Below are 143,180 nucleotides of genomic sequence, written 5' to 3' on the forward strand. Positions count from 1 at the left end.
TGTTATTAATACAATCACTCCAGCTCTCTTTTGATTATTTTTCCTTAGTATATCTTTCCATTCTTTTACTTTCAACCTATTTGTTTGTTTGAATCTAAAGTGTTCTCTTTAGTCATCATATGGTTGGATCATGTTTGTTTGTTTGTTTTTTAGTCCTTTCTGCCAATCTCTGCCTTTTAATTGGAATGTTTAATCCATTTATATTTAATCCAGTTATGGACACAGTAGGATTTATGCCTGCCATTTTGCTGTTTGTTTTATACAAGTCCTATATCTTTTTTTAATTCCTCTAGCCTCTGATTTTTCTTTATTCATGTGATCTCAGAGCCATTTACTGAAAAAATTCAACCTTTCCTTCACTGACCTGTTATAGCACCGTCACCATATATTACATTGTCCATATATGCCTATTGCTTTTCTGAGCTGTCTATTCTAATGCATTAGTGTATTTTTTAATATCTCTATGACAATACTGCCCTGAATTAATTGTTATAGATTTATATCTGGTAGGGCAATTCTCCCCATCATATTCAGTTTCATCAAGAGTATTTTGGCTTTTTTTTTGGACCAGTGCTTTTTCATACAAATATTTAAATAAGCTTGCCAAATTTTACCAAAATATCCATTGAGATTTGTATTTTTATTGCTGGATGTTCAGATCAATTTGTGATCATTTATATTTCTATGATATGGAGTTTTTAAATCAATTTATTTGTAGTAAGTTAAAAAGTTATAGCTCTTCATTTATTTAGGTATTTTAAAATGCCTTTTATTGGTTTTATAATTTTTTCCAATAATTCTTGCACAAATTTTGTTAGATTTCTTTCCAAGTTCTATTTTTCATTGTTATTGTAAATGTTACCGTTTTAAATTTCAGCTCTCTAATTGTGTGGTTTATATATAGAAATATATATTTTTTTCTTTTTGAGACAGAGCCTCACTCTGTTTCCCAGGCTGGAGTGCAGTGGCACAATCTTGGCTCACTGCAGCCTCTGCTGCCTCCCGGGTTCAAATGATTCTTGTGCCTCAGCCCTGAGCAGCTGGGACTACAGGCATTCACCACCGTGCCCAGCTAATTTTTTTGTATTTTTAGTAGAGATGGGGTTTCCCCATGTTGCCTAGGCTGATCTTGAACTCCTGAGCTCAGGCAATCTGCCCACCTTGGCCTCCCAAAGTGCTAGGATTACAGGCATGAGCCACTGTGCCTGGCCTAGAAATATAATTTTATATGTTGATTTTATATTCAGGAAACTGAAGATGCACTCATAGTAACTAACATTTTTCTGTAGATTCTTTTGGGTTTTCAAAACACATAATGATATAATCTGCAAATTGTACAGTTTTATTTCTTCTTTCCAATATCTTTTACCATCTATTTTATTTTCTTGCCCTACTTCACTGACTAAACCCTTCAGTACAATGTTGAATTTAAGCAGTGATAGTGGACATCCCTGTCTCATTCCCAATCCCAAGGGAATGTTTCCAATATTTCATCATAAATATGTTAGACACAAAAGACTATATATTGTATGAGTCCAGGCATAGGACATTCTAGAAAAGGCACAACTCATCTATAGTGACAGCAGATCAGCAGTTGCTTGGGGCTGAGGCTTGGGGAGGAACTAGCAGCAAAGAGGCACAAAGGAATTCTCTGAGGGTATTGAAAATGTAGAACGTTGGCCGGGCGCGGTGGCTCACGCTTGTAATCCCAGCACTTTGGGAGGCCGAGGCGGGCGGATCACGAGGTCAGGAGATTGAGATCACGGTGAAACCCCGTCTCTACTAAAAATACAAAAAATTAGCCGGGCGTGGTGGCGGGCGCCTGTAGTCCCAGCTACTCGGAGAGGCTGAGGCAGGAGAATGGCGTGAACCCGGGAGGCGGAGCTTGCAGTGAGCCGAGATTGCACCACTGCACTCCCGCCTGGGCGACAGAGCGAGACTCTGTCTCAAAAAAAAAAAAAAAAAAAAAAAAAAAGAAAATGTAGAACATTGTGATAATGGTTACACAGGCTTATACACCTGTCAAAACTCATTGAACTGAAAGCATAATATTGTATATAAATTATACCTCAATAGAGTTGGTTAAAGCACCCTAAGAAAGCTTTCTTCTCTCTACTGTACTGTATATACAAAAAGGTTTTGGGACCCTCATCATATACATGTGATTCTATTTCAGGTTTCTTCATTCTGTTTCATGGATCTGTCATTTATTTCACTAATACCACACTGTCTTGATAATTGCAGCTTTTTTTTTTTTTTTTTTGAGATGGATTCTCACTCTGTCACCCAGGCTGGAGTGTGGTGGTGCAGTCTTGGCCCACTGCAACCTCTGCCTCCCAGGTTTATGCCTACATAAAGCGATTCTCCTGCCTCAGCCTCCCAAGTAGCTGGAACTACAGGTAACTGCCACCACGTCCGGCTAACTTTAGGTATTTTTAATAGAGACAGGGTTTTACCATGTTGGCCAGGCTAGTCTCAAACTCCTAACCTCAAGTGATCCACCTGCCTTGGCCTCCCAAAGCGCTGGGATTGCAGGCATGAGCCACTGCGCCCAGCCTGACTGCAGCTTTTATTAAGTCCTGAAGTTAAGACCTCCAGACTTTTTCTTTCTGAAGATTGTTTTGGCTATTCTAGGTCCTTTGCCTTTTTGACTAAATTTTAAATTCAGTTTGTCAATTTCTACATATGGAATATATTTTTGTTACACAAATCAAATTTGCTGTTGCCTTTCCCTGAGGAGAATGGGTCTCTTCTAGGACTTAGCTTCACCTTGTTTCCTTCAAGGAGGCAGCATGGTAGAACAGGAAGAGGAGGTGCTTTAGAGATGGATCCATCATGTGTTTCCAGCACACTGCTTCCAGATTTTGTGTCTTTAAGCATGTCTTTTGGCGTCTCTGAGACTCAACTTCACTAACTACAAAATGTGAGTATGGGGAGCTATTCTAAACTTTTCTCTAAAGGGGCGGGACACTATACTCAAAGCTGCCTTGGTTAATATTGCTCTCCCTTTGTCTCTAGCATTGGGCAGGGCACAGTGCTCCATCAACCTTCATTTCTGCCATTAAGCAGTGTCAATTTGCACTCCCTTTCACGTTCTCTTTCCCCTCTGATCCTTTTGTAGAAGGATTCCTCCACTTCCCAAGTACAGTTTTTGTTTCCTTCTTTACACTCTGGTGCCACCTAGGACATATTATTATTCAAGCAATCACCACATGTGTTAGTCCATTCTGGCATTGCTATAAAGAAATGCCTAGGACTGGGCAATTTATAAAGAAAAGAGGTTTAGTTGTCTCACGGTTCTGCAGGCTGTACAGGAAGCATAGTGGCATCTGCTTCTGGGGAGACCTCAGGAAGCTTCTGATCACGGTGGAAGGTGAAGTTGGAGGAGTTGTCTTATACGGCAGGAGCAAGAGAATGAGGTGGGGAGGTGCTACGTAAACAACCAGATCTCATGAGAACTTACTATCTATCATGAGAACAGTACCAACAGGGATGGTGTTAAACCATGCGGGAGAATTCTGCCCCTGTGATCCAATCACCTCCCACCAGGCCCCACCTCCAATGTTGGGGATTACATTTCATTATGAGATTTGGGCTGGGACACACATCCAAACTATATCACCGTGTATATTATAGTTGTTTCTTTACTTCTATGGCACTTTTAGGTAGAGACTTTATTATTCTATTTTGTAATTTCATGTTTATTTCATAGAATGGCTTCTCTCAGCTTGATAGAATACACATATTTTCTGCACAACTGCACTAGAAGCATCTTGTGAGCAAGGTCTTGTTCTCTACTTTTTTTGTTTCCCTCATTACATTTATGCTTTTAAATACTTGTTATGTGAATGACATTTAGTTAGGATCATGGGAGTCATAAAAAATGAATCAACAATAGCTGTGATGTTGAGGTACTGAGTATTATTCAGAAACTATTTCAGAGGTTTATTTCTTTTTTTCTTTTTTTTTTTTTTTTTTTGAGACGGAGTCTCGCTGTCGCCCAGTCTGGAGTGCAGTGGCGCGATCTCGGCTCACTGCAAGCTCCGCCTCCCGGGTTCACGCCATTCTCCTGCCTCAGCCTCCCGAGTAGCTGGGACTACAGGCGCCCACCACCGCTCCCAGCTAATTTTTTGTATTTTTAGTAGAGACGAGGTTTCACGGTGGTCTCGATCTCCTGACCTCGTGATCCACCCGCCTCGGCCTCCCAAAGTGCTGGGATTACAGGCATGAGCCACCGCGCCTGGCCTAAGGGGTTTATTTCAAGGGGAAATAATAAGACCTGCTAAAATAGACTGCAGGTTGGAATCACAGTGTTTTAGAACTGGAGGGAATTGTCATGTTTATCTCTTTCTTCTCCCTCATGTGGGAGGATATTGAAGCCCAGAGAGATGTGACTTTCCCAAGGTCATGGGTTATCAAATGCCCAGGGAGGTCTAGATTCTAGCTCTTCCAACTTCCTAGCAGTCAGAATCCCCTTCTTGTCCTACTCAAAAAAAAAAAAAAAAAATGGCCAGCCTAGTGTTGAGGTTCATCCTTTTCAGCAAGCTTGGGACCATGAAGTCTCAATGTAGCCAGTGCACTCTATAGCAGCCATGAAATGATAGATGCTGGCCTCAAAGACCTTAACCAACCCAGCATTGGTAAAGCGCTGCCCTCCTGAACCATAATTGTCTTGTATTTCCAAAAGCTTTAATACCTCTTCTTCCAAAATTATAAAATGACCAGTTACCACCACAACAAAACAACACAAATGTATAAAAAGAACTAACCATGTTTCTTCATTCCCTTTTATTTTTCTCACTCACCTTTTCTAGAATCTCCCCCTCTCCATCCCCAGGGCACTAGTTTTAACAGCTACCTGTTTCTATCTTCTATGCTTTTACAAACATACATCTCACACATACGTATACACATAGTGAGAGGATATTATTGTTTCTTTTCCCTCAAGATAGAATCATACTAAATTTATAAGTTTGCATTTTGAAAACACTCATAACAACAAAGATAACTTAAAATACCATTTTGGAAAGAGAAGTGATACAGACCTTATTTTTCTTATTCTATACTTATTATATAAAATACTGTAACTTAGTCATGGGATAGTCAACAGATAAATTCCTAAATATTTAAAATTAATGAAAAGATTCCCATATGGCTTTAACAGACTTTCCATTATTTGACCACACTTGGATCCATGCAATATATTCTTATCATAGGATAAAGTAGGTACTAAATATATCTTTGCATGCTAACATCATCAGCTCATTACAGATAAGATATAAAATGACACATTTAATTTCTAGGAAGTTCATTTTCCATCATAATTGCTACAAATTTAAAGCAGGCTCTAAAAATAGATTGCCTGAATCAAAAGAATTCTACCTCTAAAAGAAATTACATTATTTAAAATGATAAGGCTGTATAGTTAATAGTCCCATAGATGTCTAGAACTGATTAAGCATGAAAAATAATTCCAGCGCTTTAAAAACAATCCCCCACTGTTACCACCACACCTAGACTTCACTCTTTCTCTACATGCATTTTGCTTGGCAAATCCTACCATCCCATAATGCTCAACTCAGCTGTCACATTCTCTGTGAAGCTTTCCTTCACTGGCCCGCCCTCCACTAAATTAATCACTTCCACCTTTGTGCTTTCATGACACTTTGCTGAGACTGATTTTATCCTAGTTAATCCCACTGTGAATGTCAAGTTTCTCTTGCCTGCTGAACTGTCAGCAAAACATAAGAATGTTCCATGTGGTCCCTCTTCCTTTGAGCACGCGCACATACACACACACACACACACACACACACACACGGAGCAAGATATTGAACTTACCCATCAATTCCACTATTTCCTACCCCCAATTCCTTCCATACTGCCTTTACCTTAATTTATCTATGTATTGCTTCCCCCAAGTACATTTGTTCTTTGCTAACTTGAGTGGGATGCTTTGTATATTTACTCTTTTTTTAAATACAGAAAATATTTAAGTTTTAAATTTGCTTGTAGGTGCAGTTTTGGCAGAAAAATTTAAAAAATTATTATATGCCATTCTGGTTGTCATTCCTGTCAAATAATTTTGTAATGTCAGTTTTATTTTCTTCTTTGACCAAAGAGTTTTTAAGAGGATGCCTTTACTTGTTTGTTTTTTGAGGTCAAATGGTTGGGCTTTGGGGATTACATATTTATTATTCATTTCTGGTTTTACTATATTTGGGTCAGAGAATGTGGTCTATACTACCTCTACATCTGGAACTCAATATTTTGTCTGCGGCTATTTTGGGGAGCCAATTAGAAATATGTGACAAACAAAAAAATTCTGCAACTTTTGACCCAGCAATGCCACACCTAAAATATATGCAGTGAGCATAACTCATTGAAACAGTTCACAAAAAATTAATGTATATATTTATTACTGCATTGTTTATTATAATAAAAATTTCTAAATTTCTCACAATAAGACTGATTAAATAAAATATGATGCATTCATATTAAGGAACACTCTTATAGTCATTAACAATGATAATGTAAGTGAATATTTCCTAAGAAGGAAAATACTTCACAATTTGTTAAAAATACAAGCTGTAGAATAATAAAAGAATAACCATTTAAAAAAACATTTGTACATTTCTTTTTTTTTTTCTTTTCTTTTTTTTTTGAGACAGTCTCGCTCTGTCGCCCAGGCTGGAGTGCAGTGGCGCGATCTCGGCTCACTGCAAGCTCCGCCTCCCGGGTTCACGCCATTCTCCTGCCTCAGCCTCTCCGAGTAGCTGGGACTACAGGCGCCCGCCACTACGCCCGGCTAATTTTTTGTATTTTTATGGTTGACTCTGAGCGACCCCGCCGGCCTCCAAAGTGGGGTTACAAGCTGACCACCGGCCGGCCTTGACACAGATTCTGACTCTGTCACCCAGGCTGGAGTGCAGTGGTGCCATCTCGGTTCTCTGCAACTTCCGCCTCCCGGGTTCAAGCAATTCTCCCACCTCAGCCTCCTGAGTAGTTAGGATTACAGGCGCCCGCCACCATGCCCAGCTAATTTTTGTATTTTTAGTAGAGATGGGGTTTCGCCATATTGACTAGGCTGGTCTCGAACTCTTGACCTCAGGTGATCCACCCGCTGTGGCATTCCAAAGTGCTGGGATTACAGGTGTGAGCTGCCATGCCCAGCCACATTGTACATTTCTTAAATGTCTATGTTTACATGAGGAAAACACACAACTAAGATTTCATGGGACTTGGGGAAGGCACAGTATTTTTTCTTTATATATTACTATGAATTATTTGTGTAATAAAAAGAAGTGTTTGTTGAAGAAACAGAAGTTTCCAGAAGGCCTAAACTGCTAAGTAAGGAGGTTTGGTAATACTCTGTGATCAACAAAATGCTATAACAGATTTTTTTGAAAGCAAGGGACTGACATGATGAAAGCATTGCTTTAGGAAGATTAATATTATAGACATGCATTTTTTTTCTTTTTCTTTTTCTTTTACTTTAAGTTCTAGGATAAAAGTGCACAACATGCAGGTTTGTTACATAGGTATACGTGTGCCATGGTGGGTTTGCCACACCTATCAACCCATCATCTAGGTTTTAAGCCCTGCATACATTAGCTATTTGTCCTAATGCTCTCCCTCCCCTCGCCCCCAGCCCGCAACAGGCCCTGGTGTGTGATGTTCCCCTCCTTGTGTCCATGTATTCTCATCATTCAACTCCCACCTACAAGTGAGAACATGCAGTTTTTGGTTTTCTGTTCCTGTGTTTGCTGAGGATGATGGTTTCCAGCTTCATCCATGTCCCTGCAAAGGAGGTGATCTCATTCCTTTTTATGGGTGCATAGTATTCCATGGTGTATATGACACGTACATTTTTTAACAAATAGACAAATGTCAGCCTGTAATTGAAAGAGAGTAATTACGAAGCTATTCTGATAGCCTGAATAAAAGGAAATAAGATGAAGGGGGGCGGTAACGGAAAGATTCAAGGTACATTTATTATAAAGAAAGCCTTGATTGCATTGTAAGACACACAAACTGTGGGTTAACCACTGATAACTTCCACTGTTTCACAAAGCCCACTTTAAGAACTGAGTGATATAGGAGAGGCAGACATGTGTTTCAGGGGACGGGAAGGTTATTTCCACCATGTACAAATGGATGCTGCTTTGGACACTGATGGACAGAGTCATTGCACTGGAAAATAATTTTTTATTTTCATGATAGCCTACCGTTGAATTTACCATTCTGATATTAATGAAACATCTCTATAAAGGGTTGAAGTGTCTTCCCGCAACAATTGCTAAGGAACAGAATTATCAATTTATTAATGAAATATGACATGTGTTGAACAAGACAAGCTGGGTCAAGCATTTGAGGATGCTTTTGAGGTTCTGAGGCAACATTCAACTGGAGATCTTCAGTACTTGCCAGATTACAAAAATTACCTGGCTTTAATCAACCATCATCCTCATGTCAAAGGAAATTCCAGCTGCTATGGAGTGTTGCCTACAGAGGAGCCTGTCTATAATTGGAGAACGGTAATTAACAGTGCTGCGGACTTCTATTTTGAAGGAAATATTCATCAATCTCTGCAGAACATAACTGAAAACCAGCTGGTATAACCCACTGTTCTCCAGCAAGAGGGGGGAAAAGGCAGGAAGAAGCTCTGACTGTTTGAATACCTTCACGAATCCCTGTGTAATCCAGAGATGTTATCTTGTTTTCAGTGGGTAGATATAACCAAAGGCATCTTTCAGTTTGTATCAAAAAACAAAGACAAACTTGCCGAGCTCTGGGGGAAAACAAAAGGCAACAGGAAGACCATGACTTACCAGAAAATGGCCAGGGCACTGAGAAATTACAGAAGTGGGGAAATTACCAAAATCTGGAGGAAGCTGACTTACCATTTCAGTGAGGCCATTCTCCAAAGACTCTCTCCATCCTATTTCCTGGGGAAAGACATCTTCTACTGACAATATGTTCAACCTGATCAAGAATATCTTAGTTTAAATAACTGGAATGCAAATTATACTTATACATATGCCAATTACCATGCGCTAAATCACCATGATTGCTAAATATACTCTCATATTTCATGGTTTACTGAAATCAAAAATCCCTACAAGTCTTAAGGATTTCTCCCTCTCTCTCTTTTTTCCCTCCTCTGAAGAAATTTAGGATTTTTCTCTTAAAGCAAATACTAAAGAGGAAAAAAAATAACTTTATTGTTGCTTTTAGCAAAGAGCGTGTAATCTCTACTAACTTGTTGGGAAATTCTGCCAATGAACAACTTTTTTATAATACTTTGTGAAGATTCAATGAACAACTTTATTGTTTCAAATGATCAAGCCCATTTGAAAGTATAGACTAAATGTCCTTGCTCTGCTGTTACTATTCTCTTTTAAAATTTTTATTTTTTTGTTTTATTATTTTTTAAAGAGGTGTCAGCCAAGATAATTTTTTATTTTTATGGATTTAGGAGTACAAGTGCAGTTTTGTTGCTCTGATATATTGCATAGTGGTGAAGTACATTGTGTAGCATCCTCATCACCAGAATAGTGAACATGGTACCCAATAGGTGAGATTTCATCCCTCATCCCCCTGCCATCCGCCCACCTTTTGGAGCCTCTAGTGTCTATTACTCCATTCTGTATGTCCATTGCTAAGCTCCCAACTATACCCACTTTATTTTATTTTAAAAATTGTTTTCTTTTTCTGCATACTTCAATGGATGCAAAGTCTTTTTTCTTTTTTTCTTTTCTTTTCACAGACGATGACTTCTTTTTGTTTGTTTGTTTGTTTGTTTTTGGCTGCTAACTCCCAAGCACAACACTGACAGTGACTTATATTTTTAATTTTTTTAAGAGGCAAAGCCTACCTCTGAAGCTCTTTTTTTTCTTTTCCCACTTCAATAAGCTGATCTAAATTCTTGTTATTCTCTATGCAACCACCTTCTCCTAGATTAACAGTGCCAGTACAGATGATTTGATCTATATATTGATTTCAGCATTTTCTTGTCATGTACTCAGGTGAGAAAATTCACTTTTATACCTGATGGCTTTACAAAAAAATTTTGTAAATGACTGCATATGATAAAGCCTTTGTGTCAAAATGGGTTCATGGCTTTAAAAACATCACTAGAAATGTCTATTCAGTTTCCTTACACATTTTTTTCTTTCCTTCTCTTTCGATCTTACCCATTTTTACAACTTAAAGCTTTTTTTTTTTTTTTTTTTTTTTTTTAGAGGGGGTCTTTCTCTCCCCCCCGTGCTCAAGTGCGTGCACAGACACAAACATGGCTGAAGCCCAGCTTTTTTTTTTTTTTTTTTTTGTAGAGATTGTTTTGCCATGTTGCCCAGACTGGTCTGTAACTCCTGGGCTCAGGCGATCTGCCCACCTTGGCCTTCAAAAGTGCTGGGATTACAGGTGTGAGCCACTGAGCTGGCCCCAAAACTTTTTTAATGTTTAAATTTTACCACTATACTAAGGAGGAGTTACCCATTCTTTTAATTGCCTTTTTTCTTCCTTCTTATTAGGGAGGAGTAAGGAAGAAGACTTGGTCAGCAGAAAGCAGGCCTTAATTGCTTTTTTGTTTGTTTGTTTCACTGCTATTGAGTTGTTTGAGTTCCTTATATGTATTGCATATTAACCCCTTGTCAGACGTCTGGCTTGCAAATATTTTCTCCCTTTCCATAGGTTGTCTCTTTACTCTGGTGATTGTTTCCTTTGCTGTGCAGAAGCTTTTTAGTTTGTTTTAGCTACACATCATGAACTAAGAAGCTTTTTAGTTTGATGTAATACCATTTGTCTATATTTAATTTTGTTGTCCATGCTTTTGGGATCAAATCCAAAATATCATTACCCACACCAATGTCTTGTATGTTTCTCCTACGTTTTCTTTCTCTTTCTTTCTTTCCTTCCTTCCTTCCTTCCTTCTTTCAGCTGTCATCTGACCCCCCTATGTTTTCTTCAAGTAGTTTTAGGGTTCTCAGTCTTATGTTTAAGTCTTTCTTTTCTTTTCTTCTCTCTCTCCCTCCCCCACCCCCTTTCTTTTTCTTGTTGACAATTTTCCTGAGCAAACTAATACAGGAATCTTTACGTTTTTAATCCATTTTGAATTGACTTTGGTACATAGTGTTGAAATAAGGATCCAATTTTATTTTTCTGTTTGCCAAAATTCAGTTTTCCATACACCATTTATTGAATAAAGCTGTCTTTTTCTTTTTGGCAAAAAAAAAAAAAAAAAAAAAAAGAGTGATATAAGGAATAAGGCATGGGAGCTATCCAAAGCAAAGTCAGTGTCCATGTTCATCAAGGTGTCCTCCATCTATGAGAACTCTCCATCCATTCCCTGAAGTCTAAATGGGAGGAGGGTATTGTTGCTTGTGTTAATTAATTATTTCTTGTGTCTAAGCTTGGGCCTACCCTTGTATAATCTCAGTGATGTGGGGTCTGGAAGGCTGAAAACTACATTTCCCTGATACTTTAACAAGCTGAGTTTCTTTTAGATACTGGGAGGTAGTCATAGGAGAATGGAAAGCAGGGAGTGAGGAGGATTCTCTTGCTGTTTTTCAGCTTCTGCAGGCCTTCCTCTGAAGATCCTCAGGCACTCTGAACCCCAGCCCCAGAGTCCCCTTTCAGTAACCAAAGCATTAGGTGTGAGGTTGTCCCATATCAAAGGTCCAAGTAGCAAACAAGAGGCACCCTCTTCAAGTAGGTCCTCTCTTCATGGGACATGTCCTGTATTTACTGATTGTGTCCTGTATCCTGTGTTGACTTTGTCAGGATGCCCTAAATGCCCTCTATTCATATCTTTCAGTAAACAACAAAATATTGCCAGTTAGAGCTACTTTTCTGCCATAGTAGTTAAATCTTAAGTGACCTAAATGCAACATAACTAAAACCCATACCTCCGCAAATAAAGTCCATATGGTCTCTACTGCAGATTTGGCTGAGGGTAGACCAAAAGTGGGGATTCAGAGGAAAAAGTACTGATTTTTCACATCCAAGAAAGGAAAAGATGAGGCAGGGCGCAGTGGCTCATGTCTGTAATCCCAGCACTTTGGGAGGCCGAGGGAGGTGGATCATCTGAGGCCAGGAGTTTGAGACCAGCCTGGCCAGCATGGTGAAACCCCATCTCTACTAAAAATACAAAAATTTGCCAGGCATCATGGCGAGTGCCTGTAATCTTGTCTACTCAGGAGGCTGAAGCAGGAGAATCCCTCGGGAGGCGGAGTTTGCAGTGAGCCTCGAGATTGAACCACTGCACTCCAGTCTAGGCAACAGAGAGAGACTTCGTCTCAAAAAAAAAAAAAAAAAAGGAAAGAAAGGAAAAAATGATTATTTGGTCCAAGTCCCAAGTCATGAACAAGTAACCACCATTAATTAAAGATCACTTATGGTCTGAAAAATCAACCAGTGACAGACTCACTCTAATAACCACACATCTAAAAGTCAGTAAATCACTGATAGCCCCAAGCTTGTGAAATTCAGCCAGTCAGTGACAGCCAGCAGATATTCGGTATACCAGCTCATAATGCTATATCGAGCATATTTTCTCAATAATGAATGTTCAGTGGGCAAAAGAATAAGTTGGCTATGAAAACTGTATAAACTGTTACAATGTAAATGAAATATAGACAGTAAATGCAAGGAATTTTATAAACAAATTCTGCAAAACTAAGAAAACTTAAGGAGAGCCAAATCATCAGGGAAGTATAATTAAAGAAACAGGTAGGTAATTAATGTGCTTCTTATTTCAGCATTTCAGATAAAGAATGATTTTTATCACATTTTATGTGGTATTCTTATTTTATTTCAATGTACATATGCATAGGCAATTAGAAATAATTCAAATTTAACTTTTTTGGTTTTTTTTTTTCCATTTTAGTTCAGTTATTTCCCTTGTTTTTTGTTGTTGTTGGTAATGCTGATGTCAGTGGTGGTGTGTGTGCTTGTGTGTGCCTCTGTGTGTGTGTGTGTGCGCGCTAAATCTGGCAACCCTACCTTCAAGGTTTTGAGCATCTGCTGTGTGTTACCTGCCATGAGATACAAGCACCAGCTGTGAGGTGTCCTCTTTCAGAGATCTCAATGCCAACTTTGTGGGACCTCTCTTGAGAGATCAGAGCATTAGGCCCTCAGGGAGCCCATGGAGCACCAGCCAGTGGGGGCTCCTTTTTTTAGCCCTGAGGTTCTATAACCAAAGATCTTTTCCCCTTTGCTTCCACAGCCCTATGGTGGTAACTATTTCTGGCAGTCTGTCTTTGTTCGGGATGCTGTAACAAAATACTGTAGACTGGATAGCTTATAAACAACAGAAATTTGTTTCTCACAATTCTGGAGGCTGGGAAGTCCAAGATCAAGGCGCCAAGCAGATTCAGTCTCTGCTGAGGGCCCACCTCCTGGTTCATAGATAGTACCTTCTAGCTGTGCCCTCACATAGTAGAAGAGGCAAGGCAGCTTTCTGGAGTTCCTTTTATAAGGACGCTAATACTGTTAATGACCTAATCACCTGTCCAAGGCCCCATCTCCCAAAACCATCACTTTGGGGGTTAGGATTTCAACATATGCAGTTTGGAAGGACACAAACAGTCAGACCATAGCACTGTCTTGATTTCTGTCTTGATTTCTGGATTAGCTCAGCATTCATCCTTTGCTCTTTCAACCTTCCCATATATGTGTAACAATTCCTTGTATTAAATCTCTTTTGAAATACCTAGCATGGTTTCTGTTCCCCTAAAGTATTTGGATACTCTCAACTGTGTGCTATTCCAAAAAAAGAGTGTGAGGAGAGAGTGTCCTCTTCCTGATTATACTCTCCTCTGCCTGCCCCTCAAGTCCTAGGTGCCTAGTTGTTTGGCCAAGGCAGAAGGTAGTATGGTGCTGTGTAACTTGTAGCCCCAAACAGCTAAACCCACTAGGCTTGTAGACGTCATCAGGTCACCGATGGACAGACTGGCACAGTTGGCCAAGAGTATGAGCTTCTTCAGTAACAATGGCTACTATGTGTGTTGATGAAAGAATTCCTGGTTGGGTATGCCTGGTCTTTTGGGTGGTTCCATTACTGTGGTGAGTTAGAGCATAGATTCAATGGGCTGTGGTAGGTAGACATGATCCCCTTATATGCTTGATCAGTCTTTTCAGGCAGCAGCTGTTTTCCTCTAGATTTTGTTACTTATAATCTTTTCAATGGGGGGATCCCATAATTATGTCCCAAAGGCACATAATTAACATGTGCCTTTATTAATTCAGTCTTTAGGTGGCCCATGGCCTGACTAGCTAGGCTATTACTGATGTTTCTGTGTGTGATGGCCATGGGAATATGCCACTCAGATCTCCTGCTGCAGGTAGCATAGTTGACAGACAATGCCAGTCTGCGGCTCACCATGCTTTTGCATCAAAACCGTACTTCCCCTGGGCTGCTCCTAGCCCATGGCTGAGCATGGCAGGAGATTAGTGCAGGTCAATTGTGTGTGTCTCTGGACTTTCTAATGGGCAGCTTTGGCTCGAGGACTCTCCATTGGCCTGTCTGAGACATTCTGAGCTGCAGTCCAACCCGAGACTCTCCCTGCCAAGTCCTCCTTCTTTCATCTTCTCTTTTCACAGGTGTCAGACCTGCATCGCGGTCTGAAGGCACTCCTTGCCTACTCCTGCTCCCTCTCTTTTATCCTTCATAAGACTTTCCTGCCCTCTGCCCAGCCCCCAAATATATCTCTCATGAATCTAATCCTATCTTCACATTTGTTTTTGGAGAATCCTAGTTGACATATTGTGCGAAGGTTCATTTCCACCAATCTGGGAGCAGTATGCTCTACAGCCAAGAATAGCACCTGAAGTTTGGCCAATTATTCAGCATGCAAGTGTTGTGAGCCTCAGCAATTTATGGCATTGGTATTCCACAGAATTTGCCCATCTCAGAGGCAAGCTATTTCACCAGTGAACCATGCTTCTTGTCAGATGCAAGTCTTGTCAAAGAGGCCCCAGTAGGCCAACAGCTTAGGTTTAACAGTAGGTGGGTCTCTCCATGTCTAATGGGTGGGCAGCAACCTGTTGTTCCTGAAGTTGGCTAAGGTATTGGGGACCAGACTTGAACCTTGGTTATAGGTGCCATTTCCATATTGCTACAGAACTTTCTGGGTATCTCAGTTCAGACAGGACCCAATGCAAAGTGACAATGTCAGGTGGCAAAGTCATCATTTTTCCTTTCAGTGACATTCTCTTTTTCCAGAAGGGGCTAGTTTCAGGCCCAGCAGCAGAAGAAAGTCCTTGCAGGCTTGTCCTTGGTAAGAAGGTGGAGTCTCATTTCCAAAGCCTGCAATCACTGTGAGATTGATCACTGATATCTGTAATTCCATCTGAATAAGATAGGAGGCTCCAGGACAAGGTTTGCTTTACTGATGCCTGGATCACTTTCAAGGCTTCTTGTCATAGGTGTCCCCTTCTCAAATATAGTTAATTATTGGGTATATAAAGCCTGTTGTGGAATTTCCAGGTATAAAGGGTATTGTTTCCAAAACAGGCCAATCAGAGGTTAGGCATTCATCCCTACAGCAGCTAGTGGCCACAAGATTAGAACTTTGACTTTAATAGAGGATAGAATGTCTTTTTGGGCTGTCGCACAAGAAGCCCCCAAAAAGGTCAGATGGGTGGCCGAATTGTTTCTTCTTCCTTGGAAGCCCACTCATCTTTGGTCAGCTTTTCTAAGCTCGAATGCAATGGAGTTCATTCAGTACATTCAGTGGTGAGGTCATCGAGAGAGGGGAATGTCTGGCCCCAACCAGCAGTTCTCATTTTGTCAGCATTTGTTCAGCTCTCTGACAATGTACAATGTACTCCTGGGGAGTTTGTTACAGTACTGCTTGCCTTGGTGGATAAGGGCAAGTGATATCAGTCAGAGTCCTCTCAAGAAACAGACAAAACATTCAAAGGAACATAACTAAACAGAATTCAGCGGGGACAATACTAACAGAGTTATGAACTGGTTAAGGGAACCAATGCGGGACAGTGAGGTGCCCAGGGATTAGTAACGGGGTGGGGGAGGGGGGAAGCTGTTACCAGCCCTGAAAATGCAAGAGGCACAGTTCTAGCAGCTGGAGGGAGGGAACAGTATCATCAGAGCTGAGTGAGCCAGAGGTAGGAAAGAGGGCACTGACAGGAGCTGTCTCTACCGAGGAACACAGCCCCAACCAAAATCCCAGGAGGTGGAGATGTATAAATACCTGAATGTCACTTTTCTCTCCCATTGTTCTCTCTTTGTTATCTGGCTTTCTCTTTTAGAAGTCAGATAACAAAGAAGCCCAGGTGAAGGAGTACCTAAAGATCAGCCTCCTAGGGCATGGAGAAGGGTAGAAAAGGTATAAAGAGTATTTTTTCTTTTTCTTTTTTTTTTTTTTTTAAGCATTAGCTGGATGTGGTGGCACAAGCCTGTAGTTCTAGCTACTCAGGAGGCCAGGGTGCGAGGATCGCTTGAGTCCAGGAGATGGAGACCAGCCTAGACAACTGAGCCAGACCTTGTCCTTAAAAAAAACAAAAACAAAACAAAACAAAACAAAAAACAAACCCCAGCATTAATCTATCCAGGCCTGCATGCCAAGTATCACTAATGGCACAATTCTAGTTCAGCCACTCATGATATCAGACACTGCAAGAATAGTGGCCACTTACATGTTTAAGCCTCAACAGGGTACAGTAAGGTTCCATACACTAGTGGCTTTCCCAGCCCTATGGGGCTATCGAACTGGTGGACAGTGTTGTTCAGCACTCTGGCCTCTATTACGTCTCGGATAAGAATACTGCATTTTTTCTCCACCTGGTAGGAAGCATTGTTTCAATGATGCAATCTTAGCAGGCTTCAGGATTACAGGCCATTCTTGGTTACATCCTTAGCCCCCATATTAGAAGCCACCAACAGGGGACACTTTAAATGTATCTTATCAGAAGATCCACTCACCATGCACCCAGAAGGTTCCTATCAATTATACAGGCTGCAAAAAAGCAAGAGACATGTCACAGACAAAAACAAAGAAACCAGACACTGGTTTGGCAAATTCAGAAATATTTAAAGTATCCCTTAAGGAAGAAGCTGGGAACCAAGTCCTAGAACTTAGTGTGTATAGCTGCTGGAACTGTGCCTATAAATCTCTTATATGCGGTCCAGGCTTCCCGTTAGCCATGAGTTTGTCTGTGGTTTTGCTGCACAAGAGCAGCTAAATCCATTCCAGATTTTTGTGTCACCCCATCAGCCTGGCTGCTTTTCTGAGTAGCAGTGGCAGCCCCTAATCTCCACTCATCCCGGCAATTTTATCCTTCTGCCTGTTTTCAGCCATAAAGCGTAATTCTCCTGAATATTCCTGGGCTCCACAGGGGCAGGTCTCCTTTTTACCAATCACTGGCAGTCTTGCGGCCCAGGGTTTTTCTTTGGGTGTCACACTTGTTTGGGGGAATTAGTACCCAGCAGTCCCACCATGATCCTCCCACCCTTTTATCTTCTGGGCTCCCAAATGCGAGGGCTGCCTCAGCACAACCAGGATTGCTGACACTGGGGCTTGGGTGACAGGGCCCCCTAGGAGAGAATGCTTTTGGCCCTGGGAAGGCCCAGTTGGACAAGGGCAGTTCCAAAAACACTTAGCACCGAGGTAAAGTGGAGTTTAACCTTCATGCGTTCGACTGCCTTTCAGGGGCCACAGACACACACTACCAACGCCATGTGGTATAAATACAAGTTGGGTGGGGGAGGGGGATACAAGCAGAGAAGGAAGAGCATGTAAGCAACCCCCTCTCCCCATCCCACCATCCATCCCAGCCCCCAGCTTCCCTGTCCCGTTGAGAGATGTGCCTAGGCTGGGTTCATCTCGCAGAGTTCAATACAGAAGGATCTTAAACTGTGTTTTACAAATGCTGAGGTGGAAGCTGGAGATTCGGGGCACCTCTAGGCTGCCATTTAGTAGGAACTTCTAGAGCATCCTGTTCTGCCTCCACGCTAACTCAGATCTGCTGAGGCAGCAAGTTGCTAAACCATGAAAACAGGTGAAAAAATGAGTCTCCAGGGCCATTTGAATTTGCCTCTCCCCAACCAAACCGTTAGGGAGTGTCTGTCACTTTCTAAAGGGCAGGTATGGCACTGTGTTCAGCTTGATCTCTCACAGTCCTGAGCCCGGATGCTTGTACTTGATAGGAATTAATGTCTGAAGGATTTACCTAAACAGCCAGTGGGAACCTCAAAGCCGATGAAACTACGATGTGATCACCAAGAGGTAGGGTGTTGTTGCTAGGAGCTACTCATCATAAATAAGATGCCACTGGGGTTCTAAAGGAAACATGTAAGACCGTGTCTTTCTCAAGCATTGTCCCTCTCTACTCCTCAGAAAAGGAGAAACCTTTTAAAAAAAAAAAAAATTCTACATCTGAACCCTTCTGTTAGAACCTTCTGATTTCTTTTCAAAAAACATTTATTTATTTATTTAGAGACAGGGTCTTATTATGTCGCCCAGGCTGGAGTTCAGTGGCATGATCACGGTTCACTGCAGCCTCGACCTCCTAGGCTCAAGCTATCCTCCCACCTCAGCCTCCTGAGTAGCTGGGACTACAGACATGCACCACCATGCCTGGCTTTTTTTTTGTTTTCCTGTAGAGACAGGGTCTCTGCAGTGTGGTCTGGAACTCCTGGACTCAAGCAATCTGCCTACCTTGTCCTCCCAAAATGTTGAGATTACAGGCGTGAGCTACCACGCCTGGCCTTAGAACCTTCTGCTTTCTGATCTACCATAGAAATTAAAATGATAAGCAAATACTATTTTAGTGAAACTCTTTAGAAACCAGCTTCCAAAACAATGAGCAAACTTGGAGGGACTGTTTCTTCCACCCAGGCCCAAACCCTGGCCCTCAAGCTTAGCCCTGGGGATGTGAATAGCCAAATTCTGGACTCTCTCTTCCTACCTATCCCTTTTCCAGCCAGTATTGGGGGCAGGGTGGCAGGGGTAGGGGAAGGGCAATAGGAAGCCCTGGTCCAGGAACAGCTCTCCTGGGTCCTGCCTACCTGCATTGCTCCCCCAACCTCTACCACATGCCTCATTCCATGCTGGGGAGAAAAGTGGAGCCTGAGCCAAAGCCACCTCTCCAGAGGGGCCTGGGCTAGTGCAGCAGGGGATGGCAACCCGATGGCACTTTGCAAGGTAGGAAATGGCAGGGCTTAGTAGCCTGGAAAAGAGGGGCTGAGGGCGCATGGCAGAAGCTGTAAGCCCAGCCACATGGGAGAAGCAAGTCTTCCACCTGGCCAGACGCGGTGGCTCATGCCTGTAATCCCAGCACTTTGGGAGGCTGAGGCAGGTGGGTCACTTGAGGTCAGGAGTTCAAGACCAGCCTGACCAACATGGTGAAACCCTGTCTCTACTAAAAATACAAAAATTAGCTGGGTGTTGTGGTGTAGCTATAGTCTCAGCTACTCAGGAGGCTGAGGTAGGAAATTCGCTTGAGCCCAGGAGGCAGAAGTTGTAGTGAGCCGAAAGCATGTCACTGCACTCCAGCCTGGGCAACAGCAGAGAAACCCTGTTTCAAAAAACAAACACACAAAACCATAAAAAGCATGTATTTAGCGGTGTGCAGTTTTTTCTTTTTGCATCAGGCTCTAATATGGCTTACATGGCACTGTGGGATCCTGTTTTTGTTTAAGAGTTTAGTATTTTGTTCACTGTGAGTTTTTTTGCATTAATTTTTATTTTTAAAAATATTGCAGTAAAATGTTATTTATTGGATTATTCAGTTTTTTGGCACCTCTTCTTAAATTTGTGCCCCAAGCAAGTAGCTTTCTTGCCTCACCTTAGTTCTGGCCCTGACAGTTTGGTAGCTTCATACTTTGTCTTCTGCATTAGGTCCATAGCTGCACCAAGTCCAAGTGCAATAGGACAGCAGAAGCAAATGCAGTGTGCACCTGAAACTCCTACCAGCTTTTGGATTTAAAACAGGTGGCCCATCTGAAGGAGAAAATGGAGACAAACATAAATCAGGGTCAAATATCTTTATAAGCATTTGTCTATGTAAAAAGGTATGGTTCCCTTGTAAACAGAAATGATTATTCTGTCTTCATTCATCCATTCAACCTGAATTTAAACTTTCTAGTTTTTGAATACCTTCCTAAGCCCTGAAATTAGAAAGATGAGTCAGAATAAGAGTTTACAGTTTGACGAGAGAGACACAGAACAAGTACTTGAAATCCAATTCAATAAACGTTCTTCTAAGCATATGCATAAACAATTTGGAAGCACAGAGATGTAGGCAGAGTTTTTTGTTGCTGTTGTTCTGTTTTGTCGGCTGGGTGGCAGGGGTTATAACTATTAAGCAAAACCATAAATAGAAGACATTAATGGTATGAAGAATGGAGGAAATGGATTTTTGGGGGGCGGGGCATATCACTTCCACTCTTCCAAATAATTGAGAGAAACTTTCTCCAGAATATGGAAATGTTTGGAGAACTTAGGGACTGATGCATGTATAAGCTTGGAAAATTAACATTTATTGAGTATCTGGCCAGGCACTTTACATAAAGCGTTATCGCCATCCTTAGTTCACCAGAGGAGGGGTGGTTTTAGAGATGAGAGACAGTCTCAGAGAACTTAGGCATACCTATGCCAGCATTTCACTAGTAGTGGAATAAATGACAGGTTTGTGAAGTCCAGGTCTGTCTGGATTCCCCAAAGCCCCTTACACCATACTACCTTTGGAAAAGCAATGGAAAAGAAGAAATCAGGCAAGTGATGTATGGACCCATTATACTTCCCCCACTCTCATTTTAATATCACCTTGGCAAAGCTGAAGAGCAAACATCTTCGTGCCTCCATCAGTTATGCCCTCTGGGAGTTTCAGTTCATCCATTCACACGCGGGATACTTAACTCTGCGGGATCTAAACCCTGGCCAAAATAAATTTTAAAGCTGGAAAAAATCCACACTGTACCCTTTGCATTGCCCTAAAAGGCTGAAAATAGCCATGATAACCAAATTAAGGGACAGCGGCTGAGACTCAGACTCACTCCCTGTACACATTTTACTTAGGAAGGCGGGGAGGGGCGTGAAGTTAAGCCCTCAACAACTATTTCCTTAATTTGGGAGAAGGGCCTTCAGCTGGCGTCCCTGGCCGATTCTCAACTCTGCTCCTGCTGATTGGACAAGTCTCTGAGCGGCCCTGCTGCGTGCGGGGGACAAGCAGGGTGGGGAAGGCTGAGCGGGGAAAACGAGGGGTTCTCGGGTTGGAAAAGAAAGAGAAGGAATGGATTTGGGGACCAAGGGCGTGGAGGAGTGTCAGATTTTGAGCGAGGCTTCCCGCATACTGAGTGTAAAATTTCGCAGGAGGAGTTGGGGAGACCGAGGCAGATTTGGCAACAAAAGGGTCCCGGGCTGGGCAAGTTTACGAACCGGGATGCGAGAACAGAGCTGGAGAGATTTGACGCGGAGCGCGAAGGAAGCGGGCTGAACTCCCACTGCGCCGCTGGCTCCCGGTTCGCGGGCGGGGTCTCCAGGGAGCCGCACCTCAGCCCGCCCTGAGGGCGGGGTTGGCCCGGCGGTTACATAACAAACCTGTGAGAGCGGCTGGGGGCGGTTCGGGCGCTGGTGGGGGCGGGGCAGGGGCGGGCCCAGGGCGGGGCCAGACCTGCACCGGGCCTGGCAAGATGGCGGCCATGGAGACCGAGACGGCGCCGCTGACCCTAGAGTCGCTGCCCACCGATCCCCTGCTCCTCATCTTATCCTTTTTGGACTATCGGGACCTAATCAAGTAATGGGACGACACGCATGGCAGGGGTGGGGGCATGGGGAGAGGAGGCGGTGAGGCAGGGGTGAAGGGGGTCGGGGCCGCTGACAGGACCCGAGCTTCCGCGACACCACAAGGCGACGCCAGGGCCGCCCTCATCCTGCAGAGCCACCGGGGACCAGGGAGAGACGGGGACGGAAAGGGCCTCGCCCTGAGTCTTCCTCCCGCCCTGGGCCCAGGTTTGAGAAGCGACGAGATCTCTCCCGGGCCTGGGCGAGGCCCACTTGCAAGAGAAGGAGGTAGTGGCCCTTGTGCCGCACCGCCGCGCTCCGCGGACCCCCGCTGGCCCCGCAGGTGCCCGCCCGGTCGGGGTCAGTCCCTGCTGCTGTGTAAAAGCCCCTGTCCCGGCCAGGCGCTCTTCTCTGCTGGGTCCGGGGCCTGCGGCGTCTGGCGCCGGCGTGGGCAGGTGGGGCGAGCGAGAGAAGATAGGCAACCCCTTACTCCCCTGGCGCGACTTCCCCAGCGCCAGAATCGCTGTCAGGGCTCACTTTCGGACTTCAATGCGTGAGAATTGTTTTGCTGTCAGCATTGCTCCTTACGGTTCGATGTTGGATTTTATGTTTTGGTACTGACTTCCGGTGATGCCATGTCGGTGACTATCTTTTCTCCTGGACACCTTGGGTTTCCCACATTACTAGCATCTGTTCCAGAAATAAACACCGGTTGCTGATAAGGGTGGTTCAGTGCTCAGTTTCTTCAGAACTTGGGACTGTCTGGGGTGGTGGAAGAAATGGCGCTGCCAGTCCGCCCCCCAGCTGTCAGGATTGTTTACACCCTTGACAGGGGGTGGCATGGCTGTGAGTTTCCTGTGCTACCGTATATATTTGCAGAGGATGCAAAGTCGCCCTCTTAGGATAGGTGGGTGAGATTTGTTTTGTGTTTTGGATTAACCATTAGATTCTAGCCATTTGATGATTGTGCCCTGTGTTATTAGAGGTCTTTTTATAAATACAGATTTCTTGGAGTTGGCCTAGCTAAGTGGTGATAGAGAGATACCTCAAGTTTTTGGTCACTACCTGTACTGGTCGCTACCTGTACCTGCTAGCAATTTTATTTTTCTAGAAAATACTTACAGTTTAACTAACAGTCTCCAACTTTTGATTGCTGCCAGAATGATCTTTCCAAGACACATCTGGTTGTCATTCTCCTTAAAACCTGCGACACCCCTGTGTTTATAGATTATAACCTAAACTTCTGGGGCACTGAAAGCCCTTATCATCTGGCTTGTATATCTAAGGTCCTCCAGGACTTATTTCTCCTTCACTATCACATTTGCACCATCCATTCTAGCCAAATCAGACCTCTGCCAGCATACAACACACTTGCACTTTCTTTTTTTTTTTCCTGTGGCTCAAGCTCTCGACCTTGCCTGGAATGCCTTGCCTACCTCTTCTCAACTTGGCAAGGTGGAGAAGATGCCCTCTCTACCTTCTTCCTGCAGAATTGATTTGCCATGTCAGGTAGATGGCGTGCTTCTTGATTGTAAGGACTGCCTTGCTCATCTTCCTACTCCAAAGATTTTTTTTTCCCCGAGGGCCTGCTATGTGCCAGTCTGTTAAGTGTTGAGGGTACAGTAGTGAACAACGCAGATAAGGCAACTCTTAGGGAGCTTACAGTCCAGTGGGCAAGCGCATAAATTGCAAGAGGTACTAAGTGCAGTGAAGGAAATAGATTGCTCTGTTAAGGAATAGGAAGTGAGAGGTGATCCAGTCGGAAGGAGCTGCCATATATGAAGCAGGGCATATGCAGTTCTGGCAGAGGGAAAAGTATGTTCAGAGGTTGACGGGACTGCTGAACGGTACTGTTCAACAGCATGGCCTGGTGGAAGATACAGAAGGCTGGCGTTGCTGGAGGTAGGGAGTGAGTCATAGACAGTGATGAGATGAGGGTGGTGAGATCATGCAGGACCTTGGGAACCAAGGTGAGGAGGTAAGATTTTACTTTAAATGCTTTAGGTAGTAATCACAATTTTAAACAGAAGTGACATGGTCCCTCTGTAAATGTCTGTGGAAATAAATTGAGTTGAATACCATTTGAATTTTATCTACAGAAAAGTATCCAGTGTATTGCAGCTTTTTTCCTGCACCATACAGCCCAATTTTGTCAAGGGTCTAGTCTAGTGATAAGCTCTGAAGTTTTTGGTATGTATTTGCTGAACTGGATTGGGTTGGATTGGATTAGTACACTGGAATCATGTAGCATCAGTTGCATAGTTTGAATTGAGATGATCTGATACCCTCTCCATTTCAGAGTGATGTATTCTGAAATGGAGTGAATAAATGCCACACTGTGCATCAGAATGACCTGTGCATCAGAATGGCCTGTGGCACTTTTTAAACATACAGATACCTGAGGTACAGATCTCAGTCCAAACCAACTGGATCAGAATCTCTAGAACAGTAGTTTTCACTCTCCATGTACATTGAATTCATCTTTCATGCATATTCCAGATTCTTTTATGTTGTTTAGCTCCTAGGGCAGTGTAGGGACAGGAATCAAGAAGAGGGTATGGAAACTGAATGCACAAAACTGGGGGGATTCCTATGTTTACAAAAGTTAATTTGGGCATCTCCTGAGCTTGGCAGAAAAGGATGAGGATGATGTTTCTGTAAAATCTGAAAATCAAACAAAGGCGATTTGGTTTACTATAGGTTGGTTTTTAACACACCTTAGTCATGGCCTTGACAAACCTGATGTGATTTAAGATTCTGTTGATTAGCTATTGCCCAAGTGAGATCTTTGAATACCTACTTTCTATTAATATAACTTGTAATTTCTCTCTGGAAAGGATAGAGTCCTAATCTTAGGTTCATTCTTTTTACAAATTAATTATGTAGGGTAGGATTTACAGGATTGCAACATTGTTGTGTTAGAAATGTTTATATAGTAAGAAATTTATTTGCTTCTAACATTCAATGTTTTGGGGCAGCTGATAACTTGTGTAGCCATGACTATTGAATCAGAACTGTTATGATTCAGGCACCCTCTATAGGTGGACTTTCCAGTAGTTGCTTTAATGAAAACGTGGTTTTTGTGGCAATACTTTTTTCCTTTAAGTAAAAAATTTTAAAAAACAAAAATAGAAAGTCTGTGTATTTAGTAGCCTACATCTTACAGATCTTGGGAAAAAACCCCCAAGTCCCTTTGTTTATGACTAAATAACTTTCTTCCTGTATGTAGAAATGAGTATTGTCCTGATAATAAGCACAGGACAACTCCTTGATTTGAGATTAACTCCAATGGCATATATGGTTTATAGATACTTTTGTGAAAAATTACAATTATAGGTGTTTCAGGGTTTATATGTGAACTCAGTTTCACTACTAACAAGGCAATTATACTACTTAACATGTTAAACAGGTTTTAGAAAATAGTTTTGTAATTATAAGGGTAATAAGTGAAAAATAAGAGAAACAAAAGGCATAAAACAAAACTTAACAATGAATATTTTAATCTTTATTTTTAAATTGTTTTCTTACTTTTTTTAATACTATCGGTGAATCTGGTTACTGCCAGCTGTTGTTATGTCAGTCGAAGACTTAGCCAGCTATCAAGTCATGATCCGCTGTGGAGAAGACATTGCAAAAAATACTGGCTGATATCTGAGTGAGTATTTGAGGAATATGTACTTCTGAAAACTGGCCCTTGGCTTCTTCCGTAACACTAGTTTGTCCTGATTCTCCTCTCAAACCCTTGTCTCTTTATCTCCTTTGGTGGCTCTTCTCGTGCTTGCTAGTATATGTTGGTATTTGCCAAGTTTCTGTCCTTAGCCCACTGCTGCTCTCCTTCGCTGAGCTCCACTGCATACATTGTTGCCGTTTATAGTGACTATCTGCATGCTCCTAACTCCCAAACCTGAATCTCCCTCCCTGACTTCCCCACTGAGCTCTAGAATTGTTTGCACAACTGTCTGCTGGACATTTCCATTGGCTATCCCACACTTATAACTGGATTCAGTAAATGTTAACAAATTTGACAGAATCACAGTACAGATGACAGAAAGTGGGAGTTGAGAAAGGTGGAAGAAATGAGTAGGAATGCTAATATCTTTTCTTAGATTGAGTGGAGTCAGGTAGTGACTAAAGTTGGTGAAGTAAGAAGCAGAGGTTTAAGCATATTATTTAAAGCTGCAAGCTTTAGACAGAAGTGAAAATTAATAACAGAGCTATCAAACATTGGGAGGAAAAAGAACAGGGTAAGGGGAATTTTAAGTATTGCTAGATCTTCCCGTGTTTCTCTTTGGGGTATCAGTAGATACATGTGAAGTTGATAAATCAAGAACTAGAGGCATAAACATTTAAAACTGTAGAGGTAACTTCTAGTAATACCTAAGCTTTCCTTTGAGGAGTTGGACTTAAAACAGGAGAATAGTTTTTCATTGTAAGTTCTTTGGTACTTTTTAGTTTTAATAATCTATGTGTATATTATTTAGATTAATAAAAAGATGCTCCCCTTCCCTCTCCTACCCGCACAAAAAAAAAAAAAAAACCCACCGTGAATTGTTCTTTTCCCCATTCCTAAACCTGTCCTTCAGCATTCCCAGTCTTCATAGCAGCATCATCCACTCAGGCATCCAAATCAGAATTAAAAGTCATCCTAGGCGTGTCTCTCTCTCTCTCCCCACTTCTCTCCCTCCTTCTACATTCATCACAAAGGCTTACCAAGCCTTTCTTACTAAGCTGGTTAGTATGTTACCTTAAGGCCCTCTGTGGCTGCCTTACCCTCTATCACTTCTGATTCTTAATTTTATACTTCATTCTTTCTCACTGGTTAGACTGTTACCTTTTTTGAAGGCAAAAAATGTGCCTTATTTTTTTATATCCTCAGTGGCTAAGTGGACACTCAATAAATGCTTAGGGAATTTTACTAAATAGGAATGTTGAATCATGTAATTACTTTCATGTTCTATGATTCTCAACTAATTCAGTGTAGATATGTGTTAGATTAATATTATTATATCACAAGATTCTAAGTATTCTCTAAAACAATACATGATGCTTTTAAAAGTTTATAATTGGTATATTTTTAAGAGTAAGTTGAAATTTATACGTTATTACTATTCATATTTTATTAAAGATTAGAAAACTGAAAAAAAAAAGTAGAACGAAAAGGAGAAAATGAGTGCCTAACAATTCCACCATGCCAGTAGTAACTTTTGTTAAAAATTTTTTATGTATGTATCACTTTTTGCTATCTGATCTTCATTTGTGGCTAAAATATAATGAAAAGGAAGGGAAAAGTACAAGTTCCTATATGTTGTAGGTATCTAAAATACATGCTAATATTATTTTAAAAGATTTTAAATCTCACGTTTTTCATCTATTTAGGGAAGAGAAAACACAGAAGAATCAGTGTTGGAAATCTCTCTTCATAGATACTTACTCTGATGTAGGAAGATACATTGACCATTATGCTGCTATTAAAAAGGCCTGGGATGATCTCAAGAAATATTTGGAGCCCAGGTGTCCTCGGATGGTTTTATCTCTGAAAGGTACTGGGAATGCAGGGTCCCTTTCCCCGTTTTCATTACTGTTAGTATAAATAGGTTAGTTTAAATAACTTTGAATCTCTGTCATCTATGCAACTGTGTTAACCCAACTTTGTCTGTGATTTACTGTTCATATTTGGCCATGGAAGTAGGACCTTCACTCTAGTGCTTACCCTGTTTTTTCTCAGCCTTGGGACCCACATGGTTATTTATCAGAAGGGAAAGCTGAACTTTCATCCTTATATTTGTTTTCTATTAAGAAAGTAGTAATGCTAAGATTGTGTGAGAATAAGTATGGTGATTTCTTTTAAAAGATTTTTTTTTAATTGTGAAATTTTGCCTACTGTATCAATACTGTTTCCTATTTTCAATACAAGTAAATGTTTGTTTGATAGTCTAATATTCAGAAAGACCCTTGGTCTTTACCTGTGTAAGAGCAGCCTAATAGAGTAAGGAAAACTTTTATCCTTATTTTGACATTTACAAAATAGTAGAACTAAGATTTGAACTGAGGTCTGTTCGACTCCAGAATATGCTCTTTCTATTACACCATTATTGTCCAATTTTGGCAAGAAATATTAAGCTATTTCCATTAATTTGATTTAATTAGTGATCATGAAAATAGACAGATTGTAGATAGATTGCCACTTACCTGCTTTACCCTCCAAGTTTTTTTCAGATTTCTACACTGAAAGGCATTGTATAGATGTTCGGTTTTGCTGAGCTAAAATTGGAATCAGTTCTTCTCGAATATTTTCTTCCCTTTAGAACTAAAGACTCTTTTGAAACAGTATTCCTTTGCATTTTATGTTTCCTCTCTAATTTCCCATGCAAATATTACTTTCATACAAATCACGGTTGCATGACCAGGTGCTTGCAACTGAATTAATTGCTAGAAGGTAGAAGAAAGAATGATTTGGCAGAAGGAGTAGAGCTTTGAAGGAAAGTACCCTTGATTAATATTCTGAATAGCTTCTTTTCTTAGAAGAAATGAATAATACTATTTACTTGGTATGTAGGGTTGAATATTTCAAGAGGAAAATAAATCTGAAAATAGATATTTGGTGATGATAAGGTAACGGCTTACAGTAGCTATTATTAATTAAACACAAAGCTAGGCACTGGCTAAGTATTTCTTGAGTATTACTCCATTTAATTGCAAAAGTCCTATGGGATAAATAATTACTATTCTCATTTTATAGGTGGATTACCCAAGGCATGAAAAACTAAGTAAGTTGTGGCCGGGCGCGGTGGCTCACACCTGTAATCCCAGCACTTTGGGAGGCCGAGGCGAGTGGATCACGAGGTCAGGAGATCGAGACCATCCTGGCTAACATAGTGAAACCTCGTCTCTACTAAAAATACAAAAAATTAGCCAGGCGTGGTGGCATGTGCCTGTAGTCCCAGCTACTCAGGAGGCTGAGGCAGGAGAATGGCGTGAGCCCGGGAAGCGGAACTTGCAGTGAGCCAAGATTGCGCCATTGTACTCCAGCCTGGGCGACAGAGCAAGACTCCATCTCAAAAAAAACAAAACAAAACTAAGTTGTTTAACCATCACAAAGGAAAAGGCAAAACCAGGATTTGGATATAGAGCTGACTCCAGAGCTATGGTCTTAACATTGACTGAAGGGAGACAGGACCTATCCTGTTATGTTTGGAATGTCTTAGAATGTGTATTGGACTAGAAGAGCTAGTTTAAATATTAGGACATTTGGAATATGATATGGTATATGGTTCTGCTTTTAGGCTCAGAGCTATCAAGAAGATAAAACTAAGGATATGTAACAGCTGCTGCTGCTGCTTGTTTTTCTTTTCCTTTTTTTTTTTTTTTGGTGCATGAATTTTGGTATTTCCAGGCTCCCTGTACTACCTATCAGTTGGAGGTGAGGTTGTCAGATAATTCCTTGACAGCTCCTGTTTTACTCCACAGTGCCAGTTCTCTGGGGCTTTGCCATGAGTTGGAATAGGATAAAGGCTCTTGGATGTCTGCAGTGCTGGGGGTGCTTGCAACCCTAGGCTTATGAATTTTAAAACCAAGTCAGGAACCTAGCTGCTCACCTCAGCTGCCACAGTCTCTGATTCAATTGCAAGGTTATAGAGGTTGCAGATAAAAAGGAAAATCAGAAAGCAAATAGGTATTGGGCTTGGGGAAATTTTTATGGAGCATCTTGAAATTAAGATATATTGTTGTCACATATCTTCAAATCTCATATTTACCTTAAGTTTTAGCTTAGAATTTTAGAGTTGGAAGTCACCTTGGAGACTGTTTAGACCAGGGGTTGGCAAACTTTTTCTTCAAAGGACCAGACAGTAAAATCTTAGGCTTTGTGGGACACATGGTCTCTGTCACAACTCTTCAACTCAGCTGTTGTTGTGGAAAAGCAGCCAAAGATGATGCATAAACAAATGGGTGTTGCTGTATTCCAATAAAACTTTATTCACACAAGGAGGCAGCAGGCCAGGATTTGGAGTGTGGGCTATAATGTGCCCATCCTGATTTATGCTAGTAAGTTGAAGAAACATACCCAGAGAGTTAAGTGACTCATGCAAGGTATCACACTAGTGACCAAGATACAACTCTACTCTAGGCTTCTTGGCTCCCACTGTTTCACTGTTTCCTTCTAAGAGTAGGTTAAGGGGAAAAGAAAGTAAATAAATATTTGCTGAGTTCGAGTAAAGCACTTTATTAATCCTCACTATAATTCTCTAAGGTAGGTGGTATTATCCCCCTCTTGAGGATGAAGAAACAGGATTAAAGAGGTGAAATAGCTTGCCAGAAATCATGCAGTCAGTGTGTATCAGTCCATTCTTGCATTGCTATAAAGAAATGTCTGAATCTGGGTAATTTATCAGACAAGAGGTTTAATTGGTTCACGATTCTGCAGGCTGTACAAGAAGCATGGCGGCATCTGCTTCTGGGGAGGCCTCAGGGAGCTTTTACTCATGGGGAAAGCAAAGTATGAGCAGGTGTGTCACATGGCAAAAGCAAGATCAATAGGGAGAGGGGGAGGTACGGCACACTTTTAAATAGTCAGATCTCATGAGAAGTCACTCATTATCTTGAGGACAGCACCAAGGGAAGGATGCTAAACCATTCATGAGAAAAAATCCACCCCCATGATCCAATCACCTCCCACCAGGTCCCCCTCCAATATTGGGGATTACAGTTCAACATTAGATTTGGGAGGGGGCAAATATACAAACTATGTCAAAGTAGTAGAGCAAAGATTAACTCTGGTCTTTCTGCCTCCCAACTTCTATTGTGATACCTCTTTCAACCTTGATTTTACTGTATTGTAAACATACATTTCCTTTTAGTTTTCTTTTTGCCATGCCTATTTTTATCTCTCTCTCTTCTTCAAGAAATTCTTAGTTTCTTAATGTTACATGTTAAATGTCTAACATGTGGCACATACCATACATATATTAGCTTCTTTCCTCATCCAGTAGTTCAGGTTGCCATTCAGCTTCGTTTCTTTTATACTAAAATTTCTCTCTTTTTAAGTGAACTTTTTATTTTGGAGTAATTTGAGATTTACAGAAAAGTTGCAAAGAGAGTTCAGAGAGTTCTATGCACCCCTCACCCTTTACCCTTATATATCCCATTGTGGCACATTTATGAAAACTAAAACATCTTCACTGGCACGTTACTATTAACTAAACTCTACTATTAACTAAACTAAATTCACTTGAATTTCCCCCGATTTTCCATTATTGTCCTTTTTTCTGTTACAGGATCCAGTCCAGAATACCACATTGCATTTAGTAGTCATGTCTCCTTGGTGTACTCTGATCTGTGGCAGTTTCTTTGTCTTTTATGACCTTGACAGTTTTTTTTTTGTTTTTTTTTTTGAGACGGTCACTCAGGATGGAGTACCGTGGCATGATCTTGGCACGCTGCAACCTCTGCCTCCCAAGTTCAAGTGATTCTCCTGCCTCCGCCTCCCAGGTAGCTGGGACTACAGTCACGAACCACCACACCTGGCTAATTTTTGTATTTTTAGTAGAGACAGGGTTTCACCATGTTGGCCAGGCTGGTCTTGAACTCTTGACCACAAGTGATCTGCCCGTGTAGGCCTCCCAAAGTGCTGAGATTACAGACGTGAGCCACCGCACCCAGCCCCTTGACAGTTTTGAGAGAGTACTTGTCAGGTATTTTGTATTAGTTTAGTGCAAAAGTAATTGCAGTTCCTCAAATCAGCTTCATCTTGATATTTTACTGATGATTAGACTGGAGCTGGAGTTATGTTTTTTTTAGAAAGATAACTGCAGACGTGAAGTGTCCTTCTCATCACATATCCAGGGGTACATGCTGTCACTAATGGTTTTAACTAGCATACAGAAATAGGCACAAATTGTAAGTGCACAACTCATTGAATTATCACAAGGTAAACATGTCCATTGTCACACCCTCCAGATCAAGAAGTAGAATATTATCTGTACCTAGAAGCCCTCCTCATAGTCCTTCCCTCTTTCACAGAGGCAACCACTATTCTGATTATTAATGCTACTGAGTAGTTTTCTTTTTTGAACTTTATGTAAGTTGTATGATTAAGTATTTTGTATGGATTATTTCTACTTTATGAGATTCAATCTTTTTGAGTGTAACAGAGTTTGTTCATTTTGGCTGCAGTATAGTACTCCATTATCTGAGTAGACTATTCCTTCTATTGTTAATGGATATTTGGGTTATTTCTATTTCTGGCTATTACAAATAATGCTGTAAATTTTTATATACATTGTTGATGTCTATATGAGTATATTTCTAGTGGGTAAATATCTGGCATTGAGTTTGCTGGGTTATAGAGTTGCTTATATTAAACTTCAAAAGATGGTGTTTATTTTTGAAAGTAGTTCTACCAGTTTACATTCTTACCAGCACTTTAATGTTGTCATTCTTTTTATTTTAGCCTTTTTGGCAGGTGTGTAGTGGTGGTTTTAATTTGCATTTCCCTAAGGATGTGGAATAATGACAGTTGTATTTCTATCTTTCCAAGCCTCATATATCACGTATTTCTTTTTCTTGCCTTACTGCACTGGCGAGGGCCTTCAGTACAGTGTTGGAGACGAGTAGTGATGGGATAGTGGGCATCCTTATCTTTCTGATTGCAGAGGGAAAGCTTTAAGCATTTCACCTTTAAATAAGATGTTTGCTATAGGGTTTTTTTTTTTGGTAGATATTCTTTATCAGATTGAAGATAGTCCCTCTGATCCTAGTTTGGGAAGAGGGTTGTTGTTTTTGTTTTTTAAATTGATAATTGAATTTCTATCAAATGCCTTGTCTGCCTTATGATTCTTATGATTTTTCTCCTTATTCTGTTAATGCAGTGAAATGCATTAATTGCTTTTTCTGAATGCTAAACCAACTCTCTATTCCTGGAATAATCCTACTTTGATTGTAATATATTATCTTTTTTATATGTACTGGATATACTCTGCTAGTATTTTATTGGGATTTTTACATCTATGTTCATGAGAGTTTGGCCTGTAATTTTCCTTTCTTGCAATGTTCTTGTCAGGTGTTGGTATCAAGATGATGCTGGCCTTATAAAACGAGTCGGGAAGTGTTGCCTCTTTTTCTGTTCCCTGGAAGAGTTTATGTAAGCTTGGTCTTATTTTTTGCTTAAATGATTAGTAGAATGCACCAGTGAAGCCATTCAATTCTGGAGTTTTCATTGTAGGAAAGTTTTAAATTATGGATTCAATTCCTTTATTAGATATAGGACTATTTTGATTTTCTATTTATTCTTATGTCAATTTTGATAAGTTGTTTTCTAGGAAATTGTCCACTTCATCTATTTTCAAATCTATTGACATAAAGTTTTTCATAATATCCTCTTATTTTTTTAATGCTTGTTGGATCTGTGGTGATACCACCTTTTCCATTTCTAATATTAATTATTTATATTTTTGCTGTTTTTCTTCATCAATCTTGCTAGATGGGGTGAATTAATTTTATTAATCTTTTCAAAGAGCTGGCTTTTGCCTTTGTCAGTCCTTTACTGTATGTTTGTTTTTTATTTCATTAATTTCTTTGATGTCTTCTCTTTGAATTTACTCTGATTTTTTTTTTTTTCCTGACGGGATCATTGCTTAGATCATAGATTTTCAGGCTTTCTTATTTTTTCAAATGAATTTAGAGCTCTAAATTTCCCACTAAGCACATTAGTTTGTCCCGTAAGTTTTAATACATTGTATTTTCATTACCATGCAGTTCAAAGTATTTTCTGATTTCTTTGATTTCTTCTTTAACCCATGAATGATATAGAAGTGTATTACCTAATTTCTAAATATTTTGGACTTTTAAAGTAATCTTTTAAATATAATTTATATTTTAATTCCACTGTGATCACAGGATATACGTTATGTGAGTTCAGTCATTTAAAATTTGTTAGGACTTATTCTGTGGTCCGGTATATGATCTATTTTGGTAAATGTTTTGTGTATACTTAAAAACAATGTATTTTCTGCAGTTATGGAGTTCAATACTGTATATATAATTAGGTAAAATTTGTTAATCTTGTTCAAATCTTCTACACTCTTACTGAATTGTTTATTTTGTCTACCTGTTCTGTTAGTTATTGAAAGAAGTATGATAAAATCTATTGCTGTGGTAGGCAGAATTCTGAGGTAGTCCCAAAATTCCCACCCACTGGTGTATAGGCCTGGTATAATGATCTCTCCTTGAATGTAGGTGGTACTGTGAAAATAACTGATTTTCTTCCATTAAATCATATTATATGAAAAAGGTGAAGGGATTTTGCATATGTAATTAAGGTCCCAAATTAGTTGAATTTGAGTTAATTATTAATCAAAAAGCAAATTATCCTGACTGGGCCCCACTTAATCAGATGAGCCCTTAAAAGGGACTGGGCCCTTCTAGAAGTCAGATTCAATGTGCCTCTCTTGTTGACTTTGAATAAGCGAACTGGCATATTATGGAGAGGGCCACATGGTAGAGAATGGTGGGTGGCCTCCAGGAGCTCAGGGCCTCAGTCCTAAGGAATTGAATTCTGCCAACAACCAGTGAGCTTGGAAGAGGATCCTAAGCATATGATGCATAAGATGAGATAGCAGCCCCAGTCGATGCCATACTTTCAGCCTTGCGGGGCCTGAGTAGAGGATCCAGTTGAGTCATATCTAGACTCCTGACCTACAGAAACTGTGAAATAATAAGTGCTTTAAGCTGCTAATATTACAGCAGGAGAAAACTACAGCCACTGTGATTGTAGATATCTTTTCCCCATTTTAGTTGTCATTTAAAATATATTTTAAAGCTCTTATTAGGTACATAAAATTAGAATTGTAACATTTGTGTAGTGAATTTAACCTTTTTGTTATTACAAAAAGTTCTCCATTAGCTCTAATAAAGTTGTTTGCCTTAAAGTCTCATTTCATGTGATTTTAGTAGAGCTACTCTAGCTTTGTTTTCTGTATTTACTTTAAGATGTATCTCTTGTATGTAATTTTTTGTTTTTATCTGGTCTGTCAGTTTGTCTTTTCATTAGATTTAGTCTATTCATATTTAATAGATTTACTAATGTGTTTGAGTTGAGCTATACCATGTTTCTGTTTGTTTTTCTATTTGTCCCACCTGTTCACTGTTCCTTTTTTGTAATCTTCTTAATTATGTTTTATTCCATTCCCTTCTCCTTTCTTTTTTTAGTGATTATATTAGAGATTAAAACGTTGCGTCTTTGACTTTTTAAAGTCTAATGTAAATTAGTATTTTTTCTACTTCCTGGACAATGAAAGAACTTTAGAATGCTTTAACTCCAATCACCTCCCGCCTGCCTTTTGATTTATAGTTTTTGTGATTTTGATTTTTAACATATTTTCCTGAAAACATTCTTATTTTACATATTCAATATTCTTTTAGACTTACCTTCATATTTATCTTTTCTGGTTGCCCTTTATTCCTTCCTGTGTCTTCATGCTTCCATCTGGGATCACTTTTCCTTCCACCTGAAGAATTCCTTTTGGTATTTCTTTTAACTGACTGCTGCTGCTGAACTTTTCTTTCGTTTATCTAAAAATGTATTTATTTCATCTTCATTGTTGAAGATATATTCACTGGTTATAGGGTTTTGGTCAGCAGTGATTTTTCTTCATCACTTTGAAGATATCGTTCTTCTGACTTCTATTGTTTCTTTTCTTTTTAAAGACAGGGTCTTGCTTTGTTGCCCAGGCTGGAGTGCAGTGGCACAATCATAGCCCATTGCAGCCTCCAACTTCTGGGCTCAAGCAATCCTTCCAGCTCAGTCTCCCGAGTAGCTGGGACTACAGGTGCCACACCATCCCTGGCTAATTTTTAAGTTTTTTTTTTTTTTATAGATGGGGTCTTGCTATGTTGCCCAGGCTGGTCTCGAACTGCTGGCCTCAAGCCACCCTCCCACCTCAGCCTCCCAAAGTGCTGGGATTACATGCATGAGCCACTGAGTCCAGCTAACTTCTATTGTTTCTGCAGAGAATTTAGCTGTCAGTCTTATTGTTTCTCTTTTGAAGGTAATTATACCCTCACTGCACCTGCCATGCTGCTTTTAAAATTTATCTTTGTCTTCAGTTTTAGCAGTTTTCCAAGATGTATCTAGACAACTGTTTTCTTTGTAATTTTTCTCCATAGGGTTTATGGTGCTTCTGAATCATGGTTTGACATTTTCATCGATTTTGGAAAATTCTCTGCTGTTATCTCCAAATACTGCTTCTACCTCATTCTGCTTTTCTTCTCCCTCTGGGATTCCAATGCATGTATCATAGACCTTTCTGCCATGTCCTCCCATGTGTGTCTTAGGCTCTTTTTGTGTTTTTCCATCCCTTTTTGTCTTCTGACCTGGCTTCCAGTTTATAATTCCCTCTTTAGCTTTAAAACTATGATTTACTGTTAAACCCTTTCGGTGTATTCTTATTTTAGTTTTTGCATTTTTCAGCTCTAAGATTTCCATTTGATTCATTTTTATAGTTTCGAGTTCTCTGCCGAAATGCTCCATCTTTTAATTTAATTCATTGAATGTATCGGTTGTGGTTATTTTTAAGTCCATGTTTACTAACTCCAATAACGATGTATTATGGATTTGGTTCTATTTTCTATTTTTTCCTCTTTCTTTAGTCAGATCTTGTCTTTGTATAGGCCTAGTTGTTTTTAATTTATTGTTAGACATAATTTGAATTTTGGGGTAATGTTATTTTCTTCTAGAGATTACTTTTGCTTTTGGCTAGCAGCTGGTCAATGGGCAGATCACTGTAATGCAATCAGGGATTGATATGATTGAAAGCTGGGCTTTAGTCTTTGTGAGGACTAGTCTTATTTTCAGTTCATCCTTTTTCCTAGGATGTCAGTCAGGATCCTAGCCCAAAAACCTTGGGTTTTACCAGGTCCCTTTCTCCTTTGTGGACCCTGAACTCTGTTTTTTTGCCCTCTAGCCCTGTGGTACTGCCTAAAGCTTTGCTCAGCTTCTTGGCCACTCAACCTCATATTTGCTTTCAGAATTGACAGCAATTCTTGTCTTGTCTAAAGACAAGGTGGCTTCCGATGCCTGGCTCACCTCTCAGCCTCCCTCTTCTCCTGGACCCCTCTCCCCTACCGTTGTGACTCTTCGAAAGTCTTCAAGCCAATTTTTTTGTTTTCACTATTCAGCAAGAGGTTTGGTCCAACAACTTGATGGGCTGCTGCTGAATGTCGATCTCATCTCTTGGTATTTGTCATTATTTCCCACTTCTCAAAGCTAGAATATGTGGCAAGTTTACAAATATGCAAAATAGAGTTCAAGTTAATGGCCTCCTCACACATGAACCCGTACCTTATGTCCTATATTTCCCATTGAGAGTCAATGTTAAAACTCTTAAATAACATCAGTTTAGAGAACTTTCAGGGTTTTTTTTTTTTATTTTAAATAAAGCAACATGAATATTTTAGATTTAGGAAATTTAAGGGTTTGTGTTACAATGTGAAAACATTATTGTGGATCTCATTGGTGCCCACTTTCCATGTTTTACTAAGTGCCAGTGTTTTCCGTGTTGGGAAGAAACTGAGAAATTTGCTTTCTCAGTGCTTCAAATTAGTTTTCAATTCATTTCCTTCTATTTCAGCCATATATTTTGGACAGAATTCACTCACTCCAAGATTGTTTCATTAGTTAGCAGATAGATTGCATTTCTTCTTAGATTTAAAGCTGTTTCTTCACAATTCACTCTTTTTTGTGCCTTTATAGAGGGTGCTCGAGAGGAAGACCTCGATGCTGTGGAAGCGCAGATTGGCTGCAAGCTTCCTGACGATTATCGATGTTCATACCGAATTCACAATGGACAGAAGTTAGTGGTTCCTGGGTAAGATATTCAATGTTTTGGTTATTTTTAATGATGCAAGTTATTTTTTAGAATGAAAGTAAATAAATTGTATTTGTAGTTACCCTTAACAAATTAAGGAAGCATGGGAATTCCCTCTTTCTCCTTTATAGCAATCTGTAAGACAAAATCTGTAGCTTGAATTAGATTTTACCAAAACAAATATATCTCCTAAAAACACAATTTCTATCAATATATTTTTATAGTTAAAATGAAGTCTGGTATGGGGTGGGGAATGGGACATACAGTAAAGGTATGTGCGATATATTTTAACCAAATTCTTCAGAACTCTTGAAATGTGTATCTTATTACAGGCCAGGCAAATTATTTTGGGAGCTTGATGCAAATTCTACCTACTATACATGTAAAGAGCAATCATTTGTCCAGAGCTGCATACACTAAAGAAAATTGTTTTGTCATATTAAACACAGCCTATAATTGAATGGCCTGTTTAAAATTTAATTCTAAAAAGTGAAGTATTTATTGTGGAACTTTTTTTTTTTTTTTTTGAGACAGGGTCTTGCTCTGTCCCCAAGCCTGGAGTGTAGTAGTGTGATCTCAGCTCACTGTAGCCTTGACTCCCCTGGCTCAAGCGATCCTGTCACCTCAGCTGTCCCAGTAGCTAGAAGTACAGGCACACCACCATGCCTGGCTACTTTTTTGTATTTTTTGTAGAGATGGGGTCTTGTCATGTTGCCCAGGCTGGTCTTGAATTCCTGGGCTCAAGCAATTCCTGCCTCAGCCTCCAAAAGTACTGGGATTACAGACGCAAACCACCGCACCCAGCCTTTTGTTTTTAAGAAATGGTGTCTCGTTGTGTTCCCAGGCTAGTGGTATTTAACTTCTGGGCTCAAGCAATCCTCCTGTGTCTGCCTCCCAAGTAGCTGGGGCTACAGGCATATACCACTGTGCCTGGCTCAGCTTTTTTTTTTTGTTTGAAGATTTGTTTTATAAACTTTTATTATTTTAAATTTTTACTTATTTATTATTATTATTTTTAGAGATGGGATCTTACTGTATTGCCCAGGCCGGTCTTGAACTTCTAGGCTCAAGGGATTCTCCTGCCTCAGCCTTCCAGCCACCATATCCACCTTACATTGTGGAACTTTTGGGTAAAAGTAGACCATGCAGTAGTCACCAAAATTCACCCACAGTTTTAGAAGGCATATGCTTTGAATGGGTCCACTCCTTTTGTACTTTTATGAAAGTAAGCTATTTCAGAGACATTATGCTTATGAAATGCCAGTAAGAATTTAAGGAGAACTTTGCATTGTTCTTATTGGAACCTGGTGTTCCTTTGTATGTGAAGAATCATGCAAGGCTCTGTTACAATTTCAGATGGGGGTTGAATGAGTACAGGCAATCCCAGAGGTGATCACATTGAGATTACAAGGTAGTATTCAGAAGTCAAATATTGGGGGCAGGGCGTGGTCGCTTATGCCTGAAACTAGCTCTTTGGGATGCCAGGGCAGGAGGACTCCTGAAGTCAGGAGTTCAAGACCAACCTGGGTAGCATAGCAAGATCCTGCCTGTCTCTATAAAAAATTAAGTTAAAAACAATTTGCCGGACTTGGTAGCATGCACCTATAGCTCCAGCTGCTCGGGAGCTGTGGATCTATTGAGCCCAGGAGTTTGAGGCTGCAGTAAACCACTGCACTCCAGCCTGGGTGACAGAACAAGATCCTGTCTCAAAAAAAAACAAAAGAAAGAAATCAAATATTAGGCATGGGTCAGACATAGAAGTCAGTCAGGACTAGATGACCCTAAATTATTGGCTATTTTTTCCTATTGAACTGAAACTTGACAAAGTTGAAAAATTGTCAGATTTTAAGAGCAAACAGGAGAGGACTTTGTTAGAAGAGTTGCCTGGAACCGACACGACCAATAGGTCATAAATTGCAACACAGGGATTTTTATCTATATGTGGCTCAAGCATTGAGACTTAGGAATCTCATCAAGGAATCCCTTGATACCTGTATTGCTATATATATATTTAATGAGATTAAGCTATACCCCAGGCATCCAAGTTTTTGAAAATTTGGACAAGGTTTAAGCTGCTTTACATTTATACTATCTGGTTGCATAGAGTAAGCTAAAGGTTGTATCAAGATAAAAGCATCAGAGAATTTACTTCTTTAGACATTAAATTGGCCATACATACATGGCTGGCAAAACACCAGCAAATCAATATATCATGGCAAGATAGATTCTTTTTTTTTTTTTTTTTTTTTTGACGGAGTCTCGCTCTGTCGCCCAGGCTGGAGTGCAGTGGCACAATCTCGGCTCACTGCAAGCTCCGCCTCCCAGGTTCACGCCATTCTCCTGCCTCAGCCTCTCCAAGTAGCTGGGACTACAGGCGCCCGCCACCACGCCCGGCTAATTTTTTTGTATTTTTAGTAGAGACGAGGTTTCACCGTGGTCTCGATCTCCTGACCTCGTGATCCGCCCGTCTCGGCCTCCCAGAGTGCTGGGATTACAAGGATAGATTCTTGAAAACAATAAAACTGTATTTCTTTTTAAAGCATTGCCATTTAGACATTTAATTAATTTTCAATTTAAATCAGAATCTTTTTTCCAATCAAAAGAGTTTGAATTAAATATTTAGAAATTATAGTGCTTTGGGTATTCCTGATTTGGAATTGTCATGTTAATTAGTACTTATAAAGTTGTGAGTGGGAAATTATTATTCACCAGAAAGATGAAGCACAGCTCTTTGGCACTGCCGTGTATTACATGTTTGAGTCTGTATGCTCCTCAGGTTATTGGGAAGCATGGCACTGTCTAATCACTATCGTTCTGAAGATTTGTTAGACGTCGATACAGCTGCCGGAGGATTCCAGCAGAGACAGGGACTGAAATACTGTCTCCCTTTAACTTTTTGCATACATACTGGTTTGAGTCAGTACATAGCAGTGGAAGCTGCAGAGGGCCGAAACAAAAATGAAGTTTTCTACCAATGTCCAGTAAGTAGAACGTGTGTTTAAATATGGCATTAAGATGTGTTCTGATGGTTGTATAAATGCATGCATTAGGTATTTTCAGGATTGTAGAATGGGTTTAGAATATTATGCATTTTAGTTATAGACCTCTCTAACTAGAGTTAATATTCTGACATAACGGCATGGAACCCAAGAGAAAACTTGACAGTTGGACATAAAAAACTAGTGTATATACAGAGGAAAAGCTGTGATTTGTCTTAAGGTATTTTAAGGAAAATTAATGAGGAGCTTTTTGTTGAAGTAATTAATTGTAATATGTGTTTCAGACTTTCCAAAAATTTAGCCTTTGAACATCCTTTGATTCATGCTTTTTTTTTTTTTTTTGAGGCGGAGTCTCACTCTCGCCCAGGCTGGAGTGCAGTGGCACGATCTCCGCTTATTGCAAACTCCGCCTCCCGGGTTCGCAGCATCCTCCTGCCTCAGCCTCCCAAGTAGCTGGGACCACAGGCGCCCACCACCACGCCCGGCTAATTTTTTGTGTTTTAGTAGAGACGGGGTTTCACCGTGTTAGCCAGGATGGTCTCGATCTCCTGCCCTCATGATCCGCCCGCCCCGGCCTCCCAAAGTGCTAGGATTACAGGCGTGAGCCACCACACCCAGCTGATTCATGCTTTGAGTGCAGTAGAAACTTTTAAAACTTTGTTCAGTGGGTATTTGACATATCGAAAAATGTAGTTCTTTTTTAGGAGACTTTTATTGTTTTAATGTAACCACAGAAATACAGTATTGTTTCATTTAATAAAAATGAAAAAATAATTTTCAGTTATCAGTAATTTCTCAGTTACACAACCTCTGCCTTCATTTTTGCCTAGATATGAACTTTTTACTTAAAAAAGGAATTTAAAATAGAAAATTCTAAATTTTGGCTGGGTGTGGTGGCTCGCGCCTGTGATCTCAGCACTTTGGGAGGCTGAGGCGGGTGGATCAACTGAGATCAAGAGTTTGAGACCAGCCTGGCCATCATGGCGAAACCCCACCTCTACTGAAAAAAAAAACACACAAAAATTAGCCAGGTGTGGTGGCGTACACCTTAGTCCCAGCTACTTGGGGAGGCTGAGGCAGGAGAATTGCTTGAATCCAGGAGGCGGAGGTCATAGTGAGCTGAGATCGAGCCATTGCACTGCAGCCTGGGCAACAGAGCAAGGCTCCCTCTCAAAAAAAAAAAAGAAAATGCTTTTCATGGTTGAGACATGTGACTCTGTATAACATTTGACGTATTTAAAGAGCTTTTGTAGCTTTTAACTTTTTAAAGCATTTTCATACTTTTTCTCATTTTTTCCTTGATGTCTCTGTAAGGTTGTAGGGTGGTAGCTTGGTCTCTCCATTTACTGAAAGAAGTGAGTAACCTAGAACTGTTCAGATCTCTTGACTGATTCAGAACCCTTTCTTCTAGGATAATAAGCCATATGTCTTCTTATCTCAACTTTATTTTTATCTGTTTTGCCTCGTCTCCAGGGAAAGATACAGATAATGAACAATGAAAAATTAAGTAAAATATGTTTTTATCGATTGTATTCTTTTTCTCACCTAGGACCAAATGGCTCGAAATCCAGCTGCTATTGACATGTTTATTATAGGTAGGAAAGAAAAAAGTCTTTTTTCCCCCTTCTTCTTCTTCCTGGATATAATAAAAAAATTAAAATGGTAAAAACTTTTTCAGCTACTTCAGCAGCTGGCAATTTCATACTTGGATTTCTTTAAGGTTTGCTGGTTTACAAAGTACCGCATCTAGGTTTTCATTAGAACCGTTTTTGTATTGAATATTTTTAATTTTGAAAAAAGCCAATCCATATACAATCTCATGCTCTGAGGACTCTTCTATAAGGCAATGAAATACGTAGAATTGCTGTGAATGTGTATGTACTTTTCTTAACACGCACATGTATTATTCATTATATTCATGTATAATTGGAGATACAGATATATAAAGCAACTTTAAACTTTTTCTCTTTTGGTGCTAATGCAGTAGTATTAAGATACTAAGTCACGTTAGAGACCTCCAAAGCAACAGTCTTTAGGGACTAATATAAACTCTATGCCTCATAAACTCCTTGGTACAACTAGTTTTTCTTGGCCTTAAAAGAGTATTTCTTTTAGGTTTTGAGAACCCTTCAATTTGTAAGTAACTACAGCTCACCCCTTTGCTATTTATCCCGTCTTGTCTTGTTTGGATTTTGATCATCTAGAGAAGCTTCCTCCAGACTGTCCATTCTGCTTTTTAAGATTACTGACTGACATATATTAAACATCTCCATATATAAATAGTAAAGGGTCCTTGTAGACTGAGGCATTTGTATTCAATTCTGTCTTCTCATTGGAACTTTGAACAATGTATAAGTCTCTATTTGTTCCATACTATGGCACATTCCACGTTCATGGTGTACTTCACAATATCAAGATCTCACCCTTACCTAGTAAGTTATAAAAAGCTTTTAAATGTAGGTCCTAGCTTTCAGCTCACTCTGACTCATGTGGTCTCTGGTTTCTAAGTTAAGCACCCTCTGGAGGTTTTTCCTGTGCTCGTTGCCCTTGTTGGTATTTTTGCATAGCACACACTTTCAGAGATTACCATAGTGGCTGTGGTCCAGCAGTGCTGCTCAGTTTATAAATGGAAGGCAGCCGAGTGCTAAGGTAAGCTGCAGCCCAGCCTCTGTGAGTTCCTTAGTCTTAGTTTGGTGCTCTACTGACATAGTATGTAGAACCTCACCACTCTAGCAGAGTACTAAGGTGTAATAATACTATGCCAGTAGCTGGGATTTCTCTTAAAATGGGAGAGCAAAGCAAAAGATTGAGAGACACTGAGAAGAGACGAGGTGGGAAGTTAATGCAGGGAGCTTCCTTTCAGCTGCCTTGGTAAAGCTCCAGAACCATCAGAGAGACCCCAACACATGGGCTTACTTTAAAAGGTAAATTACCTTAGAACATATAAATTGCATCTTGATTCAACTAAGTTTGCTTAGACTGGTAACACACAAAATGGCATATCCTGGTGTTCAGTGTACTATTAATAGATATTTAGGAAAACTGGAATCTGTCAGATAAGTTTAGTAGTGAATGCGGCCTAGTCTGTCCTCATCTTAAAGAATACACTCTGGTACATATTGTAATAAAATAAGGTAGATTAAAATACACCATGCCAATTTTTTTATGCAAACCACAAATTTGTTTTTACTTACATAACTTTTTTCCACAAAATATACATATATATGATTTTTAAAAACTTTCAGAGAAAGTACTAGTGCTAAAAACGTAAAATTATACCCTCTATGAATTTTAATGACATTATTTATATAGCTTCTTAATATCTTAACGTAGGTACATGATCAGCGAACCTTGAATACAATAGTGTTTAATAAATAATGGGTCAGAATGGGTCATTAATAGATATTGAGGAAAGAGCCAACTATTAAAGTTTCCCTTCTCTCAGCTGATGCCTTTTAAAAATTTAAAGCCTTGTACCCTTAGATATAAGCCAAATTGTATCTTCTATCATTCCCTAAATAGAATAATTAGTAAACACTATAAATTTAGCATCTGACATTTAGTGTGACAGAGTGTAGAAACTGGGTTAATTGAAACCAGATTACAAAGAAATTCATTGTTGAACAACATTAATTAAAGGACTAATATATTCTAGGCACTGAGATGTATTAACAGTAAATAATGGGGGGTCTGACAGAGTTGTTAAATATTACCTAGAAGGGGTAAACATTATTAATTCATGTAAATACTTGTTATAATCTAATCCTTAGATCACAGATATATGGTCTGGACTAGACTGTTCCAGTAATCCTTTTCTGCTTTGAGCTGGTCACTAAGAATATGGAGGACCGCTGTGCAATTAAATCTATAGTAGTGTGCAACTAGACCACTTTGGGATTGGCCCGATGCACAGAACTCCACAATGCCTTGTCCCTGGTAGATGTCCAGACTGAGCCTGGCTTCTGCCAAAATTTTGTGCTTGAGTCAGGATGTACCTGGACCAGGGACATCTGAGAATAGGTGCTGATATTTTTCTTGTAGTTTCTTCCTAGACATAAGCTGTATTTTCTTTGTTCTATATGTTTAATAAATTACAGACAGAAGGCTTTTCATTCTTGTACCAGAATGAATTAAAGTTTAAAATTTGATTAATTATAAGTGTAAAAAAATAGCTCGAAGGTCGTTGGAGGATTCTCTAACAATAGTTGGGGGGATGAAGAGGGGGAGAATCCCAAGGAAATAAGGTGGATAGAATTGAGAATAGAAATTGATCTTATAAATGATTAGTACAATTATATCTATAAATGTTTCTAGTTTTGGTGTCACATTCTAAAGTATAGAGGAATTACAATTGTTTCCTGTATAGATTTTACAAAACTATTTGTTCTTTTCTTTTTTTCTCCCTTTCCTGGTTTATAGGTGCTACTTTTACTGACTGGTTTACCTCTTATGTCAAAAATGTTGTATCAGGTGGCTTCCCCATCATCAGAGACCAAATTTTCAGGTATTTTATTTGGGTCTTTTTGGATTGAAATGATTGTAAATCAGAGAAAAATGATAAGTCACAGATCATGAAATGAAGTTTCCCAAGAAGGTTGATAATAGAACCTCTCTGTTGAGGTTGATAATAGAAGATTATCTTCAGTCTCACTATTTTATTCTCACTTTAAAGCCAAACATCTAAATGCTTAGACAACTGGTATTTTTCCTGTCTGGAAGAATCAAGAAAAAGCTGATTTTGATTTAGAAACTATGGATTAATAGTATCTGTATAATTTATTTTTGAAAAAAACCAAAAAGTTATTTGGCAACTGATAGATTTATTATGAATAGCAAGTCATTAACTGTTAATTCCTGGCAAATATTTATTATCTCTAAATGGAACATTCAGGTATTGTAGGGAGTATTGGAGGTAATATTGGTTCATAATAGCCTGGTTGGCAGAAATGATAGATTGATTATACGTTAGAGGCTTCTGAGAACAGCATACTTGCACATTTTGATTGTCAGAGCCATCATTTAGCATTGGACATCATGTAGCTGGGTTTTCAGATGTCCCAGAAGTTTCCTTAGCCCTGGAAACTGAATAAGCTCATTTTTGTTTCCAAGCTAATTACCAATCCATTATTTGAACCACTGATCACTGAACCTTGATTGCTGTCATTACTGATCCAGAGTCTCCAAGGTTTTGTAGTTTGTTTCTAGTTTCCTTCTAAGTTTAATAGGACTATACCCAAATATTATTGAACTTTTCTGGGTCTGAAATATGATTTAAATTTTTCGTCCTAAAGTATAACCTATTTTGCATTGTATCTTTTAAATCCTGTAGTTGATTTTAAAATGTTTAATTTTTAAATTACCTAGATATGTTCACGATCCAGAGTGTGTAGCAACAACTGGGGATATTACTGTGTCAGTTTCTACATCGTTTCTGCCAGAACTTAGCTCTGTACATCCACCCCACTATTTCTTCACATACCGAATCAGGTGAGAATTTTAAATGGGGTCGCCTTTCAGTTAATGGTAGGATATATCCAATGGACAAGTTGCCATTGTCCCATTTGACATGATATGTAAGACACATTTTGAAAGAACTTGCTGAAGTTTGGAGGAAAGTGGATACATTTTCTACAAGATAGTGTTCATGGAGGACTTTGACTTCATATTAACCTCTAAGTTAAGTTATTTCTTGAAAATATACTGGGTACTAAGTATTGTGCCAGGTACTATGGAAAGGGACCACTAAGTTGTAGTCGTCATTAAAGCTCTAAGTTGTAATGCATTCTAGAAGCTGTCAAATTGCCATAATAAAGTCATGCATTTTAAATTTCATCTGGCCTATGTATATTCAATTAAAAAATCGAATAAATGTGTATTGAGTGCTTCCTGGATGTCAGACATAGTGTTAGACATTGAATTTTATTAAATAAGAAGCAAATATTTTAAATTTACGTTAGTTAGAAGTATTCTGTGCTATGACACAAAGATAACTCATTGCCCTAAGGGATTAAGGATACTGTGTTTTAAAATATATTTTTATATATTTTATGTTATATATAAGTATATTTTAAAATACACATACATGCATATATGCATACTGGAAGTATTTTAGTAAAATATAACTACCAGGAAGCATCCTAGGATTTAGATACTGTATGCAACCTTTGCTATATCCAAGTACACATGTATAGATATTTGTTGTTTACTTGTTTGATTTAGATCCTGCCTAGGATTGAGATGTGCTCAAAATAAAAATACCAACACATACTTAGAGGGTACTCAAAGTGAAAATAAGAGGCACCAGATTCCTAGGGAAAGGAGAAAGTGATAGCATTGGGAAACAGAGTCAAAGTGTAATCCCAGGCTGGACGTGGTGGCCCACGCCTATAATCGCAGCACTTTGGGAGGCCAAGGTGGGAGGATTGCTTGAGCTTGGGAGTTCAAGACCAGCCTGGACAACATAGTGAGACCTTGTCTCTACAAAAATTTCAAAAAAAATTAGCCAGGTGTGGTGGCACGTGCCTGTAGTCCCCAGCTACTAGAGGAGCTGAGGTGGAAGGATGGCTTCAGCCTATGAGGTCAAGGCTGCAGTGAGCCCAAGATTACGCCAGTGCACTCCAGCCTGGGTGGCAGAGTGAGACCCTGTCTCAAAAAAAAAAAAGTGTAATCCCAGTAACTGGTGATGTCTTGCCTTAAACTGTCTAGAAACTAATGGAAAAAAGGGAAATGGGTTGTATAGTCTTATGCAGTAAAAGAGAGACTTTCAATTCTCCAGAAGTTTTTCATGGCACTATATTCTAGAAAGCATTTGCCAAATTGATCTTTATTTGAACAGCCAAAGATTGTTGTCACCATTATGTTGCACATTTTATGTTGCCCTTTCTGTTGTTGATCCACACTGACAGTCAAATGCATAAGTTGAGTGAAAGCATTTTTGTAGGGGGATCAAGTTAATGAAGCCAGTATCTTTGAGAACTTAGAAAAATAGATGGCTAACATGGACTTTGGGTTGGGTTTCTTAATTTTTTGGAAATTTTTCTTCATAGTATTAGCCTGAATACTGTATTTCTTAAACCAAAGAAACAAAGAAGCCAGATTTTTGTCTCTACCACCCCATTCCCTTCTCTAGGATTGAAATGTCAAAAGATGCACTTCCTGAGAAGGCCTGTCAGTTGGACAGTCGCTATTGGAGAATAACAAATGCTAAGGGTGACGTGGAAGAAGTTCAAGGACCTGGAGTAGTTGGTATGGAACCCAAGATTTAGGTTTATACATTAATTCCTTAGAAGAAATTTTAGACTTTGCATCATAAATATAACATATAAAGGTCATTATCCTATTAATTTAATCCCTTAAGCATTAACTTTTCTAAAATAATAGCAAACTCAGTTATTCAGGGATTGATTTCCCTTTCTGTGGATCACCTGGGGTTCTTTCTTTTCCTTCTTTTATTTTTTTTTAACTGGTTCATTATTCATTATATTTTGTGGGTTAGAACACATAGGGCAGAAAGGGGGAAATAAATTTTGTATTGGTCATGTTTTTTGAAGTTTGGGGGGAAATGTTAAAATTAGTGGCATGAATTTTTATTGTTTGTGGATTTCAGTCACTTCAGTTCTGGTTACCATTGTCATTTGGCTTTCTTAAAGATTATGATTATCTGAAGTCTCTGAGCCCTCAGATTCTTCAGGTTTGAATATACGTTCCAGGAAAATAACGTATTTATGCTATGTACTTCTGTTATCAGTCCTAAGCATATGCAGAATTCAGTTTAAGGTTTTCTAAATTCATTGCCATGAATACATCTACATGTTTACTTAACAAATTTTTTTCCTGGGCTTGAGTCCAGGAATTTTTTCTGGATCTAGTGCTAAGAGAGAGGCTTTATTAAAGCCACAGTTCTTTTTCTGCCATTTGGTCCAGTGGTGTAAGGACTCTCCCTTGTGAGTGCCATTTTGTCTGGTCTGAATGCTTAGGATGCATCTTCACAATTTTATATTGTTGTTTCTTGCTACTTTAAAAATATTTAGATTACCTTATCTCTGTTTGAACTGGTATCTGTGATGCTTTTTATTACTCATGTCTTAAAGATTGTGTCTTCAATGCCTCAAAGCTTTTTGAAAAAGAAACATGCCTGTTCTGTTTTTTTTTTTTTTTTTTTTTACTAGATATTTCCCACTTTCTACATTGTAGGGAATTTGAGGAATACATTTAAAAAATGTTGAGCGGGCTAGGCACAGTGGCTCACGCCTGATATCCCAGAACTTTGGGAGGCCAAGGTGGGCGGATCACCTGAGGTCAGGAGTTTGAGGCCAGCCTGGCCAATGTGGCAAAACCCTGCCTCTACTAAAAATACAAAAATGAGCCGGGCATCGTGGCAGGCGCTTGTAATCCCAGCTACTCAGGAGGCTGAGGTGGAAGAATAGCTTGAGCCCGGGAGGTGGAGTTTGCAGTGAGCTGGGATCACGCCACTGCACTCCAGCCTGGGCAACAGAGAAAGACTCTGTCTCAAAAAAAAATAAAAAAAAAAAAGTCAAGAGGAATAAAATACCTACTCATTGTCCTATCACTGTTAACATTTTGTAACGTTTTCTTTTGGAATTTTTTTCCTAACTGTGCATTTACTATTACATAGTTTACATAATACCATGGAGACCATACTTTATTTTTTGTAATAAAGAAATGAATTTTATACTTTGGTTTATTGTTACTGTTTTCCCTGCAGGTGAATTTCCAATCATCAGCCCAGGTCGGGTATATGAATACACAAGCTGTACCACATTCTCTACAACATCAGGATACATGGAAGGATATTATACCTTCCATTTTCTTTACTTTAAAGACAAGATCTTTAACGTTGCCATTCCCCGATTCCATATGGCATGTCCAACATTCAGGGTGTCTATAGCCCGATTGGTAAGTTAAATTTTCCTCTAGTGCTGATTTACATGACTTTGTAGGGTTAACACTGCAGATAAGGCAGGCAAGTAGTTAGTTTATAAATAGTGTTCCAGAGAACCCTAGAGATTTTGAGGAAGTATCTTGGGGGTCATGTGAATTTGTTGAGAGAAATGGACAAGTAAATGAGGCTCCATAGTCTCTAACCAGAGAATTTCTGCTGTTTTAAGGATTCAACTTGTTTTTCACTGTTCAATGGCCTAAATGTAGATTATGAGAAATACCACATTAGACCAGTTAGAATCAGCTTTAAGACTGGGAAAACAACTTCTTACAGTGTTTTTGCTCAAACTTCCAATTTAATGTCAAATAAACAAATAGTCCATAAAGTTCATTATAAAGAAAATTTAATGTGTAGATGTGTACTTTTGGCAGTCTCTCTGGGATCATTTCTTAAGTCAACTAGGTATATTTTTAAAAATCTCATTTTTAGGGTTACCTTATGACAAGTGTAACAGTAAGTCCAACCTTAGAGACTATAACATGATTAAAGAAAATTATGAAGCTCCAGTTATACAATGGGGATAAAATATGAATGATATACCCAGAATGCAATTGAGTTGTAGGTGTTGAATCTTTGGAAAATGCCCTCTAGCTTCTGGAATGACCCTGATGGATGGGTATAAGTTTGGAAAGATGGACATGATATTAATCTGACCCAGAGCTGACACATTTTCAACTCCAGTTCGAAAAGAGAAGGGTGATAGTGAGATTTTGGGCCATTACCTGTGTGGCATATCTAGTGAAAAGAATCTACAGTGTGCATTTGGAAGTGAAGATTTAGCTTTCTTCCCAGTGGAGGAATGCCAGAAACTGTATTTCCAGTACTGGGAATTTGCTACTTCGCATAACAGAATTCCTTTTTTGACTGGCCCAGTATCTGTATGAGTTTGGAATAATCTTATCCTTAAATGTTTGATATGATTCATCAGTGAAGTTATCTGGGGCTAGAGTTCTGTTTGTGGGAAAATTTTGAAATTTGAATTTAATTTTTTTAATATTCATATTTTCTATTTCTTCTTGTTTCAGTTTTGGTAATTTGTGCCTTTCAAGGAATTTGTCCATTCCATCTAAATGTTGAATTTATTGGTATAAAGTTATTGACAGTATTCCCTTGATACCCTTTTAATGGCTACAAAAGCCATAGTCACATGTCCTCTTTTGTTCTTAATATTGTTAATTTATATCTTCTCTTTTGTTCATTGCTTTAGCTAGGGGTTTGTAATTTTTATTGATCATTTAAAGGAGCAACTTTTGGTTTTACTAATTTTCTCTATTTGCTTATTTTCTATCGCATTGATTTCTGCAGTTATCTTTATTTCTTTCCTTCTACTTTGAGTTTAATTTGCTTTTCTTCTAGCTTTTTTAAGGTAGAAGTTTATATTAGTTATTTTAGACCTTTTCTGTCTCTAAGCACTGTTTTAGCTGCATTTCACAAGTTTTGATGTGTTTTCATGAAAGCGTAGTTCAAAATAGTGTTAGATTTCCCTTGTAATTTAATTTTGATCTATGACTTTTCTAGAAATGTGTTAATTTTCAAACATTTGGGGAGTTTTCAGTTATCTTTTAGCTATTGATTTTTTAAATTTATTGTGGTTAGAGAATTTGCTCTGTATTTTCAATCCTAAATGTTTTATGGTCCAAAATTATGGTTTATCTTGGTAAATGATCCTTGTATATTTGAAAATAATGTACATTCTGCTATTTTGGAGAATATTATTCTATAAATGATAGGTCAAATTGGTTGACAGTTTTTTTCAAGTCTTCTGTATACTTGCTGTTTTTTGTTTTTTGTTTTTTTTTGGTCTTTGTCCTATCAACAAGTGAGAGATGATTGTTGAAATCTCCAAATATAATTATAGTTTTTTGTTTCTCTTTTTAGTTCTGTCAGGTTTGCTTCATGTATTTTGAAGCTGTATAATTATATGCAAATATGCTAAGGATTATTATGTATTTTTAATGACATAATTCTTTCATCATTATGAAATCTCCGTCTTTATCGCTGATAATATTCCTTGTCCTAAAGTTCAAAGAGCATTGAGGTTTGTTTTGGCAGGCAATTGAGTTACTATTGGGTCAACTTGATCCTTTGGAATCTTGTTTGTTTTTAATGTTTGTTAGGGTGGGTGTAAAGTAGTCTTTATTTAAGGACAGTGGTTGTCAACTTTCAGTCTCATGACCCCCTGAAACTCTAAAAGCTTACTGAGGACTCCGAAGAATTCTTGCTTATGTGGATTGTATTAACACTTACCATATCAGAAATTAAAACTGAGAAAGTTTTATAATATTTACTTATTAGTTCCTTTTCAAATGACAATAATAAACCCATTTCATGTTCAGCTCTCTCTTAACTATGTTCTTTCTTACTAGTTTTCATTTCCTTCTAACCACAAATAAACATATAAAATCTTGACCTGCCTTGTGGAAAATGTTTTCTCTCAAGGATGAGAAATAAAATGAGAATTCTGGACTTACTTCTTATCAACATTAAAAAAGCCATGGGGGTTGTATTTGTTGACCTTTCCTGTTTGAATATTAGTTTCCTGATACGGAGAATTGTTCTGCTTTTTCGTCCTCTACCGGTCTGGTTAATTTGTAGGCTTAACACTTCCTTTTTCTTTCTCCTTGGAATGCCTCTTGGAAATACGCATTAGTTGGTCTTATGTCTTTCCTTGGTCTAGGTGGTGTGTGTGTTTGGCTTGTTTGGGGCACTTTTAGAGGCTCCAGCTGCACATTTCCACTCCTCTCTGTGTGTTCCTCTCTGCATCTGCTGTGTGTGTGTGTGTACACTTTTCTTCTGAGCAATCTTTCTCCTTAGCCACACTGAGTTCTTTAACAGTTTTTCTGTTTTCTTCTTCATTAAGATAATCAATAATCATACTACTCAGATATCATGTTTTAGAACTTCCTAAGCCTTTCCCTTTCCCACCTTTTGGACCTCCTAACTGAATTTCAAAGTCTTCATTCCTTAGATTAAAAAAATAAATCCAAAGATAAAAAGAACGTAATGTCTTATAAGTCATATCAGTGTATATTTTCTGTTATTGTTGTTAGTGTTATAATAAATCCTAAGTGACACAATTCCTTTCTCCTACATTAATTCATTTGCTTGTACAACAACTATTTATTGAATACTGTTATAAACAATATAATCAAATTCCCTGCCTTGGAATTCCAATTCGAAGAGACAAACTGTAACAATAAACACTATGTCCTTATATTAAGTAGTAATAAGTGCTGTGGAGAAACAGCAGAGTAAAGGGGATAAAGAACATATTGTTAGGTTGTTCTAATATAAAGATGCGTCAGGAGAGGCCTTGGTGACATTTAAGCTGAAACGTGAAAGGAGCAGAGGGAATTAGGTGGATATGTGGGAGACGAGTGTTTGAAGCAAAGGAGCAGCACGTGTGGAGGTTCCAAAACAGTAATGTGCTTGGTGTGCTTGACCCAAGGAGGCCAGTGTAGCTGGAGTGCAGTGAACAGGGAGAGGGGCTGGAGATGAGATCAGAGGGATAATGGGGTGCTGGGTCACGTAACACCATAAAAGCCTTGGTGGAAGGACTCTGGCTGACATCACGCCCCAAGTTGCCCCATACTTTCCAGAATACCAAGTAGGTCCTTGCTGTTCAGAATTCTGTTCAATGTAGCAACCCCTCCCATTGCATCTTCAAATGTGTGAGAGAGAACATTGACAGCAGAGTAAGTCATGGCTTGATTACAGACATTGCATGGGCGGAATTGACACTTCCAAGATATTCAGATGCATGTTCAACATCACTACTGTCCTAATCTGAGAGCCTCCAAATAGGTAATTTTAAAATAGAGGCTGTCATTTCCTTCCAGTGTGGGTTGATCTTAGGTGTGTACTTATAATGAATCGGCAAAGTGACACTGTGATTTCTGAGTTAGAAAAAGGTAATATTCCTTCAGCCTAGGGTTCTGTCTTTCTCTCCTGGGACATGTGTCTTTGACACTCTGAGCCACCATGTAAGAAGTCCAGCTACCATGAAGCCGTCATGCAGAAGAGACCATGTAGAGACATCACATAGAGATAGAGGGAGGCACCCAGGAGCCCCAGCTGTTTCAGACTCCAGATATTTGGATCATCCTGCGCGGGTACCAGACATGTGAATGAAGAAGCTTGTGAGATGACTGCAGTTCCAGCTACCATCTGACTGCAACATCACGGGACACCCCAACCCAGAACCACCCCACTGAATACTTCCCAAATACCAACCCACATGAACCATGAGAGATAATGACTATTGTTGTTTCAAGCCACTAAAAAAATAAAAATATTTTTTAAAAAAGTAGAGGCTACTGATGGTTGAATTGAAATGATGTGTCTTTATGGTAGGAGCTCAATAAAAATCTTAGATCTCTTATTGACAGTGCATAAAAGTTACCAGTAGAGGTCATACTTGATTAATATTTTCATATCCTCTTTTCTGTAAGTATATAGCTTAATAATTATTCAGTATATGAATATAAGCTCAGTAAAACTGTATCTTGGATTGTTACAAGTGGTCTGTTTGCTACCTTCTATGAATTACCAACTGCTGTATAAAAAGTACTGGCTTAGTGAAATATTTACCCTTAAAACCATACTGAGCTGGGCTGGGTCGCATGCACCTATAGTCCCAGCTACTCGGGAGGCTGAGGTGGGAGAACTGCTTGAGCCCAGGAGTTCGAGGCTAGCCTAGGCAACATAGCAAGAACTTGTCTCTAAGAAAAAATAAATAATTTTTTTAAAAAGAAGATCTTCCATTAAACAACAACAACAAAAACCACACTGAGCATTATTTAACACAAGATACAGAATCCACTCCAGAATCTTGCTTCAGCATGTGTGTTGTGAAAATCCACGGTTCAAGTCTATGGAAATTCATATTTGGCGTGTCTGGCTGTTTGAATTCTAGATAAATGAGAATTTACATGAAATAACTGTAAAAAAGTGATAGATGCTTTTCTTATCAAAAGATTGTTTTCTCTTTCAAGGAAATGGGTCCTGATGAATATGAAGAGATGGAAGAAGAGGAGGAGGAGGAAGAGGAGGAAGATGAGGATGATGATTCAGCAGATATGGATGAATCAGATGAAGATGATGAAGAGGAGAGACGGAGGAGAGTCTTTGATGTTCCCATTCGGAGACGCCGCTGCTCACGCCTCTTTTAGCAAGCCTTCTGCTGATGGAAGCACTAGGATGACTCTAGGCTGTTAAATCGATTTCTCAATAATGTAAATAACTAAATTGTTCTCTGCATATAGCAGGAAAACTAGCATGAAATATTGTTTCAGGCCCTGGGTTCTATGTGACACTACATTAGGAATTGGATTGTTTGGGTTTGCTTTGTGTTTTTGAGGTAGAGGAGGAAATGGGAATCTTTTTTTTCTCTTCCAGGAGTCAATGGAATAATAGTTCTCTAGCTAAGGAATGGACATACCTTTGTTTTAAAATATTTTTTACTTACAAAAATCTAGAAATGGAGAGGGAACTGTTTTGAATAAGGATTTAAAATACCTGCACAAGGATAGAGAGAAACTATGTGACTGATTCTGTGAAAAGACTTCTTGCAGTTGTGAGTTTAGAAATGATCAAAATTTGTAATTAGGCTAATCCATTTAGTGATTCCTAATATTTTGTACTCACAGAGAACTAATTGACTAAACAACTTGAATGCTAGTGGTTTGTCCTTAGACAATCTGTCTTTGAATTTAAAGTCTTTATCGCTAAGACCTTGACTTTAAAATTTTTCATCACTACAACCTTGAATTTAATTTCAGGTCTTCAACATGATGACCTTGGATTTAATTTAAAGTCTTCAACACTATGCGCTTTATCATATTATTCACAGATGCATTTTTGAAATGTAGTATGTAAAAGTATGTAATGTGCTGTTTATCAACAAAAGATTGTTCACAACATCTCATGTAGTTTAAATTTGTAAATGCTGCTTCTGTTTTGGTTCTCCTTTATACACTTGACTGTCTTTGTGATAAGTGACACGGATTTTATGTTAGGATTAAGTATGTTTTCCTGAAACTTGGATTTTTTTTTTTTGTAATTATATAATTGAGAGTTAAGAATGAAATCCTTTAAGTGTTAAAAACTCACATTTTAAAAGCAAATTTTGGTTCCAATTCTGTATTTTGTATAATTGCCTATTTTCCATAAACTAATATTAGTCAGCCTTTGCTTTTAAGGTAGAAGATGGGATGGATTCTTGCTGACCTGCTGCAAAAGTAGCCGGTCCACTCAAAGTCATCTCCTAGCTTTGACTGTACCGTCTTGTGTGCTCCACCATCCATTTTCCCCAAAAAACAGTTATTTTGTAGAGAAAACTAAGAAAAGGAAGTGGCATTCAAGGCTAAGCAGCTGCCATTGGGGACCATGAAGACAAACTTACTCTTTCATATTCACACATGTCAAGATGTTCTGAAATAGACTAAGTCATTTTTCATGTTTACTTTTCGTTTAATAGAGTATAATCAGGCTATCAAAGCCTATTATGGCTATCTTTTTTTTTTTTTTTTTTTTTTTTTTTTTTGAGACGGAGTCTCACTCTGTGGCCCAGGCTAGAGTGCAGTAGCGTGATCTTGGCTTACTGCAAGCTGTGCCTCCCAGGGTCACGCCATTCTCCTGCCATAGTCTCCCAAGTAGCTGGGATTACAGGCACCCGCCACCACGGCCAGCTAATTTTTTGTATTTTTAGTAGAGACAGGGTTTCACCATGTTAGCCAGGATGGTCTCGATCTCCTGACCTCATGATCTGCCCACCTCGGCCTCCCAAAGTGCTGGGATTACAGGCGTGAGCCACCGCCCCCAGTGGCTATCCTTTTTTGAAAAAAAGTCAATTGTCTTTGTTTAGTTTGTTATAACAAAATACCTTAGACTGAGTAATTTACAAACAGTAGAGATTTATTGCTCACAGTTCTGGAGGGTGGGAAGTCCAAGATCAAGGCATCAGCAAATTTGGTGTCTGGTAAGTACCCACTCTCTGCTTCAAAGATGGCACCTTCTTGCCGTGTTTTATGTGGTGGAAAGGGCAAACAAACTTCCTCAGGCCTCTTTTATAAGGGCACTAATCTCCTTCATGAGGGCAGAGCCTAAAGGCCCTACCTCTTAATACTATTGCTTTAGGGATTGGATTTCAACAATTTGGGGGAACAAAAACATTCAGACCATAGCATCAAACCACTTAATTTTTTCAAAACCGAACTTTTCCAATAAAGCAGTAATCAAAAACTAGTAAATCTTGGCAATTAAAGCTGGCCCTGGAATCCCTTGCCGTTTTTTCTTTCTCTTTTCTGGATGACCTCTCTATTTCCAGAGTACTTACGATGCCCCAAATCTCCCTTCCAACCCTGTCTAACCCTTGCTCCTCAGAATGCTTTGATTTGCTTTATCCTCTCATCAGGGTTCACATTCTCTTAGTATGTTGAATGAGTGACCTCTAGTTCATACTGAGGTGTAGTTTTTTATTTGTTTTTTCTGACAGTCTCTCTGTGTCTCCCAGACTGGAGTGCAGTGGCATGATCTTGGCTGACTCCAACCTCTGCCTCCCAGGTTCAAGTGATTCTCATGCCTTGGCCTCCAGGGTAGCTGGGATCACAGGTGCGCACCACCATGCCCTTTTTGCATTTTTAGTAGAGCCAGGGTTTCACTACATTGACCAGGCTGGTCTCAAACTCCTGCCTTCAAGTGATCCTCCTGCCTCCGGCTCCCAAAGTGTTGGGATTACAGGCATGAGCCACCACGCCCGGCCTAACGTGAAGTTTGTTGGTAACAAGCTTCTGTATTTTCTGCTATTGGCAAGAATGCTTATTCACATGTAACAGGAATTTAACAGTTGGCATTAACATTGCCCAAACCAGACTCTACTTTTGGTGGAGAAAAGGCCATTTCTGGCTCTGAGGCCCCTTGAAAACACAACCGATTTTTTTTACTAATTTCTCTGAGGTTTGATGTATCACTAGAATAAGACAAATACCTAAATTAACAGTAGCTTAAATAGTTTGGGGGTGGTTATTCTTGCGAATAGTCAGAGGTAGCTAGTTCAAGGCTGATGTGATGGCACAGTGGTGTTATCAACAGTCCAGATTCGCTCCATCTTTCTGACCTGCCATCCTTAGCACAAGACTTTTCCTCTCGAAGATCATGGTTGCATACTGGCTGCTGCAGGCATATTCACAAAAGGATGATAACAAGGTAAAATGAAGTGGAAAATGAAAAGTGAGGCATGAGGCTGGAGAGGTAAACTAGCCAGGTCTCTAGCAGCTGTGTGGAGGGCAAGCAGGGAAAGGGCAGGGGATGCAGGAATTAACATGGGCAACATGGGGACCTGGTATTAAGGAATTGTAATGGCTCGAGTAACGCAAACTACAGATCTGAATTAGCACAGTAGCAATGTGAAAAAGGAATGAAATTGAGATATTGAAATGGTAAAATAGGCAGGAATGGCTGAGTACATGTGAGGGAGTGGAAGAGGTCAACGTTGATTCCTAGGTTTCTGTCTTCATTTATGAAAAAAATGTAGGAAAAGCAGTCAATCTTTAAAGATGAATTCATATTTGTGCACATTAAGTTCAAGATGTCTGTGGAACATATAAGTGGAGATGTCCAGCAGTCAGCTGGATATGAATATGAAGAGAGGGGGAGTGGTCAGGGATGGAGACTGAGACTTCTGAATCATCTGCAAACATACATCCTGAGGTAAAAGAGTAGATACACTATAGTCTCCCAGGGAGCACACATAACCAGGGTTCTCAGTCTAATCCTGGGACACCAAATTATTAGTGGGTAAAGGAAAAGAATCTCAAGACCAAATGGTCAAGAAACTGGGAACCAAACTGGGAGAGAGTGGCATCTTAGAAGCCAAACGTGTCAACGAAGGAATAGCTAATAGGATGTGTGTAAGGTAATATACACAAAAGAGCTTTGGAAACTATCTTAGGAAATATACAGTATTAGCTGTTTAAGGAGACATGCTTTAAATATCAAAGCAAGTCATCCTGATTTAAAAAACTCCCACTTGTATAGAGGAATACCAGGATTTGAGCACCACCAAATGGAACTCATTCCCTGACATCCCAAAGCCATCAGAATAACAGTAGAAGCATCTAGACAGTTACCATATGATTTTCCCTGCAAGAGATTCAGTAATCTATGATTCCCCCTGCTTAAATTTTATCTCATGCCTTCTTCCCTGACCAGTTCAACACAAGCAGCCCTGAGATGTAATATCTTCTCACCCTGACCCTGTGTCTCACGCTTTCTAACAGAGGCCATCCTCTTGGAGGAAGACTTGTACTTTTGGCCTGTAGCCCCACCCTCCCTCCTATGGCGTTCTTACAGTCAGTTCTGCAGTGAGTGGGACACTTTCCAAATATAATAGCAAATGGAAACTTCTAATTACATCTGCACAAAAAACTAATGTTCCAAATGGTGGTTCCGGTTCTGGTGAGTGCTTATAATTTTTTGTTACTTCAGCATCCATTTTCCAATATGTTTAACTTTTAATAACAGAAGCAAGTCTCAGTCGCCATTGACAGTTTCCAGTACTATACCCCACGCAAATGGCTCTAGCTGGTGGTCAGAGAAAAACATGCAGTGACGTGATAACAGGGCACTACTGCAGCTTCAAACTCTGGTTCAAGTTCCTCCCGCCTCTGCCTTTTCGCCTGCTTGCTTTAAATCCACCAGTTAGAGCTCTCCAGAGGAAACTTAACTGGATAAATTTGCTGGCCCAAAGGTCCGTCCCTCCCTTCCCTCTCCCTGTGCTCCCTGATCTCTCTCTCTCTCTCTGTGTGTGTGTGTGTGTGTGTGTGCGTCCTCTAGACATGCTGTGTACCATCCAGGGTCCGTAAGTACTAAAAACTCTTAAACTTTCACACCGCTGTGTTATTGAAACCATGCCTACAATCCAGTCTCTGAAGGCGAGGCCACCCTGAAGGAACAGACTCATGCAGGCGGATCCCCTGCTCTTGCTCTTCTGTCCTGCCTCTGGTGGCTGCTGGGGAACAGTAGCTACTAGCTAAGTTGAAAGAGACACTCGAAGAGGTTCATTCAAAACACTGGTCCTCGAGCAGCCCAGTAAGCTTTTAAACGCATAACATTTTGTTTGGGTTTCAAACAAGTCACAAGGCACGGATACGGATGCGGCTGCGGCTGATGGCTATTTGGGTGCTGCCCAAGCCTCGCAGTAGGAAGCAGCTTCAGACTGCAGCAGGGCCGCATAGCCAGACAGCCAGGCCCTGGGGCACCCAGGGCACCAGCAAGACGCACAGAAACGTTTTGAAAAACATTTTAATATAATTTAAAAAACATAAAAGGGAAAATCAGAAGTCTTTGGAAGTTTCCTACTGTTTTTATGTCCCATAGCAAATCCGAGGAGGACGCCCCAAACTTTCAGTTCCCTGGGGGTTTGAAGGTGTTCATTGGGCCCTAGCCACCCTGCCTTCTCAGAACCTGGGCCAGGAGGCTGAGCTCCGCGCGGGGGTGGAGGGAGAGGAGGGGGTTCCTGCCGAGGCGCGGCTGCGCGGTGCGGAAGCCCGGAGCCTGGGAGGGCAAGGGCATCCTGAGGGGCGGGGCCGGGGGCGGAGCCTTGCGGGCTGGAGCGAAGGACTGCGGGGGCTGAGCGCAGAAGCGGCTCGAGGCTGGAAGCGGATCCAGGGCGCCGCCAGGTAAGAAGGCCCGAAGGCCTGCTGGGATTTAGGTGAGCCGAGCCGAGGCGGCGGCGGCAGTCTGGGCCCGGGCGGAGGGTCTGTGGGGGCTACCCCCGTCCTCGCTTTCCACTCGACCTCTGCCGGGCGAGCCTCCCGAGGCCTGGCCCTTCCATCCGTCACCGCGGCCCGGTGTCCTAGCTGAACGCTGGCTTCATTTTATCTACGAGGAAGGAGAAACGGGGAGCGCGCCCTCTCCCAGAAGCAGCCCCGTTACCCCCGTCGCGCCCCCCATTCCCTCGGGGGCAGCCTCGCACCCGGGCCCCCTGCTGTCGCTTTCGTCTCAAGGGAAGCTCTAGCGGTTCAGAGAAAGTGAGCCGGGTGAAAGGCCAGCCCTCCGTGGTCACGGCAGTTCCTCTCTCCCTTCGCGGTCTAAATGTGGAATTTTGAAAAGCAGGTGTCGGGCGAAACGGACTTTTTTTTTTTTTTTTTTTTTTTTTTGAGATGGAGTTTCGCTGTTGTTGCCCAGGCTGAAGTGCAGTGGCGCGATCTCGGTTCACCGAGATCTGTGACCGCCTCCCAGGTTCAAGCGATTCTCCTGCCACAGCCTCCTGAGTAGCTGGGATTACAGGCATGCGCCACCATGCCCGGCTAATTTTTGTATTTTTAGTAGAGACGGGGTTTTCCCTTGTTGGTCAGGCTGATCTTGAATTCCTGACCTCGTGATCCGCCCGCCTCCGCCTCCCAAAGTGCTGGGATTACAGGTGTGAGTCACCGCGCCCGGCCGAAACGGACGTTTTAAGTACAACGTGATGTTTTGTTTTCTTGGGTCGGCTCGGGCCGCACCCTTCTTAGAGTCTGACTGCTGACTTTAAAAAAAACAACATTAACCCGGGAGGCTGAGGTAGCGGTGAGCCGAGATCGCGCCGTCGCCCTACAGCCTGGGCAATAAGAGCGAGACTCCGCCTCAAAAACAAACAAAACCACAAAAAACAAACAAAAAAACCAACATTAGGCAGTGTGCCTTTTATGGCCGTTTAGTGATACCCAGGCTCTTCACTGGTCATTTCTGGAAGTTTTTTTTTTTTTTTTTTGAGACAGAGTCTCGCTCTGTCACCCAGGCTCACCCAGGCTGGAGTGCAGTGGCGCGATCTCGGCTCACTGCAAGCTCCGCCTCCCGGGTTCACGCCATTCTCCTGCCTCAGCCTCTCCGAGTAGCTGGGACTACAGGCGCCCGCCACCACGCCCGGCTAATTTTTTGTATTTTTAGTAGAGACGGGGTTTCACCATGTTAGCCAGGATGGTCTCGATCTCCTGACCTCGTGATCCGCCCGCCTCGGCCTCCCAAAGTGCTGGGATTACAAGCATGAGCCACCGCGCCCAGCCCATTTCTGGAAGTATTTAACAGCACTTTATCAGTAAAACAGACTGCAGCAGGGCCGCATAGCCAGACAGCCAGGCCCTGGGGCACCCAGGGCACCAGCAAGACGCACAGAAACGTTTTGAAAAACATTTTAATATAATTTAAAAAAACATAAAAGGGAAAATCAGAAGTCTTTGGAAGTTTCCTACTGTTTTTATGTCCTATAGCAAATCCGAGGAGGACGCCCCAAACTTTCAGTTCCCTGGGGGTTTGAAGGTGTTCATTGGGCCCTAGCCACCCTGCCTTCTCAGAACCTGGGCCAGGGTGGTTGAGATGATTGACGGAAAGCGCTCAGCACAAACGTGGCGGCTGCTAATTATTTTAGGTACCCTGCGATCCCTGAGCAGTTGTTCAAGTTCTCCACTCCTGGCAGTTTTCTCCGAGTTCCCTGAAGAAGGCACAGAGCCCCGAATGTTGAGGGAGATGGCAACGTTTGCCAAAATGTGGCTATTTACGTGGCAGTTTATGAAGGAGAGGCAGAAAGGGAGGCTGCCTCCCCTACAAGCCAAACAGTCCTAAAACTTGTGGCCTCTGTATTTTCACAGTGGAAACTAGAAACCATTTGCTGAACTTAGCTGTAAGAAAAACATCCCAGTTTTTTTTTATAGAGTGGCTTAGGAGATAAAAGCCTAAATAAAATGGATCTTAGGGTGAGAGAGTGGGTGCCTAATGGCATTCATCTTTGACAGCTGCTGGTAGAAGCTCTTGAAAAGTAGAGCAGTGAAAATTCTGGGCCACCTATTTAAGAACCTCAGCCAAACCGCCACAGACATTACCAGGCCCAGAAGTGCTTGAGGCTTTCTAAAGGCAAAGACTTCTTTTTACTTATGTCCTGTATCTTAGGAAACATCTTCACTAAACCTTGGTTTTGCATGTGTACCTAACACAGTAGGGGCCGTGAGTGCAGAGATAGGACTCTTTGGAGAGCTAGGGATTGGCATTCCGCAACAAACTGCAGGAAAGGCCCTTGTAGGGGAAGCTGCAGATTTGTTTGGTGCAAAGAGTTCTGGCCTAATAAGTGGGAGCTGACCAATGAGAACACGTGGACACAGGGAGGGGAACAACACACACTGGCGCCTGTCGGCAGGTAGGGTGGGTGGGGGTAGAGCATTAGGAAAAACAGCTAATGCATGCTGGGCTTAACACCTAGGTGATGGGTTGATAGGTGCAGCAAACCACCATGGTACACGTTTACCTATGAAACAAATCTGCACATCCTGCACATGTACCCTAGAATATATATATATATATATAAGTTTTGGAGTGGTTATTCCTGGCATGAGAACCTTGGCTGAATTGGAAAGCCTTTTCCATTATGATGGTTGTTTTCTCTTTGTCTCTTCCTGCTGATGTAATTTGTTCTGTGAACTGAGTGATTGATATTGTCTGGGCGCTTCAACAGGCATGGCTAGAGCAGGTACTGTGTATGTCTCCAAGGTGACACGCAGACCTGGAGTTCAAAAGCTCTAGTTCCCTGACATTGCTGACACCAGGTATCTTGTGAGTTGCCAGCCCCTGGCGAATAGAAACAAGATCCATCCAGGGTGGTTTTGCGACTAACATGTTGCCTTGGGACAGGTAATTTCATCCCACTGGGCCTCCACTAATTTCCTATAAAATAAAAATATTGGGTTTTATTTTGAGGACACTTCTAGCCTTAAAATTCTTCAGCCTGTAAGGCCTCAGGCTCCTAGGAGGAGTAACCATACTCATGGGCATCTGTGAATCTTGTGGAAACACCACCGATGTCAAATCTCTTCTCTAGTGACCTCAGCTTAACTAATGTATTTCAGAAGCTGAATTCATAAGAAGTCTCCCGTCTCCCCACTAGAGTTTAACTATGGTTCACTCAGAGCTTAGACCTGGGTTTAAATGCTGTTCTACCAGTTTCCAGTTCAGAGGTTGCTATAATAATTTTAATAACTTTCTGTTTTTTTGTTTTTTTTTTTTTAATTTTGAGACAGTCTCTCTCTGTTGCCCAAGCTGGAGTGCAGTGGCACAATCTTGGCTCGCTGCAACCTCCACTTCCTGGGTGCAAGCATCCCAGGGATGAAGCCAACTTCATCACTTCATTGGTGAATGAGCTTTTTGATGTGCTGCTGGATTCGGTTTGCCAGTATTTTATTGACGATTTTCACATAGATGTTCATCAGAGATATTGGCCTAAAATTTTCTTTTTTTTGTTGTGTCTCTGCCAGGTTTTGGTATCAAGATGATGCTGGCCTCATAAAATGAGTTAGGGAGGATTCCCTCTTTTTCTATTGATTGGAATAGTTTCAGAAGGAATAGTACCAGCTCCTCTTTGTACCTCTGGTAGAATTCAGCTATTAATCCATCTGGTCCTGGACTTTTTTTGGTTGGTAGGCTATTAATTATTGCCTTAATTTCAGAACCTGTTATTGGTCTGTTTAGAGATTCGACTTCTTCCTGGTTTAGTCTTGGGAGGGTGTATGTGCCCAGGAATTTATCCATTTCTTCTAGATTTTCTGGTTTATTAGCGTAGAAGTGTTTATAGTATTCTCTGATGGTAGTTTGTATTTCTGTGGGATTGGTAGTGATATCCCCTTTATCATCTTTTATTGCATCTATTTGATTCTTCTCTCTTTCCTTCTTTATTAGTCTGGCTAACAGTCTATTTTGTTGATCTTTTCAAAAAACCAGCTCCTGGATTCATTGATTTTTTGAAGGGTTTTTTGTGTCTCTATCTCCTTCACATCTGCTCTGATCTTAGTTATTTCTTGTCTTCTCTTAGCTTTTGAATGTGTTTGCTCTTGCTTCTCCAGTTCTTTTAATTGTGATGTTAGGGTGTCAATTTTAGATCTTTCCTGCTTTCGCTTGTGGGCATTTGGTGCTATAAATTTCCCTCTACACACTGCTTTAAATGTGTCCCAGAGATTCTGGTACGTCATGTCTTTGTTCTCATTGGTTTCAAAGAACATCTTTATGTCTGCCTTCATTTCGTTATTTACCCAGTAGTCATTCAGGAGCAGGTTGTTCAGTTTCCATGTAGTTGTGCGGTTTTGAGTGGGTTTCTTAATCCTGAGTTCTGATTTGATTGCACTGTGTTCTGAGAGACAGTTTGTTGTGATTTCTGTTCTTTTATATTTGCTGAGGAGTGTTTTACTTCCAATTATGTGGTCAATTTTAGAATAATTACCACGTGGTGCTGAGAAGAATGTATATTTGGTTGATTTGGGATGGAGAGTTCTGTAGATGTCTGTTAGGTCCACTTGGTCCAGAGCTGAGTTCAAGTCCTGGATATCCTTGTTAATTTCCTGTCTTTTGATCTGTCTAATATTGACAGTGGGGTGTTAAAGTCTCCCACTATTATTTTATGGGAGTCTAAGTCTCTTTGTAGGTCTCTAAGAACTTGCTTTATGCATCTAGGTGTTCCTGTATTGGGTGCATATATATTTAGGATAGTTAGCTCTCCTTGTTGCATTGATCCCCTTACCATTAGGTAATGCCCTTCTTTATCTCTTTTGATCTTCGTTGGTTTAAAGTCTTTTATCAGATACTAGGATTGCAACCCCTGCTTTTTTTGCTTTCCATTTGCTTGGCAGATCTTAATTCATTGTGAGTAGCCTTCCACGCCCATTACTTTTCCTGGGTATGCAGTTTCCCACTATGGAAGTGTACCATAGTATACTCATTTCCTTATCGTTGGATGTGTGTGTCACTAAATTTTTGCTGTTTTAAAGAATGTTTGTATACCCTTGACTATTTCTTATTCCTGTGATGATCAAGGCCTACTTGGAGCTCCCATTACGGAAATGACTTTAGAGTCAACTTACGCACCACCCAGGAAAGCCTGCTGTTCCTTCATCATGGGGGAAGACTTGTCCCTATATATCTTCTTTGAGGGATTTTTCAGTTGTGCATTCTTTAGAATAATTAAAAATCATTCAGAACAATAGCAATATTATTAGAACAGTCGTTAGGGACAAATCCACCGTTATTAATGAATCCTGAAATGTTTGGAAAGGAGTTGAGTGTTGATGCTGAGTGTATCTTGCATTTAAGTGCTTGGTTTGGGTGGAATGGCAACACTTTTGGTTCATTTACCATCTTATCTACACTTAACTTATGGGCATCTTTTTCTCTTTTTTTTCTTAAAATGGAGGGTGTTTTAGTTTAGGGAGTAGTTTTACCAAAAGATAGATGATCTATACTACTAGAAAAGGAACATTGTCATGTGTGAATTTTCCTGATGTTTCTGATTGTAAAAGTAATACTTGGTTAATTATAGAATATTTGGGGAAAGGATCGCAAAAAGTAAAGGATCAGGAAGAAAAATAAAAAGCCATAAATGATCTTGCTTAGTGTTAGTTACCATCTACATTGTAGGACATTTATAAAATAGCCTTAAAACAATCCGCTATTTCTTTTTGTGCCTCCCACCCTCCTCCGCCCCCCATACACATACACACACTCCACATGAATGTTTTGCTTTTGGAAATTCATATTTTGGCAGTGGTTCATAAAGGCCTGGTCTTATTTTGATCGAACAGCCTGACCTTGGCATCTACACATAGCTACTTCCTTTCTCTGCCGTCTTGGCTTCCCCTGCAGCGTGTCATGGGATCAGCTATAGCAACAACCAGCCAGTCATGTGGAACTGAGGCTAAGACTTGAACTCCCCACCCATCCCAGAAAACTGAGGGCTTCCTTAGGTTTGATGCCTGAGGTCTCCCCTGCTCATTCAACCCAGGGTGTTTCTCTGGCTTCCTCACCTCACATCACCCTCTGTCTGCCTTCCCACCCTTCACCCCGCAACGCTCCCTCCCCACGCAGTTTCTTCCTCAGGTAACCTCAATACTCCTGAGTAGCACTAACAGTGGCCACAGCTTTTTGAGTGCCATCTTTGGCCAGGCATTGTGCTATGCAGTACACGTAACTGTCTCCAGGCTTACTAGCCAAAGCGTGATCAGAGGTTAACACATAGCAAAGAGGTGACAGAGCCAGAACTATCTGGCCTCGTTCAGAGGCCTCCAGATTGGACTGGAACGCCTGTGCCCTGAACACTTTCATTGTGTCCTTCCTGCTTTCTTAGCAGGCCAGTTCTTTCTAAGGTACTTCATCAAAGAACAGCTCCCCATCAGGGACCCTGTGTGTTGTGGCAGTGTGATTTATGTCAAGGACCATTCCAAGGGAAGTGTCCTGAGCCGGCAGCTCCTGCCAGCCTGACGCCTTTCCAGTGCCTAACCCGAGTCAGGAGGTTCCTTCCTTCCTCCTTCCATAGGGATGCCTGACATTGTAGTTACATTGGGTTTTTGTTCGTTTGTTTGTTTGGAGAGAGGGTCTTGCTTTGTCACCCAGGCTGGAGTGCAGCGGCACAGTCACAGCTCACTGTAGCCTTGACCCCCTGGGCTCAAGTGATCCTCCCACCTCAGCCTCCCAAGTAGCTGGGACTACAGGTATGTGCCACCACACCAGCCTAATTTTTTTTTAATGTTTGTATTTTTGTAGAGACAGGGTCTCACTATAATACCCAGGCTCTGATCATGCTATGCTTAACTTTTAGGAAGTGTCTGGAGCTCTCTGTTCGGGGACCTCAGACCAATACGTTCCTCTCCCTGCTCACTTGCAGCAGTTCCTTGTATACTGGAGCCCTGTCTAACCTGAGTCCATAAATCACCCTTCCTACTCAGAAACCCCTGAAAATGGGGAACCAAGCAAGCCGCTGGCATGTGCTAGAGCCCAGACCTCCTGGGAAGGTCCACATGGGGGATGGTGTCCCGTAGCAGGCTGTAGGTTTCAGAGCCCAGCGGGTGGTGGGGAGCCCTCAATTTGTAAGGAAAAGCCAGACCACAATTGTCTTTCTTCCTGATTCCTCACATATCATAAAACCACCTCTTTCTCACCTCCACCACCCCCATCTCCAGGCTTGACTCACTGATTGTTTTCTTTTTTGGACAATGTCAGACCCTGCCTTTTCCTGGAACTTCTCAGTCCTCCACTGGCCTGTATCAGGAAATTCCTAAGTAGCAGATGACCTTCAAGATGTGTGATGATCCCACAGAACTTGGAAGGAAGGGACAGGAAGGACTGTCAGGATTGTCAGTTCCCCAGGGAACTCTGCATTTCTGACTTAGGGAGGGTAGATGACTCACCCTTCCAAGAACCCATCTGCCTGTCCGGGCCTGTGGGGCTCTGGAGAATAGAATATGGAATACCCTGGTTTACAGGCACTGCCACCTCCTTATTTCAGGATGGGTTCAGGGATGTAGGGTTGAAGTTGGGAGATTTCTTAGTTCTGCTATGGATGCTTTGTACTTAGGCAAGTTCAAAACCTCCCCATGCTTTGGCTTCTTTACTGGGTAAAGTAGGATTGGAGGCATTTCAGCCTTCCCTTCTTCTCCCCTGATGCTATCACTACACATCTAGGCATTCATGTAATGGAAACTTACAAAGTTGCCCAATACTTCTCTTCGTGTCCCCAAAGAGAGCAAGCAAGTGTCCCCATTATACTTCTTACAGTGAGGAGCCAGAGCTTCCAGGTATGCTAAGCCGTTGCTCCCTGTTCCACTGCTGAATGCATGCTGGTGCCTTCCAGAGTCACCCCTTTGGTCTTATTCACTTAGTGCTGTGGCTCCGAGAAGTGGCCCTCTATTTCAGCCAGCAGCTTGGGGTGGGGCCAGTAGAGTGGGAACCACAGCTATATGAGTCAATTTGCACATATTGTCGGTTGACTCACTGACCCTGATGGGGAAGATAGTGTTATTCCCACAGTGTGGTAGTACACACTGGGGCTTATAGGGACTGAGCCTACTCAAGGGTATATGGTGCTCTGGGTCAGAGCTGGGGCATGGCCCAGGGGTTCAGTGTGCCTTGACTCCCCCTGTAAATGCTCCTCTCAGAAGCCTCCTTGGCCTTCCAGCCCTTGGTTTTTGAGACAACCAGCAGTCATTTGTTGGTTCCTGACATTCCTTCCTGTCCCTTCCTTCCAGGTTCTGTGGACAATCACAATGGGAATCCAAGGAGGGTCTGTCCTGTTGGGGCTGCTGCTCATCCTGGCTGTCTTCTGCCATTCAGGTGAGTGCTTCAGTCTCAGGACATGGATCTAGGCTGCCTTGGCCATGAACTCTCTTCTTAAGCCTCAGTTTCAGCCCCAGCTCCTCCTCCAGGCCTGGCTTTGGTTCTTTTGCCTTCCAGTGTTACAGGTCTGGGGTTGTATGACAGCTCCTTCCCATGTTATGACCTTGTCCTCAATGGGGTATCTTCCTGAGTTACAGCCCGTCCTGTGTTACAAGGTGGCTTTTGGCAGGGGTGGGTCAACACTCGGCAGCTGAAGTTTCACTCCTGTCACCCTAAGCTGCTTGGGGACACCAGTGGATACCATTCTTAGAGTGCTGTGCAAGTCCCTTCAGGGTCCACTCTGCTTAGAGCCATCTGAGCTCAGTCCTTCTGCTCTGAGGCTCCTCCTACGTTTTAATGATGATGATGGTCATAGTGACAGCAGCAGCAGCTAACTAACCCTGACAGCATTTATGTGCCAGTCACTACTCTAAGCATTTTACGTGTATTTGCTTATTTAATCCTCATGCCAACCTGATGGAGTAGGTGGTATTTTTGTCCTTGTTTTACAAGCAACAAGATTGAGGCCCCCCCAAAATTAATAACTTGTCAAATAACACACAGAAGTGGTACACGGGAATGTGAACACACAGTCTGGCAACAGAGTCCCTGCTCTTCCCTCCTGCTCCAGGCCATCTGTCACTGGGCCACCCCCTCCCCTCAGCCACCCCTCCCCTGGTTGCTGGAGGAAATTGTGCTTCTGAGTCAACTTCTATAACAGTGGAAACACACAGGCTTCATTGTAAGGATCAAATGTGGTTGTCTCCTGTGTCATGTTGGTATAACATCTTGGCCACTGCTGGTTTTTTGTTTTTTATAAATATGGTTGGTGGGGGGAGCAGAAAAGAAAGTGGCAATACAATGAGCAATTTAAAAAAAGATTTCCACGCCACTGTAGCATGTCTTAGAATATTAATAGCAACCATATATTGACTGTTTATTGTTTACTGGGGACTGTGCCAGAGCCTGTCTCATTTAAATCCGTCCAGCCATCCCGGGAGGTCGGTGCTGTTACCTCCCATATTACAGCTGAGGAAACGAAGGCAAAGTAGTTACTTGCCCCAGGACACACTTTAATATGTTCTCCCTTTCTGAGCAGAAAGAGAAGTCGTGGCACCCGTTCTTCCCCACCCTCCGTGATTCTAGCCAGGGTGCACTGTAATGTGGTTCACCTGTGTTACAACACTATATTTTTTCTATAATTATTTTTTATTTATTCATTTTTCTTGGTTCCTTCTTTTTTTCTGTCTCTGCTGCTTAAGTTGGAATATTTTCTAGAATTTTAATAGCCCAGTGACATCCTACTTCCAGCAGTCTGCATTTGTTTATGGAGCAAGCTTGGGACCATCAGCTTCTCTGTGACAAGTCTTGGGGTGCACTTCAGCCCTTTCTCAGAGAACTGAGATGTGAAGCTCACACGCCCACAGATGAGAGGCCTTCTTTGCTGCTGCCCAAAAGGGTCTCAGGACCCTGCAGGGGAACTTTCCTCTGAGCTCTGCCTCTTATAGCCCAGGGGAAATCTTGTCTACCCTGGCTTAGTGGCTAAAATATCAAACTCTTGTCCACTGACCTATTGCTTGTTTTTTTTGTTTGTTTTTTTCAGGGGGATGGAGTCTCACTCTGTCGCCCAGGCTGGAGTGCAGTGGCGCGATCTCGGCTCACTGCAACTTCTGTGTCCCAGGTTCCAGTGATTCTCCTGCCTCAGTCTTCTGAGTAGCTGGGATTACAGGAGCATGCCACCATGCCTGGCTAATTTTTGTATTTTTTTTTATTTATTTTTTAATTTTTGTATTTTTAGTAGAGGCAGGCTTTCACCGTGTTGGCCAGGCTGGTCTGGAATTCCTTAACTCAAATGATCCACCTACCTCAGCCTGCCAAAGTGTTGGGATTACAGGCGTGAGCCATTCCACCTGGCCCTGTTGCTTGTTTTTGACCTCAGTTTCCCCCATAATCTAGGGTCTCCTTCTCTTCCCACTCAGGTCAATTAGAAGAACATCATGGTTAACCAAGCTTGGATTTTAGAACTGACAGCCTGAGTTTGAGCTCTGCTCGGTCACTTAGTAGCTGTGTGGCTTTGAACAATTTAGTTCACATCTTAGTCTTAGTTTTCTCCTGCAAGGTGGGGATGAAGATAATTGAGCCTACTTCTCTTAACAATCCTATGAAGAGCTTAGCACATCGATGCACATATATTGGAACATTGAATGAACATGGTTGCCATGAATATTTTTGCCCACAGACATTCCAACCATGGGTTTTAGCCTTTCCTTCTAAAGGTTTCTTAAGAAGCCAAATGAGCCCGGGATCTAGCCAGCACAAAAATCCATGTCTACAGGTAACCTTTTAAAATGGCCCTCAAACATGGCCAGTCTCAAGAACAACACCCTTCATCTTAGATTCTTTTCATTTCACGCGTGTGAATACATGTCTGGCACAAGGGAGGGACCAAAGAAAAATTGCATCTTTGCACCTTCTCCTTGTGGCTTCCCTCTCACACAGGCATGACAGCCACAGGCTGACAGTTGGGGAGAACAAACAAAGCCTGGTGGATGGGGCCCTGCCCACAGGCCCCAGGGCTGCCGCCAGCTCTGCTGCTTTGTAGCCAGGTGTCCTTGTGTGAGTCACGTCACCTCTCCAGACATCTGTCTTGTCATCTGCAAAAAAGTGGGGAAGGAGGAGGTTGGTTTTTATTTTATTTTATTTTATTTTATTTTATTTTATTTTTTTTTAGACATGGTCTTGCTCTGTCTCCCAGGCTGGAGTGCAGTGGTGCAATCTTGGCTCACTGCAACCTCCACCTCCCAAGCTCAAGTGATTCTCGTGCCTTAGCCTCCTGAATAGCTGGGATTACAGGCATGTACCACCACGCCCGGCTAGTTTTTGTATATTTTGTAGAGGCAAGGTTTCACCATGTTGGCCAGGATGGTCTAAAACTCCTGGCTACAAGTGATCCACCCACCTTGGCCTCCCAAAGTGCTGAGATTATAGGTGTGAGCCACCACACGTGGCCTAGTTTTTGTTGTTGTTGTTGTTTTTTAAAACTAATATTTCAAGGCATTAATCCGGAACCTTCACAAGTCAGAGGATCCTCTGTTGGGTAGGATTTCACACCTGTGAGGGCAGGCATGGCCATTTCAGATGCTCTAGAGAACTGGGTTCCTGTCTGTGCTCAGGAAGTGAGCACCCACCTTCCTTCCACTGGACTTTCCACTGAAAAATCTATTTCCATGGTGATAAACCTAGGCTTCAGCCTTAGAACTAGAAGTCAGCTCTTGGGCTCTAAAACCCACACTTGGTTTAACCATGACATTCTTTCGTGAGATTTTACGTGTTTCATCTTTGAAAATGTCTTTTCACAGAGGTAGGTACTGCCAAATACTGATTACATGGTAGAAGTCATATGGCATGAAGATAGTTTATCTCTGATGATGGAAAAGGGGGTATCCATACAAACCAGGAAGATATCCTTCCAACTCTTGCTTCCTCAGTCTCTCCCCATCACACGTGTGTGGACTGTATCTCATCTTTTTCTTGTCACCGTTACAAAAATGGAGACGGAAAAATAACCCAGCAAAAACTGACAGCTAGCAAGGATGAGTCCTAAGAATTGACTGGGAGCAATAATTGTTTTTCAAACTAGGGAACTGGAGGCAATTTGCTTCTGATGTAAGATGACCCTCACGTTGTGTCTGCTGGTACCCAGCTGTCCTATGCCCATGGGTTTAAAGTGCACAGCTGTTGTCTTGTCTTTGACAATGTGTACTCCTGGCATTCGGTCAGTCCCTTAGAAGGGGGTAGTTCAGGTTCAGTAATGATACCCTATCTCAGAGGTTATCAAACTTTTTCTGTACAGGACCAGATAGCAATTTTTTTTTTTTTTTTTTAAACAGAGTTTTGCTCTGTCACCCAAGCTGGAGTGCAGTGGTGCAATCTTGGCTCACTGCAACCTCTGCCTCCTGGGTTCAAGCGATTCTCCTGCCTCAGCCTCCCAAGTAGCTGGGATTATAGGTGTGCACCACCATGCCTGGCTAATTTTTGTATTTTTAGTAGAGATGGGGTTTCGCTATGTTGGCCAGGCTGGTGTCAAACTCCTGACCTCAGGTGATCCGCCCTCCTCGGCTTCCCTAAGTGCTGGGATTACAGGCGTGAGCCACCACGCCTGGCCCAGATAGTAAATATTTTAAGCTTTGCAGGCCAAGAGGCAAAATCAAGGGTATTATGAGACTTACCTCAATAATAAGAGAAGAAACAAAATTTTCACAGATTTTTTTATTGACAGAATTCACAACATAATTATTGAGTCCAGCTATAATAATACACATCTACTAATGAGGGGAATAGAATTCTTTTTAGGGGGATAACCATTTGCTTAATTGGGGTTCAAAATTAGTGTTCCCTCGCATCAAATCAATTGCAGATGTTCATCTATTAATACTAATCTGTGATGACATTTTACATATTTCATTTTGAAAATGTATTTTCATGCAGATAGGTATTGCCAGACACTGATCAGCAACCCACGAGGATGTGATTTAATTGAGCATATTCATTGCTTGGAAGACACTTACAGAATTCTGTTTGTTTCTCGGTAATTTCTTCTTAACACATCATTACATTGCAGACTAATCTCCTTCCAGTTGCAGGTTAGGAGGAAGCTTCTCAATTGCACGGTTAGATGGATTTTCAAATGTGGATATTTCCTTTGTGCTTACATCAGGGTCCAAAAAATGTTGCTGGAACTGTAGTTTGAATTTGGAAAGATATAACTGCTATACATTTGTGCGGGAATGGGAGTATACCACAAGTTGCTGACTTTGGGCCCATATTAATGGAGATGGTGGGCTGCCAGGGGACAAGTCAGTGCTGCTTTAAGAGATCCTGACTTTCTTCCTGATTCTAGGTCATAGCCTGCAGTGCTACGACTGTCCTAACCCAACTGTTGACTGCAAAACAGCCGTCAATTGTTCATCTGGTTTTGATGTGTGTCTCATTACCAAAGCTGGTAAGAGCCTCCCCTGTCTCCTAAATGTAATGGGGTAATAAGTGCCTGGGAAAAAAACTGTGCCACTGTAATCCTCATTAGCCTTGCATCAAGTAATAGCTACCATTTATTAGCATCAGATGTGTATTGGGCTAAGCACTTTCTTCATGCATTTTAAATTTAATGTTTTGCACTTACTTCTAAGGGTGATATTTTATTTCCGTTTGATAAATGTGGAAATGGAGGCTCAGATGAAGCAAGAAATTATGGTTAAGTAACCGACTCAGGAATTGAACATGGAAGTCCATCTGATTCCAAAGCTTGTGCTCTTTAACAGCAGCCCTGTGCTGCCTCCCAGACCTTGGAGAACCTACTGTGTGCCCAGCAGAGGGTTAGGAGCTAGGGATGCAAAGATAAAGAAAGGACACATGCGATTAAAATTATGACAAAGGCCTGTTTGGCTGTCCTAAATGTCATTATGTATGCCTCTGTCTCATTCCATGGGGTATCTGGTATATTCAGAGTCCTGAGGAGACTCAAGCTGAGTTCAAAGGACAAGTAGGAGGTAAGAGGGCTAAGAAGGGAAGGGTGTGCCTGGGAGGGGCAACAGCAGGTGCCAGGGCTCGGTAGCCTCAGAGCAAGGTGCTCATGAATGTGGGGGTGGGCAATGCTAACATGCACAAGTCCTGTCCAGTCTGCATTTTCCAGATTTGTTAGACTACAGAATATTCACCTCCATCAACCCTGTTAAAATAGAGTTTAGGAAGTGGTAGAGGAAAGAAACCAGCAGAGACATGCCCTCTGTTCTTGCTGGGATATGGTTCTGGATAGAATCGATGTGTGCAAATGATGCCAGCGAGGAACGGCGGTTTCAGAATGTTCTTAGTGTCCAAGGTAAAACCCTCAGGCTTAGATTTCTAAGAGATTAATAATAAACACACTCCACAAGGTTATTTGTACTCTTAGACCTTCTACACCAGCTACCCCCAGTGTCAACATCAAGAAATGGTGAACATGTCAGGTAAACTCAGAAAAGCCTTGGGACACCCACATGTTCAGAAAAACCTGCGATAACGATGATTAACTTCCCCAGAAAGGAGAAATCCTTCAATAACTAAAGACAAATTATAGTTACCCTGTCTAAAAAAACAGGGTTATCTGATAATTTTGATATATTTAGCTGGATTTGATAAATTTGATATAATTTAGCTGGATTGCAGCTAAAACTCCAAACCTTCCATTCAGAGCTCTTGATTCTGTAGGGGACCAGTCCCTCTGCCCCACTGGAAGACCATGTTCATTCACTGTTAATGTAAAAAGCGTAGTAAGGCCCCTAGAGAGAACATGGTCATTATTTATGAGCACAGAAGACTTGGCTCTTTAGCTTGATCAACTGTGTCTCTTGGACTCCTCACTACTAAGTATAATTAAACTAAGTATAGTTTCCAAATGAGACGATAAGGGCAATTACTATGTGTTGAATGAATATTAGAGCAGCAATTAGGAGCTCTGACTTCTGTCCTGCCACCAGCTAGCTCTCTCCACCTCTGTGTTTCATTTATGAAATGTATGTGTTGGACAGCAGAGGTAGGGAGGAGAGGAAAGGAGGTCAGAGCCAAGATCTTTTTCCAGCTCTTAAATCCCAAAATTTCTTATAAATGGTTAATGTAAACAAAAATGAGACACACCTATTAAAATGACCAAATTCCAAAACTCTGACAACTCCAGATGCTGGTGAGGATGTGGAACAATGGGAACTTTGTTTTTGTTTGTTTGTTTGTTTTTTCTTTTTTGAGACAAGATCTTGCTCTGTCACCTAGGCTAGAGGGCAGTGGTGCAATCTCAGCTCACTGCAACCTCTGCCTCCAGGGTTCAAGTGATTCTCATGCCTCAGCCTCTAATTGGGATTACAGGCATAAGCCACCATGCCCAGCTAATTTTTGTATTTTTAGTAGAGACGGGGTTTCACTATTTTGCCCAGGCTCATCTCAAACTCCTGGCCTCAAGTGATCTGCCTGCCTCGGCCTCCCAAAGTGCTGGGATTACAGGCGTGAGCTACCACACCCAGCGGCCGCGGGAACTTTGATTCATTCCTAGTGGGAAGGCAAACCAGTATAGCTACTGTGGATGACAGTTTGGTAGTTTCTTACAAAACTAAAATATAACACAATATATAATACTTGATATTTTGATAATTATGTACAGTATATAATGTTTTATAATAAATGTGTTACTGGTTTGCGTATTTACTATATTTTTTATCATGTTAGCATGTACTCCTTCTACTTATTAAAAAAAGTTAACTATAAAACAGCCTCTCAGGAGGCTGAGGCAGAAGAATTGCTTGAACCCGGGAGGCGAGGTTGCAGTGAGCCGAGGTCACGCCACTGCACTCTAGCCTGGGTGACAGAACAAGACTCTGTCTCTACAAAAGAAAAAAAAAACAGCCTCAGCAGGCAGGTCCTTCAGGAGGTATTACAGAAGAAGGCATTGCTCTCCTAGGACAGGACAGCCCCATGAGTTTTCTTACCCTTGAAGACCTTCCAGTGGGACAAGATGAAGTGGTAGAAAACAGTGATACTGATGATCGAGACCCTATGTAGGACTAGGCTAATGTGTGTGCTTGTGTCTTCGTTTTTAACAAAAACAAAAAAAGTTTTTAAAGTAAAAATTTTTTTAAATAAAAAAGCTTATAAAGTAAGAATAGAAAGAAAATATTTTTGTACCACTATATAACATGTTTGTGTTTTACCCTGTATTATTACAAAGGTAAAAACATTTAAAATTAAAAAGTTTCTAAAGTAAAGTGGCAGTAAACTAGGGTTGATTTTTTAAAATAAGCTTAGTGTGGACTAAATGTACAATATTTAAAACATCTACAGTAGTGTACAGTAATGTCCTAGGCCTTCACGTTCACCCACCACTCATTCACTGACTTCCAGTCCCACAAGCTCCATTCACGGTAAGTGCCCTGTACAGGTGTACCATTTTTAAAATCTTTTGTATCATATTTTTACTGTACTTTTTCTATGTTTAGATATGGTCAGATACACAAATACTTACCACTGCATTACAGTGGCCTACAGTATTCAGTACAGTAACTTGCTGTACAGGTTTGTAGCCTAAGAGCAGTAGGACATACCACATAGCCTGAGTGTGTACTAGGCTATTCCATGTAAGTTTGTGTAACTATACTCTATGACGTTTGCACAGCGACAGATATGATGGTGCTATACAAATTTAAGTCTAGAAGAGAGACAGGTTGGCTGCTAATTCAACCAATATTTACTGGCATCCTAGCAGTATAAACCATGGAAGTGTAAGCAAGGTTAAATGTACTTAGTCTTGAAGGAGCCTCTGATGGCAGTGTCAAGTGGTCATTGCTGTAATGACATTCTGAACAAGGGCCACATTTAAGGGTGCCTAGGACAGCTGAAGACTGTTGGCTTTAGATAGACTTGAGCCAAAGTCTTCAAAAAGAGTGGGGAGGAGAAAACCTGTTACACTCCAGGCATTCTGATATAATCCACTTTCATGTGGATAATTCCGAGGCTGGCTTTGGTGAGAAGATTACCATTGTTAAGGCTGTTGTTTGAATATGATAATTCAAGTAAAGCACTTTGATATGCTGCACGACACATAGTAAATGATTAATTGGTAGCAATTATTAATAAATTACTGTCTGTTCTCCTCAAGCTTCTAGGCTTCCCTAATTAAAATTCTGATAGCTTTAAGGCTTTTCAAGTTCCAGTGCTTAATTACTATTACAAAGCAGTAACTTGTCTGAATCATCAGCAGCCTCTAGTACAATATTAGAAGCTTCCAGTTATTTAGTTAAGACTTCAGCAACTAGAGCCATTTCTGGAATACTCTATCTGGACTCTGCCACTTGACTAAACTTCATTAAATTCCAATCCAGATACCCATCCCCTCAGAGGAGAAGGACAGGACAGTTATGCCAACAGTTGTAAACTGAGAAGTGTTGTGTTCCAAGCTCTGCATGGAATTGGGTAAATTAGCTACACGCCTGAAATAAGGAAGTATGCATCTGCATTTTTTTCTTTCCAGCACAGAAGAAACCAATTTCAGGGCAAGGACAAATACCTTCTTACACCCCAGTATCTAGCACATAGGCACTCAGTTATTTTTGGAGAAGAAAATCTACCATAACACCACTCTCTCAACTAATACATTTTTCACCTAACATGCTTTTTCTGAATATTAAAAAAACTACGATAAGACACTTGGAGTGTATACTTCTGGCCTTTATTTTCCTGTGTGCCCAAGGCTATTTTTCCAAAAATGGGACCATGATGGCGTGTTTTTGTAGAAACTTTTCCAGTATTACTGAATAATCTAATGATTTTTAAAATGAAGTTTCAAATATTTTAAAAATAAATCATCCATGTGGCAAATTTAAAAAACTCAATAGAAACATAAACAAAGTGTATTCTTCCATGATGATAACACTATTAAATTACTTGGGAATCCTTCCAGAGAAAAATAAATGCACTTACCTCAATGTATATATGCTCTTATTTCCACAAATGGGTCACATTCTCTACACTGTTCTGCATCTACGGTTTTTTATTGAGATATAATTTACATACCAGAACATTTACGTTTTAAAGTGTATAATTCAGTGGCTCTTAGTGTATTTACAAGGTTGTATGACTATCGCAACTGTCTAATTCCAGGATCTTTCTGTCACCTTGAAAAGAAACCTGTTAGCAGTCAGTCCTCACTCCTCCCTCCCACATGACCGAGCAGTCACTGATCTACTTTCTGTCTTCATAGATTTGGCTCTCCTGGGCACTTCATATGCAAGGAATCATACAGTATTGTGGCACTTTGCGACTAGATTTTTTTTCACTACACAAAATGTTTCCAAGGTTCACTCATGCTGTGGCATGTATCAGTACTTCATTCTGTTGTGGCCACATAGTATTCTATTGTGTGGATATACCACATTTTGTTTATCCATTCACCAGTAATGGACATATGGGTTGTTTCCACTGTTTAGCAATTTTGAATCATGGTGCCATGAACATTCATGTGGAAACTTGTGTGTGAACGTAGTTTTCAATTCAAACTACGATAAGATACTTGGAGTGTATACGTCTGACCTTTATTTTCCTGTGTGCCCAAGGCTATTTTTCCAAAAATGAGACCATGATGGCATGTTCTTGTAGAAACTTTTCCTGTATTACTGAATAATCTAATGATTTTTAAAATGAAGTTTCAAATATTTTAAAAATAATCCGTGTGGCAAATTTGAAAAACTCAATAGAAACATAAACGAAATGTATTCTTCCATGATGATAACAGTATTAAATTACTTGGGAATCCTTCCAGAGAATGGCAGAAGTATATACACTTGTGAGTGGAATTGCTCAGTCAAATGGATAACTCTGTCTTTAACTTTTTGTGGAAATGCCAGATTTGTCCAGAGTATCTATACCATTTTACATTCCCACCAGCAATGTTTGAGGGTTCCAATTTTTTCCACTTCCTTGCAACATTTGCTATTTACCATTTTCTTGATCTTAGCCATCCTAGTGAGTATAAAGTGGTATCTCACTGTGATTTTCATTTGCATGTTCCTAATGACTAATGATATCAAGCATCTTTTCATATACTTATTGGCCATTTGAGAATCTTCTTTGGAGAAATGTTTATTCAAATCCTTTGCCAATTTTTTTAAAGAGGCAGGGTTTTGCTTTGTTGCCTAAGCTGGAATGCAGTGGTACAGTCACAGCTCACTGCAGCCTTAAAGTCCTGAGTCCAAGTGATCCTCCTGCCTCAGTCTCCCAAGTAGCTAAGACTAAAGGCGCAACACCCTGCCTGGATAATTTTTTAATTTTTTTTTTTTGTAGAGTTGGGATATCACTATGTTGCTCAGGCTGGCCTCAAGCAATCCTCTCACTTCAGCCTCCTAAAGTGCTGGGATTACAGGTGTGAGCCATCACACTGGCCTCATTGCCCATATTTTAATTGGGTTAGTCTTTTTATTGTAGAGTTTAAGAATGTTTTCTATATCCTAGATACTATGCTCTTACATATAACTTTAAAAAAGAAATAGAGAGGGGGTCTTGCCATGTTGACCAGGCTGGTCTGAAACTTCTGGCCTCAAACAATTCTCCCATCTCGGCTTCCCAAAGTGTTGGGATTACAGGTGTGAGCCACTGCACCTGGTGTTTTATATGTGATTTGCAAACATTTTCTCCCTTTCTGTCAGTTTTCTTTTTATTTTTTGATAATGTCCTTTGAAGCGCAAAAGTTTTAAATTTTGATGGAGTCCAATTTACCTATTTTTCTGCCCCCCCCCCCTTTTTTTTAAATCAAGCTCCTTCCATGTTAGCACTTGTAGGCCCATGTCATTTCTTATCTGCATGGAACTTGCATTGTAAGGAATTCTATTGTAATTTCTTTAACACTTTTTAAAAATTAATGGACTGGGTTTTTCAGGTTTTTTTCTGACCATTCTTGAGCATATATCTTATACATAGCTTTGGCTGGACATGGTGGCTCACCCCTATAATTCTATCACTTTGAGAGGCTGAAGCAGGAGGATCACTTGAGCCCAGGAGTTCAGGACCAGATGACCGGACAAGAAAGTGAGACCTTATCTCTTAAAAAAAAAAAAAAAAAAAAAGAAAGAAAAGGAAAAAATCCCCAAGTAACTTCATAGCGTAAATTCTAAAAGTGGAATTGCTGGATCAAAGGGGGCATGTGTTTAAAATCTTGGCAGATATTACCAAATTTCCCTCTTAACAGTATAAATGCCTGTTCCTCCTCCATCCCACCCCCATAACTATACTGGCTCTGATGAGACCTTGGTTTTCTGTAAAAGCTCTGTTTAGAGGTGTATCATTATTTACTTAATTGTTCTCCTTTACAACCCACCTGGGGTGAGCATCTTGCCTAGATGTCTCTGCTTGCACAGGATACATACGAAATAGAATTGAGGATTCAAAAGCAGATACAGAACTCTTCCCACTTACTTTCTTACCCTTGTGTGTGTCTCCCCACAGGTTTACGAGTGTATAACCGGTGTTGGAAGTCTGCGAATTGCAATTTCAACAACATTTCAACCCACTTGAAGGAAAATGAGCTAACGTACAACTGCTGCAAGAAGGACCTGTGTAACTTTAACGAACAGTTTGGAAATGGTGGGACATCCTTATCAGAGAAAACAGTTCTTCTGCTGGTGACTCCATTTTTGGCAGCAGCCTGGAGCCTTCATCCCTAAGTCAACACCAGGAGAGCTTCTCCCAAACTCCCCATTCCTGCGTAGTCCCCTTTCTCTTGCTGCCGCATTCTACAGGCTTGATATTTTCCAAACGGATCCTGTTGGGAAAGAATAAAATTAGCTTGAGCAACCTGGCTAAGATAGAGGGGCTCTGGGAGATGTTGAAGACCAGTCCTGTTTGCAGGGAAGCCCCACTTGAAGGAAGAAGTCTAAGAGTGAAGTACGTGTGACTTGAACTAGATTGCGTGCTTCCTCCTTTGCTCTTGGGAAGACCAGCTTTGCAGTGACAGCTTGAATGGGTTCTCTGCAGCCCTCAGATTATTTTTCCTCTGGCTCCTTGGATGTGGTCAGTTAGCATCATTAGTACATCTTTGGAGGGTGGGGCGGGAGTGTATGAGCATCCTCTCTCACATGGAACGCTTTCATAAACTTCAGGGCTCCCGTGTTGCCATGGAGGCATGCCAAATGTTCCATATGTGGGTGTCAGTCAGGGACAACAGGATCCTTAATGCAGAGCTAGAGGACTTCTGGCAGGGAAGTGGGGAAGTGTTCCAGATAGCAGGGCATGAAAACTTAGAGAGGTACAAGTGGCTGAAAGTCGAGTTTTTCCTCTGTCTTTAAATTTTATATGGGCTTTGTTATCTTTCACTGGAAAAGTGTAATAGCATGCATGAATGGTGTGTTAAAGCTATTCCCTTGCCTTTTTTTTATTGGAATGGTAGGATATCTTGGCTTTGCCACACACAGTTACAGAGTGAACACTCTACTACATGTAACTGGCAGCATTAAGTGTGCTTATTTTAAATGTTACTGGTAGGAAGGCTGTTCAGGTGTGTGTGTATATAGTATGAATGCAATGGGAACAACCTCTGTAGTTACAGTTTGAGACTGCCAAAGGTCATCCTTAATAACAACAGATCTGCAGGGGTATGTTTTACCTTCTGCATCCAGCCTCCTGTTAACTCCTAGCTGATTCAGCATAGATTGTATAAAATACCTTTGTAACGGCTATTAGCACAGTCACAGATGTTTGAGGCTTTCAGAAGCTCTTTCTAAAAAATGATAACACACCTTTCACAAGGGCAAACTTTTTCCTTTTCCCTGTGTATTCTAGTGAATGAATCTCAAGATTCAGTAGACTTAATGACATTTGTATTTTATGATCTTGGCTGTATTTAATGGCATAGCCTGACTTTTGCAGATGGAGGAATTTCTTGATTAATGTTGAAAAAAAACCCTTGATTATACTCTGTTAGACAAACCGAGTGCAATGAATGATGCCTTTCTGAAAATGAAATACAACAAGTGGATGAATGTGGTTATGGCCGAAAAGGATAAGAGCATATGCAATATGCTTAATGGTAGCAACTGAAAGAAGACATCCTGAGCAGAGCCAGCTTTCTTCTGTTGATGCCGTTCCCTGAACATAGGAAAATAGAGACTTGCTTATCAAAACTTAGCATTACCTTGGTGCTCTGTGTTCTCTGTTAGCTCGGTGTCTTTCCTTACATCATCTTTAATCCTCTGTTTCAAGACAAAATACTAGGTGTGACTCTTTCCTCAATAGGATTTTTTTTTTTTTTTGGCCTGAGGAAGTACTGACCATGCCCACAGCCACCGGCTGAGCAAAGAAGCTCATTTCATGTGAGTTCTAAGGAATGAGAATCAATTTTGATGAACGTAAGCAGAAAATGAATTTCTGGGAACTTTTTTGGGGGCGAGAGGGTGGGGAATTCAGCCAAACTCCAGAAAGCCAGGAGTCGACAGTTTCGGAAGCCTCTTTCAGGATTGAGATTCTAGGATGAGACTGGCTTACTGCTATCTTGTATCATGTACCCACTTTTTGGCCAGACTACATTGGGAAGAAGGTAGTCCTCTAAAGCAGAATCTGGGTGCCACTAAATGGGGAGATGGGGCTGTTAAGCTGTCTAAATCAACAAGGGTAATATAAATGGCCTTAAACTTTCGGGTTGCTTTCTGCAGAAAGTTGCTGTGACTCATGCCATAGACAAGGTTGAGTGCCTGGACCCAAAGGCAGTACTGTAATGTAAAGACATGTACAGTCCTAGGCAAACAGCATCCCAGGTACTCCAGGCCCTCCTGGCTGGAGAGGGCTGTGGCAATAGAAAATTAGTGCCAACTGCAGGGAGTCAGCCTAGGTTAAATAGAGAGTGTAAGAGTGCTGGACAGGAACTTCCACCCTTATGTCACATTTCTTCAGTGTGACCCTTCTGGCCCCTCTCCTCCTGACAGCGGAACAATGACTGCCCCATAGGTGAGGCTGGAGGAAGAATCAGTCCTGTCCTTGGCAAGCTCTTCATTATGACAGTAAAGGCTCTCTCCCTGCTGCCAAGTCCTGTGACTTTCTTTCTTTTTTTTTTTTTTTTGAGATGGAGTCTCGCTCTTGCCCAGGCTGGAGTGCAGTGGCGTGATCTCGGCTCACTGCAAGCTCTGCCTCCTGGGTTCACACCATGCCTCAGCCTCCCAAGTAGCTGGGACTACAGGCACCCGCTACCATACCCGGCTAATTTTTTTGTATTTTTAGTAGAGATGGGGTTTCACCATGTTAGCCAGGATGGTCTCGATCTCCTGACCTCATGATCCGCCCACCTCGGCCTCCCAAAGTGCTGGGATTACAGGCATGAGCCACCGCGCCTGGCCAGTCCTGTGACTTTCTAACCTGGCCTCACACTGGGTAAGCTTAAGGTAGAGGTGCAGGATTAGCAAGCCCACCTGGCTACCAGGCTGACAGCTACATCCTCCAACTGACCCTGATCAACAAAGAGGGATTCATGTGTCTGTCTCATTTGGTTCCAAATGAAACCAGGGAGCAGGGGCATTAGGAACCGAACGCCAGTCGTGCCTACTGGCTCTCTGCTCGAGAGCCAATACCCTGTGCCCTCCACTCATCTGGATTTACAGGAACTGTCATAGTGTTCAGTATTGGGTGGTGATAAGCCCATTGGATTGTCCCCTTGGGGGGATGAGCTAGGGGTGCAAGGTACACCTGATGAGTAGATAAGTGGAGCTCGTGGTATTTCCTGAAAGATGCTAATCCATTTGCCAAACTTAGTCTTGAATGTACTGGGGGGCCTCAAGGTATGGGTATATTTTTCTTGTGTCCTTGCAGTCAGCCCCCATGTCTTATGTCACGTGTGTCCTGAAAAAATAGGAGTCTGCCCAAGACTTTGGGCCTCTTGACAGAATTAACCAGCTTTATACATCTGAGTTCTCTTGGTAAGTCCTTTAGCAGTGTTCAAAGTCTACTAGCTCACATTAGTTTCTGTTGCTGCTAACAGATCTGAACTAATGCTAACAGATCCGCCTGAGGGATTCTCGATGGGCTGAGCAGCTGGCTGGAGCTAGTACTAACTGACATTCATTGTGATGAGGGCAACTTTCTGGTACAGGGTTCTAAGCTCTATGTTTTATATACATTTTCATCTGTACTTGAACCTCACTTTACACAAGGGGAAACTATGCAAAGTTAGCTGGATTGCTCAAGGTCACTTAGGTAAGTTGGCAAGTCCATGCTTCCCACTCAGCTCCTCAGGTCAGCGAGTCTACTTCTCTGCCTATTTTGCATACTCTCTTTAATATGTGCCTAACTTTGGAAAGTCTAGAATGGGTCCCTGGTGCTTTTTTACTTTGAAGACATCAGTTTCTGCCTCTTTTTAGAAACGAAAACATAAAGTGCAATTTTTTTTTTTTTTTTTTTTTACTGGGAAGTTACTCAGTAGCGTGAGGTGAGCACGACCTAGTTAGGCCTTCCTGGAAACAGAAAATCATTTCAAAACACTATCTGCCAGTCTGTTTCTCTATGCCTGCTACTTGTAGATATTTCATTTCAGGAAGCAGCAGTTAAATCTGTTGATTTTTGTAGTTAGGAACCTGGGTTCAAACCCTCTTCCACTAATTGGCTATGCCTCTGGACAAGTTGTTTGTTTTTTTAAAAAACCTTTCTGAACTTTCACTTTCTATGCCTACCTCAAAGAATTGTTGTGAAGCTTGAGGTAATGCATTTGTAAAGGGTCTGCCAGATAGGAAGATGCTAGTTATGGATTTACAGGGTTGTTAAGGCTGTAAGAGTCTAAAACCTACAGTGAATCACAATGCATTTACCCCCACTGACTTAGACATAAGTGAAAACTAGCCAGATGTCTCTTTTTCAAATTACTTACAGGTTATTCAATATAAAATTTTTATAATGGATACTCATTTATCTAAACTTAAGCTTCCTGTTTATACACACTCCTGTTATTCTGGGGTAAGATAAATGACCACAGTACCTTAATTTCTAGGTGGGTGCCTCTGATGGTTCATTGTAGGTAAGGACGTTTTCTCTTTTTCAACAGCTGTGTAGGTCCAGAGCCTCTGGGAGATGGGAGGGGCAGCATGCACCCAGCAGGGGACTGAACTGGGAAACTCAGGTTCTTTTTACTGTGGGGTAGTGAGCTGCCTTTCTGTGATTGGTTTCCCTAGGGATGTTGCTGTTCCCGTCCTTGCTATTCGTGGCTACATACAACGTGGCCAACCCCAGTAGGTTGATTCTATATATGATCAATGCTGGCGCTGACTCTCACTAGCCCCACCCAAGCTGGCTATAGGTTTACAGGTACATTAATTAGGCAACCTAAAATATTGATGCTGATGTTGGTGTAACATAATGCTATGGCCAGAACTGAAACTTAAGAGTTATAATTCATATATTAGGGTTCTCCAGAGGGACAGAACTAGTAGGATATATGTATATATGAAAGGGAGGTTATTAGGGAGAATTGGCTCCCACAGTTATAAGGCGAAGTTGCACAATAGGCCATCTGCAAGCTGGGATAGAGAGAAGCCAGTAGTGGCTCAGCCTGAGTTCAAAAACCTCAAAACTGGGGAAGCTGACAGTGCAGCCTTCAGTCTGTGGCCAAAGGCCCAAGAGCCCCTGGCAAGCCACTGGTGCAAGTTCCAGATTCCAAAGGCTGAAGAACCTGGAGTCTGATGTCCAAGAGCAGGAAGAGTGGAAGAAAGCCAGAAGACTCAGCAAACAAGGTAGACAGTCTACCACCACAGTGGCCATACCAAAGAGGCCACCGATTCCTTCCTGCTACCTGGATCCCTGAAGTTGCCCTGGTCTCTGCACCTTCTAAACCTAGTTCTTAAGAGCTTTCAATTACATGAGCTGTCTCAAAGCCCTCCAATAAATTCTCAGTGTAAGCTTCTGTTGCTTGTGGACAGAAAATTCTGACAGACCTACCCTGTAAGTATTACTATCAGGATAACATGAGAACGCACAACAGTAAGTGGTCACTACGTGTTAGCTACAGTTATTTTGCCCAAGGTAGCATGCCTAGTTGATGCCGGTTAATGGGGCTTAAACCCAGCTGCCTCATCTTCCAGGCCTCTGTACTCCCTATTCCACTAAACTACCTCTCAGGTTTATTTTTTTTAATTCTTACTCTGCAAGTACATAGGACCACATTTGCCTGGGAAAACAAGAATAAAGGCTGGTCTGCATTTTTTAGAAACTTTCTTGAAAGGGAGATGGGAATGCCTGCACCCCCAAGTCCAGACCACCACAATGGTTAACTGAGATGAATAATAAAGGAAAGACTGTTCTGGGCTTCCCAGAATAGCTTGGTCCTTAAATTGTGGCACAAACAACCTCCGGTCAGGGCCAGCCTCCTGCCAGGAAGAGGGGTAGGAGATTAGAGGCCATGCGTGCAGCCTTGCCCTGAAGGCTGGGGTGACAATTTGGAGGCTGTCCAAACACGCTGGCCTCTAGAGCTGGCCTGTCTCTTCGAAATGCCAGCTCTGATGCTAATCAGCCACCCTCAGGCAAGTTACTTAACCTTACTCAGTTTTCTCATCTGGAAAATGAGAACCCTAGGCTTAGGGTTGTTAGAAAAGTTAAATGAGTTAAGACAAGTGTCTGGGACACAGTAGCGTCTTGTGTGTGTTTATCATTGTGTCCTCAGCAGGTCGAATAAGCAGCTTTTCAGGTGTGAGGCTGGCGCAATTATCTGGAGTGGGTTGGGTTTTCTAGGATGGACCCCCTGCTGCATTTTCCTCATTCATTCACCAGGGCTTAATGGGGAATTAAGGAATCCATGTGTAACTGTATAATAACTGTAGCCACACTTCAATGAGCACCTACTAGTTGTCCCTGGCAGTGCTTATACATATGTCCATCAAATACATCAACCCTATGAAGTAGATATTGTCTTCATTTTATATATCAGAGACAATTGGGGTTCAGAGAGCTGATGTGATTTTCCCAGGGCCACAGAGAGTCCCAGATTCAGGCACAACTCTTATATTCCAAGACACAAGCACTACATGTCCAAAGGCTGCCCTGAGCCACGGGGCACGGCAAATTGTGACAGATCCCTAAAGAGGCTGAGCACCTGGTCAGGGTCTGATGGCTGACAGTGTGTCCAGATGCAGAGCTGGAGTGAGGGAAGGGAAGGGGGCTCCTTGGGACAGAGAAGGCTTTCTGTGTTTTCTCTGAAGGGAGCAGTCTGAGGACCAAGGGAACCCGGCAACAGCACCTCAGGTACTCCAGGCCCTCCGGGCTGGAGAGGGCTGTGGCAATAGAAAATTAGTGCCAACTGCAGTGAGTCAACCATGGTTAAATAGTGTAAGTGCTGGACAGGAATCTCCACCCTCATGTCACATTTCTTCAGTGTGACCCTTCTGGCCCCTCTCCACCTGACAACGGAACAATGACTGCCCTGATCGGTGAGGCTGGAGGAAGAATCAGTCCTGTCCTTGGCAAGCTCTTCACTATGACAGTAAAGGCTCTCGCCCTGCTGCCAAGGCCTGTGACTTTCTAACCTGGCCTCACACTGGGTAAGCTTAAGGTAGAGGTGGAGGATTAGCAATCCCACCTGGCTACCAGGCCGACAGCTACATCCTCCAACTGACCCTGATCAACGAAGAGGGACTAATGTGTCTCTCTCAGTTGGTTCCAAATGAAGCCAGGGAGCAGGGGCGTTAGGAAGCTCCAACAGGATGGTACTTAATGGGGCATTTGAGTGGAGATGTAGGTGACATAGTGCTTTGGAGCCCAGGGAGGGAAAGGTTCTGCTGAAGTTGAATTTAAGACTGTTCTTTCATCACCAACTTGAGTTTCCTGGACATTTGTTTGCAGAAACAACCGTAGGGTTTTGCCTTAACCTCGTGGGTTTATTATTACCTCATAGGGACTTCACCTCCTGACGGCAGTTTATCTCAGTGTTCATTGCGGCACCTGAGTTTTCTTGCATACTTGTTAGAGAAACCAAGTTTGGCATCAACTTCTTATTTAACCCCCTGGCTATAACTTCATGGATTATGTTATAATTAAGCCATCCAGAGTAAAATCTGTTTAGATTATCTTGGAGTAAGGGGGAAAAAATTGTAATTTTTTCTCCGCAACTAGATATATACATAAAAAATGATTTTATTGCTTCATTTAAAAAATATAATGCAAAATCTCTTTTCCTTCTAAGGGCCTTCAATATGTAATCATAAGAGCTAATGTTGAACACAAGCCATTGCCAGGTACTTAAACTGTCTCGCTTAGTCTTGCCAACCTAAGCAAGTAGATGCCATTACTATTCCCATTATATTGATGAAAAAATGAGGTTGAGAAAGGTTCAGCCGCACAGCCAAATACATAGTGGATCCAGGGTTTGGTCCCAAGTCTGAGTCCAAAACCCTGGTTCTTACCATTACTGTGGTTCTGTAGGGGTGAAAAAATTTTTCTTCTAATCTCTTAGGTTCAGAGCCTGGGGCCTGAGAATTAAACTGACAAAGACAGATTAACAGAAGACAAAGTTTATTACACAGATACATGGGGTTCTTACAGAAACAAAGTGAAAACCCAAAGAAGTGGCTTGAGAGCTTATATACAATTTTAACAATGGGCGATTGTAGAAAAGTGACAAGGCAAAGGAAAAGAGGTTTGAGCTTCTGGGGCAGTAAATTACAGGAAGTTAAATATACGGGGGAAACTAATGGAAGATAAGGATTTTTTTTTTTTTTTTTTTGAGACAGGGTCCTGCCTTTTCACCCAGGCTGGAGTGCAGTGCTGTGACTGTGGCTCACTGCAGCCTCAACCTCAACCTCCTTGGTTCAAGAAATCCTCCCACTTCAGCTCCTGAGTGGCTCTAGGCGAATGCCACCACACCTGGTTAATTTTTAAAATTATTTTGTAGAGACAGAATCTCGCTATGTTGCCCCTGGCTGGTCTCAAACTCTTGGCCTCAAGAGATCCCCCTACCTCAGGCTCCCAAAGTGCTGGGATTACAGGCTGGGTGCCGAGCTATCGCACGTGGCCTGTATTAGCCATAGACTGAGGGGAAATACATTTTCTTGAGAGCCTCAGCCTAGTGATCACTGGTATGAATAAACAATGATGGGTGGCTGCCAAAGTCAGAGTGCAAATACTGCGTGTGACAACTAAGTGTGGGAAGAAGAAAAAGCTTCCCAGTTTCAGACATGCTCCTTAGTAGGGACAGCTGCTTCTTGTGTTTGGACAAAGTGTCCAAGTTGAAGTGTTTCACACACACTGTTCTGTCTTCTGTCTGATCACAACCCTATGAGGCAGCCTGGTTTTCTTATTTCTATTTTATAGAAAATCTACTTAAAAGTCAAGCGACTTGTCCAAGGCTACCCAGCTTGAATATCTGACTCTCTCCACTTTGCTGGAGACAGACACACACACACACACTCAGACACACACACACACACACACACACTTTGTACTGTGTGTACAGATACATATGCATATATATATTTAACTTGTGAAGCTGATGCTGACTCTTTAACTGGCCTCCACCCATCACTATTCTCCACCCATCACTATTCATACCAGTGATCATTAGGCAGAGGCTCTCAAGAAAATGTATTAGTTATTTCCCCTCAGTCTATGGCTAATACAGGTTACTCACATAAATGAGCTGTCATGTCCTTTGGACAAAATGTCCAAATCGCTTATAAGCAATGGGTGAGGTATTTGAGGTAGGGCGGACAGGATTTCCTTTTGGTGGTTAGCTCATTGCCTGTTAGCTCCTGGTGATATCTGTGTTTGGAAGAGAACTAAACTGCATTTCACTGAAAATACTCCTTCAGATCTGTTACAAACCAGATGAGGATCCCCTTTTCTAGAATCTTCCTCAACACTGCTGAAGTTTGGCAGATACATGGGTTGGCTCTAACGGCCATTCTCAATCAATCCTCTTCTCCTTTGTCTGCCTCCCACAGTAGTGGATGAAAAATCAGACACTGATTTTCTCAGACTTCTTTGCTGTGGGCGCGGCCTGTGAGGCAATGAGGTAAGTTTGCTGGTGCAGAGGCCAGGTTTCTAGGAAATACTTTTCTCCCTGATGGGAGAAAGAGAGGAAGCCTGAAGCAAGCTTTCTCCCGCAGCCCTGGCCCGCTCCCTATTCTGGATGAGGGTATGCTGGGATATGACAACGGGAGCCAGCGGCGTCGCAGAGCCAGAGCGAGGCGGTGGGCAGAGTCGAGGGACGGGAGGCGAGACGAGGCGAGCCAGGGGGCGTGGCTTTCTCACTGCGGGCGCGGCCAGCCGCCGGTGGGCGGGGCCACGTTCCGGGACGTGATCGTCCGGGCTTTGGAACCCCGCCTGTTCGGGGCGGGGCTGAGGCGAAAGGGTGGGGCCGCGCTCCGTCGGGGCGGGGCTTGTGGAACCTCGAAACCCCGGCGACTCGGGGCCTGAGCGCGCGTCTCCCGGCGCGGGGTTCCTCCCACGCAGACCCTCATTCAAACGATGCCAAAGGGGCGGCGCGGCAGCCACAGCCCCACCATGAGCCAGCGGTCGGCCCCGCCCCTCTATTTCCCGTCCCTCTACGACCGCGGTATCTCCTCGTCCCCGCTCAGCGACTTCAACATCTGGAAGAAGCTCTTTGTACCGCTGAAGGCGGGCGGGGCGCCAGTGGGTGGGGCGGCGGGGGCCGGGTCCCTGCCCCAGGCGCCCCTCGCCCCGGCGCCCCCGCCCCCGCCCCCGCTCCCGCCACCACCCGGCCTGGGTCCCTCCGGCGAGCGCCCCTGGCCCTCGCCCTGGCCCTCCGGCCTGGCCTCCATCCCCTACGAGCCTCTGCGCTTCTTCTACTCGCCGCCGCCGGGGCCTGAGGTGGCTGCCTCGCCCCTGGCCCCCCGCCCCTCGACCCCCAGGCTCGCCTCTGCCTCTCACCCCGAGGAGCTGTGCGAGCTGGAGATCCGGATTAAGGAGCTGGAACTGCTCACCATCACTGGGGACGGCTTCGACTCCCAGCGCTGTGCGTGACCTCGTCAGGGCCACCGAGCCCAGCCTTAGCCTGCCCTGGCTCCCTCATTGGCTCCATGCCCCGCCCCGAAATGTAGCCTGGTTTGACCCCAGCCCCCAGTAGTCCCAGATCCAAAATCTATCCCCTAGCACCCAGACTCCCTTATCCTGGACTTCAACTGACTCCTCCCCCCACCACAGATCTGAACTTCATGAGCCTCTTAGTCCCAAACTCCATCCTCCCTCCATCCTAAACCCTTTGGATAATCTGGACTCTGAGCCTCCACACCTGGAACTCCATCCACCACCACCCCATCCCGAACTTTAATCCTCCTGCACAGTCATCCTCTTACCCTGTGTACTCTGGAGCTCCACCCACCACAGACAGTCCCTAAGCTTTAATGTTTGGTCTTAAACCGGGGCTCTCCATGGGGGGAAGGTGAAGTAGGTGACTGTCAGTTGTCTGTAGGGGGAAGTGGGAGTTGTGCAAGAACCACAAGGCCCAAGGCCGTTTCCTGGGCAGCTTTGGGACACTCCACTTCTTAATGCTGGAGGGCATCCCCCCTGGGACTCTGTGGCCTTGGCACCAGCAGTTCTCTCACCAGGATCCTGGGCTGATATCTAGTCTTAGGTCTGAAATCTTAGGGCTCTGGACCAGGGGAGACCAGGTGTGCTGATGCGGGCAGGATCCCTTAGACTACTAGCTGAATGACTCCTCCCTGTTGGAGGGTAAAGTTGTTGAATGCATTGTACTCCAAGAAGGACCTATTGCAAAGTAGAACTTTCAGTAGCGGTAGGTTGTCCTGCAGACTTTGTCTTTCCCATCACTTGTTTTGGCTAAGGCTTGTCCTTGACCACTGGAAAAGGGCAGATAGTTCTAAAAAGATCATTCCAACTATTGTATATAACGGCTTAAGTTGGCCTCCCCTGCCACACAGAGAAGGGAAGTATGAAATAACCTAAATGCTTAGGTCCATGTGGCCATGGAAATGGTCTTCAGTTCATCAGACACACTGTAATGCACCCTTTCTCATAGCCATAGAAGGAAAACAGTCCCTAGAAAAACTGGGCTTTGCTAAGTCCTGGATTTCTTAACTATGAATACATAGTATTATGTATGTAATACATAATAATGAATACATATTATGTAATATGAATACATAGTATTATGTATGTATTCATAGTTAAGAAATCCAGGGGCCGGGTGTGGTGGCTGGCACCTGTAATCTCAGCACTTTGGGGGGGCCAATGCGGGCAGATCATTTGAGGTCAGGAGCCTGACCAACATAAGGATCATTGAGGACCAGCCTGACCAACATGGTAAAACCCTGTCTGTACTAAAATACAAAAATGAGCCGGGCTTGGGGGCACGCATCTGTAATCTCATCTACTCGGGAGGATGAGGCAGGAGAATCGCTTGAACCCAGGAGGCCAAGGTTGCAGTGAGCCAAGATTGTGCCACTGCACTCCAGCCTGGGCGAAAAAGCAAGACTCCCTCTCAAAAAAAAAAAAAAATAATAAAAAAATAAAATAAAAGAAGAAGAAGAAGAAGAAATCCAGGACTTAGCAACTCTGACTGTAAAAACACATGTAACTGGATGTGTTGCATGTATAGTCAGAACCAGTTACATGTTTTTACAGTCAGAGTTTTCGCTTTTTTGTTTTTTTCTCTCCCATCTTGGATCAGAAATGGGGTTTTAGGTTCAAGGAAGCACAGTTGCTTCCCAAGAGTTTGCTTTGGAAGTGTTAGGAAAAGCCCTTATCTCTATTACAGCTAAGTTTGTTTTGCTCTCCCGCAGATACATTCCTGAAGGCGCTAAAAGACGAAAAGTTACAAGGACTGAAGACCAGGCAACCGGGAAAGAAGTCGGCCTCTCTCTCCTGAGGAGCTGCCCACCAGAGCTTGGGCAGCCACCTCCTTAGCTGTTAGTGCTTAGATAATGTGTCCCATTTGTCATTTCAAAGATGGTTATTTTCTGTTGTGTATTTACTGCTGTTCTTGTTGCTACCAGCATGTACTTCACATACAGTGCCCGCTTTGCGTGGTAAATCTCATGGTCTCTCTCCTCTCTATGTGCTGCTGAGGGAGCTCTCTCACGGTGTCTAGAAGCTGCTGTCCAGCCAGCATTCAAGGTCTCCCGAGACTGGGGAGGGAACCCCCAACACTTCCACAGTCATGCAAACCAGAACAACAGATTATCAGGAAGGAATCAGGAGAAACCAAAGGCAATACATATATTGGTTCTACTGCTGTGTCTCTGCTCAGAAAGGTTCTTTGAGGACTAGAATAGTGGGGGTTTGATGTGTGGTTTGTTTTTTTTCCCAAACATATTTACTCCTTGGAAGTTTTTGGTGTTTTGATTTTTTTTAAATGTTTTTTTGGACCACAAACTCTCTGATAATCTTATCAAAGCCCTGGCCCTTCCTAGAAATCCATATATTCAAGAAATATTTATTGAGTGCTTATTTTGTGCCTAGGCACTTGGGATTGGGGATGGGGGAGAGACAGACAATAAATATTATAAATAAGTAAATCATAATATGGTATCATAGAAGATGACATGCTAAGGGGGAAAAAAAGCAGAGTAAGGATTGCCAGGGTGGGTCAGAGGAAGGCAGGGCAGAATTTCACATGGGGTTTCTTGAAGAGGTATTATTTAAACAAGGTCTGAAGGAGGTTGAGGGTCATAGCCATGTGGCACCCTAGGGAATGTTCCAGGCAGAAGAGCCAGTGCAAAGGCTGCTCCAAAGATGGGAGCATGGCAGCATTTTTGAGAACCAGCAAACAGTCCAGATGGCTGCAGCAGGAGGAGTGAGGGGAGAGTGGTAGGGGTGAATACACAGGGGGCCCATTTGTATAGAGGCTTATAGTCACGGTAGGGACTCTGGGCTTTACTCCAAGTGGGACAGAATCATTAGACAGCCTTCTGGGGAGTGACAGGATCTGACTTGTGCTGCTGTGATATGAACAGACTACAAGGGTGCAAGCAAGGAGGCAGGGAGAGCAGTCAGGAGGCTGTAGTAATTAATATTCCAGCTAAAAAGACCATGCTGAGCCCGGTGTGGTGGTGCACACCTATAGTCCCAGCTACTCGGGAGGCTGGGGTGGGAAGGATCGCTTGATCCCAGGTGTTCAAAGTTACAGTGAGCTATGACCATGCCACTGGCATGCCAGCTTGGGCAAAAGAGCAAGACCCTGTCTCTAAAAATTAACCAAGTAAAAGATCATGTGGGTAGCAGTGGGTGTGGTGAGAAGTATCAGGCAGTTGAAGCACGGAGTGGTAATCGAAGCTAGGAGAACACAGGTGGAACAGGTTTTGGTGAGAAGGAGGAGTACAGGTGGAACAGCTTTTGGGGGAGACAATCAGCAGTTTTATTTGGGATATGTGAAGTTTTTGGTGTCTGGTAGACCTCCTGGTGGAGAAGCTGTGTAGCAGGGGCCCATAGAAGCCTGGAGTTCAGGAGAAAGCCTGGGCTGGACGTACACGTTGGGGAGTTGCTGACAGGTAGGTTTATTTAAAAAACGAAGTCAAATGAAATCACCGAGGGAGTAAGGGTAGGGAGAAAGAGAACCAAATATTGAGGGTGGAGGCACTCTCACTTAAGCAGATGAGGAGAACAGGAGGAACCTGCAAAGGAGAATGAAAAGGAGTGGAGTCAGGTGTCTCGGCAGCCAAAGGAGGAAGTGGTCGCCTCTGACAGACAGTGCCGACAGGCCGAGTAAGGTGAGCCTGAGAATTTGCCCTTGGATTTTGCCACATGTTAGTACTGATCTTGCCAGAGCAGTTTTGGTTGAGTGATAGGGGTAATGCCTGACTGGAGTGGTATTAAAAGTGAATGAAAGGGGATGATTTGGAGACAATGGGTGTAGCTCACGCTTTAGAGGAGTTTAGCTGCAGAAGATCACGGAGAATGAGAGCAGTGGCTGGTAGGGCAAGTGGGGATAAGAGAAGGTTTTTATTAAGATGGGAGAAATAACCATGGCCTGAGAGAAATGGCCCAGTAGAAAAAGTGATGATGTAGAAGAGATCTGGGAAGTTGCTGGAATGGTGTCCTAGAGTGGTCAAGAGAGGTGGTGTCTTAGTCTGTTTTGTGCTGCTATAACTCCACAGACTGGAGTATCTATAAAGAACAGAAATTTATTCTCACAGTTCTGGAGGCAGGTAAGGTGGAGATTAAAGCACCAGCAGTTTGGATCGTGATGTCTCTGCTTCCAAGATGACGCCTTGAATGCTATGTCTTCCAGAGGGGAGGAACAGTTAGCTCTGTCTTCTCGTGGCAGAAGAGCAGGAGAGAAGAGGGAACCCACTCCAGCAAGCACTTTTTTTTTTTTTTTGAGACGGAGTCTTGCTCTGTCACCCAGGCTGGAGTGCAGTGGCGCAATCTCGGCTCACTGCAAGCTCACATTTTTAATAGCGACATGAATTCATTCATGAGGGCTCTGCCTAGATTCTAAACACCTCTTCTTAGGTCTCTCCTCCCAGTACTGTTACACTGAGGATAAAGTTCCCAACACATGCATTTTGGAGGGGACAAAAACATTCAAACCACAGCAGGGGGGATCTAGTTTACAGTAAAGAGATTGGCTTTTGAGGGGAGCCGAGATGGTTCATTTGTAGTAATAGGAGTTACATCTGTGGCATGAGGGTGCAGATGCCGGTAGATGGGTAAACGGGGAGGTGGGAACCCTAGAAGTTGCGTACACATGCACAAAAGTTTGTCCAGCTACCTCTATCTGGAGGACACAGAGGCACATGCCTACAAGGCCAGGCTGCAAACCCTGGAACTGCGCCCAGGAAGCCAGGTGGAAACTGGCAAGCCACAGAGCTCGTGCCCCCACTACAGGGGCAGCGGACACCCAGCTCCAGCTTGTTGTTGCCAGGGCAGCAGTGTGAGCACAGGGCCAGGTGAAAGCTGCTGGTTTCTAAATCTTAGCAATGAATTCAAATGTTTCCAAAACACTATGCAGGCCAAGGAAAATAAAGGTGGAAAGTCCCCCAGACGTGGTAACCTCTGCTCTACACACAGAAACCCGCCTACTCCAGGCAGAGATTCCAGGCCCTTCCGGAATCCAGATATTGATTCCAGGAATCAATATCTCCCCAGGAAGAAGCCAGATTTGAGCCCTAGGCTGGTTGCTACCAGAGAAGCTCCTTCGTTCTCCCAGAAAACTTCAGGCTGGCCAGGCTAGAGGGCAGTGAAGGGCGCGGGGTGGGGGGTGGAGAATCTTAATAAGAATCAAATGGGAACAAACCAGGCATCAGGAAAACCAAGTGCAGAGCTCAGATGGAGACAGAGATGTCTGGCATGGCCTCGCTTCTTTCCCCGGAGTCCCAGTAGCCCTCCCCAGGCCATATTCCTTAAAAGTGCCCACCTGCTAAGTGCAAACCGTGTGCTGGGCACTAAGGGAGTCGGTGGAGTTGAACAATTTAATTCTCACTGCCAGCTGGTGAAACAGATACTGTTCTTGGCATGTTTTACAAATGAGGAAGCAGAGGCTCAGGGAGGGAAAGTGGCTTACCCACAGGCACATGGCGAGGATGTGGCAGCGCTGGGTTTAGAACTCAGGTCTATCAAGGCTACCCCAACCTCTCCTTCCACAATGAGGAGCAGATACAGGAGAATCTTTAGGTGAGCCGTAAAAAAGAAGCATCTGGCATTTCTTCCAGGAACTCTCATCCCCTTGCAGCCCTCAGGTATCCTCTTGATGCCCTTAAAATGGTGGGTGGCAGGGCCGACCATTAGGGATGATGACGCAACACTTGCTTGGCCCTGACCCCTCAGTGCTCACACACACACCTGTGGGGGGGCACCTGCAGTAGGTACGGTCTCCTGTCCTGAATCCCCTGTGGCAGCTGAGACCCAGTCTTCTGGAGATGGCTGCACCAGGCAGGCCACCACTAGACACTATTCACATCAACCGACAACCTTCTCATTTCCTGCAGACCCAAGCCAGAGAAGATGTATAGGTTCCTATCTCAAGTACTAACTCCCATCTGCACTTGGGAGCTCTTGTGGAGAACTGGAGGCCTTAATTGGGCTCAATGGAAACCAGTACCATCATGGGGGTACGGGGGCCCATGTGCCATTCCTGTGGTACAAGTCCTTTTAATCCAGGTTTAGCTTCTGGGTCTCCGGTTATAGAGAGAAAAATCTGGAAAAGAACAAAGAAGAGTTCACAATACAGTAAGGGAAATATAATCAAAATAGTTTCACTTAGGATGAATAAGTTCTGGAGCTCTACCTGCAGCATGATGAATATAGTTAATAATTGTTGCATACTTTTTGTTTTTTTTTTTTTTTGGAGACGGAGTCTCGCTCTGTCGCCCAGGCTGGAGTGCAGTGGCGCGATCTCGGCTCACTGCAAGCTCCGCCTCCCGGGTTCACGCCATTCTCCTGCCTCAGCCTCTCCGAGTAGCTGGGACTACAGGCGCCCGCCACCACGCCCGGCTAATTTTTTGTATTTTTAGTAGAGACGGGGTTTCACCATGGTCTCAATCTCCTGACCTCGTGATCCGCCCGCCTCGGCCTCCCAAAGTGCTGGGATTACAAGCATGAGCCACGGCGCCCGGCCTGTTGCATACTTTTAAAAAGCAATGTAGTAAAAGTCATCAACACTTACTGGCAGTTTGTAGGTATCACACATTGTATTAGGTTTTTTACACGGACCGTCTCACTCCATCCTTATAATGACCTTTCGAGGTGGGGACTGCTGTCCTCATTTTACAGGTGACTAACATGGAGGCACAAAGAGGTAAAGTAATGCGAGTCTGGTATCGCAGCTAGTAAACAGGAGAGGTAGAATTCAAACTCGGGGCTGACTCCAGAGCCTGTGTTCTGGTCCACTGGGCCCACAAAGCCTCCTGTGAGCATAATGAACAGAGCAGTGTGGGGAGTACAGAGGGAGGTCCGCCAGCTTCCTGCAGGAAATGCGTGGCGCACCCAAATTGGCTAATTCGAAGAGCGTTTAATAAAGGGATTATGCTATAAACTGAATGTTTGTGTCCTTCCAAAATTCATATGTTGGAACCTAATCCCTGTGCAATAGTATTAGGAGGTGGGATGTTTGAGAGGTGATCAGGTTATGAGAGTGGAGAGTGGAATGACATTAGTGCCTTTATAAAAGAGGCCCAGGAAGCTTATTCACCGCTCCTACCTTCTATGAACTAGGAAGCTGGCCCTTACCAGCCAACGAATCTGCTGGCATATTGATCTCGGACTTCCCAGCATCCAGAACTATGAGAAATTTCTATTGTTTAGACACCACCCGGTCTATGGTATTTTGTTATATCCGTCTGAATGGACTAAGAGTGTTTACAAAGGTGTGGGCAGGGAATGTGGATTATCACCCGCTGAGCTGTTGCTAACCCTAGGCGGGTAGGTGTGAGAGGAGGGAGTGGTTGCCAGAACCTGAGAACAGACAGTGCTGTGTGGAAAGGGTCCTTCATAAGTGTGACCCTTGTCTAGGGCCACAGGTAGCCCACAGTGACCCTGCAGAGGGGGAGCCCCTGCAAGAGACAGATGGGGAGGACACTGAGGTCAGGGTCTTTCAATACATGTAAATACTGGTAGGGGGTGGTTTTGGTGTTGCCTAGGTTGCTTCCCACAACTTGGCAAGAGAGAATGGGGTTGATAGTTTGGTAGTATTACAGCCAAGGTCCCAGAAATGCCCACACTCAGCCCTGCCACCTCCCCACTCACCCCATGTCTTGGCCTAACTTTGGGCACAGGTCCTGTTACCGTCGGTTGGTGGGATGTAATTGTCATGTAATTGACAGCCCCTCAGAACAAAATGAAACAAAAGAGGCTGTTCCTCAAAGAAAAGGGCGCTTGGCAGAGGAAAGCAATAGAGAGCTTGATTGAGAGAACACCACATGCAAGGAATAATAGATAAATGCAGTGGTGTGCCAGAGCCAGTCTGTACAGGCTCACGAGAACTAATTGCCAAATTTTCAGGAATGTTATGAGCTGGTTATTAAATACAGCCATTATTAAAAATTAAACCATATCAACTTTTAATTAAATCATATTTAAGACGAAGGTAACAAATATGCACAATTCATCACTTCCTAATTATTTTGCTACAGTTTTCTATCATCTGTACTCCTGAGCTCATTTGTGCCTATTGTGTCTGTGTGGTCGAAATGCTACATAATGGTGTGCTAATGTGCATATCTTCTGAATGATGTCATGTGGGTTTTTTGAAATTGGCCACGGTGAGTGTATTTACAACAAGGAAATTGGCAAATGTACAAATCAGAGTTGGCTCCCTCGGACCTCCACTGAGAAGAGTTGGTTGAAAAGAGTTTACTAGCACACCACCAGCTAAATGAAAAACAAAAGCACCGCTTTATTTGTAGCTGAGCTAGAAGGAAAGCTGTTTTGGAGCATTCAAAGCTGGGATATGGTATAAATGAAGCTCACTGCTTCCTCTGGCTTGATTTGCCCACTCAGTGCCAGACAGGAAAGAGACAAGAGCCTGATTCACCCGTCCACGGAGGCAGGCTTGTCCTGGATCTGACTATTGCATGAACTCAGGGAAGAAGGAAAGCCCAATGTGCTGACTTTATATATTTTTTTCTTTTTAATGCTTTTTAGAGACAGACTCTCGTTCTGTCACCCAGGCTGGAGTGCAGTGGTGTGATCTTAGCTCACTGCAGTCTCTAACTCCTGGGCTCACGTGATCCTCCCACCTCAGCCTCCCAAGTAGCCAGGACTTACAGGTGTACGCCACCACGTTTGGCTAATTTTTAAATTCTTTTGTAGAGGCAAGGGTCTCACTTTGTTGCCAGGCTGGTTTTGTACTCCTGGGCTCAAGCAATCCTCCTGCCTTGGCCTCCCAAAGCACTGGGATTACAGGTGTGAGCCACTGCACCTGGCCCCCATGTACTGACCTTTAAGATGTAGTAAACCTATCCACTGGGAAAGTGGGGTCAAGGGAATTGTCCTGGACTCTGGCCAGTCAGAACAATTAGCAGTCTTTACTTTCAAGAAACTAGGGTAGAGGGAAAGCTGAGGTAGAGGCCTGTAGATGGAGGCTGAAGGCCTTCTCCTGCAGTGGTGACTGGGCAAGATGAAACATGAAACCTGATAGAACAGATAACTAGCTCTTTATATCATGATCCTTTCGTCATAAGCTTATTACTCCTGAGAGAAATATAGACTTCAAGTGTGATGGGAAGACCTCCTACTACCTTCTTCAAGTCACCTGTGCCCACCCTCTGTGCCAAAGCAGTCAGGCAGGGTTCAGTGGAAGTCAGTTGGGAACAGAAGGAAGAGACATTTGATTACTGCTTTATGGCTTTTGGTCTCACTGGAGGTAAATATCTTGTTGGTGCCTCAGGGAATATTGGCCTTTTCCTTTGAGCTATGTCCTGATTCTGACATTAACCAGATCTGTGACCTTGGGAAAGTTACCCAGCCTCTCACAGCCTCTTTCCACATCAAGCAAATGGAGACGCTGCTTTCACAGGATGGGGGCTGGGAGTGGGGACAACAACAAAAAATGACAGATGTGAAACTGCCCCAAACTGGGAATCATTTTAATATTATTTTCCTGTTTGTGTAGTACACAGCCCTCATTGTTGAGCCACTGGTGCTGGAAGTGGTGGTGGCTACGAGATGTGAGCTGGAGGGAGGTCTGGTCCACAGGGAGGGAGAAGCATTCAATGTGCAGGCCCTGGAGCTCAGCCCCATAAGCAGTGACAAAGGGGGTGAATGTGGCTGGGAAGCAGTTTGGGGAAGAGGGGTTTGTTTTCTAGAGGGAGCCAAGCACATTCCTCCCAGGCAGTATCACACGGCCCACACCCAACAGACAAGGCCAAGGGCATGGCCTTTCTGTAGGCAGTCCCCAAAAGGAAGGGTAGATGGTCACCACCCAATCCTGTCATTCTGTCCACACCAGCCCATGAGCACATCTGAGAATATATCTGTGCCGCAGCTGCCATGAAAGTGACTAAATAGTGATACCTTGCATTTGTCAGGCTTCCCACCTAGCAGAAGTTTTGTGATTCATGAGGATATCCTGTTTCTGAGTAAAGAATCTTATCGTGATTTCCTTAAACTGTTGACATAGTGGTGAATGCATGCCTGACATGGAAAAGGATGCTGATTTGCTTCTGAATCATGAAGTTTTGCTGATTTGTTTCTGAATCAAGAAACTTCGCTGTCTTGCCCGCAGACATTTTAGCCTGTAGGTTGTCATCTGTAGCCAGTGACTGTAATCTTTCTATTATACCTTCCAATAACAAAAAGACAACTCTTTGTATGAAGAGTCCTCCTCCCCTCTTCTCAACCTTCCCATAAAAGCTTTCTAACTTGTAACAGACTCTAGGACACACCCAGCTTTGTTGGTGTGTCTTCCTGGGTCGATCCTCACATTTGGCTTCCAATAAACATTTATCAACTTATTTCTGGTGAAACAGCTGTAATTTCAATCGACAATAGGAATCCAGAAAATCTATGATGCAAAGCTGAAGTATCACCTATTCCAGCTGCTCTTTGGTTTTGGGGGGAAACAGGCCACTCAAACTGACTTACTTAAGAGAGTGACTGGCAATCGGCTTCTTGGATTACAAGCAATAGAAACTAAACTAAGGGAAATTCAAAAAGGCATCATCCGAACAAGGAAAGCAAAGGAATGAGGTGCTGCCACTGGACAACTCAGCTCCAACTACCAGTCCTTAGACAGAAAATGTGATTGGCCCAGCTCGGGCTACATTTCCATCTCTGTCCATGTTGGGGAGGGGGTGGCCAGGGTCCTATGGTTGCATCCCCACCAGAACCACTTGGAACTGTGGAACAGCTGCTTCCCAAAAGAAGGACCCTGGCTGCCAAAGATACAGGCCCCCTCATGGGCCTCGTGCAATTGGCACCAGGGCCTGGAAGCCACCAGGAGCCCGGGCAGCTCCCCTCTCATCTCTTTTTCACTGCATCCTCCTGCCTTTTGCAGTCAGCTTCCTTCCAACTTGGCTCCCAGGGAACTCATAAGAGTGGCATCAGGCTCCAAGTACACATGATCGGGAGCAGGCTGCTCTCCCTCTCTCATATTTTCTCTCCAAGAAATGGTAGTTGGAGCTTTGTCGTCCAGTGTGGCAGCACCTCATTCCTTTCCTTCTAAATGTTCAGACAATGCCTTTCTTAGTTTCCCTTAGTTTAGTTTCTATTGCTCATTATCAAAGACGCCCATTGCCAGTCACTCTCTTTACTTAAGCCAGGAGGAATGGCAGGGTGTGGCTAAGTATGCCCAGTTTATTCTTCCCCAAATTATGAATCACAAGTCCCCATCAATCACTGGGCATTGGGCAGGTAAGGAGGCAGGAAGAGGCCAGGACTCCCGTACTGCTCTTGGAAGGAAGCAGAAGGGAAGTGCTCCTCTCCCAACAGCATGGATGTCACTTCCTCCAGGAAGCCTTCCCTGATTCCAATCCCCAGTCTGGGTTATGTGTCCCTTCTCTGAGCTCCCTTTGTACTCTGGGCATCCCCTTTCCTGGGACTTACTACCTGGATTATGATAGCCCATCAGTATGTCTCCCTAGCTCGACTGCCATCTTCTTAAGGGTAAGGCCTGTGTTGTCATCATCGTCATCCTGAGCACAGGGTTTTGCACAAAGTGGACACTCCATGTGCTTAAGGAGCACGTTGCTGGCTGTGGATAGAGGGGAAATGCAGTCTCCATCTTATGGTTTGACTTATGGTGGAAACGTCAATTGCATAAAATGATAAGAAAGGATGATCTAGATGCAATATCCTGGGACTCATCTGGGCCAAGTGCATTTATGACAGGCTCGGGGATGGGGTCAAGATGTACCTTGAGTTCTTTACCAAGATTCAGAGACAGGCCTGAGACAGCCCTTTTTATCTGAGAAGTGGTATATAATTGCTGGATCTGGGGTCAGACTGCCTGGGTTGAAATCCCAGCACACAGCAGCTGTGTGACTTTGGACAAACTGCTTAACCTTTGTGTCTTTGTTTCCTCATTTATAAAATGAGGAGATTATATAGTACCCCCACTTCATAGGTTGCTATAAGGTTGAAGTAAGTTAACATGTATGAAGTACTCAGAACAATGCATAGTCCAAAGCCAGTACTCAATAGATGTTAATTATTCCATCCACTCATTCACAGAGTCAGCCAGGATTATCACTGTCATTTCAGAGTTTACCTGAATCCAGTACAAACATTCTGTAACTCTGAAAACAATGCACATAAACTAAGCCTGCATTCATTTACTCCTTGGTTTACTCATTTATTCATCCAATTGTTCTTTCAAAAAAATAGATTCTTGACTCTCGAAGCCCTTTTTCTCATCTGGAAAAGGTGCACAGCCTGGGGTTGTTGCCAGTTACCTGAGATATGTATGTAAACTGCTCAGCTCATGATGTGACAAACAGCTAATGCTCACCAACATCTTTGCCTTTGGGTTCACTGGGCAATCTGCAACAAGGTTTCTGGTCATTAATACAAAATCTCCCTATTTCTCTTATAGTGGGATCCACCAGGTGGCAGCATGGATTTAGACATGGGATGAAACGGTCTCCCCTTTCTAGTCCTCTCACACCCAGGGCTGACATTTATTAGCCTGTTCATTATAACCTAGGGGAAAATCCAATTTAGAAACCTTTTGGGAAGAGGAGACACTGCAGCCACTGAAGGCTTTCATTGCAAAAATAAACAGGCGCAGCACCTGGCCTTTCCCAGAGGCCTGCAGGTGGCTGTCTGCTGAGAGCCACATCTTACCCAGGGTAAATCTGCTCTTTGTAGAACTGGTTTCAAGATGAAAAGTTCAGTTCACATGAACAAGAGAAGGTGGGCTGAACTCATTGACTCTTATTATGTGTACTGGTCTGCTCGGGCTGCTATAACAAAATGCCACAGACTGGGTGGCTTAAAAAACAGACATTCATTTCTCACTGTTCTGGAAGCTGGGAAGTCCAAGATTAACCTGCTAACTGATTTGGTTCCTGTTGAGGACTCTTTCTGGCTTGGAGAGGGCTACCTTCTTCATGAGTCCTCATATGGCAAAGAGAGAGCTCTGGTGTCTCTTCCTCTTCTTGTAAGGGCACTAATTCCATGATGAAGGCCCCACCCTCATGACCTCATTTAAACATAATTCTCTCTCTAAGGTTTCTGTCTCCACATCCCATCACTTTGGGGGTTAGGGCTTCAATATATGAATTTAGCGGGGGACACAATTCAGTTCATAGCATTATCTACAATGTATTTCTAGTTTTTGTGTACTCTTCTGTTTATCTACCTAGTTCCTATTATTCAGACATATATATCTATATAGACTATTGTCTATCTTTTTATTGTCTGTCGTTATTACTAGCCATTAATGTTTGGATGATCTTAACCAGCACTGTCCAATAGAACTTTCTGAAATGGCAGAAATGTTCTATATCAGTGCCATTTACTATGGTGACCATCAGACACATGTAGCTATTGAGTTTTAACACGTGGCTAGTGCAACTGGGAAAGTGAATTTTAAACTTTATTTCACTTTAGTTATTTAAATTTAAGTTCAAATAGGCACATGGCTATTAGTAACTACCACACTGGACAGCTCAGATCTGAATAGAAGAATATATCTACAGTTTCCCCTCTTAATTGATTAGATTGAGTCTGGGAAGAGGGAATATCTGGGATTTCATGCAGGCTTGGTTTCCAGAGTTAACTGTTGTGGGGGCAGGCAAAATGGCACATCTTTATAAATGAAGAAATAGGCTCAGGGAAATGAAGTCACTGCTGAAGGTGACACAGTGGGTCAATGGCTGAGCCTATTCCCTCCCCGCAAGGCTCCAGCTGGCAGCTTCTTCCTCTGTGCAGTCCTCCAGGAATCCAGGTCCCTTCTTCTCTGTCTTGGAGGTGACTTAGGAAGAGTCACTGGACAATCAGAATAGGCCCACTTGTCCAGTGTGTGGCGTGTGAGTATGTGTGTGTTTGTGTGGGTGTATGCATGCGTGTATATGAGCAGGCTCTCTGCAGAGATTGTGTGACCTGCTACACAGAAATAAGAATGATGTGCAAATATGAATTGTCCACTGCGCCCTCCCCCATCCAGCCCATAATAAGAGTTTATTTTAGGTGCATTTCAGGGACTGATGTCATTTTATAGTCTGTTTAATGCAACCATTCTAATGGGCCCGTTAGAGCACTGGAAAAGGTGTGGTGGTGTCTTGAGCACAGGAGAGTCCAGTAAGGGGGTTAGAAACACGCTTGGAGCTTCTCCCAAGCCCTGCCAGCTAGCAATTGCCAGCTACTGAGGAATCGCCAAGTGCCAGGCCCTGGGCTCAGCACCCTCCATACAGCCTCTCATCAATATTTACCTCCCCACACACGAGGAAAATTGCCCCAGCCCCCATTTTATAGAGGCGTCGAGAGGCATCTAGCTAGGATGTGGCTGAGCCACTCCAAAGCCTGAGGTCTTAAACCCTTGGCTCATTTCTTCAGTGACTGGCTTCAAACTATTATATTTTCCCTGTTGTCCTTTAGCCCACAGCAGCCAGCTGATATGGAGAATGTTTGTGTGGGCAAACGTCATAATTGCCAAGGGTGTGGACTCCAGAGTGGGGATGGGCAAGTTCTCTCCTGATTTCATCACATGCAAATGTGATGAAATCACTTTAACGACACTGTCCCCGTGCGGGTACAGGAGGAGACTTACGGGTTTTCCCCAAATAGAATCTTATTTTCCATGAACTTACCATATGATTCTAGGAGTGAGTTCCATGTCATTTTTTTTTTTTTTTGATAGAGTCTTGCTCCGTGGCCCAGACTACAGTGCAGTGATGCTATCATAGCTCACTGTAGCCTCAAACTCGTGGGGTCAAGTGATCCTCCCTTCTGAGCAGCCAGGACTACAGGCACACACCACCATGCCTGGCTGTTCTAATTTTTTTTTTTTTTTTTTGTAGAGACAGGATCTCACTATGCTGCCCAGGTTGGTCTTGAACTACTGGCCTCAAGTGAATCTCCTGCCTTGGCCTCCCAAAGTGTTGGGATTACAGGTGTGAGCCACCATGGCCAGCTAGAGTACCATGCCACTCTTACAGAGCTGACTGTTCTTGCTGCCAGATCTTTAAATGCACCAAGCCCGGATCTTTTACAGGGTTGCTGGGACCAGGGTATTATACTCCGGGTGAGCTGGTTACTCAGAATGATTCCCAGGCGTGATGAGGCTGTAACCAAAATAGCTTGTGGAAGCTGCACGACAGCTCCAGCTGGTTCCAACTTGTCTCATCATGGCCAGGTGATGAAGGGCTCTTCCTTTCACAGCACCATTCATCTCTCCCTAGGTGTCCTGAGCTCACTGTGCTGGAGGCTGTTGAAAAGGGAGGTTGTCCACAGTGGATGAGTCGGATGAGGCTGAGTAGAGGAGTCACTCCTTCTGGGTGATCAATGGGTGATGCATTGGCTCTGGTGAGAAAATGAGTTCTCCTAGCTACAAGTATTCAAACAGAGGCTCCATAAATAACAGTAATTCATCATACTTGTTGAGTGCCATGCAGTTGTGAATGGTGCAGTCTCTCCTTCCCCTTCTACAGTCACCTCATTGACTGCACATTTTACAGATAAGGCTCAGAGAAGGGACATGAATTGCCCAAAGTAACACAGCTAGAATGTAGTAAAGGCAAGGTTCAAACCTAGGTCTGGATGATGCCAAATCCCAAGATTGGGATCCCTTTAAAGTGTAATAACAGTGGTCATGACATAGATTCAGAGCTACAGTAAGACCTTATCAGGCCCCAAACTGAAAAGATTTTAGTGCCCTCTTACCCTATATGTAATTAAAAATGAAAACAATCCTAAACTATAAAGTGTTAAAAGAGCACAATAAACTTGTAACCCCCCAGCCCCCATCCCAGGGTAACTATAGTGCCTTTTTCTTTTTCTCTATTAAATTGCATTCAAAAGCTCTCCGTCTTTCCCTGATATTCTCCTCTCTCTGCTCCACTTCCTCTCATTTTGACTGTCTGCTTTTCTGAAGCTCTAGTTCTGCTTCATCTCTGACGAGGGGAGTAACCTTGTGTACAGAGGTCATGAGGTTTATCCTGTGATGACTGGAGTGTGAAGGACAGAATCTTCACTAGATTCCCTTTCAACTCAGAGTCTGGGATTCTATCACTTCAAAAACAGCGAGATATATCACTTCATCATGTGGCGATGTCTACTATTCTGAGAATACTGTAAACACTTGTTGAAATCTTTTCCTTATGAGGAATGGAGAAGTATTAAGGGAAAAGACAAACTGGAACACAAATATCTGCTTACACCTTGGAAGGCGAATTACCAGTGAGACAATGTGCTTTATTTCATATGCAAATGTGGCAAGAAAAACCCAACACAATGCCAACTAAGCTACACAGACTAAGGCAGCAAAGAATGGTATCAGTGCAAAGCTATACTTGGTTTGCCTATTTAGATTTGCTCCATAGAGCACTGTATTTGAGAGGATGGATAAAAACCAAAACCCATACATTAATAATCTGGTACATTCTGAATGGCGTTTTATTGATATGAGCAATTCAAAATGAGAGTGCTCAGTGTACTGTGGTTTCATTCATAAAGTACATGGTTCCTGAATTTTCATTTGGATTGCATGTATAGTTCGCAAATTGGTTATTTCTTCTTTACACTTGGGTTCCTGATTTCATTTGGTGGTGACAGCTCTGAAATTTGGGTTTGTAACGCTTGTTGCTTCTTCGCGTTGGCAATTTTCTCTCTTCCCCCTGGGGATACTGTGGACATCTTACTAATTGGTTAAAGATAATTGGGAAGGAAAGCCGTGTCACATAATTGGAAGATGCAACAGTAGAGCCTGTCCTTTTCTAGACTTAAACGCTTCCAGAAAGAAGTGGATGCCAGTTTTCATTTGGCTTTTATGAGGAAGAAATGGCACTGAATGAATGGAGAGCCCTTAATAGGTTGGGCTTTGAGTCTCAAGGATCAATCTTCCTTGACTGTGAGCTTTGTGAGGGGCAGGAGCTGTGTCCCATTCACTGAGTCCCTGTCTCCTGGCACAGTGTCTGCAACACAGCAGGTGCTCAGGAAACGTCTCCTCAACCTATGAAGGGCTGAAGCGATGGCTATGGGGAAGGTTCTATCAGTGCTTCTAGATAGTTCCAGTTAAATGAAAGATTAATGATTAACAGGATAAAAACCAGCTTTTTTTTTTTTAGAAGGAAGACGGCAGATAGAAGGCAGGACTAACTTGCAGCTCCAGCTTGGACAAATAGAGCAGCATGTGGAGACTCGCATCATTAACTTTTGCTCCAGAACTACTGCAGGAATATACCAGGAATGCTGAGCGAATCCATAGACCCTCTGAAGGAAGTGGATTGCTCCTGCAGGACCTGGGAGACAGCCCAAATACTGTGAGTGCCCAAGCTGTGACAGTGGGAAAGGGGAACCATCTGCCCCTGAACACACACCCTCACTGGGGAACCTGAAGGTCTAGATCACAGGAGAAGGACTGAACCTTACCTGGAGCTGAGTTAATTTAGAGAGCTGAGTGAAATACAGGGGTAGAGGAAGCAGCAGGAAAAGCCCTGTGGGCTCTCTGGGTCCCTAAGGAAGCCATTTCTGACTTGTCTCACAGGGGTCCTTGGGGAGGGCTGCCAGAGGAACTGGGAAAAGACTGTGTCCGGAATTTGTGGGTTCTTGGTCTCACTGACTTCAAGAATGAAGCCGCGGACCCTCGCGGTGAGTGTTACAGTTCTAAAGGCGGCGTGTCCAGAGTTTGTTACTTCTGATGTTTGGATGTGTTCGGAGTTTCTTCCATCTGGTGGGTTCGTGGTCTCGCTGGCTCAAGAGTGAAGCTGCAGACCTTCGCAGTGAGTGTTACAGCTCTTAAGGCAGCACGTCTGGAGTTGTTCATTCCTCCTGGTGGGCTCGTGGTCTCGCTGGCTTCAGGAGTGAAGCTGCAGACCTTCACGGTGAGTGTTACAGCTCATAAAAGCAGTGTGGACCCAAAGAGCAAGCAATAGCAAGATTTATTGCAAAGAGCGAAAGAACAAAGCTTCCACAGTGTGGAAGGGGACCCCAGCGGGTTGCCACTGCTGGCTCGGGCAGCCTGCTTTTATTCTCTTATCTGGCCCCACCCACGTCCTGCTGATTGGTAGAGCCGAGTGGTCTGTTCTGACAGGGCGCTGATTGGTGCGTTTACCATCCCTGAGCTAGACATAAAAGTCCTCCACGTCCCCATCAGATCAGTTAGATACAGAGTATCCACACAAAGGTTCTCCAAGGCCCCACTACAGCAGCTAGATACAGAGTGTTGATTGGTGCATTCACGGACCCTGAGCTAGACACAGGGTGCTGATTGGTGTATTTACAATCCCTGAGCTAGATATAAAGGTTCTCCACATCCCCACCAGACTCAGGAGCCCAGCTGGCTTCACCCAGTGGATCCTGCACCAGGGCTGCAGGTGGAGCTGCCTGCCAGTCATGCACCGTGTGCTCGCACTTCTCAGCCCTTGGATGGTCGATGGGACTGGGCGCCATGGAGCAGGGGGTGGCGCTCGTTGGGGAGGCTGGGGCCGCACAGGAGCCCATGGAGGGGGTGGGAGGGTCAGGCATGGTGGGCTGCAGGTCCCGAGCCCTGCCCCGTGGGAAGGCAGCTAAGGCCCGGTGAGAAATCGAGCACAGCGCCGGTGGGCTGGCACTGCTGGGGGACCCAGTACACCCTCCGCAGCCACTGGCCGGCTGCTCTGAGTGAGGGCCCACCAAGCCCACGCCCACCCATGACTCCAACTGGCCTGCAAGCGCCTTGTGCAGCCCCGGTTCCCACTGGTGCCTCTCCCTCCACACCTCCCCGCAAGCCGAGGGAGCCGGCTCCCGCCTTGGCCAGCCCAGAAAGGGGCTCCCACAGTGCAGCAGTGGGCTGAAGTGCTCCTCAAGTGCCACCAAAGTGGGAGCCCAGGCAGAGGAGGTGCCGAGAGTGAGCGAGGGCTGTGAGGACTGCCAGCATGCTGTCACCTCTCAAGACCACAGAGAGAAGGAAACCTCCAGGTGAACTCTGTAACAATTCCAACCAAACACGAGGTCTCCTGGCCAGAACTCGAAAGAGGGCGTGAATCTGGTGTGTAGACTCCACAGGTGGGGAGGCATGAAAGCCCTTCTTGTTTTCTCAGCTGGGAGGCTGGTAGCCTGGAGCAAGTTCTCAGCCTTGCTCATCCACTGCCTGGAAACAAATTTGGTGCCGTTGGGGGAGTGCACAGTGGGAGTGAGACTGGCCTTTTGGGTTGCGTAGGAGCTAGGTGAGGCCTGTAACTGCTGGCTTTCTCCCACTTCCCTGACAACCTGCCTGACACAGCAGAGGGAGCCATAATCCTCCTGGGAGCATAACTCCATTGACAGGGGAACCACACCTCCATCCCCCACAGGAGTGGCAGCAAGCCCCACCCAAGGAGAGTCTGAGCTCAGACATGCCTAGCCCTGCCCTCACCTGATGGTCCTTCCCTACCCACCCTGGTAGCTGAAGAGAAAGGGTATATTCTTTTAGGAGTTCTAGGGCCCTGCCCACTGCTTGATCCTCCCTCTACTACCACAAGAGAGCTGATGCTCTCTTGAAAATGCCACTTCCTGGGAGGAGGCCAACCAGCACAAAACTAGTGCATTAAACCACCAAAGCTAAGAACCCTCACAGAGTCCATTTCACCCCCTCTGCCACCTCCACTGGAACAAGTGCTGGTTCCACAATGGAGAGACCTGAAGATGGTTCACATCACAGGATTCTGTGCAAACACCCTCCATTACCAGCCCAGGGCCTGGTAGTCCTGCTGGATGGCTAGATACTGAAAAGAAATAATCACTACAGTTCAGCTCTCAGGAAGCCACATCTCTAGGAAAAGGGGGAGAGTACCACATCAAGGGAACACCCCATGGGACAAAAGAATCTGCATGGCAGCCTTGAGCCCCAGATCTTCCCTCTGACATAGCTTACCCAAATGAGAAGGAACCCGGAAAAAAATACTGATAACATGACAAAACAAGGTTCTTTAACACCCCCAAAAAGTCACACTAGCTCACCTGCAATGGATCCAAATCAAGAAGAAATCCCTGATTTACCTAAAAAAGAATTTAGAAGGTTGATTATTAAACTAATCAAGGAGGCACCAGAGAAAGGTGAAGTCCAATTTAAGGAAATAAAAAAAAATGATACAAGATATGAGGGAAGAAATCTTCAGTGAAATAGCATAAATAAAAAACAATCACAACTTCAAGAAATAAAGGAGACACTTAGAGAAATGCAAAATGTACCAGAAAATCTCAGCAATAGAATCGAACAGGCAGCAGAAAGAACTTCACACTTGAAGACAAGGTTTTTGATTTAACCCAATCCAACAAAGACAAAAGAATTTTTAAAACATGAACAAAGCCTCCAAGAAGTTGGGGATTATGTTAAATGACCAAACCTAGGACTAATTGGCATTCCTAAGGAAGAAAGAGAAATCTAAAAGTTTGGAAAACATATTTGGGGGAATAATCGAGGAAAACTTCCCCAGCCTTGCTTAGAGACCTAGACATCCACATACAAGAAGCTCAAGGAACACCTGGGAAATTTACTGCAAAGATCATCACCTAGGCACATTGTCATCAGGTTATCTAAAGTCAAGATAATGGAAAGAATCTTAAGAGCTGTGAGGCAAAAGCACCAGGTAACCTATAAGGAAAACCTATCAGATTAACAGCAGATTTGTCAGCAGAAACCCTACAAGCTAGAAGGGATTGGGGCCCTATCTTCAGCCTCTGTAGATAGCCAAAAATTTTGTATGCAGTGAAACTAAGCTTCATAAATGAAGGAAAAATAGTCTTTTTCAGACAAACAAATGCTAAGAGAATTTGCCACTACCAAACCACCACTACAAGAACTACTAAAAGGAGCTCTAAATCTTGAAACACATCCCAGAAACACATCAAAACAGAACCTCTTTAAAGCATAAATCTCACAGGACCTATAAAAATTTTTTTTAAAAACCCAAGGTATACAGGCAACAAATAGCAGGATGAATGGAATAGTACCTCACATTTCAATATTAACATTGAATGCAAATGGCCTAAATCCACTTAGAAGATACAGAATCGCAGAATGGACAAGAATTTGCCAGCCAAGTATCTGCTACCTTCAAGAGACTCACCTGACACATAAAAACTCACATAAACTTAAGGTAGAGGTGGAAAAAGACATTCCATACAAATGGACACCAAAAGCGAGCAGGAGTAGCTATTCTTACATCAGACAAAACAAACTTTAAAGCAACAGCAGTTTAAAAAGACAAAGCAGGATATTATATAACGATAAAAGGCTTTGTCCAACAGGAAAATATCACAATCCTAAATACATATGCACCTAACACTGGAGCTCCCAAATTTATAAAACAATTACTACTGGACCTAAGAAATGAGGTAGACAGCAACACAATAATACTGGGGGACTTCAATACTCCACTGACAGCACTAGACAGGTCTTCAAGACAGAACATCAACAAAGAAACAATAGATTTAAACTATACCCTGGAACAAATGGACTTGACAAATATTTAAGAACATTTTACCCAACAACTGCAGAATATACATTCTATTCATCAGTGCATGGAATGTTCTCCAAGATAGACCACATGATAGGTCACAAAACAAGTCTCAATAAATTTAAGAAAACTGAAATTACATCAAGTACTCTCTCAGACCACAGTGGAATAAAATTGGAAATCAACTCCAGATGGAATCCTTAAAACCATATATACATGGAAATTAAATAACCTGCTCTTGAATGATTGTTGGGTCAACAATGAAATCAAGATGGAAATTAAAAAATTATTTGAACTGAACAATAACAGTGACACAACCTATCAAAACTTTTGAGACACAGCAAAAGTGGTGCTAAGAGGAAACTTCATAGCATTAAATGCCTACATCAAAAAGTCTGAAAGAGCACAAACAGACAATCTAAGGTCACACCTCATGGAACTGGAGAAACAAGAACAATCCAAACCCAAACCCAGCAGAGGAAAAGAAATAACAAAGATCAGAGCAGAACTAAATGAACTGAAACAAGAAAAACAATGCAAAAGATAAATGAAACAAAAAGCTGGTTCTTTGAAAAGATAAATAAAATTGATAGACCAATAGCAAGATTAACCAAGAAGAGAGAAGACCCAAATAAGCTCAATTAGAAACAAAATGGGAGATATTACAACCAACACCACAGAAATACAAAAGATCATTCAAGGCTACTATGAACACCTTTATGAACATAAACCATGAAACCTAGAGGAGATGCATAAATTCCTGGAAAGATGCAATTCTCTTAGCTTAAATCAGGAAGAATTAGAAACCCTGAAGAGACCCATAACAAACAGTGAAAATGAAATGAAACGGTAATTAAAAAAAATACCAACAGAAAAAGTGCAGGACCAGATGGATTCACAGCTGAAACCAGACTTTCAAAGAAGAATTGGTACCCATCCTATTGACACTATTCCATAAGATAGAGAAAGAGGGAATCCTCCCTAAATCATTCTATGAAGCTAGTATCACCCTAACACCAAAACTGGGAAAGGACATAACAAAAAAAGAAAATTACAGACCAATATTCCTGTTGAACATAGATGCAAAAATCCCCACCAAAATACTAGCTAACCAAATTCAACAGCATATCAAAAAGGATAATACACCATTATCAAGCAGGTTTCATACTAGGGATGTAGGGATAGTTTAACATATGCAAGTCAATAAATATGATACACTACTTAAACAGAATTAAAAACAAAAATCACATGATCATCTCAATAGACGCAGAAAAAGCATTTGACAAAATCCAGCATCGCTTTTATAATTACAACTCTCAGCAAAATCGGGAAACAAGGGACATACCTCAATGTAATAAAAGCCATCTATCATAAACCCACAGCCAACATAATACTGAACTGGGAAGAGTTGAAAGCATTCCCTCTGAGAACTGGAACAAGACAAGGACGCCCACTCTCACCACTTCTATTCAACGTAGTACTGGAAGTCCTAGCCAGAGCAATCAGGCAAGAGAAAAAAATAAAGGGCATCCAAATCACTAAAGAGGAAGTCAAACTGTTGCTGTTTGCTGATGGTATGACTGTATACCTAGAAAACTCTAAAGACTCCTCCAAAAAAGCTCCTAGAACTGATTAATGAATTCAGCAGTTTCAGGATACAAACTTAATGTACACAAGTCAGTAGCTCTGCTATAAACCAACAGTGATCAAGCTACGAATCAAATGAAGAACTCAACCTTTTTTTTTTTTACAACAAGCTTTTCTTTTTACAAATAAAATACTTAGGAATATATCTAACCAAGGAGGTGAAAGACCTCTACAAGGACAACTACAAAACACTGCTGAAAGAAATCACAGACACAAAACAAATGGAAACACATGTCATGCTCATGGATGGGTAGAATTAATATTGTGAAAATAATCATATTGCCAAAAGCAATCTATAAATTCATGCATTTCCCATCAAAATACCATCATCATTCTTCACAGAACTAGAAAAAACAGTCCTAAAATTCACATGGAACTAAAAAGAGTCTGCCTAGCCAAAGCAAGACTAAGCACAAAGTAGGGAAAGGACACCCTATTCAACAAATGGTGCTGGGATAATTGGCAAGCCAAATGTAGGAGAATGAAACTAGATCCTCATCTCTCACCTTGTACAAAAGTCAACTCCAGATGGATCAAGGACTTAAATCTAAGACCTAAAACTATAAAAATTCTAGACGATAACATTGGAAAAACCCTTCTAGACATTGGCTTAGGCAAAGGTTTCATGACCAAGAACCCAAAAGCAAATGCAACAAAAACAAAGATACATACTTGGGACTTAATTAAACTAAAGAGCTTTGGCATGGTAAAAGGAACAGTCAGCAGAGTAAACAGACAACTCACAGAGTGGGGGAAAATCTTCACAATCTATACACCTGACAAAGGAGTAATATCCAGAATCTACAAGGAACTCTAACAAATTAGCAAGAAATAAACAATCCCATCAAAAAGTGGGCTAAGAACATGAATAGACAATTCTCAAAAGAAGATACACAAATGGCCACCAAACATATGAAAAAATGCTCAACATAACTAATGATCACAGAAATGCAAATCAAAACCACAATGTGATACCACCTTACTCCCTCAAGAATGACCTCTATCAAAAAAAAAAAAAAAAAAATAGATGTTGGCATGGATGTGCTGACAAGGGAACACTTCTACACTGCTGGTAGGAATGTAAACTCGTACAACCACTATGGAAAACAGTCTGGAGATTCTTTAAAGACCTAAAAGCAAAACTACCATTCGATCCACTATTGGGTATCTACCCAGAGGAAAAGAAGTCATTATACAAAAAAGATAATTGCACCACATGTTTATAGCAGCACAATTTGTAATTACAAAAATATGGAACTAGCCCAAATGCCCATCAATCGATGAGTGGATAAAGAAATTGTGGTATATATGTACAATGGAATACTACTCAGCCATAAAAAGCAATGAATTAATGGCATTTGCAGCAAAGAAGATGGGATTGGAGACTATTATTCTAAGTGAAGTAGCTCAGGAATGAAAAACCAAACATTGTATGTTCTCACTCATAAGTGGGAGCTAAGCTATGAGAATGCAAAGGCATAAGGATGATACAATAGACTTCAGGGACTCATGAGGAAAGAGTGGGAAGGGGGTGAGGGATAAAAGGCTACAAATTGGGTTCAGTGTATACTGCTGGGATGATAGGTGCACCAAAATCTCACAAACCACTAAAGAACTTATGTAACCAAATACCACCTGTTCCCCAAAAACCTATGGAAATAATAAAAAGCAGGATAAAACCGTACCCAGATATGCATGCCCGCTTCTCCAAGGCTAATGCCTTCTCAGTTGTGGCATCTGGTTTTTGGTCTCAGCCTTTGGTTCTCTTTTACCCGGACCCATTCTAAAAGAGTTGGTCATTGTGGCACACAAAGTGTGTTCAGGACCAACTAGTTTTAGGGATAAAATCTCACAGAGAAGCAAACTTCTAGTTCCCGAAGCCCCTGAACATTAATACATGAAGCAACTTGGGCAATCTGGCCCTTTGTTTTCCTAGTTGTAAGACTGTCCAGAACCTCTCTTGATGCTGCTAAAACTTGACCTAAAAAATGGACATCCCAAGGGGCATGCAATCAGCCCCTGGCTTTGTCTCCCAATCCCAGCAGAGTAGGATAAACCATGAGAAATCCAGTGCAACATCCAGCCTATTGGTAGATCCTGTGCCCCAAATCCAGCTGTTCTCAAAGGTTCCCTAGGCAAGGCATCTGGTGGTTGCCTGATTTTTCTTTTTTTTTTTTATTATTACACTTTAGGTTTTAGGGTACATGTGCACAATATGCAGGTTTGTTACGTATGTATCCATGTGCCATGTTGGTTTGCTGCACCCATTAACTCGTCATTTAGCATTAGGTATATCTCCTAATGCTGTCCCTCCCCCTCCCCCCACCCCACAATAGTCCCCGGAGTGTGATGTTCCCCTTCCTGTGTCCATGAGTTCTCATTGTTCAATTCCCACCTATGAGTGAGAACATGCGGTTGTTTGGTTTTTTGTCCTTGCGATAGTTTACTGAGAATCATGTTTTCCAGTTTCATCCATGTCCCTACAAAGGACATGAACTCATCATTTTTTATGGCTGCATAGTATTCCATGGTGTATATGTGCCACATTTTCTTAATCCAGTCTATCGTTGTTGGACATTTGGGTTGGTTCCAAGTCTTTGCTATTGTGAATAGTGCCGCGATAAACATATGTGTGCATGTGTCTTTATAGCAGCATGACTTATAGTCCTTTGGGTATATACCCAGTAATGGGATGGCTGGGTCAAATGGTATTTCTAGTTCTAGATCCCTGAGGAATCGCCACACTGACTTCCACAATGGTTGAACTAGTTTACAGTCCCACCAACCAGTGTAAAAGTGTTCCTATTTCTCCACATCCTCTCCAGCACCTGTTGTTTCCTGACTTTTTAATGATGGCCATTCTAACTGGTGTGAGATGGTATCTCACTGTGGTTTTGATTTGCATTTCTCTGATGGCCAGTGATGATGAGCATTTTTTATGTGTCTGTTGGCTGCATAAATGTCTTCTTTTGAGAAGTGTCTGTTCATGTCCTTTGCCCACTTGTTGATGGGGTTGTTTTTTTCTTGTAAATTTGTTTGAGTTCACTGTAGATTCTGGATATTAGCCCTTTGTCAGATGAGTAGGTTGCAAAAATTTTCTCCCATTCTGTAGGTTGCCTGTTCACTCTGATGGTAGTTTCTTTTGCTGTGCAGAAGCTCTTTAGTTTAATGAGATCCCATTTTCAATTTTGGCTTTTGTTGCCATTGCTTTTGGTGTTTTAGACGTGAAGTCCTTGCCCACGCCTATGTCCTGAATGGTATTGCCTAGGTTTTCTTGTAGGATTTTAATGGTTTTAGGTCTAACATGTAAGTCTTTAATCCATCTTGAATTAATTTTTGTATAAGGTGTAAGGAAGGGATCCAGTTTCAGCTTTCTACATATGGCTAGCCAGTTTTCCCAGCACCATTTATTAAATAGGGAATCCTTTCCCCATTGCTTGTTTTTGTCAGGTTTGTCAAAGATCAGATAGTTGTAGATATGCGGCATTATTTCTGAGGGCTCTGTTCTGTTCCATTGATCTATGTCACTGTTGTGGTACCAGTACCATGCTGTTTTGGTTACTGTAGCCTTGTAGTATAGTTTGAAGTCAGGTAGCGTGATGCCTCCAGCTTTGTTCTTTTGGCTTAGGATTGACTTGGCGATGCGGGCTCTTTTTTGGTTCCATATGAACTTTAAAGTAGTTTTTTCCAATTCTGTGAAGAAAGTCATTGGTAGCTTGATGGGGATGGCATTGAATCTATAAATTACCTTGGGCAGTATGGCCATTTTCATGATATTGATTCTTCCAACCCATGAGCATGGAATGTTCTTCCATTTGTTTGTATGGTTGCCTGATTTTTCATTAGATTGTGTTGACATCATGGGGATACAGCCTCAAGGGGTGTGGCTTTCATAGGCCCTGTAGGTCTCTCAAAGGCCTCTCCCACCAGGACTGAGGAGCTGAGTGATGAAGTGGGCACCAAAGGGAAAAGCAAGCTCTCATATATGTTGAGTGAAGGCTCATCAGAGTCCAGGGGCTTGGAGGACAGGTTGGTGGTGAATCTGTTATGCTAATGAGACTTTATTTCAATTCCAATGAGTCCCATGACCTCTCCCCAAATGTGAATTTGTGCATGTGCAAATATTAACACTGAAATGTTAAAAATGAAGTGCCGAACTGTGCAAGCCAGTGTTGATCATAACCATACCTCCAAGTGGTTACAGAGAGACTCAAAGCAATTGTTTCTTACTTAGTCTGTTCAGGCTGCTGTAACAAAATACCATAAACTGGATGGTAACTTATTTCTCACAGTTCTAATCTGGGAACTCCAAATTCAAGGTACCAGCAGATTTGGTGTCTGTGAGGACCCGCTTCCTGGTTCACAGATGGCAGAAGAGATGAGGGGTCTCTTTGGGGCCTTTATTACATATAACAGCACTAATCTCATTAATGAAGGTTCATGACCTAATCACCTCCCAAAGGCCCCAGATACCTTCACATTGGGGATTAGGTTTTAAGACATGAACTGGGGAGTGGGGGTGACACAAACATGCAGTCTGTAGCACCTACTACTCATCCGTGTACATTTTACCAGTGGTTGACCCTCAACGATGTTTCCATTACTTGGTTCCACACTCCTTCGTAGGCACATTCTTTCTGGTTTCTAGTGGCCAGCAGAGCTCATGAGTTGGATGCATGACATTTACTTGGAAGTCTACAGAATGTCCTTTGGAAGAAGTATGTTCTCCTATTTATGATGGAGACTCAGCAAGGCAAAGCTGGGTTTGCAATATGCCTTTTCCAGCTTCCTGTGCCTGTGTCTGCCTCCTACTCCTGGTACTGACGTAGGCACCACCATTTCCTTTTACTTGATTATTTCATTTGCCTTGAAAGCCAAGAGCAACCAGGGTCCAGGAGGAAGGAAAAAAAATGGAAGAGCAGGGAACCCATCAGTTCTTGGACCTACTTGTACTATTCTCTGCAATGGCCTTCACCCCATGGTGAGCCTCACAAAAAGCATTTTATAAGGGGCTCCAAGTTTATTTCTCACTGTAGCAAGATAGTGGCTTTGGAAATGTCTTTTGTGCATATTTGAGCCCTCTTTACAGAGAAGCAGAGAGTGGAGTAAAAAAATTGCTCCTCTAGTCTCTTAAGTACTTTCTAAGTACATGCAGAGAACTGGGGCAAATTAGGCTTCCGTGAGAAGCAGCGCCATCTTGCTGCCCAAGCTCAATGGATCCATAAAAGTCCCAGGGTTGTGACTGACCACCAGGGCACAGGGATGCCTCAGAAATTCGTTGGTTTGTCTGTTTTCATTACAAGAGACAGGCTTTCTTACCTTTGAAATCTCCTTGGCCTCAAGGCCACTTCTTACTCAATATTCTGCCTTCTAAGAACTTTGCTTTGAATATGGTCCATGATGGCCTCTCTGAGATTTGACCACCCAATTTCAACATCTACTGATAACAGACTCTGTCTCTTGGTGTTTCCTAGAGAGAGAATCCAGTTGGCCTAGCCCATGTGCTGAGCCACATTTTTGTGGCTGGTCTGCCTGTGAGCTTGTGGCTCCTGGGTCGATGTCTCTCCTGTCCAATAGGCAGAAGCCAGAGGGCAGAGCAGGCGGCACCACATATGTTCTCTGGATAGGGCTGAACATAAGGCAGGCATCAGGACTGCTGGGACTCACATAGGGTAGAACAGATGGGTGGTCTGGGGAGCTGATGTCCCATACCACTGTCATTCTTGGACTCCTTGGGAGCCACTGACCTGGATGAGACTTCCTTATGCTCTGAGAAGGGCACCTAAGCGGACATTGGCTTCTTCTCCCTTGGGTCCCGTTGGCCCCAGGAATACATCTTTCTTTAGCTGCTAAGTCATGGGTAGGCTGAAACTGCTTCTCTGAGGCCTGTGGATGGCCAGGGGTGAGCATTTTTTTGGCCCATGAGCTCATCACCCAAGCTGGGATGGCTCCTGAGACCACACTGGGTCCTCCAGGACTGGAATGGCTCTTTAGCAACTCCCAACAGGCACTGTTTTGTGACTGGCTTGTGAAAGGGATTCCATCTCACCATCTGCAGGAGGTAGAATGACAAACAGGCAGGTTTTGGGGTATGAAAGCCTTTGTCATTTTATTTTACAATAAAAAATTCTAACAGCATATGAACACTCTGTTCCCGGCAGAGGCTAAGGACGTACAAAGTTCATTAGAAAGCAAAGCATTAAAATAACAACAGCTACATTCAAAGCTTCTGCTCAGTACTTTGCCCAATGTGTCTAATATGGTTTTAAAGACTCACTGGTCGGGGTTTTCACCCAGAGTTAAAGCACATGTACAAGTACTTACATATCCTCATCATAGACAACAATGACAATAACAGCAACTCCAGATGAGGCTAGATCTTGTGGGCAATTTCAAATTTAGGAATTTATTTTTCCTTGGCAAAACATTGTGTCATGGAACATGTGACTGTATAAATTAATTCAGCAGATACGAGGAGCTAAAATATTTTCCTGGATAAAACTGAATTACAAAATAATTTAGTAAGAATGCCTTCAAGTGCTTGTCAAACATTTTCAGATACATTATGCATGTGCTCCTCAAAATCACCATGGGAAGTACAGAGGGTCTTATACCCATTTGACAGATGAGGAATCAGAGACCAGTTTAAAGTGAGTTGATCAAGGTCTAGGATATTTATACCTTTTTCACAATTTCCAGTCCATTCAGATGCCTCTGATTCTGTTTGATACAAATCTTTTCTCTACTCAGTTTGTGTGTGAGATGGGGGCATGTTTAAACATAAGGAAGAAATGAGGAGAAATAAGATGAGGCCACAGTAATTTATGTAAAATATGTTGATGGCCTCTATCCATAATTTGCAAAAGTCTGACCAAGGTCAGAGAATGAAAATGATCAATTTTTAGATTTCATTTATAATGGCTCTCATTGAAGTATGGTTTGACCAATGGAGACAGATTCTGCCATATCACAAACTTCCCATTTTTTTTTTTAACCTGCAGAATCAGAGCAACTGCATATCTTCTCAAGTAATGTGTTTGTGGCACAATTATATTTCCTAAATATTCCTTTTCAGAAACACCTTACATTTTAGCATTTACCATAGGCTAGGATTCTGTAACAGTTCACCTAAGAAATCAAGAGGCCTTTCAATTCTCAGGACACTAAGTTATTATATTCAGAAGGTCAAAGCCAAAATAATGTAAGTTTCACTTGAAACCAATTTTGTTTCAAAAGACTCTGTTGAGGGGCTCATTGGTTTTCTCATCCATGCAAGTGTGTGGCCCTGAGCCACATTAATAGCACCTGAGCTAAGATCATGCAATTCAATTTACAAGTATTTATTGTCTGCTGAGCAAGACATTGTGCTAACTGGGCCTTGTTCAGAAATCGCTTCTTAGACCCAGCGGCTGTATCAATAACTGGTGGTGGGGTGAGAAGTGGCTGGGGCAGCTCTGGCCAGTCTAGCAGAGTTTCAAGTGTGTGCACCCTCACCTGATGTGCAAGTGAAGATGCCCCTTTTCTCTCTGTGGTGGTATCCAGGGGACTGCTCTCCGAGTGCTGGCTGCTGCGTGGCATGGCATCCCAGGAGTACTAGTCAGTTCCAGTGTGTAGTAGGTTCTTTGTGAAGGTCTTGCCCACTCATGCTCCTTCTTCTGGGTACCAGCCCCCAATAAAAGTCCCTGCTGAAAGGGTCAGTCCATGGGGCCATGCTTAAATGACACGGCCCTGCCTCCTTGGTAACAGCTGATTGGACAGGCACCTGACCCCAGGGTGGCTCACCCATAGGCAGATGAACTAAACCAATCAATCAGATCCTCAAAAATTTGCCTTAGGGGTCACAGAGATGCTAGTCAGAGAGTGGTGGATACTGAAAAGGAAAGGTTGTGTGGAGTGAGTTCTGAGGGGGTGGATTTTTCAGCTACATATGCACTAATGAGAAAGCTGGTTGGCCAGGAGAAGCAAGAGAACCAGGTAGATAGGCAGAGGGAAACAGAGAAGAAAGTCCATGAGGACAGAGAACATGAGAGCAAGGGCAAAGGTAGCTGGCTCCATCCCTTTCCTGTAGGGAAGCTGTGTTCTGTGTTTGTGAAATGTCCCTCTATTCTTTCGGCCAACGCCTGCACTTGACCAAGTGTGAAAGGGTTTCTAGTCCTTGCAAAGCTCCTTGCCTGGAACACCTTCGAGGTTGGACTAAATGGCAGAATTTAATTTCCAACACTTAGACCCCAGTCAGTCCCTACTCCAAGCTAAATGACGCTCTTTCCTTAAGAGTATTTGGATGTAGTTTGTAAATAAAATCCAAATTATTTTCTGGTGTGTGATAGGAGGAATTTAGGATTAAGTACAAATCCTGTTTTCAAACTTTTAAGACAATATCTGTTATATTATTCATTAAATGTTGAGCACCTGTGTGCTATGTAGAAAAAAAGGAAACTCGTTTATATGTCATCAATGTTTAAATCTTTTGATCCATTTCTCTAATTTCTGCCTGTTAGAAAAAGCATCGCTATTAGTTAAATTCCTCACCTCTTCCATTCTACATTCTCTCTCCGAAGTTGTGTGTGTGTGTGTGTGTGTGTGTGTGTGTGTGTGTGTGTTTTAATCACAGATCTATTTCCTTTCTTCCATCAAGATTACTCGGACATTACATGTCCTTCTGTTGAGTTCTTAAATTAACAAACTCACAATAAAACTTCTCCCGGGACTAGGGAATTGATTCTTACATAATCTACCCTGAAAGAGGAAACTCCTTGCTCTGTAGGTAACAGCTGCCATCTTATTATGCACAAGCCTCAGATCATAGGTCTCAAGCCACACAATGGACCTTTACTGCACCTCCCCTGATGCAGAGCATGGACTCTGCTGCCTCACAGTGACACAAAGTCAAGGGCCTCCCTGCCTGCCTGTTGGGATCCTTGGTGCTGAGACAGGAATGCACCCCCACAGTCTAGAACAGCAGTTGAGGTCTCCGTTTCCTTGATGGTACTCTCTCTGGAAAAAGCCAAAATGCATTTCTTTTTCATGAATGCAGAAAACTCTTATCAAAACCAGCACTGAAAACTATTTATTATGCCACAAATGCATCATCCTCTATACACTGTATCTGAAGTTCGTTATATACTCAATCATCTTTTTTCTTGGCAAGAACATTATGGAGTTCTTCATGTGACCTTTATCTTGTTTTTAAACCTCTAGGCACAGTTAAAGAAATGTGTTACTGACAAGCCTGCAGGCCACATGGTGAGATGGAAAGCAAGCAGGTTCGTGAACCAGGAGGTTGGGACTGAATCACTGGGCTGGTCACTCCACTTCTTGGTACTTCTGCTTCCTCCTCCAAGGTCAACCAAGGTCCTTTGTGGCTTCTGCGACTATCTAGAGGGTTCTGATGAACAGGGTGTTTGTTTATTGCTGCCTCCTCGGGCTCTCTGGGAACCCTATTTCAATTCTTTGAGGCACATTTGACCATCTCTTAGAGTCATCTGTCCAGGTATCTATCTGTCACCTCTATAAGGTTAGGAGATTCTTCAGGGAAGGGACCACATCTCAGTCACAGAAAATCTGACCAGGGTGGCTTTGTCTCCCCATGAGTGGGAAAACATGAACAGACTGATTTCTTTCCACCTTAAGGTTTTCCTCTCTCTCTCTATTAATACTATTCTTGAACCCATGGTGTCTAGTTTAAGACAGTATCTGATTTAGCATGCTATCTTTTTAGTCGTCTCAGTTGACTCACTATTTCCTGGGACTCTGTAAAGACCACAGTGATTTGTGACTCCATCCTCTTAGCGCTCTGGAGCCATAGCTCTGCAAACTGTAGACTCAGTCTCTGTAAGTCATTGAAACATCCAAATTCCAGACACTGTCTTCTGAAACATTTACATATATTTCAATTACAGTAAGGTCTTGAAACGTCATTTTCACATACAGTATTTCCAGGCATTTACCAAGTAGACAAAGTACTGGTTGATATCATTGCACTAATGAAATATTATTATTGATAAAGCAGGACAATGTAGCTGATTTTATCAGACTCATACCATTTGCATGAAAAGGCTGAGTTTCTTTGGCTCTTTGTTCATTCAAGTGCATTGAATGCCTATGTGGATAGACGTAGGCATTGTGTTAACCTGTCAATAAAATCTCGCACTGTCCACAGTGTTTTGCAAACTGATTTAGGTTTTGGACTACAATGACTGGCCATTGATAGAAATATACCATATATACACACGGGAATTACAAAAATACATTTTATTTATAGCTGATTTCCTTTTTAAGTAACAAAACACTAATACTATGAAAGATCAACCAGCATACTAAAAGGACACTACCTATTATCATCCGAACAAGAGACTTGTTTGAAGGTTCCATGACACATCATCTCTGAACATTCCAGAAAGGGCAATTTGCCATTGGAAAATATAAACAACTTCTTTGTAAAGTCTGTGCATTGACAGTTTGAACCTCCCCTTCTTATCAGTTCCATTTCTAGTCTTCTCTCAACTTTTAAATTTCTACCATCTCCTTTCAGTAAAGACCAAAGAAACTCGTTGAGGACAATGGAAAGATGGGCTCAGAAGAAAATGGATACAGCTGAAGCTAGATGGGTCATGGGTGAAAGCAGGACAGGATCTCATTCTCCAACAGATACCAGGTAAGCCCCCAACACTGCACAGGCTGTCACACTTGGCGAGGGAACCAGAGTCCCCAATCTACCTGCTACACAAAGTCAGTAGCTGTTTTGCTTGCATTGATGGGTAGGCAGTGGCTGGTGCCTCAGTGCTGTGAGGCGATGTCCTCTACCCACAGCTCTGGAAGCCAACTCGCCATGCCAGGGAGGACGACCTGCAACATCATGGTCACAAAGTGGCCACCCTACCATTTCAGCAAATGTCTTCCTATATCCATTAACTCGGGGGCACTGGCTAACTCCATACGTTTTTTAAAAGGTTATTTACGTTTAAATGAAATTCAACAGCTTTTCTACATTCAGAAGCTTCTATAAACAGAGGCTGCGGCCTGGGAAGGCTGTGGTTCTACCACTCCTGTTTCTAACAGGAATCAAGTACCATTTCCTTTTGTACCACTCAGCAGCACACACTGGACATCATTGTTGAAGAGACAGAGATTTTCTTGTAAAAGTTGATGTATCTATTATCCCAAGAAAAAGAGAAGCTCCATTCTCAGGCCACCTTCAAAGCAGGGCAAAGAAAATCCTTCACAGATAACTGCATTTCTTTTGTAGGATCCTAAAAGCTCTTAGCACCGATTCTCTTTCAGTTAGATCCTAACTCGCAGGGGACTTTTAGTTCCAAAACGGCAACACCTTTTGAAAAATCTGTCAACACAAGTCCACCATTCCCTCTCATCTTCTCTCTTTCTTGGCCTTTGTTTAATTGAGGAGGGAAACAAAGAATCAGGTCTATTTATAGGCACAGCCATTGGTACTGCCTTTCATCCAGTTCATTTGACTTTGAATATGAACCTAAAAAAAGGGGCTCAGGTTTCTTGGCTGGAGTCAGTGTCTCCCTTACAAACTGATTTTAATGCGCACGGTCATGGTCGAATGAGAATACAGTCTGGTGCTTAATCCACACTCCTGCATTGCCTTTAACACAGAAACAGAGTTAACATGCAGAGGTCACCGAAGATAAGAGCTACACTCTCCCGTTTCCGGTGATTTATTAAAATGTGGCATTGGATAGGAATCTGTAGATTAGCTAGTGCCTCTCGTGACTAAGCTTCCATAGGGAATATGCCCACAGTTCAAACATTTGACACGAGAGAATATCAAACATAAGGCCCCAAGCAGGGACTTCCTGACCCACAATCAGTTGGATGAGCCAAGAATCCAGTCGTTCAAGAGTTTCCTGTTCCCAGAAGCCCCCTAGTTCACCTTTTCAGAAATGGAGGGTGAGAAAGACTCACCCATTGCTATGTCTCAAAGTCCTAACACGTAGGCATGGGAAGCCCAAAGGCTGTGTCCTCAGAGTTCGGAAGTCCAGAGTCCCACGGGGCTAAGGCGTTAGACCTGGAACTCAAACATGTCTGTCTGTTTTTTGGCCAGCTTGGCCACCTCCTCCCGGATGGCCTTCACGAGGGCCGCAGTGGAGATGTTGGTCAGGGGAGCGTCAGACGGGTCGTTTTCTGCCAGGCTCTGCTGCGAGGCCGCTGCGGAGGGCGCCGGGGCCTGCTCCAGGCTGGGGTGCAGGTTGGATGGCTGGCTGTACTGGCGAGGAAGCCTGGAGGGAGAGCTCTGTGGGTACCGTGATCGGGGGTAGGCCTCGATGTACCCTGGGAGGGGCACCTGCAGAGGGCGTGGGGAGAGAAGGACAGGGCCTGGCATGAGGAAGGAGCTCAAGTCACAGGACACACTTGACACTGGAAGCAGGAGGGGGCTGAGGACATGGAAGAGAACTTAGAAGAAAATGGAAGCCACATACCATTGTATAGATACAAAACTCAGAGTCAGTTTGTTTAGAAAATAGGTAATTTCGGTGGCTCACGCCTGTAATCCCAGCACTTTGGAAGTCTGAGTTGGACGGATCATGAGGTCAGGAGATCGAGACCATCCTGGCTAAAATGGTGAAACCCCTAATCTACTAAAAATACAAAAAAAATTAACCAGGCATGGTGGCATGCTCCTGTAGTCCCAGCTACTTGGGAGGCTAAAGCAGGAGAGTCACCTGAACCCGGGATGCAGAGGCTGCAATGAGCTGAGATTGCACCACCTGCACTCCAGCCTGGGCAACAGAGTGAGACTCCGTCTCAAAAAAAAAAAAAAAAAGTAATTTGGACTCACTGGATATACTATTTGGATGAATTAAATAGGTGTTTTTATTTTATTTTATTTTTTTGAGACGGAGTCTCGCTCTGTCGCCCAGGCTGGAGTGCAGTGGCGCAATCTCGGCTCACCGCAAGCTCCGCCTCCTGGGTTCACGCCATTCCCCTGCCTCAGCCTCTCCGAGTAGCTGGGACTACAGGCGCCCGCCACCACGCCCGGCTAATTTTTTGTATTTTTAGTAGAGACGGGGTTTCACCGTGGTCTCGATCTCCTGACCTCGTGATCCGCCCGCCTCGGCCTCCCAAAGTGCTGGGATTACAGGCGTGAGCCACCACGCCCGGCCTAAATAGGTGTTTTTAACTTTGCTGAAAAACCTTAGGAATATATACATCTGAGTCTATATTTGAATCTACCTGGCTACCTTATTTTTATTACTATTATTATTTTTAGTGATGATGTCTCACTCTGTCATCCAGGCTGTAGTGCAGTGCTACAATCATAGCTCACTGCAGTCTTGAACTCTGGGGCTCGAGCATCCTCCTGCCTCAGCCTCCTGAGTAGCTGGGACTACAGGTGGGTACCACCATGCCCAGCACTTAGTTGCCTTATTCATATAAGTACAATCCAACAAACAGAACTGTTTATGGACCCCAGAGGAGCCCAGGGGTTTATTAATAATAACATCGACTGAGCCCTGTGCTAAGGGTTTTCCACACATTATCTCATTTAGTTCTCAAAGCAATAAGCTAGGAGGTCGGTATTGTTATCCTTACCTTGCAGATGAGGAAACTGAAGAGTGCCGCAGTCTAAGGCGACAAGCTACCAAGACACTCTTTGCAGAGGTCTGTCTGCTTTAAGGGCTGGAATTAATCACTGCATTACAACGTCTTGGATCTGGGATTGATTTTGGTTTCTTGAAACATTTTTCTCTCTTCATCAAAAGTGGAAGACACAGAGTCCTATGCTTAAAATATGTAAACTTCTAGGAATAAGGACAAGTAAGTAATTTTGAATTTAGAGTCGATTCTCCCACAGAAACAGTGGCACATACAGGGATGCTGTTTCAGGATAGTCCACATACCCCATGATGTTAATTGGAACACTACAGAATAAGCACCCACGAACAACAGAGGCACCGGGTGCTGTGGCGAATGAAGTATGTGTGGGAGGACTAGGCAGCTTAGGTGAGTTTGGAAGTTGAACAGGGTCCCTCCAGGAAGATGCAGTGGGAGGGGGATTCTGGGCAAAGGGAAAATCAAATGTAAATCATCAAATCAAAATGTATGGGAGTACTGATGGCAAAGGCTGCTGCCATCACACCGGCTGCAGCAGGGATGCGTGGCTAGGTCTGCACACCCCATAGAGCCAGTGGGAGCCCCGCCCCTTCTGAATTGGAGCAGGAGCTTCCCTGGATGCTGCTGCAGCCACCCAAACCATGACTGACTGACTGTAGACCCAGGCCTCCTGCTCTATGGAGCAGGCAGGCACCTTGCCCTCCTGGGTGTGGCTACAGCCACCCAAATTGTGCTGTGGATTCGAGCCTCCCTGTGGTCTTGGAGGGGGTCAGAAGCAGGCAAGATCTGCCCTGGGTACTGCTACAAGCACCCCACCCACAGCTGCAGACCCGGGCTTCCCCCTCCATGGAGCAGGCAGGAGCCAGGGACAAGTTGGAACCCCACCCCGTCTGAGTCGGCGGGGCTGGAGCTCCCCGGGTGCAGCTGCAGCCACCCTCCCAGGCACAAGACTGGGCATCAGCCTGCATCCTTAGCATCTTGGGAAGGTGCCCCCCTCCCTGCTGGCTCGGGGGTGTCTGCTTCTGCTGCCTGGCCTCTCTCTTCCCCCTATAGTGGCTCTGATTTCTGAGTGGGGTTGGGGACAAGCCCCAAGGGCCATGAATGGCAAGGGATGGGGCCGACAGACAGACTCCTGGGCGGAAGAGGGTGGGTCTCCCATAAGGCCCTACCTTCAGAAGGCCAGGGAGGGCCTGAAGGTTGGGGGCCACCTGCCAGTCCTCAGGCTGGAGTGGGGACTCGTGGTACCTCTTCTGGGCCCGCCCACGGACCAATCAGCACACATTTCCTCAACTCTGAGGTCTATAAAAGCTCTGGGCTCAGCCAGAGCAGGGCAGAGGACAGAGACACTATGGGACAACCAGCAGCAGAGAGGAGCTACCCTCCCTGCTGAGAGCTTCAGAGACATCTGAACAAGCTGCTGTGGAGAGGAGACACCTTCTCCAGGGCCTCCTCTCTGCTGAGAGCAGCAGACAGTGGAATGAGCAGTGGGCAGAGAGGAGCCACCCTCTCCAGGGCCACCTCTTTGCTGAGAGCTGAACACTCCATGGGATGATCTGCCTACAGAGAGGAGCTACACACTGTGGGTCTCCTCTGAGCTGTTCTAACACTAAATAAACCTCCTTTTCACCTTCTTCACCTTTCATGTTCTGCATACCTCATTCTTCCTTTTTCATGTTCTGCATACCTCATTCTTCCTGGACCCAGGACAAGAACTCGGGCAAAAGCAGCACCGGCCACAGAGGTTTCCAGAAAGAAAACTGATACCCCAAAGATCCCGTAACAGTACAAAGAAGAGAGTGTCCCCAGGGAGCATCAGTGACCTCAGGCTGACCAGAGAGGGTATGTTTAGTGAGGGAGGAGCTCAGGCAAGACAGACAGGGCTGGATTCATAAGCTGCTGAATATCAGGCTACAGAGTCTGCATGTCCCGTTTGATCCACCCGTTTTCAATGTCACACTTCTGAGAAATACAGCCAGTTCCCATGCTTAATAGCAATGCTCATCTGGCTCCTGAGGGAGGATGGAGCAGGAAGTCCTAGTCTGTTCTGGCTGCTATGCCGAAATACCATAAGCTGGGGAGCTTATAAACAACAGAAATTTCTTTCTTACAGTTCTGGAGGCCGCAAAGTCCGAGATCAAAGTGCTGGCAGATTCTGCATCTGGTGAGGGCCCACTTTCTGGTTCAGAATCAGCTGTCTTTTCACTATTCTCTCACATGGCAGGAGAGGTCAGGGGTCTCTCTCAAGCCTCTCTTATAAGGGCACTAATCCCATTCATTAGGGGGTTCACCCTCATGACCTAATCACCTCCCAAAGGTCCCGTGTCCTAATACCATCACCTTGGGGGTTAGGATTTCAACATATGAATCGAGCGGGACACAAACATTCAGACCATACCAGTGGGATGGGTGATGACTCAGAAACTCTAGATGGGGGATGTGCGGTAGGAAAGCAGCTCCCTCTCCTCCCTGCTGGATGTTCCGGTGATCCCTCCTGAGAAGGCAGGTTCCTGAGGTGTGCGGCCGATGCCTGGGCTGGGAGCCACAGATGGGTGTCAGGCAGAGGGGGAGTCTGTATTTGGAAAGGACGCCTGGAGGTGGACCCACTGGAGGCAGGGAGCAGACAAGTTCTAAGGCTTTCTCAATGGGTCAGATGAGAACTGATGAGGACCCAAGCCAGGAAAGAAGTAACAGAATAGATGTCCCAAGTTACAACTTGGGACTTGGATATCCCCACAAGACCCAGCAAGGACAGACAAAATGGCACACAGGTGCTAAGCGTGGGTCTTTATATACAAGGACTGATATGTTTCATTTGTATCTTAGAGGAAAACCAGAGTTGGGCTGTCTGAGTCCTTGGGCCACATGAGCTGGGAAGGTACAGGTTATTGGGCTCACCAAAGAACCAAGCCCAGGACATGGGGTACGTATTTCAGATCTCAGCTCAAATTTCCTTTCTTCCAGGAGACCTTTCCCAGCTCAACATTAGCCTAGGGGTCCCTGTTAACGTTTCCTTGCACTTTCTCCAGCGTAACAGTTATTGCTCCTGATGCCATTGCCTGTCTCAGGCTGTCAACTCCGTGAAGGTGGAGAGTGCCTGCCTTGCTTATTGCTGTACTCCAGTGCTCAGAATTGTGCAGAGCAAGAGCAGGGAGTCTCTCAGAACCTGGGGTTCTGAGGAGCACAGTTTGAAAATCACTGAAGAATGACTGGCTGGGGTCAAATATTTGAGAAGGAAGCTACCACATTCCCTTTCCCTGCATTTCAAATTCAGCTAACTGTACTTGCTGTGGCTGAGAGAGCCAGTGTCCAACTCTTGAGACCCCTCAGCTCTATGGTATCGAGCTTGTTGGTGCTGGTGGCTGGGACAGGCAAGGGATACCTGATCCCACTGGAGTATCCTCAGGGCAGTATTCAGCAGCAGGGCAGAAGCAGGGACGATGAGATGAGAAACTCTTCCTCCCTTATAGTAGATGCAGGCTGGAGCCATCATGCCCTTCCTGCCGAAATTCAGGGCTGGCAAATACTACTACTTCCCTAGCCAGTGCCCATGGCAGACATCACCAACTTTATCACAGCACAGTTTCCTGCTGAGCCTGGAAGCCCCTCCCAATCCTTCTCCATCTGGCACCAAGGATGAAACCTATTTGTTATCCCAGGTCCAGGTGATTTTTATCCAAGCTAGCTCCTGGGATCAGGAAGGTCAGACATCCAAATGCTGGTGAGGGACTTTGCTTTCTCACATAGATGTGGAAGGTGTGCTTTATTCCTGGACCCTTTTCGAGCAGACAACTGGTCTCTCTGAGCTTCCTGCACTTATTTTCGTATGCTATAAATCATCCGTTTCACCTTGCTCCTTTCATGGGCACGCCTCCCTGCTTAATTGCAGGTGATAATTGGGCTCCAGGAAAGGCCCAATTAGGCTGCAGCAATCATCTTCCTCTTAATTAAAACCAACTAATAGGACATTGGTTCTCCTTCACACTGCGAGATGAGCCCAGAAGGGTCCAGTACAGTTATCATGGCAGGAAGGTTACGTTTCCATTTGCTTGGTTCCTTTCTCTTCATCTTTAAGGCAATTATGAGCCCAAAGGTATCTAGATGTAGCTATAAGCCTGGCTAAATTATCATTTTAAGTGTCTTGAACACAGGGGTCAAGGTTTTGGAAAATACTTTCACCAACTCCAGTTGGTGCCCAGGGTTACACTCCACACAACGGGTGAACTGTCAAAGCTGCAGGCGTAAGGGAATTAAGGGAAGCTCTTGCTCTGCACAATTCTGAGCACTGGTGTACAGCAATAAGCAAGTAAGGCACTCTCCACCTTCACGGGGTTGACAGCCTGGGACAGGCAACGGCATAAGGCGTAAGGGAACTAAGTAGTTCAAGTTAAACATCATCTACTTTCTGAAAAGTCTGCATAACTTTCAGATGAAGTGGAATTACAAAATCAATAACCTCTGAATTGATCAAATCATATCCAGTGATATCAGCCATATGGACTAGCAGAGAATGACAAAGGACACAAAAAAGGCCCCCAAACAATAAAAACAGATGCCATAAAGTCCCACATTCAGATTCACAGACTGAACAGCAGGGGATACCTCTAGTTCCTCTCTTAGAGCTTATTTACTCCAAGTTTACAAACAATTCTAATGAGCACAGATAAGCCTCATTTGCAGATAATGGCACATGATGCAAAGCACACTTAAGGGTGGGCATATTACTAGATGTGGGGACATTAACAGCAATACTGAGTGCCCACTAGAAGCAAAGTCAGAAAAAAAATATATATTGAGCCATGATAGTAACTCTAAAAATTATCGTAGTTTGGAGATATTTCACAATATAAGGTCAATAATCCTACAAGCCATGAGAGTTCATCCTACGAATGCCATTTTAGTATAATGAGGCATCATAAGGGTATTGAATCATTCATAAAAGGCAAATTACATTGTATACTCTTTTAACGGAGGAGAGGGAAGGTAGCATTCATTTCAGAAGTATTTTTATGCCAAGCTGCATATATTTTTAAATGTTTTGGAAATTAAAGGGGTAAGCCTTGGTCATCTGGAAAATTAATAAATGTAATAATTCAGTCTTGGGTTTCTTTTTTTTTTGAGACAGAGTCTTGCTCTATCGCCCAGGTGCGAGTGGAGTGGCGCGATCTTGGCTCACTGCAACCTCTGCCTCCTGGGTTTAAGAGATTCTCCTGCTTCAGCTTCCCAGGTAGCTACAATGACAGGCACTCGCCATCGCGCCCAGCTGATTTTTGTGGTTTTAGTAGAGAAGGGGTTTCACCATGTTTGCCAGGCTCGTCTCTCACTCCTGAAGGCAGGTGACCTGCCCGCCTCAGCCTCCCAAAGTGGTGGGATTACAGGCGTAAGCCACCGCACCCAGCCCAGTCTTGGGTTTCTAATCCTTCATTTTCGGATATTTCTTCTAAAATTTTATAGAATTGTATGCTAAAACAAATTCAATAAAAGCTTTGGAGCCAGACCGGTGTGGGTTTGAATTCTGTCCTTGGCACTTCCTTCCTAGCTGTGTGGCCTTAGGTAAGTGGCATCCCCTGACTCGGCCCTGATTTCCTCATCTGCAAGATGGGAGTAATCATGGGAATAATACCTACATAAGATTGTAATAAAGATTAAATAATATAAACAAAACATCTGACAAGGTGTCTAGTAGATAGAAAATACTCAACGAATGGTAGTTATTATTATAAAAATGCACTTGATTAAGGTTGTCCTGCTACGAAGAGGTGGGAGCTGGACTAGAAGGCAGGTCTCAAGGTCCTCTGTCAAGGGGACATCCCCCCTCACCACACCGTCTGTCTCCTTTAAAATGGCTGACTTTAGTCATCCGGGTACTGTGAGGAGGCTGAGATAACAAAACCTTCAGTCTCAACCTTTTATCTAATTTACTTTGTGGCGTGTGTTAAGCAGGTAAAGTTTTATGAGGTGAAGAGCAAGGGTCTCACCGAATCTGCCCACTGGCTCGGGAGCTCATTCTCTCCTGCATAGGACATCCAGGCCTGGTTCCTATAGGATGAGGGAGGCGTCGGGATGAAGTAGCCGGTGAAGCCAGGTCTGTTGGCAGCTGGGATGGCGAACACCGCTGGCACCGTATTACCTGGCATGGAGGAAATGGAGGAGGGAGGTTAAGAGAGGCTGGTCTGGGGGATCCAGCCACCCAAAAGCCAAATAAAGTCAGTTTCACTGGCTCCCCGGCTGGCTGCTGGATTTGAAAGTCTCATTAAATCAGGTCTGAGCTGAGGGGAGCTTGCTCTGGGCTGTAACATTTGCTGGGGAATTTAGTTGCATTTAAGGTGCATGGACCTGGCCATGAAGGCTAAGATCCCAGGTGATGTAGCAACAGAGGCAGGTGGGATGTGGTGGAGGAAACCTGGTCTTCTTCCTTTTCTTTCTCTTTTCTTTTTTTCCTTTCCCTTTCCCTTTCCTTTCCTTCTCTTTCTTTCCTTCTCTCTCTCTCTCTCTTTCGAGATGGAGTCTTGCTCTCTCGCCCAGGCTGGAGTGCAGTGGTGCGATCTCTGCTCACTGCAAACTCCTCCTCCTGGGTTCACGCCACTCTCCTGCCTCAGCCTCCTGAGTAGCTGGGACTACAAGCGCCCGCCACCGTGCCTGGCTAATTTTTTGTATTTTTAGTACAGATGGGGTTTCACCGTGGTCTCGATCTCCTGACTTCGTGATCCGCCCGCCTCGGCCTCCCAAAGTGTTGGGATTACAGACGCGAGCCACCGCGCCCGGCCACCTGGTCTTCTTTCTTTGTGGACCTCTTCTAGAGCCACTGTGCACAGCTGGGCAGGTGGTACACTGCTCAAGAGCATCTGGCCTAGAGGCCAAGTGGGGCTCAAGTCCAGCCAGTATTCCCTTTGCCTGGGGTGGAGTCTGTACTCACCTGGGGAAGGAAAGTCTTTTTCTAACTAACTTCACCAAATGCAGCATGCACTAGTAGTGCTCTGGACTTTTCCCTTCTTCTCATCCCCTAAAGAGGGAGTTGTGGGCCCAGCCAGCATCCCGCCCACTAGGCCAGGCCTGGGGAAGCTAGGGAAGCAGAGGAGGACTCTGGGATTGGCCCTGGCTAGGGGATGAGGGGACAAAGGTCTCCAGGGGTTGGGGGAGCAGCAGACCTCCACCTGCCATGCAGCCCCACTCACCCTCGCAGTCAGAATGAAAGGGCATCATCTGCTGGGACTCAGACCTGGCTTTCTACGGAAGTGATGGTCCAACTCCCCCGTCCCCATCCCAACACCCCTGACCTGCCAGCAAGAGGAAATAACACCTTGGTGGTCAGGTGTTTTCCTCCCAGGAGAATGTGTATTTTTAAAGAGCCAAGAAAAAGAACCAAAAGAAATGGACCTCACTGGTGGAATTTCTAGACACCATGAATGCTTTACTAAGTGCTGGCAACTGAGTGCTTGCAGTTTTAGCCTAAAAGGTATGGTTTGAATAAACTGAGAAACAAATTACGTCATGTATAAACCTCAATGTTCATTTCAGCATTGTTTGTTATAGCAAAAAACTGGAAACTACCATTATGTCCATCAATAGAGAAAAGTATAAACTGCTTATCACAGAATACCACATGGCAGTTTAAATGAATGAACTAGATCTATATAGTATGTGTATAGCAACCTGAAGAAATTTTTTACAATACTGTTAAATAAAGTACAAAAAGAAATGTATGCCATGATATCATTTATGTAAATTTCAAATACATTAAACATTAATATATACTGTTATATAAACATACATATGTGGCAAAGGATTAAAACCTATCACTTGAGGCCCGGGGTCACCTTTTGGGAGAAGGGGAATGAAATGGGGGTGGATGGCTGTATCTGGAATGCTTTAAAGATAAAACTAAAAAAATTGAACTGAAGTCTGGCAAAATGTTAACATACATGCTGACTTTAGCATAACTTGGGATTTTGCCCAATTTCAGATCTTTTAAAGAAAGAAAACCAGCAGCTCTTTTAGTTGGGGCTCCTGAAGTTACGAGCAGATCCAGAAATGCAGTGGCTGTGATTCCTGAGGGTGGTAGTAGAAAGGAGATTGGAATTGGGGATTTGGGGGAGGACAGGGCACAGCAGCAGTGGTGGGGGGCACACTTGGGCTTTTCTCTTGCCCACCTGAGTAATTTAAAGCCGACTGATCCAACTGCGCCACGGACACGGGGCCTCTGGACATCTGCGTGAAGGAGGCGCTGTCGTGCAGCTGGGCCGGCTCGGGCCCCGCAGACTCGGACATTCTGGTCTTGCTGCCGATGTCTGAGGTGGATCTAGATGGGGCAGAGGGACTGCGTTAGCACTGTCCCAGACCTCAGATGGCGTCCCGAGCAGGAGGACTGCGCCCGTCACCTTTGGGCATGGACAGCTGCCTCCAAGCCTCATGAGGTCCCCAGGACTGGATTTATTCCCAGATAACAAACAGCCTTCTAGGGACACCAGCAGGGCAGGAGGCACCCAGACTTGTAGCAGCTGTCATGGTGGCCTCAGCTGAAATCATTTTTAGACGTTCAAGGTCAGTTCTCCCCTAAGGGTGGCTCTCATGTCTCTGGGTGGTAGAACATTTAATTTCCACATAAAATAAGAAAAACAATTAGCCTCGGGTATTAGCTGGGGATGGTCGACCCAGGGGGTGATGATATCATCAGCAGCCAATGGGAAGGCTCTCTCTGGAGTGCCTGGTTGCTCCCTTCTCACCGACACCAGAAAGGGGACCCGGGACAGCTGGGGAGCCACATTCCCTGTTCCTAACTGGCAGGAAGCACGAAGCCCAAGACTTAGAAGCTCGGGCTGCTCCAGGGAGCAGTGGGCATTCTAACAGAACTTTTTTTTGGTCCCCAGGCAATCAGAAAATCAAGCCCATTTAACACGTCCTATTTCCACTTAGTGCTCAGAAGGCTGTCTAAGAAGAGGGCAGCTTGGGCTCTGCAGACGCGGGCATCTCCTGGTTTTCCAAAGGGTCCTTCAGCCACAGACCATTTTCCTTCACAAGCATCACTCCTTGCCTGAGGCAGTTACACAGAGGGACTTCAGGCTTCCCTAAAATTAGCCCAATGGGAAAGAGGCAAAGACAGCTGCAGCAGGTCTGGCCCCCCACAGGGCCACCCTCTGAGCTGAGCAGTGGCTGTCACAGAGCAAATGACAGCCACAGCAAGGGAGAACACGGGAGGCAGAGGTCTGGGTTCCAACTACCTTCCCTTTCATTATGTTTATTTTTATTTTTTTGTTTTGAGACAAGGTCTCACTCTGTCACCCAGGCTGGAGTGCAGTGGCACCACCTCGGCTCACTGCAACCTCTGCCTCCTGGGTTCAAGCGATTCTCCCACCTCAGCGTCCCAAGTAGCCGGGATTATAGGTGCATGCCAGTACGCCCACCTAATTTTTGTATTTTTGGTAGAGACGGGGTTTCACCATATTGTCCAGGCTGGTCTCAAACTCCTGGCCTCAAATGATCCACCCGCCTCAGCCTCCCAAAGTGCCGGGATTACAGGCATGAGCCACCGTGCCCAGCCTACGTTCCCTTTCCAAGCCTGTTTCCTCATCTGTACAATGACAGGGGTAGACAAACTCATCTCAAAGGTTCCTTCTTGGTCTAATTTTGAGTTTATATAAAGGGCAGTGCACCCCCCACCCCGATATGTGGCAAGATAGCAAATGGTGTGGAAGGGCCTGGGAGGAGACAGGTGGTTGAAAGAGGAGTTAAGAAATTGATGCTGGCCTTCAGCAAACCTCCCACAAATTGCTGGTATAAGGCCCCTCCAACCGAGGACTCTCAGGAGTAACCAAAAAGCCCGTTGCTACTCTCCTAGGAAGGTCCAATGTGGAGGCTGTATGATGTGACCGTTCATCAGGGTGGGGTCTCCCTCCCTCCCTGCTTGCTTGTTCCCACAGCCCTGGCTTCCCACACATGCTGTTCCAGGCATCTGCTACTTGTTCAGAAAACCCTTCCTGGGAAAATTTCTGAATTCTGCTCGATAAGCAATTCTGAGACCCCTTTCTGGGGAATCCTGGAGCTTTTGAGATCATCTAGGCCCCTGTGCTCATGTTACAGATAGAGAAACAGGGGCTGGAGGGGCAAGGCCAATTGCTGGGGCTGCACAGCAGGTCAGGGTCTGCTGCTTTCCACCCAGGCTCGGCTGGTGGTGAGGTGACATCTAAGCCCCTCTGCATTCTAAACCACTGGCAATGAGAGCAGGGTCCCTCCTATTCCGAGGGAAACTTCTATTTTTCTTCCCCATTCACAAAGCCCAGACCCATGGTTCACAGATAGGATGTGATCTGTATGTTGGGGGAAGCTGGAGTAGGAAGGCCAGGGCAGTGGTCCACGTGTACCCCAGGGCACAGTTCTAGCCTTTCCCAGTGCTCAGGACTTTTGTTCTTCTTGTCCCTCCTTATTAAAAACATGTGCTCATTAGATTTTCCTAAAGCAAAGAACATGCTTAACATATGTGTTGCAATTGAGATATCTGACTTCATACGTTTTTAATCTCTCCCTCTTGGAAGTCAAGGGTTGGGGTGGGTGCCCAGACATGCCTGCCCCTCCCTGGCTTCTCAGACACTACCCTTAAATAACCAACGGACTTTTGGTAGCAGCTGTTGTGGTGGCCTGAGCTGGAGTCATTTTTAGATGTTCAAGGTCAGGGTCTGAGGCTTTCCAGGTATGGGGTAGTTGACCTTGGGCTTCTTCAACTGTGGATTCTCAAGAACTTTCTGGTTAAAAAGCACAAAAGCACGGTGATCTGTTCATTCATGGTACTTGGGATGCCACAGGTGCATGGTTGTCTGTACAGGTGACACACCCTGGATGGGGTGGAGCATGAAGGAAATTTGCTGGTGCTATTGTCAGGTCAGGGTACAAGGGACTGACCCTTTTCCAAATATTCCAAACAAAACAAAGAAAGGAATGTGTTACCGCCTGAGAGAAGCGACAGCCACAGGACCAGTCCGGGGAGGTACGGGTGGAGGCGGTGAGCCCATGACCATCTCAGGAAGCTGGGAAAACCTATAAGCCTGTGAAAGAGACAAGCAAAACAGGGAGAGTTGTTAACACCCAGGGTGGATCAGCACACAGGTTCTTCTTGTTTGAGGAGGAAGCAAACTTCCAAGGGTCAGACTCTGCCTCCTTACTCAGACTTTTTTCTAAGATCTTCCCTCACATGTTTCCAGCCATCTCTTCTACTGCCCCTCCCACCACTCTCACTGGGGCCACTGTACTTACAGGGCCCTCTAACCGTTCTCAGAACACGCCAAGTTCTGTCTCACCTTGGGCTTTTCTTCCACCTGGGTGCCTTCCTCACTGTTCTTCCCAGGGCTCCACACTTCATTTCATTCATCCAGCCCCAGACTCCCCTAGAGCCCCATTTATCTATTTTTCATCATGGCAACGATCACTCTCTGACATTATATGGTTGCTTGTTTATTTATGATCTGCCACCAACTAGAGTGTAATAAGGGCACGGGCTTTGTTGTCAGAGACATCCTTATACCTGGAACAGTGCCTGGTATATAACAGGTGATCAATAAATATTAGATGATTAAATGGATGAATCGTTGATTGTGTTTTACTTTCTCTCAAGGGAGAGCAGGTTTAGTGGAGAAAAGCAATGGATTTGGAGTGAAGAGGTATGTGTGAAGGTCCTGATGAACAGACTTTAGGTCCTTCAGCAACTCAGGTGACCTTTCTGGACCTCTTCTGAAATGGGGACAACAATGCTTGCTCAGAGGGCTGCTGAGAAGATCAGGTAAGTCTGTGTGTGTGTGTGTGTATGTGTGTCTTTTGCAATCTATAAAGTGCTATTCAAAGATAAAAGACTAGAACTGTCACCAAAAAAGTGAAGACTTTTATCAACATGTGAGGGGATAAAAGCAAAACAGACAGAGACAGGATTAGAAAGAGCCAGGCCACAACCTCCTTTAGCAAGAGAAAATCTAGAAATGTTCTCTGTGAAGACAAAGCTTTACTTGTGCTTCTCATCCGTTTCTTTCTTCAGGTATTCTGCCCATCAGATCTCTCAAGGAGGAGGATGACAGGATTTTAAACCTGAAGGTATCAGGACAAAAAACAGCAGCACAGGGGATCCACAAACAGGATTCTTTCAACTGAATGAAGTCTTCTCCCTCCAGCATCATGGCAGACTACATCTTCATAAGGGCCAACCCACTCAATAACAACGAGGTCCAGGATTAAACCTACTTTTTAATGCAGTGTGAAACTGCAAGATGTCAGGGAAATCCCAAGGGACTATTCCCCTACCCCACACCTCAGCAAACTAAAACAAAACCAGGAGCTGAAACCAGAGGTGGAAATACTGAAGGTAAGCAAATATGAATGGTGAAGTGGCCTGGAAAACAAACGCCATCTTGACAGTTGATGAAGAGATCAAGCCTTGGAACAGGATGAGGTGAGGTGGCTGAACCTGAGGCACTCACCTCCAACACAAAAGGAGGCTAGCATTGGTCCCTTCTACGGAGGGAGGATGGATGGCAATGCTCCCAGCTCAGGCAGAAGCAATTGTACATGCTCTTTGGAGAAGAGTATCCCTAAAGCAGTCTCTCAGGATTAGCACAGATTAAGATGAAGCAAGTGGATCTCATGATCTAAGACCATGAACACACCAGAAAAGAGAAGTTAAAGGGAGTAGAAAAAACAAACAAGATTTAGACCTTTAAGGACTTTAGAGTTCGGAATTTCCAGACACAAGACAAAAAATAACAATGTTAAGAAATGTTTTTAAGAAATAATTGACCAGGCCGGGTGCGGTGGCTCACGCCTGTAATCCCAGCACTTTGGGAGGCCGAGGTGGGCAGATCACAATGTCAGGAGATCAAGACCATCCTCGCTAACACGGTGAAACCCCATCTCTACTAAAAATACAAAAAATTAGCCGGGCATGGTGGCGCGCGCCTGTAATCCCAGCTACTCGGGAGGCTGAGGCAGGAGAATCGCTTGAATCTAGGAGGCGGGGTTGCAGTGGGCCAAGATCATGCTACTGCACTCCAGCCTGGGCGACAGAGCAAGACTCCGTCTAAAAATAATAATAATAATAATAATAATTGACCAGACAGATACTATTAGAAATGATCCAGCAGATTTGAAAAAGAATAGAACTTTCAGAAGTGAAACATGATTATTAAAATAAAAACATTCAAGGTAGAGGAAGTAAATAATAGATTAATCACAAATAGAGAATTAATAAACTAGAAAATGGAATTGGGGAAATTACTAAGAATGATAGACAATGAGCTGAGAAGATAGAAAATATAAAAGAGAAATACAAGACATGGAGGATGGAATGGGCAGGTCTAACATGCAGCTAACCAAAGTCCCAAAGGAGAGAAGGAGGAAAACAAAGGCAAGGCAGTATTTGAAGCAGCAATGGCTAAGAATTTTCCAGAACTGATAAGTAAATTAATAATCCCAAGTAGGATCAATAAAATAAAACACACATCTAGATACATTGTAGTGAAACAATACCAAAGGCAAAGAGATCTTAAAAGCAGCCCAAAAGGCATATCACCTACAAAGGGATGGCAATGACACTAACAAATGGCTTCTCGTTAGCACCCAGCAGACATGGAAAGCAAAGTACTCAGACAGGCGTCAACCTAGAAGTGTGTCAGCAATACTATCTTTCTAGAACAAGAATGAAAGAAAACATCTGCCCAGATCCAGAAGTACTGACTGAATCAATATGGAAAGCTACGTTGCTGTGCTGTACTTCCATTTTTTTTTTTTTTTTGAGCATCAGTAAACAATGTATGCTAAGGCAGCATTCAGGGAGCCAAATCTTCAGCTCCACTACATCCTAAATGCCTTGGAGTGCAGTAACCATGTCTGTCTTATTACAGTAGTCCCCCATTACCAAGCAAAATGTCTTGCACCTAGCCATGTTACCTATTTTCTGAATGAATGCTGAGTGAACAAGGAGTAAGGCAACTCAGGCTGTTATCTTGATTCAGCCATTCACTTATTCTGGATATGTCATTCAGCCTTTATGAACCTTGTTTTGGTTTTGTTTTATTTTGCTTTCCTTGTAAAATAAGGCATTGGCCTATCTCACAAGCTTCCAAACGTTTCTTTAGCCAAGACACCATTCCAGCAGACCCTAATACATAGACAGATGAAAGCAAGGCTTCTCTAGTTGAAGTTGGGGAGGAGGTGCCCTGGTGAATTTGGCTCTTCACTTACCTGTCTAATAACCCCCTAAGGACCTCCCTGAACCCTGAGGTTCTGCAGACAGTTAGCAAATCCTTGTCCTGGAGGTCCTTCCAGCTTTACCCTCCATGATTATCAATAAACCAAGTGAGGCACTTCTTTCCCAAAATAGACAAATGAGATTTACAGCCCCTCTTCTCTCTTCTGGCCTCTCATGCCATTCAGTGGAGGAGATAGACAACCTATTTTTATCTCAGGTTGTTGGAAGGCTTATATTGTAGTCAGCAGAGTTTCCCAGCCAAGAAAAGGCTTTCTATGCCTGTGGATGTCCTATAGCAGTTCACCAAGAGAACTGATGAAAAATTCTGAACTTCTGACAAGCAGCAAGGGAATTCCCTTCTTGAAGATTTTGCCAGGTACAAAGCAAGATGGCACAGGAGATCAGGCAGACCCTTTTGGGCTGTATCCTCAGGGCCCCAGGACAGCCACGGGAGCCACATAAAACACAGAGGGGGCAGCCTGTGCCACGTGCTCATGGTTGAAGGAATCCTCCCCCAGGGTGTCTTCTACCCACTCCTGTGCACGTTCCCCCTGGTTCTAAGTCCTCTTGTCTTTGCCTTCTAGTTTCCTGTCTTGTGTATTTGGAATCTGGCTCTCTCCTGGCTGCTGTGTGACAGGAATCCATTGGAAGCTATTGCACGAAACTGTTGCCAGGTTCCAAGTTCCCAGTGCCATGATGCTGGCTGTGAGGAACACCTAAGGACCCCGTCTTTTGGGGTCCCTGCCCTCTGGCTAGGAAGGAGATAGAAGACTCAGGACTGAAGGCAGTCAGGTTGCAGGTCTCTGAGGCTGAAGGAGGCTGTGTGTGACTAGAAGAGAGCACTCTTTGAGCTCAGAAGTTTGATTGTAACATGGAAGGAAGGAAGGAAGGAAGGAAGGAAGGAAGGAAGGAAGGAAGGAAGGGAAGGAGGGGAGGGGAGGGAGGGAAGGGGGGGGGGGGGAGGGGGAGGAGGAGAGGACCACAGTCT

General features: G+C 43.1%; 4 protein-coding genes, 1 long non-coding RNA gene and 1 pseudogene across 13 annotated transcripts in view; 4 read left to right on the forward strand and 2 right to left on the reverse strand.

The window, feature by feature from the left end:
* The first annotated feature begins 8,333 nt into the window (after positions 1-8,333).
* LOC116477271 (transcription factor Spi-C-like) lies at positions 8,334-9,077 on the forward strand (annotated as a pseudogene).
* Positions 9,078-20,485: 11,408 nt separating this feature from the next.
* LOC116477272 (uncharacterized) lies at positions 20,486-21,555 on the reverse strand. The gene is made up of 3 exons (XR_004250418.2): positions 21,405-21,555; positions 20,793-20,902; positions 20,486-20,708 (listed from the first exon to the last, which is right to left on the reverse strand). It is a non-coding gene; the product is annotated as an uncharacterized LOC116477272 (long non-coding RNA).
* An 80-nt stretch (positions 21,556-21,635) lies between these two features.
* FBXO3 (F-box protein 3) lies at positions 21,636-55,707 on the forward strand. 3 transcript variants are annotated; one of them, XM_032166300.2, is made up of 11 exons: positions 21,636-21,762; positions 25,315-25,404; positions 27,126-27,289; positions 37,495-37,609; positions 40,386-40,590; positions 42,158-42,203; positions 45,028-45,112; positions 45,973-46,095; positions 47,738-47,853; positions 49,334-49,524; positions 54,565-55,707. In XM_032166300.2, exons 1-11 carry the CDS (start codon positions 21,659-21,661, stop codon positions 54,739-54,741), a joined length of 1,416 nt encoding a protein of 471 aa, XP_032022191.1. In that variant the 5' UTR covers positions 21,636-21,658; the 3' UTR covers positions 54,742-55,707. The 3 variants fall into 3 exon arrangements, with proteins under 3 accessions (XP_032022191.1, XP_058302529.1, XP_032022192.1); XM_058446546.1 differs by lacking the exon at positions 54,565-55,707 and adding an exon at positions 53,497-54,538; XM_032166301.2 differs by lacking the exon at positions 54,565-55,707 and adding an exon at positions 50,596-53,590 and having other exon boundaries at positions 21,645-21,762.
* A 4,459-nt stretch (positions 55,708-60,166) lies between these two features.
* Positions 60,167-82,232, forward strand: CD59 (CD59 molecule (CD59 blood group)). 2 transcript variants are annotated; one of them, XM_032166302.2, is made up of 4 exons: positions 60,167-60,249; positions 68,602-68,686; positions 73,629-73,730; positions 80,744-82,232. In XM_032166302.2, exons 2-4 carry the CDS (start codon positions 68,620-68,622, stop codon positions 80,959-80,961), a joined length of 387 nt encoding a protein of 128 aa, XP_032022193.1. In that variant the 5' UTR covers positions 60,167-60,249; positions 68,602-68,619; the 3' UTR covers positions 80,962-82,232. The 2 variants fall into 2 exon arrangements, with proteins under 2 accessions (XP_032022193.1, XP_058302664.1); XM_058446681.1 differs by lacking the exons at positions 60,167-60,249; positions 68,602-68,686 and adding an exon at positions 71,990-72,089.
* An 8,406-nt stretch (positions 82,233-90,638) lies between these two features.
* Positions 90,639-93,711, forward strand: CUNH11orf91 (chromosome unknown C11orf91 homolog). Of its 2 annotated transcripts, XM_058446848.1 has the most exons (3): positions 90,648-91,232; positions 93,019-93,144; positions 93,305-93,711. In XM_058446848.1, exons 1-2 carry the CDS (start codon positions 90,725-90,727, stop codon positions 93,102-93,104), a joined length of 594 nt encoding a protein of 197 aa, XP_058302831.1. In that variant the 5' UTR covers positions 90,648-90,724; the 3' UTR covers positions 93,105-93,144; positions 93,305-93,711. The 2 variants fall into 2 exon arrangements, with proteins under 2 accessions (XP_032022194.1, XP_058302831.1); XM_032166303.2 differs by lacking the exon at positions 93,305-93,711 and having other exon boundaries at positions 90,639-91,232; positions 93,019-93,269.
* A 26,767-nt stretch (positions 93,712-120,478) lies between these two features.
* The window catches only part of KIAA1549L (KIAA1549 like), a 307,083-nt gene continuing 284,381 nt past the window's right edge, over positions 120,479-143,180 (reverse strand). For 3 of the 5 annotated variants that reach the window (XM_032166306.2, XM_032166305.2, XM_032166308.2), the window contains 4 exons: positions 138,910-139,007; positions 136,122-136,270; positions 133,950-134,101; positions 122,975-126,703 (listed from right to left, as the gene is read on the reverse strand). In XM_032166306.2, coding sequence (XP_032022197.1) covers positions 126,422-126,703; positions 133,950-134,101; positions 136,122-136,270; positions 138,910-139,007 — 681 coding nt within the window. In that variant the 3' untranslated portion in view covers positions 122,975-126,421. Of the gene's footprint in view, positions 126,704-133,949; positions 134,102-136,121; positions 136,271-138,909; positions 139,008-143,180 lie in introns of all 5 variants that reach the window. The other 2 variants (XM_058446946.1, XM_032166307.2) reach the window with 1 other exon arrangement.

Source organism: Hylobates moloch, unplaced genomic scaffold, assembly GCF_009828535.3.
Source record: "Hylobates moloch isolate HMO894 unplaced genomic scaffold, HMol_V3 SCAFFOLD_11, whole genome shotgun sequence".
NCBI classification, from domain to species: domain Eukaryota; kingdom Metazoa; phylum Chordata; class Mammalia; order Primates; family Hylobatidae; genus Hylobates; species Hylobates moloch.

What these genes read in the sequence shown, in the direction of transcription:
- FBXO3 (XM_058446546.1), top strand. Translation starts at nt 21,659, where the DNA reads ATGGCGGCCATGGAGACCGAGACGGCGCCGCTGACCCTAGAGTCGCTG. An exon ending in GATGGTTTTATCTCTGAAAG is followed by an intron (nt 27,290 to 37,494) that starts GTACTGGGAATG and finishes GTGCCTTTATAG; the next exon opens with AGGGTGCTCGAGAGGAAGAC. An exon ending in GGGTGTCTATAGCCCGATTG is followed by an intron (nt 49,525 to 53,496) that starts GTAAGTTAAATT and finishes ATATTCCTTCAG; the next exon opens with CCTAGGGTTCTGTCTTTCTC.
- CD59 (XM_032166302.2), top strand. Translation starts at nt 68,620, where the DNA reads ATGGGAATCCAAGGAGGGTCTGTCCTGTTGGGGCTGCTGCTCATCCTG. An exon ending in GGCTGTCTTCTGCCATTCAG is followed by an intron (nt 68,687 to 73,628) that starts GTGAGTGCTTCA and finishes TCCTGATTCTAG; the next exon opens with GTCATAGCCTGCAGTGCTAC. An exon ending in GTGTCTCATTACCAAAGCTG is followed by an intron (nt 73,731 to 80,743) that starts GTAAGAGCCTCC and finishes GTCTCCCCACAG; the next exon opens with GTTTACGAGTGTATAACCGG.
- CUNH11orf91 (XM_032166303.2), top strand. Translation starts at nt 90,725, where the DNA reads ATGCCAAAGGGGCGGCGCGGCAGCCACAGCCCCACCATGAGCCAGCGG. An exon ending in CGGCTTCGACTCCCAGCGCT is followed by an intron (nt 91,233 to 93,018) that starts GTGCGTGACCTC and finishes GCTCTCCCGCAG; the next exon opens with ATACATTCCTGAAGGCGCTA.